The 121896-nt window shown below is 47.7% G+C and overlaps 3 protein-coding genes and 2 non-coding genes across 8 annotated transcripts; 4 read left to right on the top strand and 1 right to left on the bottom strand.

The window, feature by feature from the left end:
* Positions 1–205: 205 nt before the first annotated feature.
* LRSAM1 (leucine rich repeat and sterile alpha motif containing 1) lies at positions 206–60004 on the bottom strand. Of its 4 annotated transcripts, none has more exons than XM_069747697.1 (25): positions 59873–60004; positions 52238–52342; positions 51746–51802; positions 51603–51647; positions 50940–51017; positions 50793–50861; positions 50504–50588; positions 49933–50054; positions 43333–43423; positions 43095–43225; positions 42771–42800; positions 39330–39452; positions 39100–39239; positions 31549–31593; positions 31358–31428; positions 26877–26976; positions 26242–26329; positions 26081–26155; positions 23563–23643; positions 15587–15682; positions 15046–15144; positions 14836–14967; positions 14677–14749; positions 12631–12782; positions 206–4165 (listed from the first exon to the last, which is right to left on the bottom strand). In XM_069747697.1, exons 2-25 carry the CDS (start codon positions 52307–52309, stop codon positions 4040–4042), a joined length of 2181 nt encoding a protein of 726 aa, XP_069603798.1. In that variant the 5' UTR covers positions 52310–52342; positions 59873–60004; the 3' UTR covers positions 206–4039. The 4 variants fall into 4 exon arrangements, with proteins under 4 accessions (XP_069603798.1, XP_069603801.1, XP_069603800.1 ...); XM_069747700.1 differs by having other exon boundaries at positions 59849–59963; XM_069747699.1 differs by lacking the exon at positions 59873–60004 and adding an exon at positions 59753–59768.
* Positions 60005–60278: 274 nt separating this feature from the next.
* RPL12 (ribosomal protein L12) lies at positions 60279–63671 on the top strand. Its single transcript, XM_069747696.1, has 7 exons — positions 60279–60442; positions 61189–61262; positions 61345–61443; positions 62943–63024; positions 63261–63347; positions 63420–63532; positions 63626–63671. The coding sequence occupies exons 1-7, from the start codon at positions 60406–60408 to the stop codon at positions 63629–63631; spliced, it is 498 nt and encodes a 165-aa protein (XP_069603797.1). The 5' UTR covers positions 60279–60405; the 3' UTR covers positions 63632–63671.
* On the top strand, positions 60726–60848 carry LOC138668328 (small nucleolar RNA SNORA65). Its single transcript, XR_011319154.1, has one exon. It is a non-coding gene; the product is annotated as a small nucleolar RNA SNORA65 (small nucleolar RNA).
* Positions 63084–63209, top strand: LOC138668329 (small nucleolar RNA SNORA65). Its single transcript, XR_011319155.1, has one exon. It is a non-coding gene; the product is annotated as a small nucleolar RNA SNORA65 (small nucleolar RNA).
* A 36270-nt stretch (positions 63672–99941) lies between the features above and the next one.
* ZMYND19 (zinc finger MYND-type containing 19) lies at positions 99942–109092 on the top strand. Its single transcript, XM_069747695.1, has 6 exons — positions 99942–100200; positions 105920–105979; positions 106453–106559; positions 106688–106828; positions 107422–107602; positions 108006–109092. Exons 1-6 carry the CDS (start codon positions 100150–100152, stop codon positions 108147–108149), a joined length of 684 nt encoding a protein of 227 aa, XP_069603796.1. The 5' UTR covers positions 99942–100149; the 3' UTR covers positions 108150–109092.
* Positions 109093–121896: the final 12804 nt, after the last annotated feature.

Below are 121896 nucleotides of genomic sequence, written 5' to 3'. Positions count from 1 at the left end.
CATTTTTCTGGCCCTGGGTTTGATGGGTACTGTAGTACTACTACCCCCATCATCTGATTAGAACTGGTTCTATAATGTTCCTCTGGATGTGACGATGAGGAAACTACAGTTCCACTTAGAACCTGCGGACGGCGCCAGTGCTGTTTTTCTTTATGCTGAAAAACCTCTTTAAATATTTTTTATTTAGGAAAAACACAACACACCCTTCAATGTCCATGCAGAGGCACTTTTTATTATAAGGACAGGTGTAAAATTTGGAGATATCCTCTTGCAATTTGCGTATATACATAAAACAAGTGTAGGTAGTGGGGTAGGAGGTGGACTACTGCACCAGGGTTATCTATTTGTTGGAGAGATGATCTGATGGGGTAGTATTCCATACGTACAGACATCAATTTCAGGTACATGATCCCATTATATCCCATAGTACATCACAGGTTAAAAATTCCCCCAAATGCCCCCTGTGGATGTGACTGGTCCCCCCGTGCCTGTTCCTGCACAGTTTAACTGTATGGTCAATGATTTTCCTGCAGTCCGGAGGGGGGCAGAGACCGGTCCTAGCTCCCGATATTTTCATGATCTAGTCCTGGGCGGGACACAAAGGCTCTATTAACCTTCGTCCGGCTGAGTAGGTACAATTGTAACTATTCCTTTTTTTAAATTGCAATAACTTTTTTTTTTTTCCGAAAAGCCGTAGAGGGCTGAAATTTCGTGACATCTCTGCAGTTTTGGTCCAGAATATATTGGCCAAATCTCAATAAAATATATATGAAGGTACAATTGTACCTCTGCAGCCTGTTAACGTTGTAAAATTATGCAGCCTGACGAAGGTTAAATATGGGGGCTACACCTATGTCTTAATGTAGGGGGCCTAAGCTGAATTTTTACCATCTAATACCCCTCATTGAAATGCACAAATTCGGACCCTTAGCTGGTAATATATATGCACAATGCGGTCTCAAATCCCAGCCCCAAGAGGACAGATGACGGTAGCGCTGGTTTTTATAAAATCCAATCCGGTCCCTGCTTTTATAGTTCAAAAGCGAGAAATGAACCTGATTGGTTGCTATGGGCAACATATAATTCATAGGTAAACCATATTGCAGAGCATCACTATGAACCACACAGTGAATAAATTCTAGGGAAGAAAGTGACTAAATTTGGTTAAAATTTTTTGCCTACATTGCCATCAAAACATACAAAAAAATTTAGATATTAAAAAAAAAAATCGTGTCAAAATGATATAAAACAGGCTCGGTCATTATGGGCACCAAATACCCCAAGCCCCTAAAGGGTTAAAAGGCTATAAGGCATTTGCCTCGGAAGCTGGTAACCCTATCTCCCACCCCCTAAGACCCGCTCTCTGGGTGGTTGCTATGCGTTACTGACCTCTGGGAGTTTAGGCCACGACGAAGCAGAGTCATTTTAGCCCCTTTGGGATATAATAAGGAATGTCTCAACATGGCCATGTAATAGGAAAACATTATTCTCCCCCCTTACCCACAGGATCATTATTTACAGTCATGGCCAAAAGTATTCACACCCCTGCAATTCTGTCAGATAATACTCAGTTTCTTCCTGAAAATGATTGCAAACAAAAATTATTTGGTATTATTATCTTCATTTAATTTGTCTTAAATGAAAAAAAACACAAAGAATTGTCCTAAAGCCAAATTGGATATAATTCCACACCAAACATAAAAAAGGGGGTGGACAAAGGTATTGGCACACTTTGAAAAATCATGTGATGCTTCTCTAATTTGTGTAATTAACAGCACCTGTAACTTACCTGTGGCACCTAACAGGTGTTGGCAATAACTAAATCACACTTGCAGCCAGTTGACATGGATTAAAGTTGACTCAACCTCTGTCCTGTGTCCTTGTGTGTACCACATTGAGCATGGAGAAAAGAAAGAAGACCAAAGAACTGTCTGAGGACTTGAGAAACCAAATTGTGAGGAAGCATGAGCAATCTCAAGGCTACAAGTCCATCTCCAAAGACCTGAATGTTCTTGTGTCTACTGTGCGCAGTGTCATCAAGAAGTTTAAAGCCCATGGCACTGTGGCTAACCTCCCTAGATGTGGACGGAAAAGAAAAATTGACAAGAGATTTCAACGCAAGATTGTGCGGATGTTGGATAAAGAACCTCGACTAACATCCAAACAAGTTCAAGCTGCCCTGCAGTCCGAGGGTACAACAGTGTCAACCCGTACTATCCGTCGGCATCTGAATGAAAAGGGACTGTATGGTAGGAGACCCAGGAAGACCCCACTTCTTACCCCGAGACATAAAAAAGCCAGGATGGAGTTTGCCAAAACTTACCTGAAAAAGCCTAAAACGTTTTGGAAGAATGTTCTCTCGTCAGATGAGACAAAAGTAGAGCTTTTTGGGCAAAGGCATCAACATAGAGTTTACAGGAGAAAAAAAGAGGCATTCAAAGAAAAGAACACGGTCCCTACAGTCAAACATGGCAGAGGTTCCCTGATGTTTTGGGGTTGCTTTGCTGCCTCTGGCACTGGACTACTTGACCGTGTGCATGGAATTATGAAGTCTGAAGACTACCAACAAATGTTTCAGTATAATGCAGGGCCCAGTGTGAGAAAGCTGGGTCTCCCTCAGAGGTCATGGGTCTTCCAGCAGGACAATGACCCAAAACACACTTCAAAAAGCACTAGAAAATGGTTTGAGAGAAACCACTGGAGACTTCTAAGGTGGCCAGCAATGAGTCCAGACCTGAATCCCATAGAACACCTGTGGAGAGATCTAAAAATTGCAGTTTGGAGAAGGCACCCTTCAAATATCAGGGACCTGGAGCAGTTTGCCAAAGAAGAATGGTCTAAAATTCCAGCAGAGCACTGTAAGAAACTCATTGATGGTTACCGGAAGCAGTTGGTTGCAGTTATTTTGGCTAAAGGTTGTGCAACCAAGTATTAGGCTGAGGGTTCCAATACTTTTGTCTAGACCATTTTTGGAGTTTTGTGTGAAATGATCAATGTTTTGCTTTTTGCTTCATTCTCTTTTGTGCTTTTTCATTTAAGACAAATTAAATGAAGATAATAATACCAAAGAATTTGTGATTGCAATCATTTTCAGGAAGAAACTGAGTATTATCTGAGAGAATTGCAGGGGTGTGAATACTTTTGGCCATGACTGTACCTAGTCTGTTACTCTTTTGTCGCGCTGACCTGGAGTATTACCGTCTTCTTTGACTTCACCCATTAAGGCCTGGGGTTCCAAAAAAATAAATAAAAAGCCCAAAACATATAAAGAAACCACTATACTGTAGATCATATGTAAATATTCCTAAAAGTGTGTATTTCTGGTGGTCGGTACAAGTGCACAGCGGCCTTAAGTGATTGGTTGAGGAAAGTCATGTGACCTTTCACAGAATGGCGTCACTGGTCAGGTCACATGACTTCCCGCAGCACATGTTCTTACACAATAGTGCCTCCTAGTGCCCCGATTGGGAACCTGTAATTTGTAGTACGTTTCCAGTCAGCATGGTTGGGGTTCTACTCAGCAGTGCCACATAAGAGTAGTAGTGCAAAGGAAGCTCATGAAATAGGGCGGTAAATTGATATACCGTAAGGGCCGGACAAAGTCCACATTGCCATATAATGTAATAAATTAATCTATAGTACACGTACATTTACATACAAAATGACATTTATAGATATGGCTTTAAGGTCCGTGTTTTGCCATGAAACCCTCCTCTGGGCACATTCAGTAGGATGACTATGGAGCAAGAATGACCAAATAAAAAAGCCACTCAGGAAATGGAGGAATATAGAAAGGGCAAATGTCGCCACGTAACGGCGACCATACCCTGCAGTGCTGTGACTATCCACAGGGGGCACACCAGGAGTGTGGACGACACAAGCATCACTAGAGACGTACACGGCCGTAATCTACAATGCTGCGCACCCAGCAGCGAGCATCGCAGAGTAATACGTAACAGTTCGGACTTCAAAACCAAATTTGTTCCTTCATTTAGTGTTACACGGGAGGTCAGGAGCAGCCTCCTCCCTGAGGTTGATCTTAAGTGCTCTGGTAGATCCGTATACGCTGGGTGATGTCTCTGCGGCACAAAGGGCATGTCTGGAGGGCATCTCCACAGCTGGCGCAGCAGCAGACATGCCCACAGGGGAGGAATATCGCCTGGGCCTGGAAAAAAAAATGGAGTGAGTAAGAGTCCCGTGACACAACCCAAAAGAGGGTGCCATGTGCACAGTGGTTCTACCATGGCGTGCACCCAATATCGGGGGTATGGAGCAGCACTATGTCATACAGGAAGCAGCTCTGTGTAATGGCATTGGCCTGTTTAACGCCTTAGTGACTGAGCTAATTTTGACCTTAATGACCAGGCCAACTTTTACAATTCTGACCACTGTCACTTTATGAGGTAATAACGCTGGAACGCTTCATTGGATCCCACTGATTCTAACAATGTTTCTTTGCGACATGCACTTGATGGGAGTGGTAACTAGAGGTGAGCGAATATGTTCGGTTCCCTGCCTTTTCGGCCGGTATGTTGGGCTCTCCATGCATGTGTTGTCTCGGCCGCCACACATGCAGCTGCGGAGCGATCCTCCAGCAAACCAGGTTCCTGCTGCAGCTTATTCAGTAAGCGCCATAGCTTGCCGAATAACAGGATTTTTGGTTGCTTACCGTAAAATCTGTTTCTTGAAGTCTCCATTGGGGGACACAGGAACCATGGGTGTATGCTGCTGCCACTAAGAGGCTGACACTATGCAAATAATAAAGTTAACTCCTCCTCTGCAGTGTACACCCCACCGACTGGCATTAAACTCTTCAGTTAGTGAGAAAGCAGTAGGAGATAATGAAACAAGGTTGAAAAACCATAACCACAAACTTAAGAACTGTAACGTGAGAACAGTCATAGAACAGATAACAACAGAAAACATTGGGAGGGAGCTGTGTCCCCCAATGGAGGCTTCAAGAAACAGATTTTACGGTAAGCAACCAAAAATCCTGTTTTCTTTATCGCCTCTCATTGGGGGACACAGGAACCATGGGACGTCCCAAAGCAGTCCTAAGGGCGGGAAAAACAGACTTCCATCAGGTCAGAGGACTCACCACTGCCGCCTGCAGGATCCTTCTGCCTAGGCTGGCGTCCGCCGATGCGTAGGTATGGACCTTGTAAAATTTGGCGAACGTGTGGATGGAAGACCAAGTTGCCGCTTTGCACAGCTGTAGGGCGGAAGCCCTGTGGTGCACCGCCCAGGAGGCGCCAACTGCCCGGGTAGAGTGAGCCTTAATCCCAGGAGGGGGCACTCTGTTCTTGACCCGGTAAGCCTCCAAAATTGCCATTCTGATCCATCGAGCAATAGTCGCTTTAGAAGCCGGCTGGCCTCTGCGCGTGCCATCAGGAATGACGAAAAAGGAATCCGTCTTCCGGAAAGAGGATGTTCTATCCAGATAAATCCTCACTGCCCTGACGAGGTCTAGCTTGTTCAACGATCGCTCCAGAGGATGAGTCGGAGCTGGACAAAAGGAAGGTAGAACGATGTCCTCGTTGAGATGGAAGGTGGAAACCACCTTAGGAAGAAAGGAAGGTGGGGGTCGGAAGACCACCTTGTCCTGGTGAATGACCAAAAACGGAGGGCGGCAAGACAGTGCCGCCAGCTCGGAAACGCGGCGAATGGACGTGATGGCCACAAGAAAGGCCACCTTCCAAGATAAAACTGATAGAGGAATCTCCCTAAGAGGTTCAAAGGCAGAAACCTTCAAAACGTCCAGTACCAGGTTTAGGTCCCATGCCTCCACAGGGGCCCTGTACGGCGGGACGGCGTGGGCTACCCCCTGAAAGAAGGTCTTAACCTGTGGCCGAGAGGCCAAGGTCTTCTGAAAGAGGATGGAAAGCGCAGAGACCTGACCCTTCAGGGAGCTAAGAGCCAGGCCCAAATCCAGTCCTGCCTGAAGGAAGGCCAAAAGAGAAGGCAGGGAAAAAACCATAGGCGGAACGCGGTTGGACTCGCACCAACGGAAGTAAGCCTTCCAGGTGCGGTAGTAGATCCTGGAAGACGAAGGCTTCCGAGCCTGAATCATGGTGTGAATCACCCGGTCTGAAAGGCCGGACGCTCTTAGAACCGCGGTCTCAACACCCACGCCGTTAAACTGAGCGACCGAGAATTCGGGTGGCAGATCGGACCCTGGGACAGCAGATCGGGCCTGTCTGGAAGGCGCCAGGGAGCGTCCGCGAGAAGGTTGACGAGCTCCGCGAACCAAGCTCTCCTGGACCAATCCGGGGCGATCTGAATGACCGGCACCCCTTCCGCTTTGATCTTCTTCAACAGCTTGGGAAGTAATGGAAGGGGTGGGAACAGGTAGGGCAGCTCGAACTGTGACCAAGGAATGGCCAGAGCATCGACGCCCACTGCGAGAGGATCGCGGGACCTGGAGACGAACTGCGGAACCTTCCTGTTGATTCGAGACGCCGTGAGATCCACATCCGGAGTCCCCCATCGAAGACAAATCTGATGGAAGACCTCCGGATGCAAGGACCATTCCCCTGCCGCGAGGCCCTCGCGGCTGAGGAAGTCGGCGGCCCAGTTGTCCACGCCGGGAATATGCACCGCGGATATCACCGGAACCGTTGCCTCTGCCCAAAGGAGGATCTTGGATACCTCGGCAAGGGCCAAGGAGCTCCGGGTCCCCCCCTGATGGTTGACATATGCCACAGCCGTGGCGTTGTCCATCTGGATCCGGACTGGAAGGCCCCTGAGGATCCTTTCCCAGTGGCGGAGGGACAGAAAGATGGCCCGAATCTCGAGGACATTGATTGGCAGAGTTGATTCCTGCAACGACCAACGGCCCTGAACCGTCAGGTGGCGAAAAACCGCACCCCAGCCGATCAGGCTGGCGTCCGTTGCCACCACCTGCCAGTGAACTGGAAGGAAGGACCTGCCCTGGGAGATGACGTCAGCCACCAGTTGAGGGACCGCTTGACCCGAGAAGAGAGTCTGATCGGCCGATCCAGGGAGAAGACAGACCTGTCCCACTGAGACAGAATGGCTTGCTGAAGGGATCGCGAATGAAATTGGGCGAAGGGAATCGCTTCCAATGTAGCTACCATCCTCCCCAGGACCTTCATGGCCGAATGGAGGGAGGAAGGCCGAGGACCCTGGAGCAAGCGTATGTCCCGACAAAGAGTGGATCTCTTGTCTTTGGGAAGGAAGACTCTGCTCTGACGAGTGTCGAAAAGCATGCCCAGAAAGATGATGCGCTGAGAAGGAATAAGGCAGGACTTCTTCCGGTTGACCAGCCACCCGAAACGGGCTAAGGTGTCGAGAACAATGGACAGGCTTTCGTGGGCCTGAGCAAAGGACGGAGCCTTGATGAGGATGTCGTCGAGGTATGGAAAAAGGACCAAGCCTCTGACTCTCAAGATGGCCATCAGCGCCGCCATGATCTTCGTGAACACCCTTGGCGCGGTTGCGAGACCGAACGGCAGGGCGACGAACTGAAAATGATCTTGTTGCACTGCGAAGCGCAGGAAACGGTGGTGTCCGGGAAATATCGGAACATGAAGGTAGGCGTCCTGGATATCTATAGCGCATAGAAATTCCTGGGCCTCCATGGAAGCAATTACTGAACGAAGGGATTCCATCCTGAAGTGTCTCAGGCGAACTCTCCTGTTCAGCAATTTGAGGTCCAGAATGGGACGAACCTTGCCGTCTTTTTTCGGTACCACAAAGAGGTTCGAATAGAAACCTGTGTACCGTTCCTTTTCTGGAACGGGAACGATTACCCCGGATTTGAGCAGAGAAGCGATGGCTGCGAAGAAGCCCGGAACAAGAGCGGAATCTCTTGGAGGACGGGATTGGAAGAAACGATCCCGGGGTCTGGAAGCGAACTCTATCTTGTATCCCGAGGATACAACTTCCCTGACCCAAGCGTCCTCTACTGCTGAAACCCAGACGTCCCTGAAAAGGAGAAGACGGCCGCCCAATCTGGGAGTTGGGCTGGAGTCTTGACAAGAGTCATGCGGAGGTGGATCTTCCAGTCCTGGGCCTGGAGGATCTACCCTGGGAATAGCGAGGACGCCAGGACGGAGTAGGCCTAAAGGACACCGCCTTCTTCTCTTGACGTGCCTGTGGCCTCTGTTGCTGCTGGGAAAAGGAGTTTGATGCAGCGAAGCGACGAAAAGGCCGAAAAGGGCGAAACTGCCGTCTAGGAGGAGGGCGACGAGGCTTAGCCTGGGGGAGAAGAGAACTTGTACCCCCGGTGGCGTCCTTAATAATTTGATCCAGCTGGGAACCAAAGAGACGAGAGCCCTGGAAGGGCAGACCGGTGAGGGACTTTTTAGAAGATAAGTCCGCCTGCCAGGCCTTGAGCCAAACGGTGCGGCGGATGGCAACAGCATTGCTGGAGGCCTGAGCCGCACAAGACGCAACATCCAGGGAGGCAGAGACCAGGTATTCACCGGCGTGGGAAATCTGGTTGGCAAGCTCCGCTAGTTGCACGGGGGGGCGCCCCGTCCAGGATACCTCGACGGAGCTCTCTAGCCCATTTGGAGATGGATTTAGAAACCCAAGTGGAAGCAAAGGCTGGGCAAATAGCCGCTGCAGCCGCTTCAAAAGCTGACTTCGCAAAGGATTCTATAGTCCTATCGTTAGAGTCCTTCAGAGATGCTCCGCCGGACAGGGGAAGCACCGTGTTGGTGGACAGCCTGGACACAGGTGGATCCACCGAGGGAGAGGCCGTCCAATTGGCGGTAAGTTCTGGAGAAAAGGGATATAACACACCCAGGCGTTTTCCCCTCTGAAATCGCCTAGTGGGGTTCTCTCTCTCTCTGGACATGATTTCCTCGAATTCAGGATGAGGAGCAAAAAATTTGGAAGGTGGTTTGGCCCGTCTAAACGAAACCGCCCGATCTGCGGGTTCCGTAGAGGGATCCTTGATGCCACAAGATTGGTTTACTGCCACAATGAGGTTCTGGACCATCTCCCTCATGGTGGCGATTTGGTTAGAATCCAGCTCCGAAATATCCTCCGAGGGCGCATCAGAGAGTGCCTCGCCTGACTCAGGGGAGGAGGGTCGAGGGGACGCCGACCGCAGGGGAGGGCCGAGTGGCGAGATGGAGCGCGAAGAGGACTCAGACCGACGTTCCTGTCTGGACCTTTTGTGGCTTATCAAGGAGGGCTCGGGCGGCGGTTCCTGCGACCCGCTGGCCACGGCAGGGGTCTGCAGAGGTAACCGATCCAGCGCGGACACCAGGGTTTGAGATACCCGAGTTAAATCGGCCACTGATTGAGACAGAGAGGCGGCCCAGCCTGGGATGGGGGGATCACTCTCGGGCGGAACAGCCGGGGGATCCTGGGCGGTGGGAACAATCGGGTTGCTGCAAGACTGACACAGCGGGGAGGGCTGACCTGAGGGAAGTTTGATGTTACAGGACGAACATGCAAAGTACGTGACTAAGGCAGAAGAGGAAGAAGTAGGAGGACGAGAGCGGCCTCCTTTAGAGTTAGACATTTTGAGGTCCCTGAAGATGCCAGTGGTTAGGGGACAGTGGGCAGAGGGGGGTGTCAGTCTGCAGTGCAGTTACTCACGGACCCGGTCCTGAAGATGTCCCACTTGTCAGCTGAGAACTAATGTCCTGAGGGGCCGTATTCTGCGCAGATCGCTGAGCTCACAGAAAAAAACACGTGCGGGGATGAGCAGGTGCTGCTGCTGCTGCTGCGGAGTGCACACCAGAGAGTGACTAATCCCTGGAGGAAGTGGGCGGAGCCAGCCACGGAGGCGCCGGTGGGCAGGACAGAATATGTCGGGCGGGAAAAAAAGCCCGCCCGCAGACCGGAAGAGAGGGAGCGCGCAAACCGGAAGTAGGCCCCGGGAGAAGCCGGGGCCTAAAGTAGTAGCCGGCGGCCGAGGAGGTAACCGCGGAGCCAGAAAGATGCGCCGGAAAGGTGCGCCGCCAGAAGCACAGGCGGCGCAGCAGCCTACCGGGCTGCGCCGCTAGAAAAACCGCAGCCGAGAAGCCCCCTGCGGCGCCAGAGCAGCGCGCCGCAGGAAGAAGCCGGTCTGTAAGGGCCGCAGCGCCGGAGAGGCCCCAGAAATCGCGGCGCGCCGACCTGACAGGGCCGCAGCGCCGGTGAGCCCCCGGCAGAAAACTGCAGTGCGCCGGCCCGACAGGGCCGCAGCGCCTGTGTGCCCTGGAAAACCGCGGCGCAGAGGCAGTGCGCCGCGGGGAGAAGATGTGGCCCCTACTGAAAGGCCTGTGTGCCCACTGGTAGGTAAACGGCGTGGTAGCCTATAACGGCCCCGCGTCCGTAAGAGAAGGAACAGCCGGGGGTCAGGAACTGCAAGCTCAGGTCGTGCTGCGGAATCCGTGCAAGCAGCGACCCGGGATACGGGAGCCCCTAGTAAGACCCCCAGGAATATCTAGGAATGGGAAACCGCGGCGCCGGAATACTTACCTCAAACATCCCACGCCGGTACTAACCTTAAAAGGGGGATGAGACGTCCAGGGAGCTGATGGACGTCCTCGTCTCCACAACCGACAGGCTCTGTTGGGCGAGTGGGTGGGGGACGGAGCCAGGACCGGACTTCTAAGCACGCTGGTGTGCTAGGATCTTGGTCCTGGAGAAGGATCTATGAGGATACGGGGTGGCAGTACACGCCGTACTCATAGTCCATAATGTGGGACTACAGGTGTGACTGCTCACCCTGTATCCCATCCGGAAACCTGAAAGAAAAACGACGCACATTGAGGTAGATAAGGGTCTAATGAAAGACCCATGTCCACCTCCTACTGACACTAAGCTAAACTGAAGAGTATAATGCCAGTCGGTGGGGTGTACACTGCAGAGGAGGAGCTAACTTTTTTATTTGCATAGTGTCAGCCTCCTAGTGGCAGCAGCATACACCCATGGTTCCTGTGTCCCCCAATGAGAGGCGATAAAGAAAAGAAGGGAACCGAACATAATCGCTCATCTTTAGTGGTAACATATCTTCAATTTGACTTGAATTCATTTGTGAAAATTTGGTGATAATTTTCAAAATATCACAATTTTTAAACTTTTAATTCTTATGCCTTTAAATCACAGAGTTAAATCACACAAAATAGTCAATAAATAACATTTCCACATGTCTACTTTACATCAGCACAATTATGGAAACAATTTTTTTTTTGTTAGGAAGATATCACGGTTAGGCTGCCGTCACACTAGCAGTATTTGGTCAGTATTTTCCATCAGTATTTGTAGCCAAAACCAGGAGTGGGTGATAAATACAGAAGTGATGCATATGTTTCTATTATACTTTTCCTCTACTTGTTCCACTCCTGGTTTTGGCTACTAATACTGATGTAAAATACTGACCAAATACTGCTAGTGTGACGGCAGCCTTAAAAGTTGACCAGCGATTTCTTATTTTTCCAACAAAATTTACAAAACAATTTTTTAAGGGACCATCTCACATTTGAAGTGACTTTGAGGGGCATACATGACAGAAATTACCCAAAAATGACACCATTCTAAAAACTGCACCCCTCAAGGTGCTCAAAACCACTTTCAAGAAGTTTAATAAAGAGTCACCATTGTTTTAATTTTCATTTCATTAATAGTACACATGAAAATAAGAAACGTAATTTATCATATCAGAGAAATCTGTTTCTTTCCTGCCCTGCACTAATCATTCATTCATGGGTAAAATGTGTCTTCAGTGAAGGCAGATTATTACACCACTGAGATGGGAGATGACAGTTGGATACTTATACAATTGTACGTAAAGGGGAGAATCCATTCATTGATAACCGTCATCTATCTCTGTAAAGTCAAAATCTGTCTTCCCCCAATAGAAATTTTCCACATGAATTGAGAATTTTGAGAATGAATGATTAGTCCAGGAGAAGAAACAGATTTCTATGATATGATATATTCCAAAGTTTCTTATTTTCATGTGTACTATTGCTTTATGAAATTAAAACGACACTTAATCTTTAACCCTTAACGACCACTGATACGCTTTTTAACGGCGGCAGTTAAGGGGACTTATTCCTCATTTAATAGCGCTGAGAAATAAGTGCATAGCGCCCCCCAGCCTCAGAAAATCTCCAGGGTCTCGGCTATTGGGGGGTAGCTGAGACCCCAGAGAACATGAATCTGGTCGGTTTTTACTGTCCCCAGTCTTGTGATCACCGTTATTCACCATTTTTCGGGCACCGCTTTGCCATTAAAAAAAAAAAAAAAGCCACATTCATCTCAAAATGGTATCAATACAAACGTCAGCTGGACATGTAAAAAATAAGCCCTCCCACATATCCGTCAACAAAAAAAAAAAAAAGGTATGGGCATCAGAATTGTTTTCGATAACATTCAGATATTTTTTTTTTTGCGCTTAAATAGAAAATAAAATCTATATAAGTCTGGTATCCCTGTGACTGTACTGACCCGGAGAATCTTGTTATGGCCATATTAACAGAAGAATACAAATAAAGATATGGCTCTTGGAAAAAGAGGAGGAGAAAAAAACAAAAGGGCAAAAATTAAAAACTGAGCAGTCAGGGATGGGATTGTAGACATGAGTGGATTTGTGTCTGGCTGGGCAGATCCACCCCTATGTGCAGATCCACCTGTGGCTGCTGTATACAGGATATTTCTCACCTCTAGCTCCATGCACACCACACACTCGGAGAGCCTGCTAGCCACATCTGGTAATGAAAGCGAGGGAGAGCTCGGGCTGGGCTGGCTGGCAGCTGCAGGGGCACTAGGTTCAACCTCCGAAGGTCTTCGTTTGTCCAAAGATTTGGGCGATTCTGTGAAAAAGATTTACATTAGAACAACTTATAGGAGAACAAATGATATGTACATTCATATGAGGTCGACAGAGAAGGTGCCAGGCCCAGAGATCATACATTGGAATGGTTCCAGCATGCGACTCTGATGTTTGCAGGAATACACAGAAAGCCTTACTAGGATTTGTCTGTGTAGGAGAATCCCCTTAGTTAATGGGGTCTGATCATGAAGAGGAGTGTCTTACTACAATGAAATGCGTGGGTCTGCACTCTGGTAACACTACAGATATGGGTCCCAAATAGCTGAAGAGTAGGCAATAGCGTATCATCTTACTGTGACAAACCCTTTTACTACCAGCCTTACTCCCCTGTCACTGCCATTCAGCACACCTATAAAAGGAACACTGTAGGTAAATCTAATTTGCTATGGTTTGCCCTGTGCGGGTACTGTGGGGGCGGAGCATGACACTACGGTTCACTCTTAACGGGCATGCTCCGCCTCCGGCACGGCTCATTTAGTCTTGAGGAGGCGAAAAAGAGATGAAGTTGTATAGAAAGGAGCCGGACAGGACGCATGCCCAACTGGCAGCTATAGTGCACACATTCCATTCTAACATAAAGGGAAGGTGCACATTACCTGCCTGCAGCATATGACCTGACAAGTATTGGACAGTCCCTTTAAGGTCACAGTCTCCCAAGTTATACTTGAGCAACCCCTCCTTAAATGTTGTATTTCCTCATTTAAAATAAAAACAACAACAGGTCGCTTTTCACACCAGCACCATACTAGCGATGTTGGCGCCATGACATTGTTTGCCTTGTGCATCCTACCGCCAATCACAATGACTAATTGGCTGCAGTTCTCACACTTCCCCCGGATGTCTAAGCTCGAACTTCAAGAAGTCAGCGGTGGCTGATTGGCTCATGTTACATAACAATGTCATGCCATCCCTGGGTGACCTGGTGCGGACATCGCTGGTATGGCAGGTATCTTATTTTTAGTTTAAATAGGAGGATACAGTATTTAATGAGGGGCTGTCCAAGTAGAGGACAATACCTTTAATATGGTCCATTCCTGCTCCTGCATACATACACTACAGGGAAGGCACAGCTGGCAGCAGCATTTGCCCTAATGCAGATAATCTAATATATAATTGCCTAGAATACTACTTCCTGCAATTTGTGCCAACTTCCGTGGCTTTGTCCGGAGCTAATGTCCGGAGCTTAATTGCCTAGAATACTACTTCCTGCAATTTGTGCCAACTTCCGTGGCTTTGTCCGGAGCTAATGTCCGGAGCTAATGTGCGGAGATAATGTCCGGAGCTAATGTCCGGAGCTAATGTCCGGAGCTAATGTCCGGAGATAAGTGACGTCAACAGTGTCCAGTGTCTGATTGGTTGCCGCCTGCTGCGAGCGACCAAATCAGAAACGTGCCGTACTGTGACACACTCCGCCCGCCATTTTGGTGTGATTTTTGAATTTTTACCTCACAGCAAGTTTCTACTGCGTGGAGGCGGGCCCAGTGACGTTGCTCTTCAAGCTCCTGCCGAATTTCGTCAAAAAAATGATAATACCATTTACCAAAACTATATATATTTAGTTGTGAAGTGGTTCAGTGACATTTTCACACCAATTTTGAACTTTTGTTTGGTGTTTTCTCCATATACTGCCTATTATTTTTGTTCTTTCTTACTATTATTTATTAATTGTATTATTCTTACATTTGAATAAATAAAGTATATATGGATTCTAGACTCCCGATTCTTTAGAATCGGGCTGCCATCTAGTAATTTATAATGCCTTGTGAGTAATAGAACTCCACATAACAGATTTCACCCATTATGGAAACCCATAGATCACTGCCTTGTGCCCACAACCCCCCCCCCCCCCCCTGCACATTGACTACACGAGTTACCTCTCCTGCGTTCTTGAATTTCTTTTGCCTTCTCAATAATGGATATCTGCAAGCCAACTTCCTCCACGCCGATCTGAAGTGACAGAACACAACACGTCCCCATAGTAAATCCTTTGCAAACTTATGAGGGATTCCACACCATTAAACTTGCACCATTACCTTCCTAAGATCATCTGGCATCATCTTCTCCAGCATCTCCAGGCAAAATCTATGGTGAGCAAATATAGGCAAATACTTCTCTGCAGAAAGCTCCTTGAGGAGATCAACCAGTTCTTGTTCCAGCCCTTCCTCCTAAAAAAGTAACATAAGACACTGGAGATTCAGAAGAGATCAATGATCAAGGGTGTTAAATAGTGATCTGGAACCCACCTGGAGTCTCAGCGAAAGAGGTTTCTGGTTCAGGAGTCTCTGGTACTGGATCAACCAATAGTTCTCTAGCTTTGCTTCGCTCTTCGAGTCCATTTGCATCTGAAAAAAGTGGAGGTCCATATTAGAAAATAATACCCCTACTTCCACATTGGGATGGCGAGGCATGCATGCTGCTTCTCCATTTATTATGTGACGGACATAGATAGTCAAGTACACTTCCAACAGAACGGCAGTCACGTGCATGGTTGCTGCTCCAAACTGGGAGATCAGGACCCCCATTGTTGTGATTAGTGAGGGTCTTAGCAGTCAGACCCCCACTAATCAGACACTCATCACCTATGCCATGTTCAGAAAATCCCGTTTTGTTAAGGGGGGGGGGGCAACTAGTATTAATAGGAATGCAATACTTCATTTCACCTCTGGAGGCGCTGCAGGGAAATGGAGCAGGAGATTACAGTAGCTGGAGAATTTATGGTCAAATAAACTTCGGTGGCCCCAGGGATTGTTCAAAATAAACTATCCCTTTAAGGGCAGAACTCACCAACACGGCCAACAGCTCCTCTTCCCTCTGTTTCTTGTCCTTAAGGAGCTGCTGTAGGAGATCACTCAGTGCATGACGCTGCTCCGCAATCGCCCACTGATGCAACAAAAACACAGTTAGATACAGGGGGCAATGGAAAAACACCAAATGAGCCTGGATAGGGGACATGGCATGCCATCAGCCCACACGTCCCTAACCCAACAGGTTACAATATTCACACTGGACCACGTGTGGCTCATGGAAGGGGCTACTGTGGCAGCCATGGGGCAAGCATGATCTATGAATGGGAATGAGCTGCTGGTTGGAAGTAATGATGCAAAAGAACCCAAAAAAGCTAATGAAACGAGCCATACTCCTTTATGCACTAAGGCATGACTAGCTGCTACATTACGGGCTTTTTGATATGTGCCAGGGGCAGCAGTTACGTTCTATGGTGCTGGCATTTGGGCTTAGTTTAACACTATAGGGTAAAAATATACACCATTGTTTTCTTATGCTACAAAACCCGTATCACTCCAACTAACCACCGAATACAGGGAAACTGTCCTCCAAAATGGAATTGGAAAAAAATCTGACTTTTCACCCCACAGCAGTTGGCATCTTTTTCTCCCAAAGACGAAAATGCAATAGCGCCACCCTCTATGGATCTCAGTTAGGTCAAATGTTAATTTTTAAAGTGAATTAACTTAGAAAGTAAGCGAACCATAGACATAACTGGTATGTTCCCTCGATCCGCACGAACAGCTCTATAAAATGCGTATCAGATAAAAAGTGAAGACACCGCTCATTAACATGAATCATTTCGTAGAAATGGGCCATAATGACAAGTGTGCACAAACGTTTCATTAATAGACTTGTTAGAATAGTTGGGCTTATTTTACAATTGACACAAAACAGTAAAAACAGGGAATGTAAAAAGATGAGAAAAGGAAAAACAAATTACGGTAAATTAAGAATTTAAATTAAGGTTAAAGCAGAACACAAAAAAAAACACAAATCTAAGAACATATAGAAAATGTGAACGCAAGAAGCAACAAAAATCCTAAAACTGCAGGACAAAAGTTCTTTCTCCTACGCCTCATTGGGGGACACATGACATTGGGTGTTATGCTGCAGCCACTAGGAGGACACTAAGTACACACAAAGAATTAACTCCTCCTCTGCAGTATACACCCCTTGACTGGCCAGTGACCACCCAGTTCTTGCTTGGTGTCTGTAGGAGGCACTTGGGTCTGTTCTCAGACCCAACGGTTTTTATTTTATTTTTATTTTTGTGGTAACTTTTTATTTTTTAATTAACGGAGTGAAGGGGTGACGGATTCCTTTTTTTCAGGGTCCGCTCTCCCCCGAACCATCAACAGGCGAGCACAGCGGGTATACCTTCCCGTACCTCTCCTGCGACGACTGGGGCATGCCTAATCTACGCTAGGGCGACGGTTCCTATACGGTCCCAATCTCCCCCCTGGTAAGATGGCGAGCACATAGAGTATTCCTCTTATGTGCATCTCCCGGGCTCCTCCACAATTAAGCCCTCACCTGTTGGCGTCATGTAGTCCCCAAAGTAGCCGTAAGCGCCCTGCGGCAGGCACAGCTGTAAGTCCCCTGCGGCAAGCACACATCAGGACGCTCTCCATCCCCCGGCATAGGGAGGATCGATTGAGCTGAAGGTGGCTCCCTCCTCGGTGAGTACTACTCTTCCTTACGTTGCCGCGTGGGAAGGTGCGGTCCGGGTCCCTGAGGAGAGGCACTGCTGGATAGATGCCAGCGGCGATCATTAGGCGCGGCGGTGCGGCCACCGGCGCGCTCCGCCGTCTGGCTCCACTAAATTAGACCCTGGCTTCTTCAGCCGGACTAGGCTGCAATTCAAAAATCCCGCCCATCGCCGGAGCCCCACGCACTACTCAGGCGCTTTTTGCTCTGAGCAAGAAGAGCCCTGCAATTCTCGAGCGCCATCTTGGGACTCCACTGCTGCAGGGAAATACAGCCGAAAACGCTACTTCCCTCTCTTGGGACACCAGCACAGGACCGTGGGTAAGCTGCTCCACTCCATAGGGAAAAGCTTAACCCCTTCTCTGCACATATCCCTGCTATTAGCAGTTTACTGGAGAATAGAAATACACTATGTCTCAATCTAAGGTGGCTAAAAGGGGCAATAAAAAGCACACTGTGTTTTTTACTTCATGTGCCACTTGCAATTCTGCGTTGCCACGTGCCCATAATACCCCTTTGTGCCAGAACTGTGACCCGGCCTGTGCGCAGCCGCCTTCTGCCTCCACCTCCAATGTCTCCACCGACCCCGTAGAGCCTAACCCTCCTGAGTGGGCCGTGTCCTTGTCACGTTCAATGGATTCCTTGGTCAAGGCATTGGACTCTTTCCGGGGGTCTTCCTTAAGCCAGAACTCACCTCCGTTGGTTGCGAAGGAATCTGGTGCCGGTGCAGGGCCGTCCGACCACAGCAGGCGTACCGTATTACGGGAATCTCGGGGAGCCAGAAAAAGAACCCTTCCCTCGTCTCCCGTCTATGCTCGAGCTTCAGCATCTGTCAGCTCATCTTCTCGCTCCCCCTCCCCCGAGGGTCGCAGCGTACATGACTCAGAATACGAGTTGGAGGAATCTTTAACCCAAGACTCCACTTTCGGTCAGGAGACACTTGACTTCCTTATTGAGGCAGTCAACAAAACACTAATGGTGGACTAGGAATCGGTATCCACTCAGGAACACGTTGTGTCTTTTAAAAAGACTAAACGCGTTCAAAAGATATTTGCTAATCACCCTGAGTTTCAGGACATTGTCCAAAAACACAGGGAACACCCGGAGAAGCGATTTACGGCTCAAAAAGCCATGGAAGCTAAATATCCTTTCTCCAAGGATCTGATGAAGGAGTTGCTTCTCTCTCCTTCTGTGGATCCTGCCGTATCGCGACTCGCATTCAAAACAGTCTTATCTCTGTCTGACGGTTCATCAGTCAAAAATCCTTCTGACTGTCAAATTGACTACCTGGCTCGCTCAGTCTTTGAGGCCTCAGGAGCAGCTCTCCTTCCATCGTTTGCTGCTACCTGGGTGGCTAAGGTAATGGTTGCCTGGGCAGAGGTGTTAACCTCTACTGTCCACGACAGTAATCTTCCCCCAGAGGCAGCCAGACTAGCTAACCAGATAGCTCAGGCCAGAGATTTCGTAGTTAACGCTTCCATAGATGAGGCTAATTGCGCAGCGCAAGCGGCTGCAAACGCAATGTCCATCAGGAGGGCCTTATGGCTCCGTGATTGGTGAGCAGATTCTGCTTCTAAAAAGTCACTGACTTCTTTACCTTACCAAGCTGGCCATTTATTTGGGGAGAAACTAGACCAAATCATTTCTGACGCTACCGGAGGGAAGAGTAAATTTCTTCCCCAGCAAAAACCTGCCCGGCCTTTTCGGAATCAACAACAGTTTCGATTCCGGTCCTTTCGTAACAGCTCCAGTTGGTCCTCCTCTTCCCCTGGTTCAGGACGGCAGGAAAACAGAAATCCCCAGGTCTCATACAGACCTAACCGTTCCTGGAAACCCAGACCGAGACCTTCTGGCCCTAAGGCATCCGCATCTCTTAAACCTTCTACACAATGACTCGTTGACATGTCCGGCGGACACCGACAAAGTAGGCGGACGTCTTCTTTCGTTCCGTCAAAATTGGCTCTCGGTCGTTCACGACGAGTGGGTCAGAGAGCTCGTGTCTTCCGGACACAAAATCAAGTTGTTTTCTTCCATACCCCCTCCGCGCTTCTTCCAGTCTTCTCCCCCCAAATCAAGGGCGTCACATCTTCAGGCCACACAGGTGCTTCAAAAGGGACGGTGTCATCGTTCCGATCCCTCGAGACCAAAGGTTCAAGGGGTTTTACTCCAACCTATTCGTGGTCCCAAAGAAGGACGGGACTCTACGGCCCATACTGGACCTCAAACTGCTAAACAAGTTCGTACGGGTCCGACAGTTCAGGATGGACTCACTCCGTTCCGTTGACGTGTCCCTGGAAAAAGGAGAGTTCCTTGCATCCATAGACATCAAGGATGCTTATCTAAATATTCCAATTTTTCCCTCTCATCAGCAGTTCCTGCTCTTCGCAATCCAAGAAGAACACTTCTAGTTTGTGGCCTTGCCCTTCGGACTCGCCACCGCCCCAGAGTCTTCACGAAGGTCATGGCGGCTGTCATGGCCATTCTTCACGCTCGGAGAGTGGTAGTTCTTCCATATCTGGACGACCTATTAATCAATGGTCCGTCCCATTCTGCCTGCGAGGAGTCTAAGTATCACCGTGGATTCTCTTTCTCGCCTGGGTTGGAAAATCAACTTCGAGAAATCATCTCCAGTGCCGGCTCAGCAAATCTGCTTCCTGGGCATGATTTTGGACTCTTGCCGCGGGTTAGTCATTCTCCCTCCAGAGAAGGTCTTGTTCTTACAACAGGGAGTGCGCAAGCTCTCCCACCCAGTCCCTCAATCCATTCGCTTCGCGATGCGCATCCTCGGGAAAATGTTTGCAGCGATGGAAGCCGTTCAGTTTGCGCAGTTCCATCTCCGTCCCCTGCAACAGGCACTGCTGTTAGCCTGGGACAGGAGTCCGTTTTCCCTCGACCGTCGTTTTCGCCTGTCCTGTCAGGCAGACCCTCAGGTGGTGCCCACTACAGTCTTCCCTGAACCAAGGGAAGTCCTTTCTCCCAGTGTGCTGGTTAGTGTTGGACCACCGGTGCAAGCCTTTTGGGCTGGGGTGCAGTTTTCAATTACCACACGGCACAGGGTCGTTGGTCCACAAGAGAGTCACGTCTTCCAATCAATATCTTGGAGATTCGAGCGATCACACTTGCCTTACGCAATTTTCACCACCTTCTCGCAGACCATCCCATGAGAATCCAATCCGACAACGCCACAGCCGTGGCGTATATCAACTGGCAAGGGGGAACCCGCAGCAGGGCAGCCATGCTCGAAGTCTCCCACATCCTGCGCTGGGCCGAGACCAATCACTCGCTCATCTCGGCGATCCACATACCAGGTGTGGGGAATTGGGAAGCGGACTTCCTCAGTCGCCAAGGTCTTGTCTCGGGCAAGTGGTCCCTCCATCCGGAAGTCTTCCAGCAGATTTGTCTTCGCTGGGAGACGCCGGATGTGGATCTCATGGCCTCGAGGCTCAACAACCAGGTTCCCCAGTTCATTGCTCGATTCCGCGATCCTTGCGCCATCGGGGCAAATGCTCTGGTCCTGTCGTGGCATCGGTTCCAGCTGCCATACATATTTCCGCCTCTTCCTCTGCTCCCGAGAGTCATCAAGAAGATCAGGGCAGAGGGGAGACCGGTGGTCCTCGTCGTGCCGGACTGGCCGCGCTGAGCATGGTACACGGAACTAGTCCAAATGGTCGCAGACGTCCCCTGGCGGCTTCCAGATCGCATGGTTCCTCTCTCACAGGGTCCGATTTGCCACCCGAACTCCGGGGTCCTATCTTTGACAGCATGGCCATTGAATCCTCGATTTTAGCCCAAGCCGGATTCTCTCCAGGGGTTTCTTCTACCATGATTCGCGCTAGGAAACCCGTATCCATGCGCATTTATCATTGCACCTGGCACATCTTCTTTTCATGGTGCAATGCCCATGGACGTTCTCCTCTGGTGTTTTCCAGTCCGTCCATTCTGGAGTTTCTCCAATCAGGTTTAGAGTCAGGCCTTGCCCTTGGCTCGCTCAAGGGACAAGTGTCCTCAATGCCTGTTCTATTCCAACGAAAGATCGCTTCCAGACTGCCGGTTAAGATTTTCATCCAAGGAGTCTCCCGGGTGGTCCCTCCCTATAGAATGCCTTTGGCTTCATGGGATCTTAACTTGGTTCTCGGAGTTCTTCAGGAGGCCCCTTTCGAACCTTTGCAGGACATCTCTCTCACCCTCCTTTCATAAAAGGTGGTCTTTCTCGTGGCGATTACGTCAATCAGGAGAGTTTCTGAGTTGACGGCCCTCTCTTGCCGACCCCCTTTTCTGATTTTTCACCCAGACAAGGTAGTTTTGAGAACCTCTCCCTCTTTCCTATCTAAAGTCGTCTCCTCCTTTCATCTAAATGAGGACATTGTCTTGCCGTCATTCTGTCCAGCACCAACCCATCGTATCGAGAAAGCTCTCCATACTCTGGATGTGGTTAGAGCTCTTTGGCGGTACATATCTCGCACGGCTCTCTTTCCGTAAGTCGGATGTCCTGTTCGTGCTTCCGGAGAGACATAGGAAAGGTCTACCTACCTCAAAGGCCACTCTAGCAAAGTGGATTCGCTCCACTATTCAGGAATCCTACCGCGCATTCGACTCGGTCGGTTGGTGCTTCTTGGGCCATTCGGCATCAGGCTTCAGCACAACAGCTTTGTAAAGCTGCGACTTGGTCCAGTCTGCATACCTTCATGAAGCACTATCAAGTTCATACCCAGGCTTGGGCAGACGTTGCCCTTCGCAGGCGCATTCTGCAGACAGCGGTACCTCAGTAAGCCAATGGTACATGGGGTTTTAGCAGCGCAATTGCTCTCCACCCAGGGACAGCTTTAGGAAGTCCCAAGGTCCTGTGTCCCCCAATGAGGTGTTGGACAAAAGGAGATTTTTGTGTACTCACCGTAAAATCTTTTTCTCCGAGCCAATCATTGGGGGACACAGCACCCACCCTGTTAGCCTATTGGCTGGTTGTTGTTGTGGTTTGTTCCTCTGTTTTTTACATAGTTTACTTGTCTTGGTTTTTCTTATACTCCTACTGCTTTACTAACGAACTGGGTCGTTACTGGCCATTCAAGGGGTGCATACTGCAGAGGAGTTAATTCTTTCTGTTTACTTAGTGTCCTTCTAGTAGCAAGCAGCATAACACCCATGGTCCTGTTTCCCCTAATGATTGGCTTGGAGAAAAAGATTTTACGGTGAGTACACAAAAATCTCCTTATCCTAAAGCAATTCAGCGGCTGTCTCACTGCATTATTACAGGATATATGTACATAGTGAGCGCAGCTCTGGGGTTTACTACAGGATGTAACTCAGGATCAGTACAGGATGAGTAATGTAATGTATGTACACAGTGACTGCACCAGCAGAATAGTGAGTGCAGCTCTGGAGTATAATACAGGATGTAACTCAGGATCAGTACAGGATAAGTATTGTATGTACACAGTGACTGCGCCAGCAGAACAGTGAGCGCAGCTCTGCAGCATAATACAGGATGTAACTCAGGATCAGTACAGCATGAGTAATGTAAAGTATGTACACAGTGACTGCACCAGCAGAATAGTGAGGGCAGCTCTGGGGTATAATACAGGATATAACTCAGGATCACTATAGGATCAGTAATGTAATGCATGTACACAGTGACTGCACCAGCAGAATGGTGAGCGCAGCTCTGGGGTATAATACAGGATGTAACTCAGGATTACTACAGGATCAGTAATGTATGTACACAGTTTACTCAGCGACACCATAAATGAGGAGTGGAGCACCGATTACCTGACTACCGGCCGTACATTTTCACTGTTGTCAGTATAATTGCATTACTTTCAGGTGGAGAAAAATTTGTAAAACTTTTCCTGGTGCTAATTATTGAATGCTCTGCCCACAAACAGACGAGACACATGACCGAAAAGTGTTAGTGACGAGGAGAATCCTGGACAAGACTGACAAACGGACAGGACAGACTCAAGACCAAAAAGAATCTTAGCAAGACTAGACACAAGACGGGACGCCACATGGCAGTAGTCATCACGTAAATCAGTGAGATGAAGCACTGGTTACCTCATGCCTCGGGAGTAATGGCTGCCACTGCCGTGTATTAATATACCAGCGGCGGCCTGTCCCAATTGGGGGGCAACATTATAACAATGATTGTAAAATTCCCTATCCCCGCCACCCGATCAGCTCATGCTGCTGAGGTTTGGAAAAGAAAGAAAATATAAAAAGAAGCTTCCGGGGGGATTTTTGTATTTGTAAGATCCCTGGGGGTGAGCACATACCTGGAGTTCCTCCGTTTCCAGTTCTTGCCTCTTTACCTCCAGCTGAGTCAGCTGCATTAACTCAGCCTCTATTAATAAAATCTAAACAGAAGATGAGACAGCAGGGTTCGGGTGAACAGGATCGTGCTTACGAAGCAAAGCCTAGGGGGAGGATGGGGTTGGGGGTGACCTCTGCGCAGCATAAGGGTGAACCCCCATGGGTGCAGAAGGTTCGGTGTCGCAATGCATGCATCGGACGACTATGACTACCTGCAAACGTGGCAAATGTACACGATTCTAGGTAAGCAATCACTTAAAGGGGCATTCCCATCTGTTATTGCTAGGATATGCCACCACTTTATGATCCTGCATCAGAGCTGAAGTCCCTTCATTCAGGAGCGGTGGGGGTCCCAGTGGACATTCCCCTCCTAACCATCAACTTTCTTAATTTTATTTGTACTCTACACCTTTGTAGATCTCACAGCTGAGGGTTTGCTACAAGTGTACCCGCATCAGCCAGCTAAGGCTAATTTCACACTAGCGTTAACTGCAATCCGTCACAATGCGTCGTTTTGCAGAAAAAACGCATCCTGCAAAAGTGCTTGCAGGATGCGTTTTTTCCCCATTGACTTGTATTGACGACGCATTGCGACGGATTGCCACACGTCGCATCCATCGTGCGACAGATGCGTCGTGCTTTGGCGGACCGCCGGGAGCAAAAAACGCTACATGTAACGTTTTTTGCTCCTGACGGACCGCTTTTTCCGACCGCGCATGCGCGGCCGGAACTTCGCCCCCACCTCCCCGCACCTCACAATGGGGCAGCGGATGCGCTGGAGAAATGCATCCGCTGCCTCCGTTGTGCAGTGCGTTAAACGCTAGCATCGGAATCTCTGCCCGACACATTGCGACGGGGAGATTCCGACGCTAGTGTGAAAGTAGCCTAAAGCAGAATAACTGCACACATCTCTCTCCCTGTCCTGATACTTTGTAACAAAACTATCAGTACTGGAAAAAAAAAAAAAAACATACCAGACTGAATGAAATTGTAGCAAACATTCAAATGCCAAAAGTGTTTGGTCTAGTTTGGTTTTCAGTCTCTGGATGTAAACAGGAATGTTCCTGTATACTGACAGGATTCAGAGATATTAAAAATGGTGAAAGATTGAAATACAAAGTGATAAAAGTCCTGAAATTTGCTGCGGATCTCAACGACATCATAAAAAATAGGGAAAGTTGTATAAACCTCCGCAAAGAGCAAGAAGCAGCGATTTGGAACGTCAAATGTTCTGCTTAGTGGAGATAAGCGGCAGTGCTGGCGACCATTAGCGGCATATCTCCCTCCACGGACGGGCATGTCCAGTGGTCGCCAATCTTTAGCAGGCTCGTATCTTGTGTCTACAGCTGGCACGACTACTACCCTCCCACTTACTCTGTGCAGATTCTCTCCATTTTTCTTATCACGGATGTGGCGCAAGAGTAAAATAAGAAAGAAAAAATAGCAAAGCCAGGCGGAGGAAGAGAGCAACACAATATGCTACAATGTTGGCAATGAAAGGGAGGAGCGCATCAGATAAATAAATCCACGGGTCAAAGGGTTAACCTTAGGCAACACATTGGCATGACTGGCTAAAGCTATTTTTTTTTTGTATTTTTTGGGACAATCCGGAAAGCCAAATCTCTATCAGACTGGTGGGGATCTGACATGCAGGTTGTGTGCCCCTTTGTTTACCAGGCACAGCTTTGTTGGTGGCAGTGCTTGGTACTGCAAGACAGTCCCATGTAAGTGAACAGGACAGCTAAGCTGATGGTAGAGGTGACCGGAGTCAGCTCCCCAGCAATCTGAAGACCTATCCTCAGGATATCCCACCAGTATCAAAGTATCAGAATATACTTCATCTAATATATTTCATCTTTCCCTGACTCACCATTTTCAAAATCTCTGCTTGAAGTCAATGGTTGGTAATAATCCCTTTTCCATCTACATCCTGAATACCCATCCTTTATAACATTCACACAGAAGAGGATTTGTTACAATCTCAACAATCCTTAGCTGTCTGGCAAGAATCTCTCATCTGGATTCCTGCTACAATGCATCAGCCAAGAGTTTAGAGAAGTTATCCCGATAGGACACTATTGTAGCAATACTATGCTGTGAATACAATTAGATCTGCCAGGATTTTGAGCCTGTAGATGCAAGCATGAATGTTCTCAGGTAGTGACAGCAAGCAGAGATCTTGGAAATGGTGAGGGACTGAAATATAAAGTCTATGGCTTGTTGTGACACTGCAACTCCAGAACAGGCACTCGTGAAAGTCACCATGGTATGGTAAAGTCTGGTCTGGGGTCAGGGTGCTGCCTCACCCCCGTATCCTAAATGTGGGGGGTGCACTAAATATTGTATTATCACTTTTTCAACTGGTCAGAGTCAATTTCGGGGCTGCGCCAGCATCCAGTTAAATTACATAGACTGAATGCTGTGTCTTCTCCCCCACAAATGGCCGCCCCACACTATATAATACATCTTCATCTCACATACCTGTTCTCGTATTTGCCGATGCATCAGATCCTTCTTGAGCTGCAGGGTCTCGAAGGCTGCCTTCTGGATTTCAGACTGGAAAAGAGAGTGTAAAGAATGGTTATTTGCGCCCCACCCTGTGCAATGGCCAAGCAGCGGCTCATATGGGGTGACGTCCGTACCTCCTGCAGGATCTGGCTGATGGCTTTATTCTGATCCAGCTGCTGCCACGTCTGAATCTGCTGAATCTTATGATCCATTTCGGCCAAGCTGAGAAAAGGGAACATTGGGAGTTATAATACAGGGCTAAAAGGGGGGTGGGGGTGACCGAGATTTAAAGGACACCACCTAGAATGGCTGTGACTTATAATGCAGTGTGCTGGTTTTATCAAGAGTATCCCTTTAATCATCCCCACTGGTGGGGGTCTGCAAGCCAAAATTACATCAATCACGAGGGTGGGATCAAGGGGAGTATTTGGGGGTCTCAATGGACCTCCTGTCAAGGATCAGGATTTGGCTGATGGGCTATACATAAGATATCCTGTACAGACAGCTATTTTTTTAAGCTGTCCCTTTAAATTCGGTAACCGTAAATATTTGTGCAGATCACCTATCACCGACTGTTCCAATCCCCGCAGCCGCGGTGGTCTCATATAGGAAATGATTAATGGTTTATCACTGATCTCTAACATGCGGGGGTAATCATTACCAAATGCCGAGAGCGTGCAAGTTATTAGGTGACATATGACGAGCCCCCGCGCAATCATTGACTGCTCTCATGCGTCATTCCCGTCAGTGGTGGATTTTTCCATCTTACCTGGAGCAGGTCTGATAAACCATCTCTTGGCGCCGAGATTCGTACGTCATCTGCAGCAGTTTGTTCTTGTAACTTTCTTCCAACATTTGTTGCATCGACGCTGAAAAGAGAGGAAAATCATTGTGTAAATGTAACGGAGGTGGAGTAGGCTTTAGTGCAACTATAAAACCTGGAGATGTAGGAGACTGAACAGGTATCACCTGCAGCCTGGCTCCTTTACTAGTGACCAATACACAGCGTTCCAAGTTATTATGCAAATTGGATTTAAGAGTCAGAAAGATGTATTTTTGTATGGGGTCCCGGGGTCTTTGGATACCTGAAATCAGTGATAATTAATTTCCCAGGTGAGCCCAATTAAAGGACTACTACTTAAAGCTTTTTTTATGCTAATTTTCAGCTGCGTTTCACAGTACCACCAAAGTCTATGAGATTTCAGAAATCTCTTGCACACACCTTGGGATTTTTTTTTCCCTTGACTGTTTTGTCAAAGAGCTTGGTTTTTGCAAAATGTAGCATGTCACTAAACTCAGCGTTTTTGCTTTGCTTTTCACACACTGAAAGCAATGGGTGGTGCAAAAACGATGGTATCAGGTTTTGCTGCGTTTCTGGTGCCAAAACCTGATGAAGTGGAGTCAGATTATTTTTTATGCATTAAACTTTATCAGCATGCATAAGAGAGAAATGTACCCTGCCAAAAATGCAACAAACACTCAGCATAACCTGCTTTTTGGAAGCAGCTTAAACTTGGTATAAAAAAAAAAAAAACACTGCAAAAACGCAACTTGTAAATAAAGCCTAAGAAGGACGGTCCACATTATTAAGCAGTCCCAGGTTTCAAGCAATAAGGGAAGGAAAAAAGATGTCTCTGATGCTGAAAAGCGTCAGAGTACAATGCCTTGTACAAGGTATGAAAACATTATATATTTCACGAAAGCTTAAGCATGATCCGATGATCCGTACTGTGAAGAGATTTGTGGCTGATACAGATGGGTTTGTGCAGATAAAGGCATAGTAAGGAAGGTTTCTGCCAGACAAATTCATCAGATTAAGGGAGGAGTTGCTAAAATACCATTATAAAGCAGCAGACAAGTATTTGAAGTATTTTTGACCTCACTGTGCTCTCTTGTGTCTTCAAGTTTCTTGGTGGTGTGTGAACAGGTTCCTACAGACTTGTTCATTGTGCAAGTAGCCCATGTGTTTCTGGTTCTGTAATTGTTCTCTTGTTTCTACAAGACTAGGGAGTCCACCACTCCGTATGGGTCATTTGCATCAAAGCTGTTCCATCCAGCATGTCCACATGAAAATTCCCTCTCTGAATCCTGCTTATACAGGTACTATACAGATGATCAGGTTTTTAAATACATCAGATAGGGATTATATACATTAGGTAGGACTGCTCTATATGGGTATACCTTGACGATTGGTGGAGCAGCTTAGTATACATTTTTTGGCAAAAAAACGTATCAACTAAATACCCTTTTTTTTTCCATCTTTTGACTAGCACTTGCTTATTACTGTGATTTTTTTTTTTACAACAGAGTATTTTTGACCTCACTGTGCTCTTTTGTGTAAAGCTCGCGCCGAGACTGGTTGGCGCGGGCGTCTGGGGGTGTGGCCCCACTTGACCACAGACCAAACTTCCCTGGAAGGGGCGTAACTAAGTAGCTTCCTAGGTGTTCGCTGGAGCCTCTGATGGTGAGGTCAGATTTGTGCAATAGGAAGCTTCCAGGTACCACCCCAGGGTGGAGTCGGACTGTGGAAGCTGATCCCACCGGGGACAAGACACAGGTAGGCAGGCACGGCTGTGACACTGGCTGACGGACGGGTATGGCAGAGACCCTGACGGGCAGACTGTTTTGACGGAGATACAGGCAGGCAGGCACGGCTGGCACTCTGGCAGACAGGCAGGCGCAGCTGGTACAGGCAGACAGGCGGACAGGGCTGATACTCTGGTAGGAACTGGTATACAGGCGGGTGTTTGGAAACAGGTAGGAACCTGTTCAGACTGGTAAATATAAACAGACAGGTAGAGACCTGTACGGCAAGTTGCTGAGCAGAGGTAGAGCAAGAGCGGATGCAAAGCAGAACCACAGGAGGTGGAGCAAGAGCAGAGAAGGAAAAGGCGGAGCTAAGAGCAGAGAAGGTGAAGGCGGAGCTAAGAGCAGAGAAGGTGAAGGCGGAGCTAAGAGCAGAAAAGGTGAAGGCGGAGCTAAGAGCAGAAAAGGTGAAGGCGGAGCTAAGAGCAGAAAAGGTGAAGGCGGAGCTAAGAGCAGAAAAGGTGAAGGCGGAGCTAAGAGCAGAAAAGGTGAAGGCGGAGCTAAGAGCAGAAAAGGTGAAGGCGGAGCTAAGAGCAGAGAAGGTGAATTAGCCATGTGCAGAAATGCAGGAGGCAGAGCCAGGTAGAACCGCAAGGAGCAGAGCAAGAGCTGAGTGGAGCCGCAGAGCAAAGCCACAGAGTGCAGAGCAAGGTCAGAGTGCAGAGCAAAGTTACAGAGAGCAGAGCTGAGAGCAGAGCTGAGAGCAAAGCCGCAGAGAGCAAAGCGGAGAGACACAGAACCACAGGTTGTGGCAGAACAGGGCACAGAGAAGCAGAACCACAGACAGTGGCGAACAGAGCAGAAAGATAAGGCGGAGGTACACACAGCAGAGTGGGAAATGACTAATGACAAAGGAGGAACAGGAACGGACATAGACCAGAGTTCAGACAGAAACAGACACGGATACACAAACAGAACACAGATGAAGGCCTGCTAATTGCAGCCCTCTGAGACAGGAAACAGACATGACCTGGCAGCTCAGTAGCAAGTGCTAACTGTGGGAAATAGTTTGCTCAGGCATCCTCCAATGGGTGAGGATGCCTTAAGTATCAGAGGCCTCAAGGCTATTGGCCAGGAGCATCTTAGGGAGGTGCACACAGTCTCAATAAGAATCCGGAGTTGCTGGCACCGCCCCCCTATGCACACAGCCAGGAAGTCTACACAGAGTAAGCGGCCATGGAGCATATGGCATGGAGCCAGCAGCAGACAGATCTCACAGCATGGCACAGGGTGAGTGAGTAGATGTAATAGGCAGGTGGGGTGGAAGGCCATGCAGTGATGCCAACAGGGTTGTTACATTTTGTGTCTTCAAGTATTTGAAGCTGCTGGTGCCTCTGGAAACCCATGATCCTCAAGGTGTAGGATCCTATAGAGGCTTGTAGTTGTGCATAAACCTACCATTTGGCTGCCCCTAAACAGTGCTCACAAGCAGAAACGGTTGCAGTGGCCTCAGACATATATGAAGGCTCATTTTAAACAGTCTTGTTTACTGATGAATGCCGTGCAACCATGTATGGTCCAGATGGATGGAGTATTGGATGGTTGGTGGATGGCCACCATGTCCCAACAAGGCTACGACATCAGCAAGGAGGTGGCTGGGTCATGTTTTGGGCCGGAATCATGCACAGAGAGCAGGTAGACCCCTTTAGGGTCCCCGATGGTGTGAAAATGACCTCGGCAAAATATATAGTTTCTGACTGACCACTTTTTTCTATGGTAAAAAGATTCATGCCATCCATGGCAAAATTATCTTCATGCTGACAATGCATCATCTCAACCCTATTGAGAACCTTTGGGGTATCCTCAAGCAAAAGATCCATGAGGGCAGGGGCATTTGACATCAAAATAGAAGCTCTGGGATGATATTCTGACATCCTGCAAAGAAATTCAAGCAGAAACTATCTAAACACTCACAAGTTCAATGGATGCCAGAATTGTGAAGTTGATATCATAGGGATCCTATGTTAACATGTAACTTGGCCTGCTAAAATGTTTTTGATTGCAAAAGCTTTTGACTTCAGTAAATGTGACTTCGTAATGTGGCAAATTTAACAAATGGCAATTTTCAGTTGTTTACAACGTATAAAATATTTGGAGACTCTGTTGTGAAGAATAATTTTGAACAGTGCATGTTGCGTTTTAGCATTGGAGGTTTGTCCAATAAAATGTGATTTATAGGCCACGTTCACACATTCAGTATTTGGTCAGTATTTTATATCAGTATTTGTAAGTCAGAACCAGGAGTGGAACAATCAGAGGAAAAGGATAATAAAAACACGTCACCATTTCTGTTTTCTCACCCACTCCTGGTTTTGGCTACAAATACTGATGTGAAATACTGACCAAATAGTGAACGTGGCCGTACACTAATGGTTAATTATTTGAACATTAAACTGACTTATTTGCATCAACAATTTAGGAAAATCAGAGGAAAAGAACATTTGCATAATAATTTGGTACACGGTGTAGGCCACATCAGTAGCGGGTCAGAAGTACTATGTTTGCGGGTACATCCCTTTTAGGAAGCAAGTCCCATAAATCTTGCTTTATAAAACTCTGCATTTGCTCTTATCAGTCTGTAAGAGGGTGACAATATGTCCACATTTACAGCTGCTATGGGGTCGGATACTCAGCTGACTAAGGCACCTGAATGCCAGCACTTACCCGCCACTTCTTTACGGCGCAGATTATCTGCCTCTTCCTGCGTAATTGCCATCAGCTGCTCCATTTTAATCCTGCAAAGAAGAAAATATATGAATAAATGGAGATAAATGAAAACTCCCAGCATAGAACAGCCCGCGTCTAATACTATAATGATGATGTTAACCATTTTCCATAGTCATTAATGGCCTCACCTCTCATCCTCCAGGGACTTCAGAATAGACGCACTTTGTTTCTGTCTGCAAATGAATGGTAAGGGTTAACGACAGAGAAACCAGGAGCAAATCAGACCATGCAAAGAAGAAAAAAAGAGGAGTTTGCATATATACTATGAAGGGGTTTCTGCTGTTTGGTAGCAGCTTGGATACACACAGGGTTTTTACATCAAAGCAGAATAAAGTTTACTGTCCTTCATAAACTTTACAGCTTCAAAATGAAACGGTCCTTTTTTCAGCACAAATGAATAAGAAAACAGTCGTCTCTCGGAGAAAGGCAAACTAAATCACACGGTCTAACAAACTTGGTAATACAGGAACCTCTCTGTCTGCAGCACAGTGCATTTTATTAGACCAGTAAGATCAGGATTGCAGTATGGGAGCGACCTTTCCCACCCAGGCTCTTTTGGTCATTCCTAAATCCCAAAACCCAGTAAAAAAAAAATCTAACAATCTCAGCAACATATACCTGCCATCCAAAACCTTGCGTCTTGCTTCTATACATACCTCAACCCATTCCTCCGATGCCCAAAATCTGTGCTGGGTTCCATCTGCCAAAAAACAGTGAACCCTTGACAGAGCACCCGCATTTCCAATTGGCTTACTGGGCCTCCTCTAGAATTGAGTAATTTTCTTGCATGGGGAAAACCTTCTATCCAAGTAGACCATCAGGTGTTCCTCCCCATTTAACCCATTGGACATGACAGCTTCTAGCCCGACATCCAACCCATCTGTCTGAACTATGAACGCTTTTGAGAAATCCGGCGCTACCACCACTGGTTACCTACAGACAGCTAGACTAAGCTCCTCAAATGCCCTCTCAGCCTCTGAAGGCCACTTAGCCATAACTGATTTTGTGCCCTTTAGATTGGTTAGAGGTGCTGCTATTACAGCAAAGTTAGGGACAACCCACTTGTAATGTCCTACAATTCCCAGGAATGCTCTGACCTGTTTTTTTCATGAATGGGTGAGGCCAACTCTGTGTCGCCTCCTTAGAAAGTTACCTCCAGGTGGGCTTCAGGACTCCTATAGGACTTTAAATTGACCCGAGCGTGAGGCTCAGTGGTATCTCCTGCTTCATGACACTAGTGAGACCTGATAACTCTGAAAACATGTCCTTATTTTGGAGTAACAATTTCTGGCACTAATGTTTTTGGGAACACGACAAAGTTTCTGCCAGTTTGATAGCCTCAAAGTAGGAATCTGATCTGGTCAACAAGCAAGAAGTTCTGAGCGGGTCCCCATCCTTCCAGGGATTCAGTGGGTTGATATGATATTGGGAAGGGTTTCCTTTTTCCTGGTTGGTGTACTTTATAGTTTGACCTTTTCCACCACCTCATAGGGCACCTGACACTTGGTAAGGAACTTGCTCTCACCTGTGGGCACTAACACAAGTACCCGACCCCAGAACATCATTCAGTGTTGTTATGTCTTTCAGAGTACCTTTCACCACTAAGCCCAGACCTGGGCAGACCCATAGTTGTCCTGGGACTCCTCCAGGTAAGGGACACTGGCTTCAGAGCATGCTTCCTTATCCTCCTCTCTAGCCAGTACCGAGAAAGGAAATTCACTGGTTACCTCATATGACCTTGTTACCATAGCCGGCCTTTGGCCGCACAACCGGATTACTGGGTGCTACAGCTCTAGCCCATAAGTCCCAGAGCAAAGGAAAATCTGGTTTGATAACAATAGCATGCAATAAGTCCTTAACCATTCCTACTTGGTGAGACATAGAACCACAGTCTGTGCGTATGTCAACCTGGGCCATGGGATAGTTCTTGGAGCCTCAATGGATACACCTTACCCCCATCCTCTACCCAGGGACTAGCAGATGCAGAAGTGTGTCAGTTAATTGTATAACCAAACTCTCTGAGTCCAGTTATAGTCACAGTGTTCACAGTTATAGTCACACCTGGCACAGCTGAGGTCCCTCACCAGGGCGAGGTATTGGGCTGCATGCAAGAGCTGCAAAAATGAGAAGCATAGGCCCACAGAGCAGTACATCAGTTCTGGGGTCTAGGACAATGGACTGCTATATGACCCAGGACACAACACCTTCAACAAACAATGGTACAAGATGTACCCCTTGAACCTGGCTCTAGTTGCTGGATTTTTGAGAGCCCCTCAGATGTAGTCTTGGGCCCCTTCTTTTGGGTATCCCAGAAAGATGACCTCAGGCTCTCTTGATTGCTCAGGGAGTTCTCCACAGGTAAATATCTTTCCACGAGGCTCACAAAGTCATCTGTATTCTGGAGATCTCCTTCAGCAACCCAGTTTTGCATGGACTTAGGTAGTGTGTGGCTAAATCGGTCCACTACCGCTCTCTCCACCATTTATGCTGGAGAGCAGATCTCAGGCTGCAGCCATTTTTGCACCAGGTGTAACAGGTCAAATATCTTGGACCGGGGACACTTGTTCTTATGGTAGTGCCAGAGGTGAACTTGTTGCACCCTGACTGCCAGGGTTGCACCCAAACATAGCATAATCTCCACCTTCACCTTGCCGTACTGCTTGGCATCCTGCAGATCAAGGTTGCAGTAAACTTTCTGCGGTTCTCCAGTACATTTCGGAGCTAGTACCTCTGACCATTGATCTGGGGGGAGGTTCCTTCCTTTCTGCCACTCTCTCAAAGACAGTCAGGAAAGCCTCAATGTTGTCCTTCAGAGTAATTTTTTGCAAGTCCTCTCGTATTGATCGCCTCACACGGGTACCTTCACTTTTGCCGGTGGGAGGTGCCGTCTCCCTGGCCCGGGCGCGTTCTGTCAGGAGAGCCATCTGTTGATACTGCTGGGTCAGGAATTTGTTGGTATCCTGTTGGGTCTGCTGCTTCTGATACTGCAGATTGACCTGGACCAGTTGCTTAATAAGCTCCTCCATGCTTTCAGAGCACGTTTGCAATGCTGCAGCTGCCTTTACCCAGGATATTCTGTCTTTAAAATGTGATCACCTGTGCTCTTTGGAATTTCTGCCCACATTCTACACCAATTACAGGGGCTTCAGCTCTCTGGTAGCTGCTTGGATAAGCGCAGGCAAAGGAGTTTTTATATACAAAAAAGAAAAATGTTGATTATCCTTCACAAACTTTACAGCTCCAAAATAAAACTGTCGTTTTTTCAAGCACAAATGAATAACCAAACAGTCCTCTGGGTAAGGCAAAGTAAATCACACGGCTAACCAACTTGGTATTACAGGAACCTCTCAGGCTGCGGCACAGACTATCCCCCAGGTGCTATTCTCCAGCCTTAGCACACTCCACTACCACAACTACACCAGGTGCATTTTATTAGGCCAGTAAGACCCGGACTGGAGTATGGGAGCACTTTTGGTCACTCCTAAATTCCGGAACCAAAATACAGTCAAAAAATAAAACAAAACTCATTTACTCAGTGACATACCTGTCATCCAGAACCTTACCTCCTACTTTCTTACAACAAGAACCCCATCACTTCTGCCCCAATACGTAAGAATGAGTATAAGCCAGCGTGATTCTCCACATCCAGCCATGCACCACCGTGATTCTCCACATCCAGCCATGCACCACCGTGATTTCTCCACATCCAGCCGTGCACCACCGTGATTCTCCATATCCAGCCGTGCACCACCGTGATTTCCGTATCCAGCCATGCACCACTGTGATTCTCCACATCCAGCCATGCACCACCGTGATTTCCGTATCCAGCCATGCACCACCATGATTCTCCACATCCAGCCATGCACCACTGTGATTCTCCACATCCAGCCATGCACCACCGTGATTTCTCCACATCCAGCCGTGCACCACCGTGATTCTCCATATCCAGCCGTGCACCACCGTGATTTCCGTATCCAGCCATGCACCACTGTGATTCTCCACATCCAGCCATGCACCACCGTGATTTCCGTATCCAGCCATGCACCACCATGATTCTCCACATCCAGCCATGCACCACTGTGATTCTCCACATCCAGCCGTGCACCATAGTGATTCCCCACATCCAGCCGTGCACCACTGTGATTCCCCACATCCAGCCATGCACCACCGTGATTCTCCACATCCAGCCGTGCACCATAGTGATTCTCCACATCCAGCTGTGCACCAGTGATTCCCCACATCCAGCCGTGCACCACCATGATTCCCCACATCCAGCTGTGCACCACAGTGATTCCCCACATCCAGCCGTGCACCACCATGATTCTCCACATCCAGCAGTGCACCACCGTGATTCTCCACATCCAGCAGTGCACCACAGTAATTCTCCACATCCAGCCATGCACCAGTGATTCCCCACATCCAGCCATGCACCAGTGATTCCCCACATCCAGCCATGCACCACCGTGATTCTCCACATCCAGCCGTGCCCCAGTGATTCCCCACATCCAGCCATGCACCACCGTGATTCTCCACATCCGGCCGTGAACCAGTGATTCCCCACATCCAGCCGTGCACCACAGTGATTCCCCACATCCAGCCGTGCACCACCATGATTCTCCACATCCAGCAGAGCACCACAGTAATCCTCCACATCCAGCCATGCACCAGTGATTCCCCACATCCAGCCGTGCACCACTGTGATTCCCCACATCCAGCCATGCACCACCGTGATTCTCCACCTCCAGCCGTGCCCCAGTGATTCCCCACATCCAGCCGTGCACCACCGTGATTCCCCACATCCAGCCGTGCACCACAGTAATTCTCCACATCCAGCCGTGCACCACCGTGATTCCCCACATCCAGCCATGCACCACCATGATTCTCAATATCCAGCCGTGTACCACCGTGATTCCCCACATCCAGCCGTGCACCAGTGATTCCCCACATCCAGCCGTGCACCACAGTGATTCCCCACATCCAGCTGTGCACCAGTGATTCCCCACATCCAGCCGCGCACCACTATGATTCTCCACATCCAGCAGTGCACCACCGTGATTCTCAACATCCAGCCATGCACCAGTGATTCCTCACATCCAGCCGTGCACCACCGTGATTCTCCACATCCAGCCGTGCCCCAGTGATTCCCCACATCCAGCCGTGCACCACCGTGATTCTCCACATCTGGCCGTGCACCAGTGATTCCCCACATCCAGCCGTGCACCACAGTGATTCCCCACATCCAGCCGAGCACCACCATGATTCTCCACATCCAGCCGTGCACCACAGTAATTCTCCACATCCAGCCATGCACCAGTGATTCCCGACATCCAGCCATGCACCACCGTGATTCTCCACATCCAGCCGTGCCCCAGTGATTCCCCACATCCAGCCGTGCACCACCGTGATTCTCCACATCTGGCCGTGCACCAGTGATTCCCCACATCCAGCCGTGCACCACCGTGATTTCCGTATCCAGCCATGCACCACCGTGATTCTCCACATCCAGCCATGCACCACCGTGATTTCCGTATCCAGCCATGCACCACCATGATTCTCCACATCCAGCCATGCACCACTGTGATTCTCCACATCCAGCCGTGCACCAGTGATTCTCCACATCCAGCCATGCACCACCGTGATTCTCCACATCCAGCCGTGCACCATAGTGATTCCCCACATCCAGCCGTGCACCAGTGATTCTCCACATCCAGCTGTGCACCAGTGATTCCCCACATCCAGCCGTACACCACAGTGATTCCCCACATCCAGCCGTGCACCACCATGATTCCCCACATCCAGCTGTGCACCAGTGATTCCCCACATCCAGCCGTGCACCACCATGATTCTCCACATCCAGCAGTGCACCACCGTGATTCTCCACATCCAGCAGTGCACCACAGTAATTCTCCACATCCAGCCATGCACCAGTGATTCCCCACATCCAGCCATGCACCACCGTGATTCTCCACATCCAGCCGTGCCCCAGTGATTCCCCACATCCAGCCGTGCACCACCGTGATTCTCCACATCCGGCCGTGAACCAGTGATTCCCCACATCCAGCCGTGCACCACAGTGATTCCCCACATCCAGCCGTGCACCACTGTGATTCCCCACATCCATCTGTGCACCACCATGATTCTCCACATCCAGCAGAGCACCACAGTAATTCTCCACATCCAGCCATGCACCAGTGATTCCCCACATCCAGCCGTGCACCACAGTAATTCTCCACATCCAGCCGTGCACCACCGTGATTCCCCACATCCAGCCGTGCACCACCGTGATTCTCAATATCCAGCCGTGCACCACCGTGATTCCCCACATCCAGCCGTGCACCACCGTGATTCTCCACATCCAGCCGTGCACCAGTGATTCCCCACATCCAGCCGTGCACCACAGTGATTCCCCACATCCAGCTGTGCACCACCATGATTCCCCACATCCAGCTGTGCACCACAGTGATTCCCCACATCCAGCCGCGCACCACCATGATTCTCCACATCCAGCAGTGCACCACCGTGATTCTTCACATCCAGCCGTACCCCAGTGATTCCCCACATCCAGCCGTGCACCACAGTGATTCCCCACATCCAGCCGAGCACCACCATGATTCTCCACATCCAGCCGTGCACCACAGTAATTCTCCACATCCAGCCATGCACCAGTGATTCCCGACATCCAGCCATGCACCACCGTGATTCTCCACATCCAGCCGTGCCCCAGTGATTCCCCACATCCAGCCGTGCACCACCGTGATTCTCCACATCTGGCCGTGCACCAGTGATTCCCCACATCCAGCCGTGCACCACAGTGATTCCCCACATCCAGCCGGGCACCACAGTGATTCCCCACATCCAGCCGTGCACCACCATGATTCCCCACATCCAGCCGTGCACCACCATGATTCCCCACATCCAGCCGTGCACCACCATGATTCCCCACATCCAGCCGTGCACCACAGTAATTCTCCACATCCAGCCATGCACCAGTGATTCCCCACATCCAGCCGTGCACCACAGTGATTCCCCACATCCAGCCGTGCACCAGTGATTCCCCACATCCAGCCGTGCACCACAGTGATTCCCCACATCCAGCCGTGCACCACCATGATTCCCCACATCCAGCCGTGCACCACCATGATTCCCCACATCCAGCCGTGCACCACAGTAATTCTCCACATCCAGCCATGCACCAGTGATTCCCCACATCCAGCCGTGCACCACTGTGATTCCCCACATCCAGCCATGCACCACCGTGATTCTCCACATCCAGCCGTGCCCCAGTGATTCCCCACATCCAGCCGTGCACCACCGTGATTCTCAATATCCAGCCATGGACCACCGTGATTCTCCACATCCAGCCGTGCACCACCGTGATTCTCCACATCCAGCCGTGCACCACCGTGATTCTCCACATCCAGCCGTGCACAACAGTGATTTCCCACATCCAGCCATGCACCACCGTGATTCTCCACATCCAGCCATGCACCATGATTCCCCACATCCAGCCGTGTACCACCATGATTCCCCACATCCAGCCGTGCACCACCGTGATTCTCAATATCCAGCCGTGCACCACAGTGATTCTCAATATCCAGCCGTGCACTAGCATAACTCCGTAACTTGAATATAATATTACATTTCTCATGTAGAGGGCATTGCAGTTAGTTAACACTTACCTGTGATTCTCCTCCAGCAGATTAGAGATTCGGTAAGAGATCCCCTCTTCCATCTGTCTGAGCTGTTCCTGCAGCTTCTGCCGGTCACTATGCAGCTGCCGCTGATGCTCTGTCAGTCCTTTCTCCAATCGCGATTGTTCCTGAGCAAACAGAGACGCAGATGCCAGAATATATCTACCTGGTATTGTGGCTCACCAGCCTCACCCAGATCTGGGGTGCTGGGCACTCACCTCCCTCACAGTCTGTAACATCTCATTTTTCTGAGAGTTGCTCTGTAGAAGAAGCTGTGTGTGCTCTCTCTGCCCCAGGTCCAGGCGACGCTCAAAATCCAGTTTTTCTAACATTTTCTGTTCCTGAAAATATCACAGAAGATGTGCGACGATGGAAATGAACAGAGGGGACCGATGCCACATACCACATTCAGAACCGGGCTTATGTGGACTGTACTTGGTTCGGGACCGATAGAGGCCAGGTGCCATGGGCTGTGGGCAGTTGCGTAGCTACTGGGGGGGGGCAGAGGGGGCCAACGCCCCGGGCCCTGTCACATGAAGGGGCCCACTTCTGTGATGAGGCAGAACACCGCATAGGAGCAGAGCAGTATAATGTCTGCTCCCATCTGACGGAGACTCTGCACGCTGGCGATTAGCACAGTGGCCGGCTGCAGTCTCCCTCCTGCGGTGAATGGTTTCGCCTGTCTGACCTGATCATGAAGCTTTTCCCAGGCTGCAGTTATCTTCACTCTGTGCAGGCTGGGATTGGCTCAGGCACGCCGGGTCCTAGTGCCCAAACCTTGCATTTCACATAGACACTTCCTGGTCCTGCCTGCAAACTTTATCAGTAAGTGTAGATGGAACAGTTTAGGTTTATTAAATTGAGGTATGTCACTGTGATGTGAATGTGAGACCACTGGGGTATTGTGGGCGCTGAAAGTGGGTGAGGGAAGACAGGGCACTGGGGGGTAAATGTGAGACCATGGGGGTATTGTGGGGGAGGGGAGAAAGGGCACTGAGGGGTGGATGTGAGACCATGGGGGTGTTGTGGGGGCTGAAGGTGGGTTAAGTGGGACAGGGCACTGAGGGGGTGGATGTGAGTTGATGGGGGCATTGGGGCTGAAGTGGGGAGGGGGGACAGGTCACTGGGGGATGAATATTATAATGTTTTGTTACGATATTATATGTGCTCCATCACATGTAATATTTGCTGTCTGGGGAGGCTGGAGATGGGGGGAGGGTAGGGGGCTTTTGATACGTACTACCTGGGTCTTTTATGGGTATTAGTATTTTTTATGGGTATTTTTTTATTTCACTACTGGAGCGGTGCTGAAAATCCAAGTCCCCTACTCCCTGTCTGATACTCATCTTCTGGCGTCTTCATCTGTTTTTGTCCCTGCTCGGCTCCGTCTCCTTCATTTTATTTTTTAACTTGTCCGCTGCTCCATTGTTTCATGGAGCAGTGCAGAGGTCACTAATCAATGTGAGTCTATTGGAGCCTTGTTCTCGCCTCTTTCTCACTCTCAGGCTATGTGCACACGGTGCGGATTTGCCTGCGGATTCACAGCAGTTTTCCATGCGGTGTACAGTACCATGTAAACCTGTGGAAAACCAAATCCGCAGTGCACATGGTGCAGTAAATACCGCGCGAAAACGCTGAGTTGTATTTTCCGCAACATGTCAAGTCTTTGTGCGGATTCCGCAGCATTTTACACCTGCTCCTGTATAGGAATCCGCAGGTGTAAAAACTCAGGTGAAATCCTCACAAAAAACGCAGGAAATCCATGGTAAATCCACAGGTAAAACGCAGCACATTTTACCTGTTCATTTTGCAAAAACTGTGCGGAAAAATCCGCATACGAATCCGCAACGTGTGCACATAGCCTCATAGTCTTACACTGAGCGCTTGTGACATAGCTTCTAACTTCTGGCCAGTCAGAAGCTGCGCTCACAAGTTTGAGCCGTGGGACTGCAGCAGTGCCACAAAATAGTGAATATGCCGGAGGATGAGTAAATGACCGGGGACGGGGACTTGCACTTAAAACACCACTCCAGCAGTGGAAAAAAAAACCCTGCTAGAGTGGTGCTTTAATAATTTAATAATCAATTTATTACTATAAAGTTGATAAAGGCTTGGAATAAATGTCTGCAGTCACTTTGTGACTGCAGACTGCCAAATCATGGCAGGGAGTTGCGGGCCCATCATATTGTGTATAAGGGAGCTGTGGCCCCATCATACTGTGTATAAGGAAGCTGTGGGCCCATCATACTGTGTATAAGGAAGCTGTGGGCCCATGAAACTGTGTATAAGGAAGCTGTGGGCCCATCATACTGTGTATAAGGGAGCTGTGGCCCATCATACTGTGTATAAGGGAGCTGTGCACACATCATACTGTGTATAAGAGAGCTGCGGGCCCATCATACTGTGTATAAGGAAGCTGTGGTCCCATCATACTGTGTATAAGGGAGCTGTGGCCACATCATACTGTGTACAGGAGAACTGTGAGGGACATCATACTGTTTGACGGAAGCTGCGGGCCCATCATACTGTGTATAAGGGAGCTGTGGACCCACCATACTGTGTATAGGGAACTGTGAAGGCATATTGTGCATATGGGAGCTGTATTTAGGGGAGCTCTGGGGGGGCATTATACTTTCTATAGTGGAGCTCTGTCAGCATTATACTGTGTAAAGGTGGGCAGTGAGAACATCATGCGGTGTATCGGGGAGTTATAGAATGATCATACTGTGTATAGGGGAGCTGTGGGGGCCTTATACAGTGTATATGGAAGCTTTGAGCTCACCATAGTGTGTATAATGGAGCAGTTCATGAGGGAACTTGGGGGACATTATTAAATGTAAAGTGGGCACTTAAGCATTACTGTATTGTTATAGGGGCACTCAGAGTATTGCGACCATCAAAGTTGCATATCGTCACAATATGGCGGTAAAATCAATGTTCGTTTTTGTATATAGATTTATTTTCAATAACAGCGCGGTCATATTCTGAGGTTCCATTATATTCACAATTAGAGTGCAACCATACCTGTAATCAGGGTCAGCTGGTTAGGGGCCCACTCAGATGTTTCGCCCCCCCTAAGTTGAAACCCTAGCTACGCCTCTGGCTGTGGGTAAACCAGTGCCCTGAAAACTAGAGGAGCGAGAAGAGGTAAGTAAATGCCTGTAAGTTTGGAGTAAGGTCTGAATAAAGTTGGGAGTCAGCTGTGAGGGTCTAAAAAATTAGAGATCTGGTCTAAGGTCTGAATTTATGTAAGAGTCTGAAATAATTTTGTGGTTTAGTGTCTGAATCTATTTAGGGTCTAGTATGGAGTCTGATATAAATCAAGGCTTGGTGTCTGAATTAATTTTGCAGTATGGGGGTCGGCATTTATTTTGTTATCTGGGGTAATAATGAATAGTAATATTTTTGAAGTCTTGGGTCTAAATTAATTTTGTGGTCTGGTGTTTGTTTTCGATGTGACTTGTGTATTTCAGAATCAGTGGCTCAGTTTCTCCCCGCTAAGGATCTTAGTGTTAGTACCACGTATTCCAATGATGAAGAGTTTAAGCTATGGACTAAAAAATAGACCTACTTACTTTCAAAGTGACTTAACTTAAAAAAAAAAAAAAAAAATTACAGACTTACTCTCCACACAGCCATTGTACCAGCGCAGGACTCACCTTTCTCTTCTCATATTCGGAAAATTTGTTCTGCAAGACAAAGATGACCAAATTATAACAAACATTATTCCTTCATCTGCCCCATTTATGTGATCACCTAAAACAAGCAGCAAATGCAAGCAATAATGTTTGCATTCACCGCCAGCAAGCTGTGATCTTCTCCTCTGTGCATTCAAGGTATCCAGGTACAATAACCAGCACCTACCTAGTCATGTTTGCATTCTCTCCCAGCATTAGGGAGATGCTATAAGTGCAGGATCCCATTTTACACTTATAAGCTTGTCATTGTGACTGCTGTACCCCGAATCTCTGCAGAATTCTGACCTGCCAATCAGTTTCCTCCTTCAAAGACATTAGGAGAGCGCCATCTATAGTGTCGGCGGCTGCATCGCAGGTGTCGTTCTCCAGGACAGACAGCAAGTACTGAGAGGGTGGGCAATAGTCAATGCCAAGCTCTGCAGGCGAAATGAAAAAATCTCAGTATGATGCAGACCCATTACACACACTATACATTTCAGCAAGCCCAGATAACCGAGCGGATCTCACCAATATGGATAGCTACCTTTGCATAGAAACTGCTGGATTGCCTCTGTGCCCTCACTGCAAACCGAAACCGGAGGAAAAACCATCCCTGAAGTGTCCAGAGTAAGGGTCTAGAAGAAAGCGTGAGAGTTCATTACTGCAGCACTACACACCAAGTACAAAACAATAATATGGGCAGTAAGCAGATACCGGAAGAATACTGTAATTAAACAAGGCAATTAATATTAAAAAGTGTTGTCATTTTGTCCTTACATCTTATGAGTTCCTAGGAAAGCTGGGTGACAACCATTACAGCTCCCAGTGTCATTTACCAGCTCCGCCAGACTCCTTACAGTGAATGTCCACTAGGGGGAGATCACTGTATACTAAAGTAAGCAGTGTGCTCACTCTAGTGGGAACTGTAACTTAATTTTTAAAGGGAATCTGTCAGAAGGTTTTTATAATGTACCAGTGCTTCTCACTAAATTAGAATATCATCAAAAAGCTAATTTATTTCAGTTCTTTAATAATGTAAGTGATACATTATTGGATTCAGGATCTCATAGCCTACATTACGCTGCTGTTGAGAGAAGTAGCAAAACCCTTTCTGACAGTTGATTTTTTTTGGCGTTTTTTCACTTTTGTTTTTTTTCCTCCTATTCTTCCAAGAGTCATTTTTTTTTATTTTTTCATCTCCACAAGCAAATTAAATGTTTAATTATTTTTGCAGGTTGACTTGCAGTTATGAATGACACAATTCACTTTACCTTATAACTAAAGGGGTTCTCCGCTACTAGGACAACCCCTTCTTGAGCTAAATGTTTTCCCCCGATAAAATAAAAAAGCCTTTACTCACCTCCCGTGTTGGCACTCACGGTCCCCGGACTCCTCTGTGGCTGTTAGGACATGTGATCCCGTTGCCCAAACAGCGGCGGCGTCACTGTCCTCGCTTTCAGACAAATTGAACATCAAGAGAAAATGAGACATTAGCTGCATCCCTGACTTCCTGTTGATGTTCATTATGTCTGAAGGTGGGGACAGTGACACCGATTGAGCACCGCGCATCACGTGTCACAACTGCACGAAAGCCCTGGGATTGTGAGTGCAGACACCACTGGAACGGTGCTGGCACAGGAGAAGAGTATAGGCGTTATTATTTTATCGGGGCCAAATGTTTAGATCACTCCAGCGTTTTTTTTATTGCACCTCTGGAGCGGTGCTTTAACCCCTTCACGACCCAGCCTATTTTGACCTTAAAGACCTTGCCGTTTTTTGCAATTCTGACCAGTGTCCCTTTATGAGGTAATAACTCAGGAACGCTTCAACGGATCCTAGCGGTTCTGAGATTGTTTTTTCGTGACATATTGGGCTTCATGTTAGTGGTAGATTTAGGTCAATAAATTATGCGTTTATTTGTGATAAAAACGGAAATTTGGCGAAAATTTTGAAAATTTCGCAATTTTCACATTTTTAATTTTTATTCTGTTAAACCAGAGAGTTATGTGACACAAAATAGTTAATAAATAACATTTCCCACATGTTTACTTTACATCAGCACAATTTTGGAAACAAAATTTTTTTTTGCTAGGAAGTTATAAGGGTTAAAATTTGACCAGCGATTTCTCATTTTTACAACGAAATTTACAAAACCATTTTTTTAGGGACCACCTCACATTTGAAGTCAGTTTGAGGGGTCTATATGGCTGAAAATACCCAAAAGTGACACCATTCTAAAAACTGCACCCCTCAAGGTACTCAAAACCACATTCCAGAAGTTTATTAACCCTTCAGGTGCTTCACAGCAGCAGAAGCAACATGGAAGGAAAAAATGAACATTTAACTTTTTAGTCACAAAAATTATCTTTTAGCAACAATTTTTTTATTTTCCCAATGGTAAAAGGAGAAACTGAACTTCGTAAGTTGTTGTCCAATTTGTCCTGAGTACGCTGATACCTCATATGTGGGGGTAAACCATTGTTTGGGCGCACGGCAGGGCTTGGAAGGGAAGGAGCGCCATTTGACTTTTTGAATCAAAAATTGGCTCCACTCTTTAGCGGACACCATGTCACGTTTGGAGAGCCCCCGTGTGCCTAAAAATTGGAGCTCCCCCACAAGTGACCCCATTTTGGAAACTAGACGCCCCAGGGAACTTATCTAGATGCATAGTGAGCACTTTGAACCCCCAGGTGCTTCACAAATTGATCCGTAAAAATGAAAAAGTACTTTTTTTTTTTCACAAAAAAATTCTTTTAGCCTCAATTTTTTCATTTTCACATGGGCAACAGGATAAAATGGATCCTAAAATTTGTTGGGCAATTTCTCCTGAGTACACTGATACCTCATATGTGGGGGTAAACCACTGTTTGGGCACATGGTAAGGCTCGGAAGGGAAGGAGCGCCATTTGACTTTTTGAATGAAAAATTATCTCCATCGTTAGCGGACACCATGTCGCGTTTGGAGAGCCCCTGTGTGCCTAAACATTGGAGCTCCCCCACAAGTGACCCCATTTTGGAAACTAGTCCACCAAAGGAACTAATCTAGATGTGTGGTGAGGACTTTGAACCCCCAAGTGCTTCACAGAAGTTTATAACGCAGAGCCATGAAAATTAAAAAAAAAAAATATTTTCTCAAAAATGATCTTTTAGCCTGCAATTTTTTATTTTCCCAAGGGTATCAGGAGAAATTTGACCCCAAAAGTTGTTGTCCAGTTTCTCCTGAGTACGCTGATACCCCATATGTGGGGGTAAACCACTGTTTGGGCACATGCCGAGGCTCGGAAGTGAAGTAGTGACGTTTTGAAATGCAGACTTTGATGGAATGCTCTGTGGGCGTCACGTTGCGTTTGCAGAGCCCCTGATGTGGCTTAACAGTAGAAACCCCCCACAAGTGACCCCATTTTGGAAACTAGACCCCGAAAGGAACTTATCTAGATGTGTGGTGAGCACTTTGAACCCCCAAGTGCTTCACAGAAGTTTATAATGCAGAGCCGTGAAAATAATAAATACGTTTTCTGTCCTCAAAAATAATTATTTAGCCCAGAATTTTTTATTTTCCCAAGGGTTACAGGAGAAATTGGACCCCAAAAGTTGTTGTTCAGTTTCTCCTGAGTACGCTGATACCCCATGTGTGCAGGTAAACCACTGTTTGGGCACACGTCGGGGCTCAGAAGGGAAGTAGTGACTTTTGAAATGCAGACTTTGATGGAATGGTCTGCAGGCGTCACGTTGCGTTTGCAGAGCCCCTGGTGTGCCTAAACAGTAGAAACCCCCCACAAGTGACCCCATTTTAGAAACTAGACCCCCCAAGGAACTTATCTAGATATGTGGTGAGCACTTTGAACCCCCAAGTGCTTCACAGACGTTTACAACGTAGAGCCGTGAAAATAATAAATCATTTTTCTTTCCTCAAAAATGATGTTTTAGCATTTTTTTATTTTCACAAGGGTAACAGGAGAAATTGGACCCCAGTAATTGTTGCGCAGTTTATCCTGAGTATGCTGCTACCCCATATGTGGGGGTAAACCACTGTTTGGGCACACGTCAGGGCTCGGAATTGAGGGAGCACCATTTGACTTTTTGAATACGAGATTGGCTGGAATCAATGGTGGCGCCATGTTGCGTTTGGAGACCCCTGATGTGCCTAAACAGTGGTAACCCCTCAATTCTACCTCCAACACTAACCCCAACACACCACTAACCCTAATCCCAACTGTAGCCATAACCCTAATCACAACCCTAACCCCAACACACCCCTAACCACAACCCTAACCCCAACACACCCCTAACCCTAACCACAACCCTAATTCCAACTGTAGCCATAACCCTAATCACAGCCCTAACCCTAACCCTAACCCCAACACATCCCTAACCCTAATCCCAACTGTAGCCATAACCCTAATCACAGCCCTAACCCTAACCCCAACATATCCCTAACCCTAATCCCAACTGTAGCCATAACCCTAATCACAACCCTAACCACAACACACCCCTAACCACAACCCTAATTCCAACCCTAACCCTAAGGCTATGTGCCCACGTTGCGGATTCGTGTGAGATTTTTCAGCATTTTTGAAAAATCCGCGTGTAAAAGGCACTGCGTTTTACCTGCGGATTTTCCGCGGATTTCCAGCGTTTTTTGTGCGGATTTCACCTGCGGATTCCTATTGAGGAACAGGTGTAAAACGCTGCGGAATCCGCACAAAGAATTGACATGCTGCGGAAAATACAACGCAGCGTCCCCGCGCGGTATTTTCCGCACCATGGGCACAGCGGATTTGGTTTCCATATGTTTACATGGTACTGTAAACCTGATGGAACACTGCTGCAAATCCGCAGCGGCAAATCCACTGCGGATCCGCAGCCAAATCCGCACCGTGTGCACATGGCCTAATTCTAAAGGTATGTGCACACGCTGCGGAAAACGCTGCGGATCCGCAGCAGTTTCCCATGAGTTTACAGTTCAATGTAAACCTATGGGAAACAAAAATCGCTGTACACATGCTGCGGAAAAACTGCACGGAAACGCAGCGGTTTACATTCCGCAGCATGTCACTTCTTTGTGCGGATTCCGCAGCGGTTTTACAACTGCTCAAATAGAAAATCGCAGTTGTAAAACCGCAGTGAAATGCGCAGAAAAAACGCGGTAAATCCGCCATAAATCCGCAGCGGTTTAGCACTGCGGATTTATCAAATCCGCAGCGGAAAAATCCGCAGAGGACCAGAATACGTGTGCACATACCGAAACCCTAACCCTAGCCCTAACCCTACCCCTAGCCCTACCCCTAACCCTAACCCTACCCCTAGCCCTATTCTAACATTAGTGGAAAAAAAAAAAATTCTTTATTTTTTTTATTGTCCCTACCTATGGGGGTGACAAAGGGGGGGGGGGGGTCATTTATTATTTTTTTTATTTTGATCACTGAGATAGATTATATCTCAGTGATCAAAATGCACTTTGGAACGAATCTGCCGGCCGGCAGATTCGGCGGGCGCACTGCGCATGCGCCCGCCATTTTGGAAGATGGCGGCGCCCGGGGAGAAGACGGACGGACCCCGGCAGGATCGGTAAGTATGATAGGGTGGGGGGGGAGCACGGGGGGGGGGGGGGGAATTGGAGCATGAGGGGGTGAATCGGAGCGCGGGAGGGGTGGAACGGAGCACGGGGGGGGGGTAGAACGGAGCACGGGGGGGTGGAACGGAGCACGGGGGGGGGGGGGTGGAACGGAGCACGGAGGGGGGTGGATCGGAGTGCAGGGGGGGGTGATCGGAGCACGGGGGGGTGATTGAAGCACGGGGGGAGCGGACAAGAGCACGGGGGGGAGCGGAGCACAGGACAGAGGGGAGCCGGAGCAGTGTACCGGCCAGATCGGGGGGCTGGGGGGGGCGATCGGTGGGGTGGGGTGGGGGCACATTAATGTTTCCAGCCATGGCCGATGATATTGCAGCATCGGCCATGGCTGGATTGTAATATTTCACCCGTTATAATAGGTGAAATATTACAAATCGCTCTGATTGGCAGTTTCACTTTCAACAGCCAATCAGAGCGATCGTAGCCACGGGGGGGGGGGTGAAGCCACCCCCCCTGGGCTAAACTACCACTCCCCCTGTCCCTGCAGATCGGGTGAAATGAGAGTTAACCCTTTCACCCGGCCTGCAGGGACGCGATCTTTCCATGACGCCACATAGGCGTCATGGGTCGGATTGGCACCGACTTTCATGACGCCTACGTGGCGTCAAAGGTCGGGAAGGGGTTAAATGCACTTCACCTGCCCCTGTCTCATACTCACCTGCCGCCGCCTTCATCCTTGTCCTGCGTTGCTCCCGTCAGTCTCCAGAGAAAAGTAACCTACCGGCAGCACCAGTGTTTGACGAAGCGCACCGGACATCTCTTTTCAATGCAAGTCTATGAGAGCCTCATACTGGCCCTGTACTGGCTCTCACAGACTGAGCTCTTGTGATGTAACTTCTGACTTCCGGACAGTCAGAAATTATAGGTACAAGATGGCGCTGTGGGACCATACTGGCATTGGTAAAAGGTGAATATAAGAACGGGGGCAGAGGGCTTGCCATTTAAAGCGCAACCACCCCAGCGCTGAAAAAAAAAACGCTCAAGTTGTCCTTTAAAAAAAAAAAAAAAAAAAAAAAAAGATTGTTCTTCCATTTCCTCAGATCCGTAAAATTTTGCCATGACTGGAGCTGTGTGAGCTATTTTTTTGGGGTGTGGACCTGTACATTTCATTGGTACCATTTTGGGTTGCAAATGACGTTTTGATCGCTTATTATTGCATTAATATGATGGCCGAAATATTTTTTTTTCCTTTCTGAAATATGGTTTTGTTTTTTCCCCAGTTTTTAAAAATATTTTTTACTTCCCTTTTTCTTTTTTAAGCCTTCTTAGGGAAATTGAACCTGTGATTGTTTGATCACTTGTTTTACAGTATTGCAATTTATAGAGAAAATCGTGATCTATTATGAAGCCCAGCCTTTGGCTTCACAGGAGTACCAAGATGGCGTCCATGGGGTAATTCAGCTGAACAGACACCCTACAGCTGGTTGGGATTTCACAGGGCGGCAGCCATGGAGAGGAATGGACGCCCCACCAGAACTGATATTTGTACTACATTCCGGTTCTATGAATTACCTCTAATGTGCGGACATTGGCCAGAGCCGGAGGAAGCTCACTGAGTCTATTTTCGCTGATGTTCAAAGTACGCAGGCAGCGTAGACCACCAACGGTCGGGGGAAGCAGCTTCAGCTTATTTCCTGAAGGATAATTACAAACAATTAGTAAAAAGTGATTGCGAGATAAGCAGGACCCAGAGGCAGCCTTCGATGCCGCTTATCCTGGGAAAAATCGACACACAGCCTCCACAACCATTTTATTATGAAAACTTCTGTAACTTTCTACTTCTCTTTTTTTGTTGACATTTTACAATTTTTGATTCCTCAACAGTTTTAAGATCTCTGCTTGCTGTTAGTGACTGGATACAATCCGGCTCACATCCATGTACGACGAGGTTCAGGGCTGAATACAGATCTTCTCTCCCTACAGCTTTGTTTGGGTTTTTGGGGTCACCGAATTGGAAATAAAGAAGACTTCCATCCACTGACAGCAAGCAGAAACTTTGGAAATTGGCAAGATTTTAGAACAGACGGTAAAAAGGAAAGTTACCGAAGTTTTTGATGTGATGGTGACTATATTGGGCGCTCACCTTTCACATTCAGGGTCTGGAGTTGGATTAAGTTTCCTATGGAGTCTGGGAGAGAACGCAACACGTTTCGCTCCACGTTCAGCACCTGGGGATGAAAAACAGAGAGACTCATTCTTACTTGTATTGGTCATAAAACTGGCTGCCGAAAGAAAGGATTTTCACAGCACATGGGGCAGAATTTCCAAATAATTGGCACTGCAAGGTCTGCTCCACCTGTGCCGGACCCACTACAACCCCCCACTTAAAAAAAAAAATCGCGTCTTGGTCCCCAATTCTTCTCTCCCTTTACCCGTAATGACTTGAGCTGTCCTATGTCTGCAGGAATTGATGTGATTTGATTATCATGGAGATCCAGAACCTACAAAAAAAAACAACAACAGAAATTAAGTTTGGGAACAAACGGATCTGGAGATGAGGAACCGCAATGGATAATTACCTTTAAAGTGGCTAAATCTAAAATCTGGATGGACTTGGGGACCAGCTGCGATAAAAAATTACTATGAAGAATCAACACCTGGAAAGAAAAAGGATAATTAGGATTAAAACTCCTGAAAATAATCTGTGCTGTGTGAATAAATAAATCTGATCACTAAATGTGCTCCGATAGCTTTGGGTGCTGAGTCCGAGTCACTGCCTGATAGAAGAGCAGCATACTTATATACTGAAATACTCTGCGCTGCTCAGACCCTGCTCCATCCACTTCCAGTCTGCCAATCCCCCTTACATCCTGCCATGGACCATGTAGCACATGAGGGTCCAGATAGCAGGTTCTGTATAAGATCACTGTCCTGAAATACTCAGTGCTGCTAGGATAAATTAATCTCATCACTAAATGTTCTGATAGTTTTGGGTGTTGATTCCCAGTCATTTCTGATTTCCTATGGGGCATACTCCTCAACTAAAATATTCTCTGGGCCCTGATTCATCCACTCCCAGACCCCCTCTTTACATCCTGAAACAGACCATGTAGCACATGAGGACAGATAAGAGCCCCCCCAAAATATAATTCTCCTGAAATGGTAAAGAAATGCCTTGTATTGTTATCCTGCATCCTCCTTCCTTTCCCCATACTTCGGGGGCACCGGACTCCATTACTGACCTTCTTCTGCAGGACCCGACAGGTGGAGAAAGCAGCATCAGGGACCTGAAATCCAGACAAAGCGAGAGGATGGGGATGATGACTAATGATAAGAGGTAACACGAAGGATGGATAGACATTATACCGACAGATCATGGTGTTACCTCAGACAGTTCACATTTGGAGATGTCCAGGATTTCATCGGCGCCGGCTTCCTTCGCCTGAATACAGACAGATACACTTATTCTGATTCCAGGAGCTCAAAAATAAAAACACACTGATGCAGCAGAGCCAAGGTTGTTTTTTTTTGTGCTTTACCTCCAGTCCTAAGTAAATCTACAAATACCACAACAGACACACTCAGCTCTGCTACATCTGTACTTCATCTAATAGATCTCAGATGGCATTAGCTCTGCTGAATCTCCACCATTAGAGCAGATAACGAGAGTGATTGCCAGGACCACTCTGTTCTAGATGACGATGATGGGAATGAGACAGGAGCCCTATCTAGAACTGGATGAGCTCCAGCTCCTCAGCCCAGCACACACTGCTGCAGAACATCCTACGAGGAGATCAGTTCTGTCTGATGTCATATCCTGGCATCAATGTTACATGCTGGAAGAAGAAACAAGCAGCACCGTCCTCCCCGCACTCACCAGGCACATCTGATATTCTAGGCGTTTCCTCGCCTCTCCGCTCTGCTTCTTCCTGAAGAAAAGCGGCATCATGTCTGGCGGCAAGCTCCTCGGTCAGATAGCGAGCTGTAACAGAAGACATGCAGAGCTCGAGCCTCCGGAGACTATACAGCCTATATAGCCTATTACTCTATGGGACCACTCCCTGACAGCGGCTGCAAGCAGAGAGCAACCGCACACTGACACTTAGAGGAGAGAAGAGCACACTGACAGCAGAGAGCAGCCGCACACTGACACTTAGAGGAGAGAAGAGCACACTGACAGCAGAGAGCAGCCGCACACTGACACTTAGAGGAGAGCAGCCGCACACTGACAGCAGAGAGCAGCCGCACACTGACACTTAGAGGAGAGAAGAGCACACTGACAGCAGAGAGCAGCCGCACACTGACACTTAGAGGAGAGAAGAGCACACTGACAGCAGAGAGCAGCCGCACACTGACACTTAGAGGAGAGCAGCCGCACACTGACAGCAGAGAGCAGCCGCACACTGACACTTAGAGGAGAGCAGCCGCACACTGACAGCAGAGAGCAGCCGCACACTGACAGCAGAGAGCAGCCGCACACTCACACTTAGAGGAGAGAAGAGCACACTGACAGCAGAGAGCAGCCGCACACTGACAGCAGAGAGCAGCCGCACACTGACACTTAGAGGAGAGAAGAGCACACTGACAGGGGAGAGCAGCCGCACACTGACAGCAGAGAGCAGCCGCACACTGACAGCAGAGAGCAGCCGCACACTGACAGCAGAGAGCAGCCGCACACTGACAGCAGAGAGCAGCCGCACACTGACAGCAGAGAGCAGCCGCACACTGACAGCAGAGAGCAGCCGCACACTGACAGCAGAGAGCAGCCGCACACTGACAGCAGAGAGCAGCCGCACACTGACAGCAGAGAGCAGCCGCACACTGACACTTAGAGGAGAGAAGAGCACACTGACAGCAGAGAGCAGCCGCACACTGACAGCAGAGAGCAGCCGCACACTGACAGCAGAGAGCAGCCGCACACTCACACTTAGAGGAGAGAAGAGCACACTGACAGCAGAGAGCAGCCGCACACTGACAGCAGAGAGCAGCCGCACACTGACAGCAGAGAGCAGCCGCACACTCACACTTAGAGGAGAGAAGAGCACACTGACAGCAGAGAGCAACCGCCCACTGACAGCAGAGAGCAACTGCCCACTGACAGCAGAGAGCAACCGCCCACTGACAGCAGAGAGCAGCCGCACACTGACAGAAGAGAGCAACCGCACACTGACAGCAGAGAGCAGCCGCACACTGACAGCAGAGAGCAGCCGCACACTGACAGCAGAGAGCAGCCGCACACTGACACTTAGAGGAGAGCAGCCGCACACTGACAGCAGAGAGCAGCCGCACACTGACAGCAGAGAGCAGCCGCACACTGACAGCAGAGAGCAGCCGCACACTGACAGCAGAGAGCAGCCGCACACTGACAGCAGAGAGCAGCCGCACACTCACACTTAGAGGAGAGAAGAGCACACTGACAGGGGAGAGCAGCCGCACACTGACAGCAGAGAGCAGCCGCACACTGACAGCAGAGAGCAGCCGCACACTGACAGCAGAGAGCAGCCGCACACTGACAGCAGAGAGCAGCCGCACACTGACAGCAGAGAGCAGCCGCACACTGACAGCAGAGAGCAGCCGCACACTGACAGCAGAGAGCAGCCGCACACTGACAGCAGAGAGCAGCCGCACACTGACAGCAGAGAGCAGCCGCACACTGACAGCAGAGAGCAGCCGCACACTGACAGCAGAGAGCAGCCGCACACTGACAGCAGAGAGCAGCCGCACACTGACAGCAGAGAGCAGCCGCACACTGACAGCAGAGAGCAGCCGCACACTGACACTTAGAGGAGAGAAGAGCACACTGACAGCAGAGAGCAACTGCCCACTGACAGCAGAGCGCAACCGCCCACTGACAGCAGAGAGCAGCCGCACACTGACAGCAGAGAGCAACCGCACACTGACAGCAGAGAGCAACCGCACGCCAACAGCAGAGAGCAACCGCACGCCGACAGCAGAGAGCAACCGCACACTGACACTTAGAGGAGAGAAGCCGAGCACTGACAGCAGAGAGCAGCCACACGCTGACAGCAGAGAGCAGCCGCACACTGACAGCAGAGAGCAACCGCACGCCGCCAACAGAGAGCAACCGCACACTGACACTTAGAGGAGAGAAGACGAACACTGACAGCAGAGAGCAGCCGCACGCCGACAGCAGAGAGCAGCCGCACGCTGACAGCAGAGAGCAACCGCACGCCGACAGCAGAGAGCAACCGCACGCCGACAGCAGAGCAACCGCACGCCGACAGCAGAGAGCAACCGCACGCCGACAGCAGAGCAACCGCACGCCGACAGCAGAGAGCAACCGCACGCCGACAGAGAGCAGCCACACACTGACAGCAGAGAGCAGCCGCACGCCGACAGCAGAGAGCAGCCGCACGCCGACAGCAGAGAGCAACCGCACACTGACACTTAGAGGAGAGAAGACGAACACTGACAGCAGAGAGCAGCCGCACACTGACACTTAGAGGAGAGAAGAGCACACTGACAGCAGAGAGCAGCCACACACTGACAGCAGAGAGCAGCCGCACACTGACAGCAGAGAGCAGCCGCACACTGACAGCAGAGAGCAGCCGCACACTGACAGCAGAGAGCAGCCGCACACTGACAGCAGAGAGCAGCCGCACACTGACAGCAGAGAGCAGCCGCACACTGACAGCAGAGAGCAGCCGCACACTGACAGCAGAGAGCAGCCGCACACTGACAGCAGAGAGCAGCCGCACACTGACAGCAGAGAGCAGCCGCACACTGACACTTAGAGGAGAGAAGAGCACACTGACAGCAGAGAGCAACTGCCCACTGACAGCAGAGCGCAACCGCCCACTGACAGCAGAGAGCAGCCGCACACTGACAGCAGAGAGCAACCGCACACTGACAGCAGAGAGCAACCGCACGCCAACAGCAGAGAGCAACCGCACGCCGACAGCAGAGAGCAACCGCACACTGACACTTAGAGGAGAGAAGCCGAGCACTGACAGCAGAGAGCAGCCACACGCTGACAGCAGAGAGCAGCCGCACACTGACAGCAGAGAGCAACCGCACGCCGCCAACAGAGAGCAACCGCACACTGACACTTAGAGGAGAGAAGACGAACACTGACAGCAGAGAGCAGCCGCACGCCGACAGCAGAGAGCAGCCGCACGCTGACAGCAGAGAGCAACCGCACGCCGACAGCAGAGAGCAACCGCACGCCGACAGCAGAGCAACCGCACGCCGACAGCAGAGAGCAGACGCACACTAACACTTAGAGGAGAGAAGAGCACACTGACAGGGGAGAGCAGCCACACACCGACAGCAGACAGGGCGGCCGCACGCTCACACCAGAGAGAAGCGGAGCGCGACCGAATGCCGACACTGAGAATTAAACACACAGATACTCTAGAACAGGAAGGGGAGAAGCTACATAACACTATCCACCACTACTGGCAGTGTCAGGCTGTTCTAGATTACCCCTGTCTGACAGTCAGTGCCACCAGAGCAATGTCCCAATAAATGACTCATTATAAAATCCAGTAATGTCCTGATTATGACAGATTCCATATAAAGAGGAGCGGCAAAGGACACATATATAATCAGTGAGTGAAGACTATTGATTACAGTCCTCACACATAACACATCAGTGATTCACCTACAGGCATACCGACATCCAGGAAAAAGAGTAGAGACTCAACTAGCTCAGCTCTGCTCAACCTGTCTATCAGCTGTAGTGTAATGTTCCCGTATGTCCAGCATCACTGTTCTCAGACACCCACCAGTGGTACTGTCTGCTGAGCCATGTATCTAATCCTATCCTGTGTGATTCTGTCTGCTGAGTCATGTATCTAATCCTATCCTGTGTGATACTGTCTGCTGAGTCATGTATCTAATCCTATCCTGTGTGATTCTGTCTGCTGAGCCGTGTATCTAATCATACGTTGTGTCATACTGACTGCTGAGCCGTGTATCTAATCCTATCCTGTGTGATACTGTCTGCTGAGCCGTGTATCTAATCCTATCCTGTGTGATACTGTCTACTGAGCCGTGTATCTAATCCTATCCTGTGTGATACTGTCTGCTGAGCCGTGTATCTAATCCTATCCTGTGTGATACTGTCTACTGAGCCGTGTATCTAATCCTATCCTGTGTGATAGTCTGCAGAGCTGTGTATCTAATCCTATCCTGTGTGATACTGTCTGCTGAGCTGTGTATCTAATCCTATCCTGTGTGATACTGTCTACTGAGCTGTGTATCTAATCCTATCCTGTGTGATACTGTCTGCTGAGCCGTGTATCTAATCCTACGTTGTGTGATACTGACTGCTGAGCCGTGTATCTAATCCTATCCTGTGTGATACTGTCTGCTGAGCCGTGTATCTAATCCTATCCTGTGTGATACTGTCTGCTGAGCCGTGTATCTAATCCTATCCTGTGTGATACTGTCTACTGAGCCGTGTATCTAATCCTATCCTGTGTGATACTGTCTACTGAGCTGTGTATCTAATCCTATCCTGTGTGATACTGTCTGCTGAGCCGTGTATCTAATCCTATCCTGTGTGATACTGTCTGCTGAGCCGTGTATCTAATCCTATCCTGTGTAATACTGTCTGCTGAGCTGTGTATCTAATCCTATCCTGTGTGATACTGTCTGCTGAGCCGTGTATCTAATCCTATCCTGTGTGATACTGTCTGCTGAGCCGTGTATCTAATCCTATCCTGTGTTATACTGTGTGCGGAGTAGTGTATCTAATCCTATCCTGTGATACTGTCTGCTGAGCTGTGTATCTAATCCTACACTGTGATACCGTCTTCTGAGCCATGTATCTAATCCTAGTATCCTGTGTTATACTGTCTACTGAGCTGTGTATCTAATCCTATCCTGTGTGATACTGTCTGCTGAGCTGTGTATCTAATCCTTCCCGTGTGATCCTGTCTTCTGAGCTGTGTATCTAAGCCTTCCCTGTGTGATCCTGTCTTCTGAGCTGTGTATCTAAGCCTTCCCTGTGTGATCCTGTCTTCTGAGCTGTGTATCTAAGCCTTCCCTGTGTGATCCTGTCTGCTGAGCTGTGTATCTAATCCTATCCTGTGTGATACTGTCTGCTGAGCCGTGTATCTAATCCTATCCTGTGTGATACTGTCTGCTGAGCCGTGTATCTAATCCTATCCTGTGTTATACTGTGTGCGGAGTAGTGTATCTAATCCTATCCTTTGATACTGTCTGCTGAGCTGTGTATCTAATCCTACACTGTGATACCGTCTTCTGAGCCATGTATCTAATCCTAGTATCCTGTGTTATACTGTCTACTGAGCTGTGTATCTAATCCTATCCTGTATGATGCTGTCTGCTGAGCCGTGTATCTAATCCTATCCTGTGTGATACTGTCTACTGAGCTGTGTATCTAATCCTATCCTGTGTGATACTGTCTGCTGAGCCGTGTATCTAATCCTATCCTGTGTGATACTGTCTGCTGAGCCGTGTATCTAATCCTATCCTGTGTAATACTGTCTGCTGAGCTGTGTATCTAATCCTATTCTGTGTGATACTGTCTGCTGAGCCGTGTATCTAATCCTATCCTGTGTGATACTGTCTGCTGAGCCGTGTATCTAATCCTATCCTGTGTGATACTGTGTGCGGAGTAGTGTATCTAATCCTATCCTGTGATACTGTCTGCTGAGCTGTGTATCTAATCCTACACTGTGATACCGTCTTCTGAGCCATGTATCTAATCCTAGTATCCTGTGTTATACTGTCTACTGAGCTGTGTATCTAATCCTATCCTGTGTGATACTGTCTACTGAGCCGTGTATCTAATCCTTCCCGTGTGATCCTGTCTTCTGAGCTGTGTATCTAAGCCTTCCCTGTGTGATCCTGTCTGCAGAGCCGTGTATCTAAGCCTTCCCTGTGTGATCCTGTCTTCTGAGCTGTGTATCTAAGCCTTCCCTGTGTGATCCTGTCTGCAGAGCTGTGTAGCTAAGCCTTCCCTGTGTGATCCTGTCTTCTGAGCTGTGTATCTAAGCCTTGTGCCACCTATATACATGTGAGAAGATAATTCGCATTCCTCTGCTGTATATAGAAACATCCGCATTCTCGGGGTTATAGTCAGTGATAATCCAGCAGCGACAGAGGAGGAGGATATTCCTCGCCTTACATGTGATATAATCCAATATTACCGTCATTGGACCATCAGACAATCCGGCAGCTTCTTCGCCCTTTCCCTTCATTATATGCATGTAATATTACTGACACACAATTAACCCCGTCCTTCCCTTCCCCACTGGATGTACAAACAAACAAGCAAAATGAAGAAACTTTCTGCTGTTTGCAAAACACAAGAGCAATGTAAATAACACAGATGATGTAAGGAGGCTGCTCCATATTCAGCACAAGATACCGGTTTTATTCCTGCAGTCTCGGATTATTCACGCCATCATGGCCAGAGTCATTAAAGCCTCGGGCTGTTACGACCTGACGCATTCTCGGACAGCAGCTTCTGGCTTCGTTCCTAAGGACCCCCAGCCCGGCCCTCACGGGCAGCCGTCTCCAGATCACCGGTATTCTTGGGTTTGCTGCAGCCGCCTGCGCGCTGAGTATTGTAGTGCACCTTACCTACATGTCATAAAGGATACAGGGAAGGGAATGCGTACAAGAGATTTGGTTTTTATCTTTGATCCTCTTCCAGGACATATAAATCATTAGTACCCTGGAGTCCATTGGCACTGGAGCCAAGACTGGCCAGGACCGCTGTCGGGAGCTGCTGTGTAGCTATCAGTCCGGTCTGCAGCAGGTTGTAACAGCCAGAGGGGCGCTACCAAGAACTGGGGACGCTTGGCACAAAGAGGCGAAGACTCCGAAGAACGCACAAGTCAGGAAAATGACATTCTGAGGTGATTTTTGGAGAAATCACCTGTTATATTATTTTACACGAGAATTTGTGATTGCGGCTGTACAGACAGTAAAAGTCCGATAATCTGACACTTCAAGCTCCAGAACGCTCCTCTCATCTGACAATCCAGACTTTCCCTCCGGCGCCACACACAACAGTACATTTTACCAAAACATCTTATTTCCAGCCTACGAACATGTTTTCTATACACGTCTGACAATCCAGAATATTTGGTAATAAATCCAGCCATGGGAACAACACAACCGGTCTATACACAGACAGACAGCACCCCGAATCCGAGCAGCCCCTGGTGACATAGCAGTGTCATTACACCCAGTGTTACCAATACGGGACACAGGCGAAGCATCCAGTGGGGCGGGGGCCGGTACTCACCGCTGGGGAGGGCCACACACTCACCGCTGGGGAGGGCCACACACTCACCGCTGGGGAGGGCCACACACTCACCGCTGGGGAGGGCCACACACTCACCGCTGGGGAGGGCCACACACTCACCGCTGGGGAGGGCCACACACTCACCGCTGGGGAGGGACACACACTCACCGCTGGGGAGGGACACACACTCACCGCTGGGGAGGGCCACACACTCACCGCTGGGGAGGGCCACACACTCACCGCTGGGGAGGGCCACACACTCACCGCTGGGGAGGGACACACACTCCCCGGGGCCCCTCACTGTCCTCCCAGCTTCAACGGTTCCTCTGCAGCCATCTGAGGCTTCCGGGTTCCCAAGCATCACGTGATCGACTGCGCACATCACTATCAGAGCTCCATCTAGTGGTCAGTCCGCGCATGACAAGTAATGCCGGCTCTCATCTATCCGCTATAAAACAGCTTGAGAATTACACTGGTGCATAACCTAAGAGCGATTATATCGATGGTCTCCCTAGACACGTATTTTGCTTCACGACTTCCGTCACAGAATTACGGGCATCCAGACACAAACATGGCTGCCAGCAGTACATCCTCGAGATCTTTAGCGCCTTCTGGACTGCCCAATTCTCGCGAGATTTACTCCCTTAATAAGCCGCGTCGCGCTGCTCCTCCTACCCTCTTTCTCTTTACGCTTCCCAGCTGGTAGAGGTGCAGCTCTCATCGGTCGTCCCGAATCCGGGTTCATCCGACACCGAAACCGGCCAGAGTGAAGCGGAGCCCCTTAGTCCGGCGCTACCATGCCTCCTAAATTTGATCCCACCGAGATTAAAATCGGTACGTGAGGCGGGAGAGGGGGATGTGAGCCGCCGAGCGGAGCCCCGCCACACCGGGCAGGCCGCAGCGCAGGAGCCGAGCAACGTGTCTGCCGGGGTAATGTGAACGGAGGCTTGTCCCGGGCGGGTGCAGGGCTGCGGTAGGCCCCGGGGAGACGGCCATCACTGCAGACCTGAAACTGCGGTGTCTGGGAGCCCGGCTCCTGTCCTCAGCGGCATTGTGGGGAAGGGGTTAATTGGCATCTGCCCGATTGTTTGCCCTTAGGCTTGGGGGGTTGTAGCCACCCGCCACTGTGCCGGTCTGCAATGTCTGGGCACAGTCCAGTGGTGGCTTATAGCGACCTCCTCTTAGGAAACAGGGCGGCTCTGTGTGTGATCTGCCCTGTGCCGAAAGCTGGAGAACATGGCGGCTCCGCAGCGGGGCTGCGTACCCTGCTTGCCCCAGAACAGAGCTGCGTACCCTGCTCGCCCCAGAACATGGCGGCTCCGCAGCGGGGCTGCGTACCTTGCTCGCCCCAGAACAGAGCTGCATACCCTGCTCGCCCCAGAAGATGGCGGCTCCGCAGCGGGGCTGCGTACCCTGCTCGCCCCAGAACATGGCGGCTCCGCAGCGGGGCTGCGTACCTTGCTCGCCCCAGAACAGAGCTGCATACCCTGCTCGCCCCAGAAGATGGTGGCTCCGCAGGGGGGCTGCGTACCCTGCTCGCCCCCTTCTCTACTAATCTCCTTCTGTCCTCTCATCCTTAGTGTTCCTGCGATGCACCGGAGGGGAGGTTGGAGCCACCTCTGCTCTGGCCCCTAAAATCGGCCCTCTGGGTTTGGTAAGTCGTCTGCTCCCCGTGTAAGATTCCGCGCCAGGTGCTACGTGTAATCTAATGTGTCTTTTTTGTTTGTTTTTTTTAGTCCCCCAAGAAAGTTGGTGATGACATTGCTAAGGCAACCGGTGACTGGAAGGGGCTGAGGATCACCATCAAACTGACCATCCAGAACAGGCAGGCTCAGGTAATGTTGATTTTTGTTCGTGACGCATTTTATGAAAATGGTAAATCTAGATTGATGTCTTGTACTTATTTATAAAAAATATCAAATTTGACCATTTCCAGAATTTGCCGTTTTCCTACATTGAATGATTATCCCTTTAATCCAGATGGTCACACAACACTTCCCTCTTGTCTGCTTTACATCAGCACCGTTGGTAAAATGTAGGTTTAAAAATGTAGCATTAAGATTTCATTATTTTTTTTTAAGGAAATTTACACAACACTTTTAGGGACCTATTCAGTTTTGAAATGACTTTAGGTGAGATATAGAGTTATAATAGATCTATAAAAGTTGTCTCGTATAGTATACTGCCGAAAGCTACATTGTCACCAGTCGCGAGGATGCTGGTCTTATTGCAGGTCAGTTTTAATTTGTGTTGGGGTCACAGGAAACCGGTCACCCAGACTTTCCACATGTAAAGGCACTTAGTCTTGTTCGATGGGCGTCTCTGGTCTTGGTACGGCACCTCTCACAATCACTGCCCTAAATCATCCAATGTCCCCCTGTCACGCTCCCCTGCAGACGCACTTCTCTGCTGTGCCGAGGGCAAGTCACAGTACTGTAGTGCAAATTCTCCATGCGAGTGACCGCCGAGAGGTCGGGTACAGGCTGCCTGTAGCATTATGTATAGAACTCCACCATAGAATCAATGGTGTGATAAAATGGCAGTGCCCAAGTCTGCTGGAGGTATTGGAGCTCAGCCCGACTCGCGTCCTTGGAGCAGAGCTGCAGTACTCCTAGTGAACAGGTGAGGCGTGGTTCTTTGAATAAGTCAGCCATGTGTTTTTTTTTTTTTTTTACCTAAGAGCTTGTTCACTAGTAAACAACCAGTGCTTAAGTCAGGACCCTGATAAAAATAAAATTGCAGGCTGACATGAAATTGTCTTATAACTCTGCGGAAAAGGGTTCTGTTGTGGGAGGAACAACTGTTTTTTTTTATTTACATTCTGAATTAATTGTGCAGTAGTGGACATCCCCTTTAAATGTAATCTGTCAGCAGATTTTTTTTCTATGTAACCTGAGAACCATATCATGTAGGGGTTAAAACACAGAACTCAATGAGGTCATATGTTGGGCTGTGTGCTATTACCTTGAAGGTTTTATCACCTGATTATTGCTGTGACTAGCCGGCTCAGCTTGCTAGTCTGACTCCACCACTCCACCGCCTCCTGTGATAAGCAGCTCCTGGTCTATAGACATTTGTCTATAGAGAGCCTGGTGCGGGCGGGGGAAGCTTTCTCAGCTCTGCTGCATTGCTAAATCTAAATACTGTCAGATCAGTTTCACCCAGTAATGTAAAGAGAAGCTGAATCCAATGATGTATCACTTACATCAGGCAACTCTGAGGTAGCAGAAACCTGCTGACAGATTCCCATAAGTGGTGTGATCTTCTAGAGCATTGTTTCTCATGGGTTTATAACTTGAGAACACGACAAATGAGAATTAATTGTGTATTGCAGATTGAGGTTGTGCCATCCGCCTCGGCTCTGATCATCAAGGCCCTCAAGGAGCCGCCCCGTGACAGGAAGAAGCAGAAGAACAGTAAGTGTTGGCCGTTATTGTGGTGTCTGCACAGGGACGATCCGCCGGCCCCCCAGCCACCCGCCACTGTAGCAGTCTGCAGTGGCTGTGTATAGTCCAGTGGTGCGCTAAGAGAAGACGCCACCTTTAGGAAACAGGTGCACTCTGCCCGTGAGTGACTCTGTGCCGTAAGGATGGGGACAGATGCCCAGATAATACCGGCTTGTTCTAATCTGTGGGTTTCTATATTTTGACAGTAAAACACAACGGCAACATCTCCATGGATGAAGTGATTAGCATCGCCCGTCAGATGAGGCCCCGTTCCCTGGCCAGAGAGCTGTCAGGTTAGTCTTGTGATAAATGGGGCCTGGGAATCCTTATCTGGATTGGTTTTATGTTTTGGTTTTCTTCTGCAGGAACCATCAAGGAAATCCTGGGAACGGCACAGTCCGTGGGCTGCAACGTGGACGGGAGACACCCACACGATATCATTGACGATATTAACAGCGGTGCATTGGAGTGCCCAGCGGTAAGTGCCACACATCACGATGCACTGCAATAACTAGTAATGTGCGAGCTACTGACTGGTGTTTACTTTTTTTTTTTTTTTTCTCCCTTCCAGAATTAATCTGAAGATGTCAACCATAATAAAAAAATTCTTCACATAATCTGCTTTGTTTTCATTTTTTATTTCTGATTAAAGCTGGGTCACTGGGTGTCGATATGTATGGGACCACCAGAGACGATACCTAGGAGTTTTGTGCTTTGTTTGCTGACACTAGGTGGTGCTACAGTTCAGTAAACTTGTGCTGTACTTGATTGGATCTCCTCAACCCTCCCGGAGGCAGCATTGGAAGGGGAGCGTTACACCTGCATATGTCCTACACCTGTCCTGGTCGTTGAAATAGGGTGTGTGGACAGGCAGGTGTATGTAGGTGCAGTGTTGGATCATATTTTAGAGGGTTTATGGGTGTATTAATTGGCTTAAAGAATAAATGAAAACAAAAGGTTATCATTCAAATGCAATACTTAAATATCTACTGTATATACTCAAGTATAAGCTGAGATTTTCAGCCTACTTTTTTGGGCTGAAAGTAACCCTCTCTGCTTATACTCAAGTCATACCCAGGGGTTGGCAGGGGAGCGGGGCTGTGTAATAATACTCACATGCTCCTGGCGTGGTCTCTTCCCCGGCACTGGCAGCTTCTTCCTGTAGTGAGCGGTCACATGGTACCGCTCATTACAGCAATGAATATGGACCCCACTCCCATAGGAGTGGAGCAGCATATTCATTACTGTAGTGGGCGGTACCATGTGACAGCTCACTAAAGGAAGAAGCTGCTGGTGCCGGGGAACAGACGTGCAGCGATGTCGCCAGGAGCAGGTGCGTATAACGGGAAACTAGGCAAGAGCACAACTGACCAAATAGTCCAAAAAATAATTTTTATTGCATTACAATCATAACAAGAATAATAAAAATATAGTAGCAGGAAACATTACAGGTAATTATATTAGGTTTAAATGTACGTGTTTTAAGAAAAGGACTGGCTACACATGATGAGAGCATTATACTGCCTCTGTACAAATCCCTAGTTAGACCGCACATGGAGTACTGTGTCCAGTTTTGGGCACCGGTGCTCAGGAAGGATATAATGGAACTAGAGAGAGTACAAAGGAGGGCAACAAAATTAATAAAGGGGATGGGAGAACTACATTTAGTCTAGAAAAAAGACGACTGAGGGGCGATCTAATAACCATGTATAAGTATATAAGGGGACAATACAAATATCTCGCTGAGGATTTGTTTATACCAAGGAAGGTGAAAGGCACAAGGGGGCATTCTTTGCGTCTGGAGGAGAGAAGGTTTTTCCACCAACATAGAAGAGGATTCTTTACTGTTAGGGCAGTGAGAATCTGGAATTGCTTGCCTGAGGAGGTGGTGATGGCGAACTCAGTCGAGGGGTTCAAGAGAGGCCTGGATGTCTTCCTGGAGCAGAACAATATTGTATCATACAATTAGGTTCTGTGGAAGGAAGTAGATCTGGGGATTTATTATGATGGAATATAGGCTGAACTGGATGGACAAATGTCTTTTTTCGGCCTTACTAACGATGTTACTATGTTAGGAAACGAATATGGCTGTGGATATTGAAGCATCAAAAAAAAAAAAAAACTGCTAGATAGCCATAGCAAACATAACAACAAATGCTGCTGTCATAATAAGTCATAGGATTGACATAATTCCAAAGTGATCCATAGTAGCGCTGTACCAAAACGTGACAGTGGAATAAATTAAAATCAAGTAAATAGCTGCAATCATATAGTGAATAGAACAATAGGTGTGCAAAAGAGAAAACTCAGTGGTAACCAATCAGAACTGGTGATAAACAATAAAGGTACCGTCACACTCAGCAACTTTACAACGAGAACGACAACGATCCATGACGTTGCAGCGTCCTGGATAGCGATCGCATTGTGTTTGACACGCAGCAGCGATCAGGATCCCGCTGTGCCATCGCTGGTCGGAGCTAGAAGTCCAGAACTTTATTTCGTCATCAGGTCGGCGTGTATCGTTGTGTTTGACAGCAAAAGCAACGATGCCAGCAATGTTTTACATGGAGCGAACAACCAGCGAGAACGATAAGTGAGTCGCCGTTACGTCACTCTATCGCTCCTGCATCGTTCTGTAGCTGCTGTGTTTGACATCTCTACAGCGACCTAAACAGCGACGCTCCAGCAATCGGCTCGTTGTCTATATCGCTGCAGCGTCGCTGAGTGTGACGGTACCTTAAGGTGCAAATGGAGCACAATAAAAATTGGGCAGCAGCAGGAGAGTAAAGGCCCCTTCACATTTAGCGACGCTGCAGCGATACCGACAACGATCCGAATCGCTGTTTGGTCGCTGGAGAGCTGTCACACAGACCGCTCTCCAGCGACCAACGATGCCGGTAACCAGGGTAAACATCGGGTAACTAAGCGCAGGGCCGCGCTTAGTAACCCGATGTTTACCCTGGTTACCATGCTAAAAGTAAAAAAAACCAAACAGTACATACTTACCTACAGCCGTCTGTCCTCCAGCGCTGCGCTCTGCTTCTCTGCTCTCCTCCTGTACTGTCTGGGAGCCGGAAAGCAGAGCGGTGACGTCACCGCTCTGCTTTCCGGCTCACAGCCAGTACAGGAGGAGTGCAGAGCGCAGCGCTGGAGGACAGACAGCTGTAGGTAAGTATGTACTGTTTGTTTTTTTTTTACTTTTAGCATGGTAACCAGGGTAAACATCGGGTTACTAAGCGCGGCCCTGCGCTTAGTTACCCGATGTTTACCCTGGTTACCAGTGAAGACATCGCTGGATCGGTGTCACACACGCCGATCCAGCGATGTCTCCAGGGAGTCCAGCGACGAAATAAAGTTCTGGACTTTATTCAGCGACCAACGATCTCCCAGCAGGGGCCTGATCGTTGGTCGCTGTCACACATAACGATTTCATTAACGATATCGTTGCAACGTCACAAATAGCAACGATATCGTTAACAATATCGTTATGTGTGAAGGTACCTTAAAAGTATAAGCCTTACTGTGTCAATCATAGCTGGAGCCGTGAAGAGACTGTGCAAGGAAGTCGGGGAATGAAGTAAAAGTGTAAGCTGAAAATATCGTGTAAAATCACTTACTGTGGCAGAGCAGAGCCCTGACTCCTGAATGGGGAGCTCCAGACTATAGTCATACAACAACAGTCGCACTCAAAGAAAGGTTTTCAGAGTTGTGGTTTTCTTTATTACAAACGCCAAAATAAAGGTATCACCGCAGTGTTTCAAGGTAGGTAACGTTTCGACCTGCAGGGTCTTTCTCAAACCTTACTTTTAATTGTAGGAGCAGAGCGGAGGGCATAGATCCCTGGAGGGGTGTAGGAGTCCCGTTCGGGGCTATAGCAGCGAAAGTAATGGTGTCTGCGGTGGTGGTGTGTGTTAATTCCTGAATGGGGAGGACGCCATTCAGGAGTGAGGGCTCTACCACAGTAAGTGATTTTACACGATATTTTCAGCTTACACTTTTACTTCATTCCCTGCAGTCTCTTCAGGGCTCCAGCTATGATTGACACATTAGGGCTTATACTCTCCTGCTGCCCAATTATTATTGTGCTCTATTTGTCCCTTATTGTTTATCACCAGTTCTGATTGATTCACACTGAGTTTTCTCTTTTGCACACCTATTCTATTCACTATATGATTGCAGCTATTTATTTGATTTTACTTTATTCCACGGTCACGGTTTGTTACGGCGCTACTATGGATCACTTTAGAATGATCATGTCAATCCTATGACTTTTATTATGAAATCAGCATTTGTTGTTATCTTTGTTACTGATATCTAGCTGTTCTTTATTTGATGCTTCAATATCCACAGCCATATTAGTTTCCTGAGTGCGTCCTTTTCTTATATTAGGTTTAGATGTATCTGTTTAAGGCTATGTGCACACGTTGCGGATTCTGTGCGGATCCGCAGTGTTTTTTGCGACGCAGATCTGCAAATGATTTACAGTACAATGTAAATCAACGAGAAAAAAAAGCTGTGCATACTTTGCGGAAAATCCGCTGCGGTTTAAAAGAAGTAGCATGTCCCTACTTTTTTGTGAATCTGCAGCGTTTTTGTACCCATTCCATTATAGAAAACCGCAGGGGTAAAAAACGCAGCAAATCCGCAAGAAAACCGCAGCAAAAACACAAACACTGCGGAACCGCACAAAAAACGTGACAAATCCGCAGGTGCGTTTTCTGCCAGGAGAGGCAGAATCCACACCAGAAATTCCTAAACCTAATCCGCAACGTGTGCACATAGCCTAAGACTCCACATAATTCTATTTTAATTGGCTGTAATTTTTCCCGCTACTATATTCCTATTATGATTGTAACGCAATAAAAATAATTTTTTGGACTATTTGGTCGGTTAGTCGTGCTCCTTCCTGGCTTCTCTTATTGTTGATCCGACTATCCACATGTAAATAGATCAGTCCTTCACGTGGAGGTAGTATTTATGATAATGTGGTTTTTTTTTTTTTAATATATATATCTAATATATAAAGCTGAATGTGTGTATGTGTATGTCCGGGATTGGCATCTGCACCGTCGCAGGTACAGCCACAAAATTTTGCACAGTCACATGTCTGGACCCTGAGAGCGTCATAGGCTATGTTGTGAGGTGAAATTTTAACCCCGCGCGTTCCAATTCACCAAACAATTTTGCCCCTATCTACACAATGGGAGGCAAATTGACAGCTGCCGGATGTGAACAAGGGGGACTTAAAGAGTGAAAGCGATGGCGCCAAAGAGTATATACCGTACAGTTGCTAAGGTGGGGCCTCGACATGGGATACTCGCCACACACGGGGATATGAACACACACACAAAAGGCGCCACAAACTACCACGTGCTTGAACACATATACCACCCTCAGCACACATTTCACCACAAATACACCAACCTCGCCACATAAAAGTCGAAACACAAGTCGCCGCTCAAAACTCACCACGTCCAAAACTAGGCTCACGCAAAACTCGCCACACGTGCAAAACTCACCTCATGGAAAACTCACCACTCACAAAACTTGCACACGCGGAAAAATTGCCACATGCACAAAAGTTGCCTCACACAAAACTTGCACATACTCAAAACGCACCACACATAAAACTTGCCATGTGCAAAACTTGCTGCACACAACTTGCTACACTAACCTGTCACATGCAACTCGACACAAAAAGTTGCTACACGCATGTCGCCATACAAAACTCATCTCACAAAAGTTGGTACATGCATGTCGCCACACGCAACTCAGCACACACAACTTGACACATGAAACTCGCCCTAAAACACACACAAGTCTGGTATTATCCTTCAAAAATAAAAATCTGATTAATAAGCAGACAAACTACAAGAACAACAAATGTACCATATGGGAAATATGGCAGCTGTCCGTCACATGACCTGTCTATTATGTGTATGTGTGAGCTAATATATACTGCCAGGGGGAGGGCTTCCTGTTGGCTGGGGATTTATTTTGCTGCCAATTTAGCTTACAAATACTGAGGTAAAAATACTGACCAAATAACGTGTGAACGTGGTCTAATACAGGAGGAGATGACACACAGATATATACTATATACAGGAGGAGATGACACACGTATATACTATATACGGGAGCTGATGACACGTATATACGGGAGCAGATGACTGACATGTATATACTATACAGGAGGAGATGACACTTATATACTATATACAGGAGGAGATGACAAACAGGTATATACTATATACAGGAGGAGATGACACACATACTATATACAGGGGAGATGACAGGTATATACTATATATAGGAGGACATGACATACAGGTATATACTCTACAGGAGGACATGACACACAGGTATATACTGTAGACAGGAGGAGATGACAACCTGGTATATACTATATACAGGGGAGATAACATACAGGTACATACTATATACATTGGAGATGATACACAGGTATATATTATATACAGTAGGAGATGACATACAGGTATATACTATATACTGGAGGAGATGATACACAGGTATATACCATATACAGGAGCAGATGATACACAGGTATATACTATATACAGGAGGAGATGACTTACAGGTACATACTATATACAGGAGGAGATGACACGCGTATATACTATACAGGAGGAGATGACATACAGGTATATACTATATAAAAGAGGAGATGACATAGGTATATAGAGGAGATGACATACAGCAGGTATATACTATATACAGGGGAGATATAGGTATATACTATATACAGGAGATGACATACATGTATATACTATATATAGGAGGAGATGACATACAGGTATATAATATAGGATATGACACATGGGTATATACAATATACAGGAGGAGATTACATACAGCAGGTATATACTATTTACAGGGGAGATGACATACAGGTATATACAAGAGAAGACATACAGGTGTATTCTATATATAAAGGAGATGACAAACGTATATACTGAGGTGAAAATGAGGGGTGTGAGGTGAAAATGAAAAGGTGTGAGTGCAAAATGAGAGGAGTGAGGGAAAATAGTGGAGTGATAGGAAAATGACAGATGTGAGGTCGAAATGACAAGTGTTAGGGGGGTATGAGAGGAGTGACAGGGAAAATAAGAGGTGTGAGGGGGGAAATGAGAGGTGTAAGGGAGACCATGAGAGGCATGATGGGAAAATAAGAGACGTGAGGTGCTATAACTAACCACAGATATTTACTATGCCCAGGCAACGCCGGGCTCTTCAGCTAGTATTATATATTAAAAAAATATATATATAATATATAAATTTTCACTACCACGTGTGTTTTTTTCCCCTGCATATTTCTTTTGAATTGAGTATAACGGGGGGCAGTGCGCGATATTCACCTGCTCCTCGTACCACCGTCTGCATCGCTGCGTCTTCCGCATCCTCTGCAGTGACGCTCAGGTCAGAGGGCGCGATGACGTGATTAGTGCGCGCCACCCTTTGCCTGGACGTCGGTGCAGAGGATGGGAAGACAGTGGCGCCCATCGGTGGAGCGGGGAGCAGGTGAATATAGCAAGTGCCGGGGGCCTGAGAGGTGAGTATGTGATCTATTTTTTTTTTTTTTTAATTGCAGCAACAGCATATGGGGGCAAATATCTCTGGAACATCTTATGGGGCCATAATCAGCATTTGTGCAGCATTGTATGGGGCAAATGTCTGTATGGAGCATCTTATGGGGTAATAATCAACATTTTGTGCAGCATTATATGGGGCATATTTTAATAAGGAGCATTATATGGGGCCATCATGAACTGTATGGAGCATTATATGGGGCTCCTGATTCAATATGGATATTCAAAAACACTTTACTACTGATGTCTCAATTAATTTTACTTTTATTGGTATCTATTTTTATTTTTTAAATTTACCAGTAGCTGCTGCATTTTCCACCCTAGGCTTATACTCCAGTCATTAAAGGGAACCTGTCACCTGAATTTGGCGGGACCGGTTTTTGGTCATATGGGCGGAGTTTTCAGGTGTTTGAGTCACCCTTTCCTTACCTGCTGGCCGCAATATTGGATTGAAGTTCATTGTCTGTCCTCCGTAGTACACGCCTGCGCAAGGCAAGCGCAGGCGTGTACTACGGAGGACAGACAATGAATTTCAATCCAATATTGCAGCCAGCATGCAGGTAAGGAAAGGGTGAATAAAACACCCGAAAACTTCACCCATATAACCGAAAACCGGTCCCGCCAAATTCAGGTGACAGGTTCCCTTTAAGTTTTCCCAGTTTTTTGTGGCAAAATTATGGGGTCGGCTTATACTCGAGTATATACGGTAAATTTCCTTCTAATGCATAACCTAAGGAAAGGGTAGACCAGAGGGAAGTGTTACCAGGGCAGCCTCTACATAAGGAGGAAAACACATGCTCCTCCACTGCCTGCAGCTGAGGGAAATCTGTCCAGGAATGAAGCTGTACTGATTCAGGAGAACTGGAGCAGACTGCAGAGTCCTGGGTGCACAAACCTCACTGCTAAAGTGTTAGTGGGAGAAATACCCCCATGTGAGGGACTACTTGCAGCAAATGAAAGGTTGCCATGTAAATTCAGTCCCTTCACATTACAGATACACATGACCTATAGAAAGGCTTGGGGACTAGTGGCGATGTGGTACTGCAGCTTGGATCTGTTACCATCAACAGGAGTGACTGGAAGGAAGCTGCCCTGCTGGTTAATCTAGGAAGGGGTTTCCCAAACTCTAGTCCTCACGATCCCACAGGTCATGTTTTCAGGATTTCCTTAGTATTGCTCAAGTAGTGAAAGTATCATCAAGGCATCAGGAATTGTCTCACCTGTGCAACACTATAGAAATCCTGAAAACATGACCCGAGGGGTCCGTGAGGACTGGAGCTTGGGAAACACTGATCTAGGACAACCTTTATGTAGATGCCAGACTGTGCCCATAGACCTCCCTGCACCAGTGTGTGCTAAGAGTATCAGGCATTGGCCTGTCTACAGAACTGAATAACACTAATTAGCAGATAGCTGCTGTATAGTGGAATATCAGGAAAGGGTGAGGTGATCTGAGTGATTCACCGTGGCTGTTTGGACACACTGGGTGAATGAAGACTGGCACCATTATATTGTGAGCTATTCTCCCCTTGTTTACCACCCCCAGTGTAAGTGGTGATGGGAGGTCTCAGCTGTGGGGAGTGGTGTCTAGCAGCCTGGGATCAGTAGTACAATACCTGGCTGCTGAGCACCAGCTCACTGCAGTGTTCAGAGTACAGCAGAATAATGGTCATGCTCCTGTGATCTGATCCCCTAACTCTGTTCTGCTATGGTGCTGTAAGTCTCTGAAGGCTTACAGTACTATAACTGATCAGGAGTTTAATTCCATTATGTGCAATACACCTCAGAACCTTGTATCCAATGCCATTCATGTGTTATATTCTCCTTTAGCCATGTATCTATGCCCGTTTGTGATATGCCCCAGAGTTGTGTATCCAATGCCCATTGCATCACACCACTGCCCCTAAAGTGGATGGAGTGGGGCCATGCATTACAGCACTGCACCTGTAGAAATGGATTAAGCAGGGTCACATCACTGCAAAACAGTATCAATACACGCAGCTTTACATGAACACCCGAGCCTTACACTATGGCTGGTCCGAATAACTAAAGCTATTATTACCATCCACCTCTCGTGTCTCCCCTTTTCCTCATAGTTTGTAAGCTTGCGAGCAGGGCCCTCACTCCTCCTGGTATCTGTATTGAACTATATTTCTGTTATGCTGTAATGTCTATTGTCTGTACAATTCCCGTCTATAATTTGTAAAGCGCTGCGGAATATGTTGGCGCTATATAAATAAATTATTATTATTAATACACAAATGCAAGAATTATCCCCAAATACATTCATTTGAACAAGTCCCCAGCACTGGATAACCTAGGTGTATTCTGCTACTGCAGGAGATGAAGGGTGATGTCACATATCCAGAGCCAAAAAACAGGAAGAGGACACACCACTAAACGTGTATACTAAAATTTGAGCCAAATGGGGACTGTGAATGCATAGAGGAAAATTAATGAAAAAGAAGTCTATGCATATAAATTGCGCACATCTAAAGTTTGGGATAAAAATACAACCATTAACCCCTTCAAGACCCAGCCTATTTTGACCTTAAAGACCTTGCCGTTTTTTGCAATTCTGACCAGTGTCCCTTTATGAGGTAATAACTCAGGAACGCTTCAACGGATCCTAGCGGTTCTGAGATTGTTTTTTCGTGACATATTGGGCTTCATGTTAGTGGTAAATTTAGGTCAATAAATTCTGCATTTATTTGTGATAAACACGGAAATTTGGCGAAAATTTTGAAAATTTCGCAATTTTCACATTTTGAATTTTTATTCTGTTAAACCAGAGAGATATGTGACACAAAATAGTTAATAAATAACATTTCCCACATGTTTACTTTACATCAGCACAATTTTGGAAACAAAATTTTTTTTTGTTAGGAAGTTATAAGGGTTAAAATTCGACCAGCGATTTGTCATTTTTACAACGAAATTTACAAAAACATTTTTTTTAGGGACCACCTCACATTTGAAGTCAGTTTGAGGGGTCTATATGGCTGAAAATACCCAAAAGTGACACCATTCTAAAAACTGCACCCCTCAAGGTACTCAAAACCACATTCAAGAAGTTTATTAACCCTTCAGGTGCTTCACAGCAGCAGAAGCAACATGGAAGGAAAAAATGAACATTTAACTTTTTAGTCACAAAAATTATCTTTTAGCAACAATTTTTTTATTTTTCCAATGGTAAAAGGAGAAACTGAACCACGAACGTTGTTGTCCAATTTGTCCTGAGTACGCTGATACCTCATATGTGGGGGTAAACCACTGTTTTGGCGCACGGCAGGGCTTGGAAGGGAAGGAGCGCCATTTGACTTTTTGAATCAAAAATTGGCTCCACTCTTTAGCGGACACCATGTCACGTTTGGAGAGCCCCCGTGTGCCTAAAAATTGGAGCTCCCCCACAAATGACCCCATTTTGGAAACTAGACGCCCCAAGGAACTTATCTAGATGCATAGTGAGCACTTTGAACCCCCAGGTGCTTCACAAATTGATCCGTAAAAATGAAAAAGTACTTTTTTTTCACAAAATTCTTTTAGCCTCAATTTTTTCATTTTCACATGGGCAACAGGATAAAATGGATCCTAAAATGTGTTGGGCAATTTCTCCTGAGTACACCAATACCTCACATGTGGAGGTAAACCACTGTTTGGGCACATGGTAAGGCTCGGAAGGGAAGGAGCGCCATTTGACTTTTTGAATGAAAAATTATTTCCATCGTTAGCGGACACCATGTCGCGTTTGGATAGCTCCTGTGTGCCTAAACATTGGCGCTCCCCCACAAGTGACCCCATTTTGGAAACTAGACCCCCCAAGGAACTAATTTAGATGCCTAGTGAGCACTTTAAACCCTCAGGTGCTTCACAAATTGATCTGTAAAAATGAAAAAGTAATTTTTTTTCACAAAAAAATTCTTTTCGCCTCAATTTTCTCATTTTCACATGGGCAGTAGGATAAAATGGATCATAAAATTTGTTGGGCAATTTCTCCCGAGTACGCCGATACCTCATATGTGGGGGTAAACCACTGTTTGGGCACTCGGCAGGGCTCGGAAGAGAAGGCGCGCCATTTGACTTTTTGAATGGAAAATTAGCTCCAATTGTTAGCGGACACCATGTCGCGTTTGGAGAGCCCCTGTGTGCCTAAACATTGGAGCTCCCCCACAAGTGACCCCATTTTGGAAACTAGACCCCCAAAGGAACTAATCTAGATGTGTGGTGAGGACTTTGAACCCCCAAGTGCTTCACAGAAGTTTATAACGCAGAGCCATGAAAATAAAAAAAAAAATTATTTTCTCAAAAATGATCTTTTAGCCTGCAATTTTTTATTTTCCCAAGGGTAACAGGAGAAATTTGACCCCAAAAGTTGTTGTCCAGTTTCTCCTGAGTACGCTGATACCCCATATGTGGGGGTAAATCACTGTTTGGGCACATGCCGGGGCTCGGAAGTGAAGTAGTGACGTTTTGAAATGCAGACTTTGATGGAATGCTCTGTGGGCGTCACGTTGCGTTTGCAGAGCCCCTGATGTGGCTTAACAGTAGAAACCCCCCACAAGTGACCCCATTTTGGAAACTAGACCCCCAAAGGAACTTATCTAGATGTGTGGTGAGCACTTTGAACCCCCAAGTGCTTCATAGAAGTTTATAATGCAGAGCCGTGAAAATAATAAATACGTTTTCTTTCCTCAAAAATAATTATTTAGCCCAGAATTTTTTAATTTTCCCAAGGGTAACAGGAGAAATTTGACCCCAATATTTGTTGTCCAGTTTCTCCTGAGTACGGTGATACCCCATATGTGGGGGTAAACTACTGTTTGGGCACATGCCGGGGCTTGGAATTGAAGTAGTGACGTTTTGAAATGCAGACTTTGATGGAATGCTCTGCGGGCGTCACGTTGCGTTTGCAGAGCCCCTGATGTGCCTAAACAGTAGAAACCCCCCACAAGTGACCCCATTTTGGAAACTAGACCCTGAAAGGAACTTATCTAGATGTGTGGTGAGCACTTTGAACCCCCAAGTGCTTCATAGAAGTTTATAATGCAGAGCCGTGAAAATAATAAATACGTTTTCTTTCCTCAAAAATAATTATTTAGCCCAGAATTTTTTATTTTCCCAAGGGTTACAGGAGAAATTGGACCCCAAAAGTTGTTGTCCAGTTTCTCCTGAGTACGCTGATACCCCATATGTGGGGGTAAACCACTGTTTGGGCACACGTCGGGGCTCAGAAGGGAAGTAGTGACTTTTGAAATGCAGACTTTGATGGAATGGTCTGCGGGTGTCACGTTGCGTTTGCAGAGCCCCTGGTGTGCCTAAACAGTAGAAACCCCCCACAAGTGACCCCATTTTAGAAACTAGACCCCCCAAGGAACTTATCTAGATATGTGGTGAGCACTTTGAACCCCCAAGTGCTTCACAGACGTTTACAACGCAGAGCCGTGAAAATAAAAAATCATTTTTCTTTCCTCAAAAATTGTTTTAGCAAGCATTTTTTTAGATTCACAAGGGTAACAGGAGAAATTGGACCCCAGTAATTGTTGCGCAGTTTGTCCTGAGTATGCTGGTACCCCATATGTGGGGGTAAACCACTGTTTGGGCACACGTCAGGGCTCGGAAGTGAGGGAGCACCATTTGACTTTTTGAATACGAGATTGGCTGGAATCAATGGTGGCGCCATGTTGCGTTTGGAGACCCCTGATGTGCCTAAACAGTGGTAACCCCTCAATTCTACCTCCAACACTAACCCCAACACACCCCTAACCCTAATCCCAACTGTAGCCATAATCCTAATCACAACCCTAACCCCAACACACCCCTAACCACAACACTAACCCCAACACACCCCTAACCCTAACCACAACCCTAATTCCAACCCTAAGGCTATGTGCCCACATTGCGGATTCGTGTGAGATATTTCCGCACCATTTTTGAAAAATCTGCGGGTAAAAGGCACTGTGTTTTACCTGCGGATTTTCCGCGGATTTCCAGTGTTTTTTGTGCGGATTTCACCTGCGGATTCCTATTGAGGAACAGGTGTAAAACGCTGCGGAATCCGCACAAAGAATTGACATGCTGCGGAAAATACAACGCAGCGTTCCCGCGCGGTATTTTCCGCACCATGGGCACAGCGGATTTGGTTTTTCATATGTTTACATGGTACTGTAAACCTGATGGAACACTGCTGCGAATCCGCAGCCAAATCCGCACCGTGTGCACATAGCCTAATTCTAAAGGTATGTGCACACGCTGCGGAAAACGCTGCGGATCCGCAGCAGTTTCCCATGAGTGTACAGTTCAATGTAAACCTATGGGAAACAAAAATCGCTGTACACATGCTGCGGAAAAACTGCACGGAAACGCAGCGGTTTACATTCCGCAGCATGTCACTTCTTTGTGCGGATTCCGCAGCGGTTTTACAACTGCTCCAATAGAAAATCGCAATTGTAAAACCGCAGTGAAATGCGCAGAAAAAAACGCGGTAAATCCGCCATAAATCCGCAGCGGTTTAGCACTGCGGATTTATCAAATCCGCAGCGGAAAAATCCGCAGAGGACCAGAATACGTGTGCACATACCGAAACCCTAACCCTAGCCCTAACCCTAGCCCTAACCCTAACCCTACCCCTAACCCTACCCCTAGCCCTACCCCTAACCCTACCCCTAACCCTACCCCTAACCCTACCCCTAACCCTACCCCTAACCCTAACCCTACCCCTAACCCTACCCCTAACCCTAACCCTATTCTAACAGTGGAAAAAAAAAAATTTCTTTATTTTTTTATTGTCCCTACCTATGGGGGTGACAAAGGGGGGGGGGTCATTTATTATTTTTTTTATTTTGATCACTGAGATAGATTATATCTCAGTGATCAAAATGCACTTTGGAACGAATCTGCCGGCCGGCAGATTCGGCGGGCGCACTGCGCATGCGCCCGCCATTTTGGAAGATGGCGGCGCCCGGGAGAAGACGGACGGGACCACGGCTGGATCGGTAAGTATGATAGGGTGGGGGGGGACCACGGGGGGGGGATCGGAGCACGGGGGGGGGAATCGGAGCGCGGGAGGGGTGGAACGGAGCGCGGGGGGCGTGGAATGGAGCACGGGGGGGCTGGAATGGAGCACGGGGGGGTGGAACGGAGCACGGGGGGGGGTGGATCGGAGTGCAGGGGGGGTGATTGGAGCACGGGGGGGTGATTGGAGCACGGGGGGAGCGGGCACGAGCACGGGGGGGAGCGGAGCACTGGACGGAGGGGAGCCGGAGCAGTGTACCGGCCAGATCGGGGGGGTGGGGGGGCGATCGGAGGGGTGGGGTGGGGGCACACTAGTATTTCCAGCCATGGCCGATGATATTTCAGCATCGGCCATGGCTGGATTGTAATATTTCACCCGTTATAATGGGTGAAATATTACAAATCGCTCTGATTGGCAGTTTCACTTTCAACAGCCAATCAGAGATCGTAGCCACGAGGGGGTGAAGCCACCCCCCCTGGGCTAAACTACCACTCCCCCTGTCCCTGCAGATCGGGTGAAATGGGAGTTAACCCTTTCACCCGATCTGCAGGGACGCGATCTTTCCATGACGCCGCATAGGCGTCATGGGTCGGAATGGCACCGACTTTCATGACGCCTACGTGGCGTCATGGGTCGGGAAGGGGTTAAAAGCATTTAAAACCGTAGTAACAGTATCAAAAGGCAGCGTGACGTAGCCTATGGATATGAACAATATATTCATGCATGGTACCAGAACCCTCAACGGTGTAACAGACAAACAGGCTGTGAAGGAGATGTATCTATTATATACAATAACCTGTAGATACAAAATCTCACAAGGTTCATATGAAACACAAGTAATGTCAATGACCCAAGAGACCATATGAAACCAAATGTGGGCGTCCCCACCGATGGTAAGGTGACCCAAGTTAGACAAGCCCCATAGTAACCTGGTGCACCCAAACTACACTGTGTTCCAAATTATGCAGATGACATTTTTCTCGGATTTTCCTAAATGGTCGGTGAAAATGAGTCAGTCTAATAAAAGTCATCACCCGTTAGATTATACATCGAATTTTATTGAAGAAAACTCCCAATGAAAACAGTATAATCTCCAAAATGAATAAAAACTCAAAATGCGCTGTTCCAAATTATTAGGCACAGTTACATGTTAACATAGGACCCCTTCTTTGATATCATCTTCACAATTCTTGCATTCTTGAGTTTTTGGGGAGTTTCTGCTTGTACGTCTTTGCATGAAGTCAGAATAGCCTCCCAGAGCTGCTGTTTTGATGTGAACTGCCTCCCACCCTCATAGATCTTGTGATGGATGATACACCAAAGGTTCTCTATAGGGTTGAGGCAGTGGCGTAGGAAGGGGGGTGCGGGGGGGGCGGGCATCTAGCCCTGCTGGCACAAGCATCTCTTCAGTCAGTGCAGGGCCAGGCAGTGCAGGCACATCGGGGTTAACAAGGCAGCCAGCGTGACATTGTTTTGTGGGCGGAGAGTTCTCCTGCTCTGCTCCTCCGCCCGCCCCTCGCTGACTGCTGAACTTACATCAGGACAGGCAGATTCTGGAGGAGCTCCTTGGCAAGCCTTGCCGCCCTGAGTGAGTGCGATGTATCCCTGTATTCTGACAGTCTGGGTGACCTGGGGCGGCCACAGCTGATATACTGTATATTATATACTTCAGCAGCCGCCCAGGTCCCCAGCACCTGTCCTGTATATGTATATACTGTATCTATACAGCCTGCATGACAGTATATATAATATATATACAGGACAAGTGCTGGGGGCCTGGGCTGGGCGGCTGCTGAAATATATACACTGCACAGTACCATCACTCCCCTGTATATATACACTGCACAGTACCACTGCCCTGTATATATACAATGCACAGTACCACTGCCCCTGTATATATACACTGCACCGTACCACTGCCCTGTATATATACACTGCACCGTACCACTGCCCTGTATATATACAATGCACAGTACCACTGCCCCTGTATATATACACTGCACCGTACCACTCCTCATGTATATATACACTGCACAGTACCACTGCCCTGTATATATACAATGCACAGTACCACTGCCCCTGTATATATACACTGCACCGTACCACTGCCCTGTATATATACAATGCACAGTACCACTGCCCCTGTATATATACACTGCACCGTACCACTGCCCTGTATATATACAATGCACAGTACCACTGCCCCTGTATATATACACTGCACCGTACCACTGCCCTGTATATATACACTGCACCGTACCACTGCCCTGTATATATACAATGCACAGTACCACTGCCCCTGTATATATACACTGCACCGTACCACTGCCCTGTATATATACACTGCACCGTACCACTGCCCTGTATATATACAATGCACAGTACCACTGCCCCTGTATATATACACTGCACCGTACCACTGCCCTGTATATATACACTGCACCGTACCACTGCCCTGTATATATACAATGCACAGTACCACTCCTCCTGTATATATACAATGCACAGTACCACTGCCCCTGTATATATACACTGCACCGTACCACTGCCCTGTATATATACACTGCACCGTACCACTGCCCTGTATATATACAATGCACAGTACCACTGCCCCTGTATATATACAATGCACAGTACCACTGCCCCTGTATATATACACTGCACCGTACCACTGCCCTGTATATATACACTGCACCGTACCACTGCCCTGTATATATACAATGCACAGTACCACTCCTCCTGTATATATACACTGCACCGTACCACTGCCCTGTATATATACAATGCACAGTACCACTGCCCCTGTATATATACAATGCACAGTACCACTGCCCCTGTATATATACACTGCACAGTACCATCACTCCCTTGTATATATACACTGCACCGTACCACTGCCCTGTATATATACAATGCACAGTACCACTCCTCCTGTATATATACACTGCACAGTACCACTGTCCTGTATATATACACCGCACAGTACCACTCCTCCTGTATATATACACCGCACAGTACCACTCCTCCTGTATATATACACCGCACAGTACCACTCCTCCTGTATATATACACTGCACAGTACCGCTCCTCCTGTATATATATACACTGCACAGTACCGCTCCTCCTGTATATATACACCGCACAGTACCACTCCTCCTGTATATATACACTGCACAGTACCACTCCTCCTGTATATATACACTGCACAGTACCACTCCTCCTGTATATATACACTGCACAGTACCACTCCTCCTGTATATATACACCGCACAGTACCACCTCTCCTGTATATATACACCGCACAGTACCACTCCTCCTGTATATATACACCGCACAGTACCACTCCTCCTGTATATATACACCGCACAGTACCACTCCTCCTGTATATATACACCGCACAGTACCACTCCTCCTGTATATATACACCGCACAGTACCACTCCTCCTGTATATATACACCGCACAGTACCACTCCTCCTGTATATATACACCGCACAGTACCACTCCTCCTGTATATATACACCGCACAGTACCACTCCTCCTGTATATATACACCGCACAGTACCACTCCTCCTGTATATATACACCGCACAGTACCACTCCTCCTGTATATATACACCGCACAGTACCACTGTCCTGTATATATACACCGCACAGTACCACTCCTCCTGTATATATACACCGCACAGTACCACTCCTCCTGTATATATACACCGCACAGTACCACTCCTCCTGTATATATACACCGCACAGTACCACTCCTCCTGTATATATACACTGCACAGTACCACTCCTCCTGTATATATACACTGCACAGTACCACTCCTCCTGTATATATACACCGCACAGTACCACCTCTCCTGTATATATACACCGCACAGTACCACCCCTCCTGTATATATACACCGCACAGTACCACTCCTCCTGTATATATACACCGCACAGTACCACTCCTCCTGTATATATACACCGCACAGTACCACTCCTCCTGTATATATACACTGCACAGTACCACTCCTCCTGTATATATACACCGCACAGTACCACTCCTCCTGTATATATACACCGCACAGTACCACTCCTCCTGTATATATACACCGCACAGTACCACTCCTCCTGTATATATACACCGCACAGTACCACTCCTCCTGTATATATACACCGCACAGTACCACTCCTCCTGTATATATACACTGTACAGTACCACTCCTCCTGTATATATATACACTGCACAGTACCACTCCTCCTGTATATATACACCGCACAGTACCACTCCTCCTGTATATATACACTGCACAGTACCACTCCTCCTGTATATATACACTGCACAGTACCACTCCTCCTGTATATATACACTGCACAGTACCACTCCTCCTGTATATATACACTGCACAGTACCACTCCTCCTGTATATATACACTGCACAGTACCACTCCTCCTGTATATATACACCGCACAGTACCACTCCTCCTGTATATATACACTGCACAGTACCACTCCTCCTGTATATATACACTGCACAGTACCACTCCTCCTGTATATATACACTGCACAGTACCACTCCTCCTGTATATATACACTGCACAGTACCACTCCTCCTGTATATATACACTGCACAGTACCACTCCTCCTGTATATATACACTGCACAGTACCACTCCTCCTGTCCTGTATATATACACTGTAGAATTTACAATAGCTGTCACTCATATAAGAAGTGAAATCTGGCATTGGACTATACCTAGATTTCTCTGCCGTATCTGGGCATCATGAATCGTGGTATGTGTTAAAGGGGGGGGGGGACCCACTGAGACTCTTTTGCCCGGGGCCCTCAAAAACCTGGAGCCGGCCCTGGGGGTGGGTCACCGGGCTGCGGCCGGCGCTGCAGCTGTTTAACGCTATTGACGTGTGGGCCCGCGCCCGCACGTCAATAGTTAACAGCCGCCAGCCAATCTGAGGCTGGCAGCTGACGTCAGTCCCAGTGTGCATGTCGCCGGCGTCTGACATCATTGTCAGTCGCCGGCGAGTGCACGTTTCAGCTGCGTGGAGAGAGCAGGAGCGCGGTCAGGTAAGCAGAACTTGGTTATTTTTGCAGTCCCGATCATGTGATGGTAACATTCACCGGCGAAACAATTAAAGTTCTACATCTGAGGTCTTATTCCTGCTGGGGGGGGGGGGCGCCAAGCTCGGGACCAGCCCCAGGCGGCAAAAGCTCTAGCTACGCCTCTGGGTTGAGGCCATGGGAAGATGGCAGCCACACCAGGAGTTTATCTTCTTTTATGCCCATAGCAGCCAATGACTTAGAGGTATTTGCAGCATGAGATGGGGAGTTGTCATGCGTGAAGATGATTTTGCTCCTGATGGCACGTTTCTGCTTTTAGACCATGGAAGAAAGTTGTTAGTCAGAAACGCTATTTACAGAGGTCATTTTCACATCTTCAGGAACCTTAAAGGGCCCTAGCAGCTGTTTCCCCATGATTCCGGCCCAAAACATGATTTCTCCACCTCTTTGCTGACGTCGCAGCCTTGTTGCGACATGGTGGCCATTCACCAACCATCCACTACTCCATCCATCCAGGGTTGCCCAACACTCCTCAGTAAACAAAAATTAGTCGTCATGTATGTCTGGGCCCACTGCAACCGTTTTGTTTCTACTCATGAACACTGTTTAGGGGTGGCCGAATAGTAGGTTTATGCACCACAGCAAGCCTTTGAAGGATCATTCACCTTGAGGTTCGAGGGACTTCAGCGGCACCAGCAGCTTCAAATAACTGCTGCTTTGTAATGGTTTTTTGGCAGCTGCTCTCTTAATCAAATGAATTTGGCAGAAACCTTCCTCATTATGCCTTTATCTGCATGAACTCTGTCTGTGCTCTGTTTCAGTCACAAATCTCTTCACAGTATGATCACAAAGTTTTTGTGAAGTATCTAATTTTTTCATACCTTGTCCAAGGCATTGCACTATTTAATGCTTTTCAGCAGCAGAGAGATCCTTTTTATTTCTCATATTGCTTGAAACCTTTGGCCTGCTTAAAGGGATCCTGTCACCTGAATTTGGCGGGTCACAGCAAAATACTTCTGGGACATAGTGCGCCGGCGCATGCGCACTAATGGTTTTTAGCTTTGCCCGCAGTTGGGCAAAGCATACTGCACGTGCGCAAGGCAAGATTGCTTTGCGCACGCGTTAACTAGGGAGGAAAGCGAATTAACGGCAAGTCAATTTCGCGACCAGCGTGCAGCCAGCGGAAAAAAACGGGTTTAATAAAAGACCCTAAAACACCGCCCACATGACCCAAAAAAGGACCCACCAAATACAGGTGACAGGTTCCCTTTAATAATGTGGAACATCATTTTTAGTTTCAATATGTTTATTCAAATTTTTGAACATACAACAAAACATAACAGTGCACAGATGTTGTTCCATGCGGAAGGAATATGCAAGTTATTGGCACGTTTAATACTTGAGTCAAATTAACTCAAACTGAATCAAACAGATAAAAAAGGGCACGGTGGCAACAACATAGACAAAGACAAAGGGAAGAAACAACAGGGCAGGGAGCATCATCGCTGTCGGCATACTTATAGCTATAACATCGGAGGTAATGAAATGATATAGTACAATACCTAAACGCGCACAGACTCTAATCAGGAAGAAGTACACGTGGTCAAGTGGATTTCAACAAATAGTGAGGATCCCCCAGTTCTTCTGACGGTTCATTTCACAATATATGTAACCAAGACTAATCCACGACACATATAGTTATTTACGGAGATAGTGAGATGGCCTGAGCCAAATGAGCACCAAGATCAAGGTCTAGCCAGGGACTCCAGATCTTATAAAAAGTATTCCATTCATCATTCCTGGTGGCTTGAATTCGTTCATACAGTAAGATTATATTCACCCTATCTTTGACCAGTGAGATGGACAACGATGGTGTTCTCCATTTGGCAGCTATGTGAATCTTGGTTGCCATACATATAGTGTTTACCAATTTATGTAGACTCCTTGAAAACCCGGGATATTTCTTACCCAGCAAGAATATTGTGGGATCCATTGGGATCGATTTACCAAAAATCAGTTCAATAATCGACTTGGCCTCACGCCACAGAGCCTCAACGACTGGGCACTTCCACCATATGTGTAGCATATCACCTGGTATATTACATCCTCTAAAACAATTTTCCGAGATGTGAGGAAACATGGCATGAAATTTTGTGGGAACATAATATGTCCTATGTAGTACTTTTAGTGAAGTTTCAGTTAGTGATGTCTGATGACTACCTTTTGATAGCGTATCACAGCAAGCAAGCCATGTATCTACTGGCATGGTAAGTCCCAGGTCCTCCTCCCACTGTATCATATATTTTAATTTCCCTGTAGTATGCGGTATATTGAAAATGGAATATAACAGGGATATCATCCCGTTCCCCATTGGGTTGTTTATGCACCTCTGCTCAAAGCTTGTTGGACAAAATGGGGTTCCGTGGGGTGAGTTCTGCCTAGCGAAGTGGAAGACCTGAGTTATGCGTAGGGCTTCTCTAGGGGGTGGCTCAAATCGTTGTACAAATTCTTGTCTGGTAAGCAATAAATTAAACGGCGAACAAAGATGTCTCAGTGTGGTGATCCCTTTCAAAATCCACCAGGAATAGTGTGCCGTTTCTAGTCCCGGCGTAAACATGGGGTTACAAAACAGGGAAATGAGGGGGGAAGACCTTGACTGTAATCCGTACTTAAACCTCTCCTTCCTCCACAGAATCATGGAGAGGGCTGAGAAAGGAGCTATAATTGTAATATTTTGCGGGAGTTTTTCGGTAGACCATAGAAGGCCGCAAAGTGAGTGCGGTCGTAATAGGTGAGATTCTAGTTGTACCCACCTGGGACTTTGGTGATTAGAGTTAAGTTTGGCTATTTGGGCTATTTGGGCGGATTTAAAATATAGTACGAAATTGGGTAGCGATAGACCTCCCATTTTTCTATGCAGATTCATGACGTTTCGCCTGATGCGGGGTCTCTTACCATTCCAGATGAACCTAGAAATAGTTGACTGGACATCTCGGAGGCTTTTTGATGGTATGGCGATAGGAAGTGACCTAAATAGATATAAAAATCTTGGGAGGGAAATCATCTTTATTGTATGTAGACGGCCTAACCATCATAGTGTCAAACGTGACCACCTGGTTATATCTGCGTGGAAATTTCTAATTAAGGGAGAGTAGTTCCATTTAAAAAGAGAGGATTTATGGGTTGTAAGATTAATTCCCAGGTAAGTCAGGAAATGTTCCTTCTCTGTGAAGCCAAATTGCGAAACTAAATTTTCCCGATCTCCTCTGGGGGTGTTGATGAATAGAGCCTCCGATTTATCCACATTAATTTTAAGGCCTGATATTTTTTCAAATGTGCGGAGAAGAGAAAACAAGTTCGGTAGGGTAGAATATGGGTTAGTTAGAGTCAGGAGAAGGTCGTCCGCAAAAAGACTAACCTTATATTGTTCCCCTAGACCTGTGGGGCCTAAAATGTTAGGATTATTTCTTATAGCCGCGGCCAGTGGTTCCATGGCTAATGCAAATAGCGCGGGAGACAACGGGCATCCCTGTCTTGTGCCTCGCTGTATGTCTATAGGGGCAGGTTTGGTTGAAGGGAGTTTAAGGTACGCAACTGGCTTGTCATATATTAATTAGAGGCAAGAAATTAATTTTTGGGGGAAGCCAAATTTAGCCAATACTGAAAAAAGGTAGGGCCATGTAACTGTATCAAAAGCTTTTTCAATATCTAAAGCTAAGACTAAAAGTGGTTTATGGGTACTATTTGCTGAATGAATGACATTGAGGTTTCTTCGTATATTATCAGGTCCCTGTCTGATAGGGATAAAGCCCACTTGGTCCTGATGAATTAATGAAGGGAGAATTTTGTTAAGTCTTTCTGTGATGAGTGAAGTAAATATTTTTAGATCGACGTTTAGTAATGATATGGGCCGGTAGTTTTTAACTGATAAGTGGTCTCGTTTTGGCTTGGGTATAACGGTAACATGTGCGATATAGAACTCGGGAGGCATCTGGGAGCCCAGAAGGAGAGCGTTACAAAAATTTTTGATGTGGGGCGTGAGGAGATTTCCAAATTTTTTATAGTAAAGGGCTGAAAGGCCGTCTGGTCCAGGGGCTTTGCCCGCTTTTAGTTTTTTAATTATCAAGTTGATCTCTTCTGGCAAAATTTCTGACTGAAGCTGCTGCGCCACCGGCTCTGTAATTCTGGGGAGGTTTATGTCCTGTAGGAACGTATTTAAAAAGCTTGTGGGGGGAGCTGGAGGGGAGGAGTATAATTTCTGGTAGTATTCTTGAAAGACTTTGTAAATGGTCTCGGGGTGAGCTGAGATATGTCCTGTATTATCTTTGATGGAGGGGATGGTGTTTATAAATTCTCTCGCTCGCAATTGACGTGCTAACATTCTAGAGGGTTTGTTTGCCTGTCTATAGAAGGTGGCTCTGGTCCATGACAGGGCTTTTTCCGTTCTATTAGTGAGAATAGCATCCAACTGCCTTTTAACGTTGTGAATTTGCTTTATTAAGTAGCGGGAAGTAGACAGTTGGTTTGCCTGTTCCAACTTAAATAGTTTGGTTTCTAGATTATTCTGGAGGTCAGTTCTGCTTTTTTTAGGGTGGGAAGCTATTTTGATTAAAGAGACGGTGATGAACTTTTTATGGGCCATCCAAATGTTCCCTGGTGTAGAGTCATTGTTTGCGTTAGTTTGGAAAAAAAGCTTCAATTCCTCAGTTATTTGAGAGGATATTGTGGGATCTGTAATCAGGGATTCATTTAATCTCCATTTAAAAAGGTTGGAGGTGGTGATGTCAAATTTAAAAACAGATAGGACGAGGTCGTGATCTGACCAGGTCGACGGGACATGGCGGGAGTAAAAGACCGTTGTGAGTGAATTCGCTGTCGTTATTTGTAGATCGATTCGAGAATATGATTTATGGACTGGTGAGAAAAACGTGTATCCCCTCGTAGGCCCATTTATTTCCCTCCATATATCTACCAATCTGTTCTCACTCATCATATGTAGAATTTTTTTCCTGTCAGTCTTGGAGATGTCAGATCTGCGAATCGAACTGCTGTCCAGGCTCGGGTTCAAAGTCAAATTAAAGTCTCCGCACCAAACTAGATAGTGGTATGGGAATAGGGATATTTTTGATATTATCAATTTAAATACCGACAGTTGGGTAGTGGCGGGGAGATAACTATTTACAATACAGAGGTTTTTACCCTGTAGAGTCCCTTGTAAAATTATGAACCTGCCCTCTGGGTCAGAATATGAGTCAGTTAAATGAAAAGGAAAGGAATTTTTGAGGGATATGGCCACACCCCTAGTTTTACGGTCCCAGGAAGCTAAATAATAGCGAGTGTATTTGGAATCAAAATACTTGGGTGAGGAAGCAGTGGAGAAGTGGGTTTCTTGTAGGCACAGAATGTCAGGTTTATGCTTATGGTAGTCCAAAAAGGCTTTTTTTCGTTTAATAGGTGAGTTTAACCCTCTCACATTGTGGGAGATAACTCTACACATGATTAGGCATATATTTACCGCTTATAGACCTGTTGAGCTGGGCGCTGGTCCATATCCGCCAGTGAAGGCGCCTCCGTTGAGGGTAATGGAACTGACAGCGATGTGCAGGTCTAAGGGAAAACAGTAGGAAAGGGACAATACAGGGGGGGACAAACATATTCAACAATGCGAACAAGTGAATTTGGGCCCAAAATGCATGGCGATCCGGAAAGCCATAATATAAAGCCAACCAGAAAACACCAAAATTAGGCAACATGTGGTAGACCCGAGGCCCAACCCATTATAATACAAGACCCTTCTAAGTTATGATGGTGGAGGTGGGGTGGGGTTGTAAATAGGAAGGGGGGGGAGAGATAAAAAAAAAAAAAAGGGGGGGAGGAGAGGGGAGGTAAAGATATAAGGTGGGTAAGTTTTAGGTAGGTTCGGGCCTATCTAAATAAATTTGGAACCGGAAGGATAGTCGATGTTGTTACTGTATGAAACAGACAAACCCACGCAGCGTGGCATATCTAGCAGTATGCTGTAATGTGGCATCAAAACTGAATCAAGTGTTCTGTTAGCCATCAGACACCAGTCATGTAATTCGTGTGCGTTGGCTCCTAGTTATAGGAGCAGTTTGCCAGTCCCTGGCCGGACGTGGTTTTCTTTGCGGTTGTGGTGGCAGGGAGTCAGTAAATGGCAATCCAGCTTGTTCAAGGGCCTTTTTGCCTTCTTCTAGCGAACGGCATATGTGTAGCTCATTTCCAAGAGTGAAGGATAGAGAAAATGGAAAGCCCCAACGGTATTTGACTTGTGCTGTTTGCAATGCTGTAGTGACTGGCTTTAGGGTTCTCCTGCGGAACAGCGTGGCTGGAGCAATATCTGAGAAAAGACGCACAGAGTCTGGTAGGCCAGGTAGTGTGGAAAGCGGCCTCGCAGCATTTAAGATGAGGTCCCTGGTCTCCTCATATTGCATTTTGAGGACTACATCTCTGGGTATGTCTGGGGCTCTCGGCCTGCCTAGGGATCTATGAATCCTTGTGATGTGCATTAGAGAGGGGTCCACATCTGGTAAAAGACCTGTGAACAGTGTGGTAATTGTTTCTTTTAATGCTATAAAAGACTCTGGCAGACCACGTACCCTGACATTTCCTCTGCGTGACCTGTTCTCTAAGTCCTCACTCCTTAATTCAAGGTCCATTATGCGATCCGCATGGTGCTTGAGGGTCTCCTGGTCCTCCTCCAAAGCCTCTGCAGTGGCGTCCATCTTCTCTTCAAGGTGTGTCGTACGCTGGATAATGTCTTGCAGCTGAGCTGTTATGGACTGCATAGCGGTGGTGAGCTCAGAGCGGAGTCTTCTGGAGGGTTTTAGTTAACGCTGCCGTAGCAATGACAGCGTCTCCTCCATTATCCGAATCCTCACCAGCTCCTGCACTGGGCTGCGAGGGCGGGGTGGGAGCGGGGGTAGATGCGGCGGCCATTTTACTAGCGCCACTGCCCGCCAAGAGTTCTGATATCGGGCTACCCACTGGCTGGCCAGCTCCCCCCTTCTTGGGCATTATCAGCTGCTGGACTCACGGGTAGGAGGGGTGTCTGCTCGCTATAAAATCCTCCTGGCTCCGGTGCTCGGCGAGGGTATAATTAGGCGTCGGGCTGCGAAGCTCAGCAGAGCACGTCTTGCTCCATCAAAGTCCGCGCATGCGCCCCCGTGGAACATCATTTTTAAGTAGTTTTTCTTTAATAAGAATCACCTGGAAAACTAACTATCACATGTGTTTAAGATTGATTTCAGTGATCCATTGAGCCCTGAAACACAATACCATCCACAAGTTTATTTGAAAAACAAAACAATTAACTCTTTATGACACTTAAATCCAATTTGCATAATAATTTGGAACAGTGTACATAGCAAGAAAAAAAAGTGGAGATCTAGATAGTCCACACTGCTGTGAATAGGGGCCAGTGAGAAACTATAATGGAAGCTGTGGAGAAGAAATGCCCACAGGAAGGATCAGGAGGCAGATGCCCCAATACCCAGCACTGTGGCATCAATGGGTTGTGGAGAACCTGTACGGACCCAGGCTGTGCTTGTCAAAGGGATAAGAATGGTACCGTGAATCTGGTGCGGGGAGAGCCCCACGCGTATCGCTGAGAATGCAGCTTCATCAGGGAGGCGCTAACAAGTGTCAGCAAGTACTATAAGTAGTACTGAAAGGAATTAGTTAATTGCATAAATAGCTACCGGTGTGTCCAACATGAGAGTGGCGAGGATGTGTCGCCAACGGGGTTGATCTTCTGCTCCATCCCCTCCACCCGTCTGTTTTAGGCCGGCGTCTCACTAGCGAGTTTTACGGACGTATGAGTGCATAAAATACGTCCGTAAAACACATTACACACGGCCCAATTATTCTCTATGCCCCAGCTCCTATCTGCCGTATTTTACTGATCCATATTATACGGCTTTCTACGGCCGTAGAAAATCGCAGCATGCTGCGTTTGTCACCATATTGCGCAAGAAAAAATCGCCAATGAAAGTCTATGGAAGCCAGAAAAATACGGATTACACACGGACCAGCAGTGTGACTTCCGAGAAATACGCAGCGGTGTTAGAGAGAAAAGCCGGCAATTCAGTGCGATGTACAGTAAAATCACACTGACAGCTTACAATAAAATAGGTAGAATGTGTACACATAGAATAGGTATATATATATATATGTCAGTGAGACACATATTTGTATATATATTAATATTTCATACAGCGCTAGATAGCTTAAAAGCCGGTAATTCAATTGCCGGCTTTTGCTATCTCCTTCCAAAACCTGACATGATATGTGACATGGTTTACATACAGTAAACCATGTCATATTCCCATTTTTTTGCATATTCCACACTACTAATGTTAGTAGTGTGTATGTGCAAAATTTCGGCGCTCTAGCTATTGAAGGGTTAAATGGCGGAAAAAATTGGCGTGGGCTACCGCGCAATTTTCTCCGCCAGAGTAGTAAAGCCAGTGACTGAGGGCAGATATTAATAGCCTGGAGAGGGTCCACGGTTATTGGCCCCCCCCGCCCCCGGCTAAAAACATCTGCCCCCAGCCACCCCAGAAAAGGCACATCTGGAAGATGCGCCTATTCTGGCACTTGGCCACTTTCTTCCCATTCCCGTGTAGCGGTGGGATATGGGGTAATGAAGGGTTAATGTCACATTGCTATTGTAAGGTGACATTAAGCCAGATTAATAATGGAGAGGCGTCAATTCTGACACCTATCCATTATTAATCCAATAGTCTGAAATGGTTAAAAAAACACAAACACATTATTAAAAAGTCTTTTAATGAAATAAAAACACAGGTTGTTTGAATATTTTATTATTCTGGCAATCCACCTGAAGACCCTCGCTCTGTGACAAAGAAAAAATAATAAACCAACAATATCCATACCTTCCGAGGATCTGTCACGTCCCACGATGTAAATCCATCTTCAGGGGTTCATTTTTTTTACAGCCAGGAGCTCTGCTATAATGCAGCTATGCTCCTGACTGTAAAACCCCAGCGAATGAATCTAAACTAGGTCAATGACCTGTAGTTACCTTCATTCGCGGTGAGGCGCCCTCTGCTGGATGTCCTTCGAGCGTGGGAAAAAAATCAGAAGAGTTCCCAGGCTCGAGTTCATATGAGGACAACCAGCAGAGGGCGCCTCACCGCGAATGAAGGTAACTACAGGTCATTGACCTAGTTTCCATTCATTCGCTGAGTGTGACGCCGGCCTTACACTTTCCCATAGATTTTTTTTTTTCTTCTGCCGACTCGACATGAGAAGATAACGCTAGTCGCCAATGACGTAACTTGAAACTCATGGGCCCTGATGCGAAAGCTCCAACGGGCCCCCAAATACTTTAAATCTTTAATAGCAATAGTCTTTTTCTATAGGCCAAAGGGACTTTTAGGGCCCCTAGGCTCCAGGGCCCGGGTGCGATTACAACCCCTGCACCTGGTGTAGTTACACCCCTGCTAGTCGCCTCTGCCCCATAGTGTAACATCGGAGCGGGTGACACATCAGCTGAGCTATCTGCCAGTCTGAGCGAGCCCTTAGTGATCCATCCTGCTGACTGGGTTTCTTTAAAGGGATTGTCCACTACTTTTAAACATAGCGCTCAGAGTTTTCCATTTGCACCACCACAGATTGGCCTCTGCCTGGTAAGACTAGCGGTCACTAAGGACCGAGCCCCCTGCAATCTTCGGTTCGGGGGGACAGTTGTGTATATGCCCTGAGCTCCCCCCGGAGGGGCTGCAGTCAGCATTTTGCATCCTTGGCTCTGCTAGTAGCAGCTTTTAGAGAATTGTTCTGCAGGGTCAGCATCATCGGGGTTACTCGTGCGTTCTGACCAGCAGTGAATACTTGTGGAGCCAGCCGTCCTGTTCCTCCAGCGCCAGAGGAGAAAAGCAGAATTGCCCGACTCGCAGTGTCTGCAGCGACCAAACCGTAGGCAGAGCAGCAGACAGCGCAGCACCTGTGATGACCCCCATAAGCATCATCAGCACACCCCGCATTGGCCATTAGGAGCCATCGCACTGCCTCCTCTGTTAGGCTGGTTTCACATTTGCGTTGTGTCCGCAGCGTTTCTGATGCATACATCTGCATGCGTCTTGATTTCCTATCTTTAAAATTGTAGACGCAGGTGCATGTCTTTGCGTACTCATGCGTTCGATGCGCTTGCGTACTTAGGACTGCGCATGTCCAGGAACTGATTTAGACACGCCCTCCTAGAAATATCAAACGCATGCGCATAAAAAGTGCAAACGCAGGCAAAAATGCATGCAAACGTTGCGGGGTTTTTTGCTGTCGTGCGTAAGCTGATGCGGATAAAAAACTCTGTGTTATCATGCATTTGCATGCGGTTGTGGACAATACGCTGTGGACTCAACCGCAAATGTGAACCTAGCCTAAGAACATTCACTGAAAGTCTGTCGTTTTGTGTATGATGCTACTATGCAGGGCTATGTGGCTCCATGGCTACAGACTGCAAGTTAACCATTTATTGTCTGATAATGCAGTCATGTGTTACTTGCTTGATCCTATGATTCTGCAGAATGTAGCGGACAGACTAAACAAGCTGAACCCTTGGCCAGTGCAATACTCTGCAGTGTGGAAATGTCCTGGAAGAAAATAATGGAGCATTTGGGGAAATTTAAAGGGACATACCACCTTAGAAAGGCAAGATTTTGTGCTTCCAAATGTGTTGGTTAGAAGTTGTATCCTCCCTTGCTGTGGTTGCATTTACCTACCGGGGGGCAGCAGTCACACTCAGCCCTGGAGTCTAGGGGGCCTGTAAATACTATAAAGGTACCGTCACACATAACGATATCGTTGCTTTTTGTGACGTAGCAACGATATCGTTAAGGAAATCGTTATGTGTGGCAGCGACCAATGATCAGGCCCCTGCTGGGAGATCGTTGGTCGCTGAGGAAAGTCCAGAACTTTATTTCGTCGCTGGTCTTCCCGCTGACATCGCTGGATCGGCGTGTGTGACACCGATCCAGCGATGTCTTCACTGGTAACCAGGGTAAACATCGGGTTACTAAGCGCAGGGCCGCGCTTAGTAACCCGATGTTTACCCTGGTTACCAGCGTAAACGTTAAAAAAACAAACACTACGTACTTACCTACCGCTGTCTGTCCCCGGCGCTCTGCTTCTCTGCACTCCTCCTGCATCCTGTGTCAGCGCCGGCCAGCCGGAAAGCACAGCAGTGACGTCACCGCTCTGCTTTACGGCTGACCGGCGCTGACAGTGCAGAGGAAAGCAGAGCGCCGGAGGACAGACACGGAATGTAAGTATGTAGTGTTTGTTTTTTTAACGTTTACGCTGGTAACCAGGGTAAACATCGGGTTACTAAGCGCGGCCCTGCGCTTAGTAACCCGATGTTTACCCTGGTTACCGGGGACCTCGGGATCGTTGATCGCTGGAGAGCTGTCTGTGTGACAGCTCTCCAGCGACCAAACAGCGACGCTGCAGCGATCGACATCGTTGTCGGTATCGCTGCAGCGTCGCTTAGTGTGACGGTACCTTTAGTCTATGTTCACACTCTGCAGATTCCACTGCGGATTTTTCCGCAGCAGAATTGCAAAATCCGCAGTGAAAACCCATCGCGGTTTTTACTGCGGATTTATCGCGGTTTTTACTGCGTTTTCTTCTGCGGATTTTCATCTGCAGTTTTCTATTGGAGCAGGTGAAAATCCGCAGAAAAGAAGTGACATGCTGCGGAATGTAATCCGCAGCGTTTCCGCGCGGATTTTTCTGCAGCATGTGCACAGCGTTTTTTGTTTCCCATAGGTTTACATTGAAATGTAAACTCATGGGAAACTGCTGCGGATCCGCAGCGGTCAAATCCGCTGCGGATCCGCAGCAAAATCCGCAAAGTGTGAATATAGCCTTAGGCTATGTGCACACGTTGTGGATTTTGCTGCGGGTCTGCAGCAGCTTTCCATGCGTTTACAGTACAATGTAAATCTATGGAAAACGCAATCCGCAGTGCACATGCTGCGGAAAAAAACCGAGCGGAAACCCTGCGGGTTACATTCTGCAGCATGTCAATTCTCTGTGCGGATTCCGCTGCGGTTTACACCTGCTCCATAATAGGAATCCGCGATAAATCCACAGGTAAAACGCAGTGCCTTTTACCTGCGGATTTCTGAAATCCGCTGCGGAAAAATCCGCAGAGCTCTAACTACGTGTGCACATACCCTTGAAGTCCTGTGATAATAGGTGCTGAAGAAGCATTTACACATTGTGCCCAGTAATCACAGCTGAGGGTTTGATACAATTGGATTCAGTCTGGAGAATTCGCTCTCAGCTGCACTGATACGTTGTTGCAGCTCGATCACTCTGTGGCAATAATGCACCCGGATTATAGAGCTGCGGTTGGTGTAAATTGCACCTATGCTGTATAATTAAAGGGGGTAGGGAATTGGGGCTCTGCTTGTTGCTCACCCAATTGCAACTTAAAGAAAAAAAATAAAAATCATATTTGCAAAATTGATGGCAACAATCGCCGCTTGTATCATCTGGAACCGTCACGTCTCCGGCGTCTTTTGCACCATCTGATTGCATTCAATTTAAAGTGAATAGATCTGCAATTAGAAAAAAAGAGGGAGAGCTCACTGATGGTGTCCATGTTTCCTGGAAAATCCAGCAGTTGTTATTTCATCTAATATATAAAGGGTGTGTGTGTGTGTGTGTGTGTGTGTGTGTGTGTGTGTGTGTGTGTGTGTGTGTGTGTGTGTGTGTGTGTGTGTGTGTGTGTGTGTGTGTGTGTGTGTGTGTGTCTGGACCCCGAGAGCGTCATAGGCTATGTTATGAGGCAAAATTTTAACCCCGCGCGTTCCAATTCACCAAACAATTTTGCCCCTATCTACATAATGGGGAAAAAGTGAAAGGAAAAGTGTTGGAGGCAAATTGACAGCTGCCAGATGTGAACAAGGGGGAGTGAGAGCGATGGCGCCAAAGAGTATATACCGTACAGTTGCTAAGGTGGGGCCCCGACATGGGATACTCACCACACACGGGGATATGAACACACACACACAATATGCGCCACACACTACCACGTGCTTGAACACATATTACCCTCAGCGCACATTTCACCACACATACACCAACCTCGCCACATAAAAGTCGAAACACAAAAGTCGCCGCTGAAAACTCACCACGCGCAAAACTCGCCACATGCAAAACTAGGCTCACGCAAAGCTCGCCACACGTGCAAAACTCACCTCATGGAAAACTTGCCACATGCCAAACTTGCACACGTGGAAAAATTGCCACATGCACAAAAGTTGCAACACATGCAAAAGTTGCCTCACACAAAACTTGCACATACTCAAAACACACCACACATAAAACTCGCCATGTGCAAAACTTGCTGCACACAACTTGCTACACTAACCTGTCACATGCAACTCGACACACAAAAAGTTGCTACACGCATGTCGCCACACAAAACTCATCTCACAAAAGTCACCACATGCATGTCGCCACATGCAACTCAACACATACAACTACATGAAACTCGCCCTAAAACACACACACAAGTCTGGTATTATCCTTCAAAAATAAAAATCTGATTTATAAGCAGACAAATTACAACAGCAACAAATGTACCATATAGGAAATACGGCAGCTGTCAGTCACATGACCTGTCTATTATGTGTATGTGTGAGCTAATATACACTGCCAGGGGGGAGGGCTTCCAGTTGGCTGGGGATTTATCAGGCTGCCAATTTAGCTTACAAATACTGAAGTAAAAATACTGACCAAATAACGTGTGAACGCGGTCTAATACAGGAGGAGATGACACACAGATATATACTATATACAGGAGGAAATGACATACAGGTACATACTATATAAAGGGGAGATGACACACAGATATATACTATATACAGGGGAGATGACACAGGTATATACTATATACAGGGGAGATGACGCACTGGTATATACTATATACAGGGGAGATGACACAGGTATATACTATATACAGGGGAGATGACACACAGGTATATACTATATACAGGGGAGATGACACACAGGTATATACTATATACAGGGGAGATGACACAGGTATATACTATATACAGGAGGAGATGACACAAGTATATACTATATACAGGAGGAGATGACACACAGGTATATACTATATACAGGAGGAGATGACACAGGTATATACTATATACAGGAGGAGATGACACAGTTATATACTATATACAGGAGGAGATGACACACAGGTATATACTATATACAGGAGGAGATAACACACACATATATACTATATACAGGAGGAGATAACACACACATATATACTATATACAGGGGAGATGACACAGGTATATACTATATACAGGGGAGATGACACACAGGTATATACTATATACAGGAGGAGATGACACACACATATACTATATACAGGGGAGATGACACACAGGTATATACTATATACAGGTGGAGATGACACACAGGTATATACTATATACAGGGGAGATGACACACGTATATACTATATACAGGGGAGATGACACACGTATATACTATATACAGGGGAGATGACACAGATATATACTATATACAGGAGCAGATGACACAGGTATATACTATATACAGGAGATGACACAGGTATATACTATATACAGGAGATGACACACAGGTATATACTATATACAGGAGGAGATGACACACAGGTACATACTATATACAGGAGAAGATGACACACAGGTAAATACTATATACAGGAGGAGATGACACACGTATATACTATATACAGGAGGAGATGACATACAGGTATATACTATACTAGATTGTGGCCCGATTCTAACGCATCGGGTATTCTAGAATATGCATGTCCCCGTAGTATATAGACGATGATTCCAGAATTCGCGGCAGACTGTGCCCGTCACTGATTGGTCGAGGCAACCTTTATGACATCATCGTCGCCATGGCAACCATTATGACATCTACGTCGATACTGTGCCCGTCGCTGATTGGTTGAGGCGAATTCGCGGCAGACTCGACCAATCAGAGATGCGGGATTTCCAGGACAGACGGAAAAACCCTTAGACAATTATATATATATATATATAGATACCCGATGCGTTAGAATCGGGCCACAATCTAGTCTATATATATAATTGTCTAAGGGTTTTTCCGTCTGTCTGCATCGGGTATTCTAGAATATGCATGTCCCCGTAGTATATGGACAATGATGATTCCAGAATTCGCGGCAGACTGTGCCGGTCGCTGATTGGTCGAGGCAACTTTTATGACATCATCGTCGCCATGGCAACCATTATGACATCTACGTCGATACTGTGCCCGTCGCTGAATCAGAAACGTGGGATTTCTACGTCCTTTATGACATCATCGTCGCTGTGCCCGTTGCTGATTGGTCGAGGCCTGGCGGCCTCTCTCGTCAGCTAGTTAGTAATATAATCAAAGGTCCAAAAACAGTTGAACATCGGATCCAGCGCACAGATCAATGGGAATCGATTTTTTGAGTACCAGGAAAAAATAAATAAAAAGTTGTGAATTGGGACTGAGGGTCTCATGTCCAGACGACCCCAGCAGATTCCACATAAAGTGGGGTTTCCTGCGTCCTGCCATACATGAGCAGGGTGAGCGCAGACGATCTGCCCCATCAGCTGCTGTGGACGAGATTGGAGAGAATCAGAAAATGAAGGATTTAAGTTAATTAGTAGTGATGAGCGAATATACTCGTTACTCGACATTTCTCAAGCACGCTTGGAGGTTCTCCGAGTGTTTTTTAGTGCTCGGAGATTTAGTTTTCATCACCTCAGCTGAATGATTTACATCTGTTAGCCAGCTTGATTACATGTGGGGATTCCCTAGCAAACAGGTACTTATGCTGGCTAACAGATGTAAATCATTCAGCTGCGGTGATGAAAACTAAATCTCCGAGCACTAAAAAACACTCGGAGAACCTCCAAGCGTGCTTGAGAAATGTCGAGTAACGAGTATATTCGCTCATCACTATTAATTAGTAAAAAACATAAAACATGGCATCGCTGAAACTTCAGAATCCCAGAATAAAGTTAAAGGTTTATTCCCAATATTGAGAGCGATCATCTATTTTTAGGATACATGCTGATCAGCAGGGGCCGGCGGCGGAGATCCCAAGAAAGGACATTTTACATTTGTAGGGGGGGCTGCGCATGCATTCTGTATTGGACTGGCGGACAGGGCAGAGCGCTGCGCTCAGTACTCTTCTGTGGAATGAATGGAGCAGAGCAGCACATACGAGGTCAAGCCTCTATTCTACAGAGGACACCTCACAGCCCCTTTCCTGAGATCGATGATGGTCCCGGCTGTCAGACCCCCGATCGCACATACAATGTATCACCTAGTAACTTTAAAGGGATTGTTGACCTGTACAGACTTATTTCCCCTCTTACTTAAATACAGGTTATTTGTCTAAAAATCGTTTTTGCTGGGTTCCATGAAATATTTTGCACCCTATATCCTCTGTGATGCAGGTGAATGGCTTATTGCAGGATGTGTTAACAGAGAATGCACCAGGGAGCTCTGGCTGGGGTCTGTACCCCTTTCCTGCCTTCTGAGCTCCTGGCAGCTGATTTATGGCTGAATGTACAGGAAAATTAAAAAAAACTGTAAAAAGCCAAAAGGAGGCAAAGTTGTTGATGAAACCCAAATGCAAAACTGACCCAAAATACCTGCATTAAAGGAAAATCAGTGTTTCCAGAGAGGACCACCCCTTTAAATACAGAACACTCCCAGCACACCGGGGCCTTATATAAAGGTTACTGCTTTTTTTCCCCCTCATCCGACCACATAAAAATACTAGTAAAGGATTCCTTGGACCCCAACATAGGGGCAGCAAGATGCATCAAATTCTGCAAGAAAGACCTGTCATTTCCTGCTGAGGGGCCTGGAGTTGTACACTGGCCCTTTAAATCGTACCACCTGTTCCTCCAGTGTTAACGTCACTTTCTGGCGCTCAAAAACCTTTTCTTTTCCCGCGAAACTGACGTCATTACTCAGACGCTCCGCCTGTAACCCTTGTGATGTCAGGAGTAGGCGACAAGTCCCGCCCACCAGACGCGCTGATTGGCTGGCGTCTACCGGCCACGCGCAATAGCTTTTCGTTCGCTGCCGTCTTTGATTGGTTTGTTGGATTCACAGGCCCCGCCCCTTCTGGGTGTCGCCTGTGAGCGCGGTCGGGGGAGAGGCGGTGCGTGGCAGCCCAGGTCTCCCTCGTGTGGCGTCGGGGAGAGCCCGGTCGGCCGATCCTCCACGGTACCGGCGAAGTGGGAGGGGCTCGTCATCCGAAGGCGTGGCGTAACAGAGGGAGGCGGCGACGGACGAGCAGGGCAGAGTGGCGTGCGTCTGGCTGTCACTCCCTCACCTCGCACCGACCATGACAGATTTCAAGCTTGGCATCGTGCGCCTCGGCCGGGTGGCCGGTAAGGTGAGCGCCCCCAGCTGCGGCGTCGCACGATTAGACCCCGGGGACCGGTATATCGAGGGGTAATTGTCGGGGTAATACTCGCCGATACGTAGGTCTCGTGTGGACACACCCGCTTGTGGGAGGAGACTCGTTGGAGTCTCCCACTGACCGGCGTGGTGAGCAGGGGACAGTAGGACTCCTGCAATGAAAGCCGACCAACCACACGGGGGCGTCCTGGCTGCAAGCGTGTTACTAATATTGCGTCCTCTGGTGGTCACATCTAGTCCTGCACGAGTGTATTAATGTACTCCACCACTAGAGGGCGCAGTGACCAGGAGGAATGGGCTGCCTTTTCTCCAACTTTACCCCTTTAGGACAGCAAGGCAGGTGTTATGTGTGCCATGCAGCCCCCTGCCCTTCTGTGCAGTTGTGGGGAGGCAGTGCATCATGCAGCCCCCTGCCCTTCTGTACAGTTGTGGGGAGACAGCGCAGCATGCAGCCCCCTGCCCTTCTGTACAGTTGTGGGGAGGCAGTGCAGCATGTAGCCCCCTGCCCTTCTATAGAGTTGTGGGGAGACAGCGCAGCATGCAGCCCCCTGCCCTTCTGTACAGTTGTGGGGAGGCAGCGCAGCATGCAGCCCCCTGCCCTTCTGTGCAGTTGGGGGGACACAGTGCAGCATGCAGCCCCCTGCCCTTCTGTGCAGTTGGGGGGACACAGTGCAGCATGCAGCCCCCTGCCCTTCTGTACAGTTGTGGGGAGACAGCGCAGCATGCAGCCCCCTACCCTTCTGTACAGTTGTGGGGAGGCAGTGCATCATGCAGCCCCCTGCCCTTCTGTACAGTTGTGGGGAGACAGCGCAGCATGCAGCCCCCTACCCTTCTGTACAGTTGTGGGGAGGCAGTGCAGCATGTAGCCCCCTGCCCTTCTGTACAGTTGTGGGGAGACAGCGCAGCATGCAGCCCCCTACCCTTCTGTGCAGTTGTGGGGAGGCAGTGCATCATGCAGCCCCCTGCCCTTCTGTACAGTTGTGGGGAGACAGCGCAGCATGCAGCCCCCTACCCTTCTGTACAGTTGTGGGGAGGCAGTGCATCATGCAGCCCCCTGCCCTTCTATAGAGTTGTGGGGAGACAGCGCAGCATGCAGCCCCCTGCCCTTCTGTACAGTTGTGGGGAGGCAGTGCAGCATGCAGCCCCCTGCCCTTCTGTACAGTTGTGGGGAGGCAGTGCAGCATGCAGCCCCCTGCCCTTCTGTGCAGTTGTGGGGAGACAGCGCAGCATGCAGCCCCCTACCCTTCTGTACAGTTGTGGGGAGGCAGTGCATCATGCAGCCCCCTGCCCTTCTGTACAGTTGTGGGGAGACAGTGCATCATGCAGCCCCCTGCCCTTCTATAGAGTTGTGGGGAGACAGCGCAGCATGCAGCCCCCTGCCCTTCTGTACAGTTGTGGGGAGACAGTGCATCATGCAGCCCCCTGCCCTTCTGTACAGTTGTGGGGAGGCAGTGCAGCATGTAGCCCCCTGCCCTTCTGTACAGTTGTGGGGAGACAGCGCAGCATGCAGCCCCCTGCCCTTCTGTGCAGTTGGGGGGACACAGTGCAGCATGCAGCCCCCTGCCCTTCTGTGCAGTTGGGGGGACACAGTGCAGCATGCAGCCCCCTGCCCTTCTGTGCAGTTGGGGGGACACAGTGCAGCATGCAGCCCCCTGCCCTTCTGTACAGTTGTGGGGAGACAGCGCAGCATGCAGCCCCCTGCCCTTCTGTGCAGTTGGGGGGACACAGTGCAGCATGCAGCCCCCTGCCCTTCTGTGCAGTTGGTGGGACACAGTGCAGCATGCAGCCCCCTGCCCTTCTGTACAGTTGTGGGGAGACAGCGCAGCATGCAGCCCCCTACCCTTCTGTACAGTTGTGGGGAGGCAGTGCATCATGCAGCCCCCTGCCCTTCTGTACAGTTGTGGGGAGACAGTGCATCATGCAGCCCCCTGCCCTTCTATAGAGTTGTGGGGAGACAGCGCAGCATGCAGCCCCCTGCCCTTCTGTACAGTTGTGGGGAGGCAGTGCAGCATGCAGCCCCCTGCCCTTCTGTACAGTTGTGGGGAGGCAGTGCAGCATGCAGCCCCCTGCCCTTCTGTGCAGTTGTGGGGAGACAGCGCAGCATGCAGCCCCCTGCCCTTCTGTACAGTTGTGGGGAGGCAGTGCAGCATGTAGCCCCCTGCCCTTCTGTACAGTTGTGGGGAGACAGCGCAGCATGCAGCCCCCTGCCCTTCTGTGCAGTTGGGGGGACACAGTGCAGCATGCAGCCCCCTGCCCTTCTGTGCAGTTGGGGGGACACAGTGCAGCATGCAGCCCCCTGCCCTTCTGTACAGTTGGTGGGACACAGTGCAGCATGCAGCCCCCTGCCCTTCTGTACAGTTGTGGGGAGACAGCGCAGCATGCAGCCCCCTGCCCTTCTGTGCAGTTGGGGGGACACAGTGCAGCATGCAGCCCCCTGCCCTTCTGTACAGTTGGGGGGACACAGTGCAGCATGCAGCCCCCTGCCCTTCTGTACAGTTGTGGGGAGACAGCGCAGCATGCAGCCCCCTGCCCTTCTGTGCAGTTGGGGGGACACAGTGCAGCATGCAGCCCCCTGCCCTTCTGTACAGTTGGTGGGACACAGTGCAGCATGCAGCCCCCTGCCCTTCTGTACAGTTGTGGGGAGACAGCGCAGCATGCAGCCCCCTACCCTTCTGTACAGTTGTGGGGAGGCAGTGCATCATGCAGCCCCCTGCCCTTCTGTACAGTTGTGGGGAGACAGTGCATCATGCAGCCCCCTGCCCTTCTATAGAGTTGTGGGGAGACAGCGCAGCATGCAGCCCCCTGCCCTTCTGTACAGTTGTGGGGAGGCAGTGCAGCATGCAGCCCCCTGCCCTTCTGTACAGTTGTGGGGAGGCAGTGCAGCATGCAGCCCCCTGCCCTTCTGTGCAGTTGTGGGGAGACAGCGCAGCATGCAGCCCCCTGCCCTTCTGTACAGTTGTGGGGAGGCAGTGCAGCATGTAGCCCCCTGCCCTTCTGTACAGTTGTGGGGAGACAGCGCAGCATGCAGCCCCCTGCCCTTCTGTGCAGTTGGGGGGACACAGTGCAGCATGCAGCCCCCTGCCCTTCTGTGCAGTTGGGGGGACACAGTGCAGCATGCAGCCCCCTGCCCTTCTGTACAGTTGGTGGGACACAGTGCAGCATGCAGCCCCCTGCCCTTCTGTACAGTTGTGGGGAGACAGCGCAGCATGCAGCCCCCTGCCCTTCTGTGCAGTTGGGGGGACACAGTGCAGCATGCAGCCCCCTGCCCTTCTGTGCAGTTGGGGGGACACAGTGCAGCATGCAGCCCCCTGCCCTTCTGTACAGTTGGTGGGACACAGTGCAGCATGCAGCCCCCTGCCCTTCTGTACAGTTGTGGGGAGACAGCGCAGCATGCAGCCCCCTGCCCTTCTGTGCAGTTGGGGGGACACAGTGCAGCATGCAGCCCCCTGCCCTTCTGTACAGTTGGTGGGACACAGTGCAGCATGCAGCCCCCTGCCCTTCTGTACAGTTGGTGGGACACAGTGCAGCATGCAGCCCCCTGCCCTTCTGTACAGTTGGTGGGACACAGTGCAGCATGCTGCCCTCTGCTTTTCTGTGTAGTTGGGAGGGGACACAGTGCAGCATGCAGCCCCCTGCCCTTCTATAGAGTTGTGGGGAGACAGCGCAGCATGCAGCCCCCTGCCCTTCTGTACAGTTGTGGGGAGACAGTGCATCATGCAGCCCCCTGCCCTTCTGTACAGTTGTGGGGAGGCAGTGCAGCATGTAGCCCCCTGCCCTTCTGTACAGTTGTGGGGAGACAGCGCAGCATGCAGCCCCCTGCCCTTCTGTGCAGTTGGGGGGACACAGTGCAGCATGCAGCCCCCTGCCCTTCTGTGCAGTTGGGGGGACACAGTGCAGCATGCAGCCCCCTGCCCTTCTGTACAGTTGGTGGGACACAGTGCAGCATGCAGCCCCCTGCCCTTCTGTACAGTTGTGGGGAGACAGCGCAGCATGCAGCCCCCTGCCCTTCTGTGCAGTTGGGGGGACACAGTGCAGCATGCAGCCCCCTGATTTCTGTGTAGTTGGGGGGGGGGGGGGAGTGTGGCATGCAGCCTCCTGCCCATCTGTGTATTTGGGGGGGGGGGACACAGTGTGGCATACAGCCTCCTGCCCATCTGTGTATTGGGGGGGGACACGATGCAGCATGCAGCCTCCTGCGCATCTGTGTATTTGGGGGGGACATAGTGCAGCATGCAGCTCTCTGCTTTTCTGTGTAGTTGGGGGGACACGGGGCAGCATGCAGCCCCCTAACTGTGAACCTGGGGGGGGGGCAAAGTGCAGCATGCTGCCCTCTGCTTTTCTGTGTAGGGGGGGTGGAGAAGGGGGAAAACCTCTGCTTTTCTGTGTAGTTGGGGGGACCCAGAGTGGCATGCAGCCCCCTGATTTGTGTAGTTGGGAGGGGGGGGGGGGGACACAGTGCAGCATGCTGCCCTCTGCTTTTCTGTGTAGTTGGGGGGGGAGAGACCGTGCAGCCCTCTGCTTTTCTGTGTAGTTGGGGGGGGGGGGGGGACGGTGCAGCCCTCTGCTTTTCTGTGTAGTTGGGGGTGGCGGGGAGACGGTGCAGCCCTATGCTTTTCTGTGTAGTTGGGGGTGGGGGGGAGACGGTGCAGCCCTCTGCTTTTCTGTGTAGTTGGGGGTGGCGGGGAGACGGTGCAGCGTGCAGCCCTATGCTTTTCTGTGTAGTTGGGGGTGGGGGGGAGACGGTGCAGCGTGCAGCCCTATGCTTTTCTGTGTAGTTTGGGGGTGGGGGGGAGACGGTGCAGCGTGCAGCCCTATGCTTTTCTGTGTAGTTTGGGGGGACACGGTGCAGCTTGCAGCCCTATGCTTTTCTGTGTAGTTGGGGGTGGGGGGGAGACGGTGCAGCGTGCAGCCCTATGCTTTTCTGTGTAGTTTAGGGGGACACGGTGCAGCTTGCAGCCCTATGCTTTTCTGTGTAGTTTGGGGGGACACGGTGCAGCATGCAGCCCTTTGCTTTTGGTCCCCCAGTTTTAACATTAGGTATGTTGTTTGCAGCCTGACAGCAGCGAGTAGTAGCTTGCATTGTTATCCAGCATGTGAGGACAGTCTTCTAGTGCAGAGTGGGTGGTTAGGTCTGTGATTCTCCAGTACAACTCCCATTATGTCACGCTGTCGCCTTCCTGTCCTTCTTGCCCGCTGCTGCCATGGATCAGGGGTGGTATTAGTTTTGGGATTGTGTAAGATGTGCAGATTGTTCCCACATGATGGGTGTTTCAGTACCTGGAGCTGCCGGCGTCCCAGAGACCTTTGTCACATACACTGCCGCTGGCGCCCATGGGGGAGCACTGCAACTCCAGACTTGGGGTTTCAGTTCCTAATCCTTTGCTAGAAATCCCACTTACAATAAGATCTGTTCTGATCATTTGTTCAGCTGAGGGTTCGTTACACTTGTATCCAGTGAGCACAATCTGGTGTCTGATCTTAGATTGATACAATGTTACAAACTCTCAGAACAGGCTAGATCAGTGCTGCTGGATTGTATGCAACTGTAACAAACCCTCAGCTATAAGAACTATTCAGACTATTTATATCCAGACATAAAAAAAAACAATGTTTTTCAATTGAGTGACATAAAGCAGAGATAGAGAGAGAAGGCTGCAGAATTGGCACTAACCCAATGTTTGTGTTCCCTCCAGATAAAGTATACCCTCATTGATGAGCAAGACATCCCGCTGGTGGACAACTATTCTTTTGAAGTAAGCAGTTTTATTGCAGTCATTGCAGTACCCCCTTATCTAGACCTCCCCTGTACGAGCGGCGGGGTGTAAGGCTGCCGTCACACTAGCAGTATTTGGTCAGTATTTTACATCAGTATTTGTAAGCCAAAACCAGGAGTGGAACAATTAGAGGAAAAGTATAATAGAAACATATGCACCACTTCTGTATTATCACCCACTCCTGGTTTTGGCTACAAATACTGATGTAAAATACTGACCAAATACTGCTAGTGTGACGGCAGCCTTATACTGCAGTTTCCCAGCAGGGGTCATATTTTCCCATTATAGCAGCACTCCAACTTTTACATAGAGTACAACTCCCAACAAGCAAGCAAACTGAGAGTCGTAGTTTGCAGCAGCTGAGGAATTATTAGGCCACCGACGTCTTATGCGGGGAGACTCCAGAGTGCACAGGAATATTCTGCTAATATCACATTTTTCCCCTCTCCCAGGCTCGAATGGAGGTCGACGCTGATGGGAACGGTGCAAAGATCTTTGCGTACGCATTCGACAAGTACAAGGGGAGAGGGTCGGGGCGCCTGCTCCACGAATTGTTATGGTGAGTGCTTCCCCGTCCTCATGCACTTGCGGCTTTGTCTTAGTTTTGGAGGTTCGGTTTCATAGATGACAACACTTCACGGGTTAATTAACTTCCCCATCATTTATTCACATCATCTTTATTTTTAGGCAGAGGCATAAAGGAGGTGTCGCACCCGGCTTCCAGGTCCTGCACCTCAACGGCATCACTGTGGATAATAGACTGGACAACCTGCAGGTGGTTCCTTGGGGCTGGAAACCCGAGGTAGAGGAAGTGTCGAGCAAGCAGAGGTAATGATGAGCACTGTATTATACTCCAGAGCTGCACTCACTATTCTGCTGGTTGAAGTCACTGTGTCATACAGTACATTACTGATCCTGTGTTACATCCTGATTATACCCCAGAGCTGCACTCACTATTCTGCTGGTTCAGTCACAGTGTACATACATTACATTACTGATCCTGAGTTACATCCTGTATTATACCCCAGAGCTGCACTCACTATTCTGCTGGTTCAGTCACTGTGTACATACATTACATTACTGATCCTGAGTTACATCCTGTATTATACTCCAGAGCTGCACTCACTATTCTGCTGGTTTAAGTCACTGTGTCATACATTACATTACTGATCCTGAGTTACATCCCGATTATACCCCAGAGCTGCACTCACTATTCTGCTCGTGCAGTCACAGGGTACTTACATTATATTACTTTAGAGCTGCACTCACTATTCTGCTGGTGCAGTCTCTGTGTACATACATTACTGATCCTGAGTTACATCCTATATTATACTCCAGAGCTGCACTCACTATTCTTCTGGTGCAGTCACTGTGTACTGACATCGTGCCTAACTGCTGGATGTTTCCCTCTTCTTCTGTAGGGAGCAGTCCCTATATTGGCTGGCCATACAGCAGCTCCCCACTGACCCTATTGAAGATTTGTTCCCCCTGCTGAACGTCACCCGCTGCTACAACGCCAATGGAGAGGTTGTCCGGGAGGAGGAGAATTCCTGCACTTATTACGAATGTCACTATCCCCCGTGTACAATGATGGAGAAACAGGTGTGTGCCGGAATCTGATGATGATGGGAGGGGATCAGTGTCTTGACTGATGTGGGGTGTCCTTTCATCCATTCTGGCTACATCTCCCAGGGGTCGGGACGTGGTGACATAATCGGCCCTGTATTTGGAGTGTCCCCTGCTAATTGCAGACATTTAAACAAACAGCGCCCCCTCATCTAGATGGCTGTGCCTGGTATCAAGCACAGCCCTATTTAAAGGAATTTTCCAATTTTGTATAATCCCTAAAACACGACATCACTATGTAATCGTAGGAATGATGAGGATGCACCTACTTAAAGGGATTATCCCTTTAAGTCAATGCACGCAGCAGTAACTGGAGGGGAAGCAGCCATGGATGAATTTTCGAATTCTTCGGTGTAATTTAAATTTTTTTTTCTTGCAGTTACGAGAGTTTAATATTTGTGGTAGATGCCAACTAGCGAGATACTGTGGTACCCAGTGCCAACAGAAAGACTGGCCCGCGCACAAAAAGCACTGCTCGGAGAAGATCCGGATCATGCACTGCGAGCCGGACCCAGAGCGGTGACTCTGTGGCGGTGGCTCTCCTCTTTGCTATTCATTCTCCATTACTGTTGGACATGGAGGACGGGATATTGTGTCTTTTTTGAACACATGCGAGTGACTGGTGGCAGACGCCAGAGGCACTGACTATGGATCCTGTGAGGCTTGAGTGGACGGAGGCTCCAGTGCCGCGTGGACATCTGCCGGAGCCTCTGTTCCAGTATTGGGGGCCGCCGGCTCCGCTCTGGGTGGGGGGGGGGGTTGTAATTTATGTTTGTATAATTTTCTGTACAGTCCTTCTTTGTCGTTTTATAATGTTTCAGGTTTTCAGATTCGTTTTTTTTTTTTTTTTTTTTCTTTTTGTACCAGCTCTTGGGGAATGAGGCACAAACCATCTGATGCATAAAGTCCGGTCAATGGGCTCTGAAATATTATGCATGTAAAATAAAAGTGGATGGGAGATGACTTGTCTGGTGCTTTGGGGGTGATCAAGCCTGAAGGGATCTTGAACTGCTCTGCTGGTGGGTTAGTGAGGGTCTAACCGCTAGGGCCAAGAATTTTCTTTGCAAGCCAGTCGTAGCCGGAGTACAGTACAGGACCATTGCAGTGACTGCTGGTGATCTACAACCAAGAGCGCTGCTCTGGGGGGAAAAATAACACAGGAGGCTGAACTGCTGCTTTCTATTATACTGTAATTCCAGACATCCAGAAACTGATTCTCAATTTAAAAAAAAAAAATCGATTTTCAGAGCCTTTTACTGCATATCACCCCTTACTTGCGGTCATCCCCGGCCCAGCTAATTGAGGGAACAGAATGATGATGGCAGGTAAGTTGCGATTTGCAGGGCTCCCATCCGACGATCGGGGTGCTGCCATCTCTATCCAAAGTATCACATAATGTGGCAGCCCAAAGGTCACATTGATGTAAGAATAGAGATATACCAATGTAAATAAATGTCTCCTGTTTTGAAAACATTCTGTATTTGAGCTACATACACAAAATGGTGACTTATTTTATTTTTTATGTGCAATTATTTTTTTCTATAGCGTCAGCATATTTCCCAGCATTTTACAATAAACGGGGATATGTACAGGCAATAAAGACTTCACAAAGTATCTCACAGTTAAAGGAAGAGTGAGGATCCTGCTTGCAAGCTTACCATCCATAATAGGGTGGACACAATAGGTAGAATGTGATTATGTATTTGCAGTCCCGTAATAAATAAGGGTGTCATGTAAAGATATGCATGATCTGGTCACCAAGTTCTATTGGGGCATAGAGGGTGTGGAGACAGATAAGGAAGAGGAGAGTCTTAGGCTGGGTTCACACTACGTTAGTGTGACCCGTTTAACGGACTATGTTACACCGCGGCATAACAATGGGCGTGCGCTAGCGATGTGCCGTCATTGAGTGACGGACCTGAGACGCGGGCTGCAGCGTTTCCGAGTCCATCACAGCGCAGATGGAGCTAGCAGATGCTCCATCTGCGCTAGCGCAGTGCAAACGTCGGCACTTGCGCTAGTGCAGTCCGTTTAACAGATGTGTTGAATGGACTGCACAACGCAAGTGTGAACTTAGCCTTAGGACAATTTAGAAAGAGGGAACGGGTAAGAGTTACACTAGTGAATTCAGGTGATAGGCCTGTCTAAAGATGTTTATAATGCACCCTTTACAATGTAGTGGCTAGATATCAGTCGGATCACCTGGGGTAATGCATTCTAGAAAACAGGTGTGGCATGAGAGAAGTGTTGGAGACAGGTGCAAGGTTTGGATTATGGTGGATAATAGTCTTAGATCAGTTGAAGAGCTGAAGGCACGTGTTGAGTGATATACCTTATATTTCTCTGCTGTATCTGTCTATCATGAATCATGGTATGTAATTAAAGGGGCCCACGAACAACTGGAACCGGCTCTGTTGAGGCAACAGAGAAGCTACTGGACAGGAATATGATCCTGGCTGCCGCAATCAGGATAGAGGGAGAACGATTAGTAGAGATTTTCAGTAGTCCAGATGAGAAAGAATACGGCTATGTTCACACACTGCATTTTGAAACAAATTAAAAGCTGCATTTTACAGTACCAGCAAAAGCTATGATATTTCAGAAATCTCATGCACACACATTTTTATTTCCCTGACTGAATTGGAAAACTAATGCTTTCTGAAAACTGCAGCATGTCCCTTTATTCAGCATTTTTTCACCCATAGAAAAAATGAGTAAGTGCAAAAACAGGGATTTTTGTGTACTCACCGTAAAATCCTTTTCTCCAGGCCACTCATTGGGGGTCACAGGACCGTGGGTGTATGCTGCTGCCACAAGGAGGCTGAAACTAATTGTATATAAAAAAGGGATAGCTCCTCCTCTGCAGTATACACCACCCACTGGCTCTGGATCGAACCAGTTCAGTGACCAAGCAGTAGAAGATTCACAAAAAATTAACAGTAGAAACAACATGTCTAACTGTGAAACCATCATAGGCAACAGGCCAAAAAGGGTGGTGCTGTGTCCTCCCAACGCGTGGCTCGGAGAAAAGGATTTTATGGTGAGTACACAAAAATCCCTGTTTCTCCTTCGCCCCATTGGGGGACACAGGACCGTGGGACATCCCAAAGCAGTCCTTGGGTGAGAAATAACATAACAGAGTAAACTCCCAATGCCTGCTATCTAAAGGTGTGCTACTGCTGCCTGCAAAATTTGCCCAGTCTCGCATCTGCAGATGCCCAAGTATGGACATTAGCCTGCACACTTTCTCAAAGCATTATAGACCAGGTCGCTGCTTTGCAAACCTGCTCCGCAGATGCTTGATGCCGAAAGGCCTATGAAGCACCCACCGACCTAGTGGAGTATGCCTTGATCCCCGCTGGAATAGGTTTGCCTCTGATGCGGTAAGCTTCTTTAATAGCTGACCGAATACATCTGGCTATTGTTGACTTAGAGGCGGACAATTCTTTCCGGTGTCGAAACGGAATCCGTTTGGCAAAAGGATGCCATCCTAGACACGTACTTTCTGAGAGCCCTCACAAGATCTAAGGAGTGAAGAGCCTTCTCCACACGGTGGCCTGGGGCAGGACAAAACGAGGGAAGCACAATATCCTCGTTAAGGTGGAAGGAAGACACCACCTTTGGAAGGAAGGGCGGGTATGGCCTGATGACCACTTTGTCTCAATGAAATGTCAGAAAAGGAGCTCGACAGGAAAGCGCAGCCAACTCCGAGACTCTTCTGATCGAAGTAATCACGACAAGGAAGGCCACCTTCCATGAGAGGAGAGATGTCCTGCAATGGCTCGAAGGGAGATTCTTGCAGGACACCTAGGACCAGATTAAGGTCCCAGGCGTCTAGAGGCGCTCTATAGGCAGGTACCACGTGGGAGACTCCCTGAAAGAACATTCTCACCTGGGGTTTGGAAGCGATCTTACGCTGGAAGAGGACGGACAAGGCCGAGACCTGCCCCTTAAGGAAGCTCGGCCCAAGTCCAGACCGGACTGAAGAAATTCCAAGATGGTGAGAATTGTTGAAAACCAGCGGAGGCCAACTTTTGCACCATTCGAAAAAGATTTTCCAGGTCCGATGATAGATGCGCACTGACACTGGCTTTCGAGCATTGATGAAGGTGGAAACTACCTCGCGGGAAAAACCTGCTTGGGTCAGAACCCAGGATTCAACGGCCAAGCCGTCAAACATATGGCCCTTGAGTTCTGGTAAATCGGACCCTGAGAAAGCAGATACAGATGATTTGGTAGTCGCCAAGGAACGTCTGCAATCAGTTGGACGAGCTCCGCATACCATGCTCGGCGTGGCCAATCTGGAGCAATGAGGATCACCGGCACTTCCTCCGCCTTGATCTTCCTGATGACCTTCGGAAGCAAGGGCAAGGGAGGAAACAGGTAAGGAAGACAGAAGTTACTACAGGGAAGGACCAGCGTGTAATCCCTGATTACTCTCGGGGCCTGGGACAGGGGCACAAAGTCGGGTACCTTGGCATTGAACCAGGAAGCCATCAGGTCTACGTTCTGAGTACCCCAACGAAAGCAGATCTGGAAAATGTCCTGATGGAGAGACCAAATGTCCTGATGGAGAGCCTTGACGGCTTAGGAAATCCGCGGCCCAGTCTTCCACCACTGCCTCGAATGTGAACGGCTGATATGACCAAGTGGTTCCTTTCGGCCCAGCGAAGAATGTGTTCCACCTCGCGCATTGCAGCTTTGCTGCGAGTGCCCCCCTGATGATTGATATAGGCCACAGCTGTGGCATTGTCCGACTGGATACGGATGGGGCGGCATGCTGGGAGATGATGGAACCGCCGCAGGGACAGCCGAATCACACGGATCTCCAGGACATTGAAGGGAAGACGTGACTTCTGAGGAGACCAACTCGCCTGGGCAGTGTGATGATGAAAAACAGCTCCCCAGCCGAGGAGGCTGGCATCGGTAGTGACCACCAGCCAACGGACCAGGAGAGAGGACTTCCCTTGGAGGAGGGAGGACCGGAGCATCCACCACTGGCGTGCCTGTTTGACACGAGGGGTCAGTCGACACGGTTGATAGAGGGAGAAGGGACTCTTGCCCCATGCGTCCAAAAGTGTGTGTTGTAGGGGACGAAGGTGCAGTTGCGCAAACGGAATTGCTTCCATTGCGGCTACCATCTTCCTGAGAATCCTCATGCCGAATTGGATGGAACAAGGAGACGGTTGACAGAGCGTCCGGACTTCCTGTAGAAGGGCTAGGACCTTGTCCCAAGGGAGAATCACAACCCGGGGGAAGTGTCCAGAATCATGCCCAGGAAGGAGATTTGCTGAGCTGGAATGGGAAAAGACTTGTTCAAGTTGAATAACCAGCCCAGCCGAGAAAGAGTATCCAAAGAAACGCAGACGCACTCCTTGCAGGCTTGGAAAGATGGACCTTTGATCAGTAGGTCATCTACATAGGGGAAGACGACTAGGCCCCGAGAGTGTAGGATGGCCATGACAGCTGGCATGACCTTTGTGAAGACTCTGGGGGCGGTGGCGAGGCCAGACTTCTGCGGAACACAACTGATGGTCCCAACCCCATTTATAAGGCAAGAAATCCCACTTATTAAACCTGACAGGGCACACCTGTGAAGTGAAAACCATTCCCGGTGACTACCTCTTGAAGCTCATCAAGAGAATGCCAAGAGTGTGCAAAGCAGTCATCAAAGCAAAAGGTGACTACTTTGAAGAACCTAGAATATAATACATAATTTCAGTTGTTTCACACTTGTTAAGTATATAATTTCACATGTGTTAATTCATAGTTTTGATGCCTTCAGTGTGAATGTACAATTTTCATAGTCATGAAAATACAGAAAAATCTTTAAATGAGAAGGTGTGTACAAACTTTTGGTCTGTACTGTATAAACATATAGTGTAGATGTTTATATAGTATGGCGCTATGTATATAGTGTGGAATTCACACTGTATATACAATGCTGCCACATCTCTACACTATATAATATATACACCGCTCTATATTCCTTAACACGGTATATAATATGCAGCTGTGTATATAATTGATTGTAGTATACCATATATGCTCGTGTAAAAGCCGAGTTTTTCAGCATATTTTTCTTGTGCTGAAAACGCCCCACTCTGATTATACGCGAGTCATTGTCCCAGAAAGACAGAGGGGGAGCAGCGGGTCACAGTGGCAGGAGCCTGTGCCGCTGCTAAAGAGAAATGAATATTCACTGCACTGGCAGTGAATAATCATTTCTCTTATAGCGTTCACAGCCGCCGGCTTCCAGCACACATCCTACTCACCTTCCCTGCGCACCCTCGCTGCATCTCGTTCTGGCGCCAGCAGCTCTTCAGGCCGAGCGATCACGTGTCCTCCGCTCATTAAGGTAATGAGTATTCACCCCTCTCCACTCCCAAAGGTGTGGGTAAATATTCATTACCTTAATGAGCGGGGGACACCTGATCGCCCGGCCACAGGAGCTGCTGGCACCAGAACGAGATGCTGCGAGGGCATGCAGGTAAGGTAAGTAGGATGTTTTTGTTTTTTTTATAGGAACCATGCATACAAGAACAGGGATAAGGAGCCATGCATACAAGAACGGAGATAAAGAGCCATGCATACAAGGACAGGGGATAAGGAGCCATGTATACAAGAATGGGAATAAGAAGCCCATGCATACAAGGACGGGGATAAGGAGCCATGCATACAAGAATGGGAATAAGAAGCCCATGCATACAAGGATGGGGATAAGGAGCCATGTATACAAGAATGGGAATAAGAAGCCCATGCATACAAGGACGGGGATAAGGAGCCATGCATACAAGGACAGGGGATAAGGAGCCATGCATACAAGAATGGGAATAAGAAGCCCATGCATACAAGGATGGGGATAAGGAGCCATGCTTACAAGGACAGGGGATAAGAAGCCCATGCATACAAGGACGGGGATAAGGAGCCATGCATACAAGTAAGGGGATAAGGAGCCCATGCATACAAGGATGGGGATAAGGAGCCATGCATACAAGGACGGGGATAAGGAGCCATGCACACAAGGACAGGGACGTCAGAGCCATGCAGACAAAGATGGGGATGAGGAGCCATGCACACAAGGACAGGGACGAGGGAGCCATGCAAACAAGGACGGGGATGAGGAGCCATGCACACAAGGACAGGGACGGGGGAGACATGCAAACAAGGACGGGGATGAGAAGCCATGCATACAAGGATGGGGATAAGGAGTCATGCATACAAGAATGGGAATAAGAAGCCCATGCATACAAGGACGGAGATAAGGAGCCATGCATACAAGAACGGGGATAAGGAGCCATGCACACAAGGACAGGGACGTGGGAGTCATGCACACAAGGACAGGGACGTGGGAGCCATGCAGACAAGGATGGGGACGAGGAGCCATGCACACAAGGAAGGGGATAAGGGGCCATGCATACGAGAATGTGAATAAGAAGCCCATGCATACAAGGACAGGGATAAGGAGCCAGGCATACAAGGATGGGGATAAGTAGCCATGCATACAAGGACGGGGATAAGGAGCCATGCATACAAGAATGGTAAGAAGAAGCCCATGCATACAAGGATGGGGTTAAGGAGCCATACACACAAGGACAGGGATGGGGGATCCATGCAGACAAGGATGGGGATGAGGAGCCATGCATACATGGACAGGGACGGAGGAGCCATGTATATAAGGACGGAGATGTGGAGACAATGCATACCCGGCTTATACTCGAGTCAATAAGTTTTCCCAGTTTTTGTGGCAGAATTAGGTGCCTTGGCTTATACTCAGGTCGACATACATACGGCAGGGATGTCAAACTGCATTCCTCGAGGGCTGCAAATAGGTCATGTTTTCAGGATTTCCTTGTACTGCACAGGTGATAATTTAATCACCTACACAAATAATGAGTTGGTGATTAAATTATCACCTGTGCAGTACAAGGAAATCCTGAAAACATGACCTATTTGCAGCCCTCGAGGAATGCAGTTTGACACTCCTGATACACGGTATATTGTGGATCTGTGTATACTTCTACTGTCCTGCATAAATGGTGTAATTCTCAGTATCTATTCTTATTATTTATGTGTGTGTGTATCTATATATCTATCATTCCGATTAAAGGGAACCTGTCACCCCCAAAATCGAAGATGAGCTAAGCCCACCAGCATCAGGGCTTATCTACAGCATTCTGTAATTCACATATTCCTTTATGGAAAAGGTATATCCCAAAGGAAAAATGAAGTGAAGAGAAAGAAATGTAATAATAAAAAATATAATGTTTATTAGCAATAATTAAAAGAGTTTGACAATCAAAAACACAAAATGTAGATAAAATACAGGGGGGATGTATGAACACCAGACAAAATCTGGGGAGACGGACCTGCTCCGTGTTGGCACGGTAAATAGTAAGCCAAGGGTGTCACATATATGATGGTATTTATGGTGACACAAATGTGTATAAAAGGCTAGGTAACGCAGCACTACACAATAATAATAGATAGCTCATGGCAATCGGAAAATAACTAATATACGGCCACTATGCAGAGTGTTCTCCTAATAAACTGGCACAAAGAAACTAAAATGTATCCAGTAGTGCAAATAGTTATGCTAACAAACTGGAGAGATTCATGTAAGCAGCCAGAATGAAAGGGTTACCTACTAGTGGGTAGAAAGAGAACTCATACTGGTGGTCACAGGGTTAATTACCTCAGTGTAGATGGAATCGCAGTGAAGTGCCTTGTACCAGTGACAGGAGACAGGTGCGGATCCCCGGCGCCCGACAAGCGCTGTTTCGCCGTAGCTTCTTCCAGTGGGGGCGAGGACAAGTTAGCAAGGTATAGTGGGGGTTTAAATAAAGAGCGCTGTATGACGCCGCACCCGGGGGTGTCACAGGAAGTCTTCTGGCTGCGCACGCTGAAGTGCCGTCCCACCTTACCAAGGGGACTTCCGGGATTGCGCACCGTGACACGCAGTGGAATGCACTGCGGTCACGTGGGTCGGCGCCTCCCGGAGGTCAGAGGGGGTATGCGGACACTGCGCTTGCGCAGTTAGATTCCCAGACAAGCAGACCACGGCTGGTGAAGCAAAGACGCGCAGGCGTACTGGGTTACCAAGAAAAGAGTGAGTATGTCAGAGACCGCTGTGGGAACATATCAGAAACCGCTGATTAAAAATGCAAGAAAAATAAAGTAATATTATAGTGATTGAAAAGACCGGTGTAGGGGCTAATAGGACTGGAGATATGAAATAAAAGGCTAAATATCACAGCCTGTTATTATGAGTGACAGTGGACCGGGGGAAAAAAATAATGGCAAATTTATATATAAATAAGTAAAAAAGGGGGGATATAAGGTCTCTGTATGGAAAAAAGGGGAAACGCCAGAGAATATAAAACCTAGTAAAAGTGTATTAGAAGGGAAATGGCCAGTGATAAAGGGAGAAGAGCAATCAAATGACATAAATTTAGTACACAAGTTCGGAACAATATAGGCTGCTGAGACTATGCAGTGGAGGATGAGAAGTATATAAATATCCAAATCCGTAACATGAATACCGCAGAAAAACTCCAAGCGGTATAAAGCAATATATACTGCTAAAAAGAAAACACACTTTAATGTATGCTGCTATAACAGTGCGGTGGAAAATAAAACGGGGAGGGGTTAATGTATAGATGCATATGACATCACATAGTGCAGTGAAGGTATATTGATGCCAAGTAGTGTAAAAAAACAGGAGTACTAAGTGTATGAAAAAATTGATCTGATCATGATATAACCAGACCAAATAAAAAGGTGACAAGGAATATATAAGATATAAAAACATGAAAGCATAAGGGGTAACCCTACTGTATGCTCATACTGTGAAGGGGATGTATGTTGTAATACATCAGTGATAAATATGTCAAAAATTAATGATGGTATATAGTTAACCCCTTTACCCCCAAGGGTGGTTTGCACGTTAATGACCAGGCCAATTTTTACAATTCTGACCACTGTCACTTTATGAGGTTATAACTCTGGAACGCTTTAACGGATCCCAGTGAATCTGACATTGTTTTCTCGTGACATATTGTACTTCATGACAATGGTAAAAATTCTTTGATAGTACCTGCGTTTATTTGTGAAAAAAACGGAAATTTGGCGAAAATTATGAAAATTTCACAATTTTCCAACTTTGAATTTTCATGCAATTAAATCACAGAGATATGTCACACAAAATACTTAATAAGTAACATTTCCCACATGTCTACTTTACATCAGCACAATTTTGGAACCAAAATGTTTTTTTGTTAGGGAGTTATAAGGGTGAAAAGTTGACCAGCAATTTCTAATTTTTACAACACCATTTTTTTTAGGGACCACATCTCATTTGAAGTAATTTTGAGGGGTCTATATGATAGAAAATACCCAAGTGTGACACCATTCTAAAAACTACACCCCTCAAGGTGCTCAAAACCACATTCAACAAGTTTATTAACCCTTCTGGTGCTTCACAGGAATTGTTTGAATGTTTAAATAAAAATGAACATTTAACTTTTTTTCACAAAAAATTTAATTCAGCTCCAATTTGTTTTATTTTACCAAGGGTACAGGAGAAAATGGACCCCAAACATTGTTGTACAATTTGTCCTGAGTACGCCAATACCCCACATGTGGGGGTAAACCACTGTTTGGGCGCATGGCACAGCTCGGAAGCGAAGGAGCGCCATTTGACTTTTCAATGCAAAATTGACTGGAATTGAGATGGGACGCCATGTTTCGTTTGGAGAGCCCCTGATGTGCCTAAACATTGAAACCCCCCACAAGTGACACCATTTTGGAAAGTAGACCCCCTAAGGAACTTATCTAGAGGTGTGGTGAGCACTTTGACCCACCAAGTGCTTCAAAGAAGTTTATAATGTAGAACCGTAAAAATAAAAAATCATATTTTTTCACAAAAATTATCTTTTCGCCCCCAATTTTTTATTTTTCCAAGGGTAAGAGAAGAAATTGGACCCCAAAAGTTGTTGTACAATTTGTCCTGAGTACGCTGATACCCCATATGTGGGGGTAAACCACTGTTTGGGCGGATGGGAGAGCTCGGAAGGGAAGGAGCGCCGTTTGACTTTTCAATGCAAAATTTACAGGAATTGAGATGGGACGCCATGTTGCGTTTGGAGAGCCACTGATGTGCCTAAACATTGAAACCCCCCACAAGTGACACCATTTTGGAAAGTAGACCCCCTAAGGAACTTATCTAGAGGTGTGGTGAGCACTTTGACCCACCAAGTGCTTCAAAGAAGTTTATAATGTAGAACCGTAAAAATAAAAAATCATATTTTTTCACAAAAATTATCTTTTCGCCCCCAATTTTTTATTTTTCCAAGGGTAAGAGAAGAAATTGGACCCCAAAAGTTGTTGTACAATTTGTCCTGAGTACGCTGATACCCCATATGTGGGGGTAAACCACTGTTTGGGCGGATGGGAGAGCTCGGAAGGGAAGGAGCGCCGTTTGACTTTTCAATGCAAAATTTACAGGAATTGAGATGGGACGCCATGTTGCGTTTGGAGAGCCACTGATGTGCCTAAACATTGAAACCCCCCACAAGTGACACCATTTTGGAAAGTAGACCCCCTAAGGAACTTATCTAGAGGTGTGGTGAGCACTTTGACCCACCAAGTGCTTCACAGAAGTTTATAATGCAGAACCGTAAAAATAAAAAATCATATTTTTTCACAAAAATTATCTTTTCGCCCCCAATTTTTTATTTTCCCAAGGGTAAGAGAAGAAATTGGACCCCAAAAGTTGTTGTACAATTTGTCCTGAGTACGCTGATACCCCATATGTGGGGGTAAACCACTGTTTGGGCGGATGGGAGAGCTCGGAAAGGAAGGAGCGCCGTTTGACTTTTCAATGCAAAATTGACAGGAATTGAGATGAGATGCCATGTTGCGTTTGCAGAGCCCCTAATGTACCTAAATAGTAGAAACCCCTCACAAGTGACACCATTTTGGAAAGTAGACCCCCTAAGGAACTTATCTAGATGTGTGGTGAGCGCTTTGACCCACCAAGGGCTTCACAGAAGTTTATAATGGAGAGCCGTAAAAATAAAACAAAAATTTTTTCCCACAAAAATTATTTTTTAGCCCCCAGTTTTGTATTTTCCCGAGGGTAACAGGAGAAATTGGACCCCAAAATTTGTTGTCCAATTTGTCCTGAGTGCGCTGATACCCCATATGTGGGGGGAACCACTGTTTGGGCGCATGGGAGGGCTCGGAAGGGAAGCAGCTCCATTTGGAATGCAGACTTAGATGGAATGGTCTGCAGGTGTCACATTGCATTTGCAGAGCCCCTAATATACCTAAACAGTAGAAACCCCCAAGTGACACCATTTTGGAAACTAGACCCCCTAAGGAACTCATCTAGATGTGTTGTGAGAGCTTTGAACCCCCAAGTGTTTCACTACAGTTTGTAACGCAGAGTCGTGAAAATTAAAAAAAAAAAATCTTTCCCCCCAAAATTATTTTTTAGCCCCCAGTTTTGTATTTTCCCAAGGGTAAGAGGAGAAATTCGACCCCAAAAGTTGTTGTCCAATTTGTCCTGAGTACGCTGATACCCCATATGTTGGGGGGAACCACCGTTTGGGCGCATGGGAGGGCTCGGAAGGGAAGGACTGCCATTTGGAATGCAGACTTAGATGGAATGGTCTGCAGGCGTCACATTGCGTTTGCAGAACCCCTAATGTACCTAAACAGTAGAACCCCCCACAAGTGACCCCATATTGGAAAATAGACCCCCCAGGGAACTTATCTAGATGTGTTGTGAGAACTTTGAACCCCCAAGTGTTTCACTACAGTTTATAACGCAGAGCCGCGAAAATAAAAAATCTTTTTTTTTCCCACAAAAATTATTTTTTAGCCCCCAGTTTTGTATTTTCCCAAGGGTAACAGGAGAAATTGGACCCCAACAGTTGTTGTCCTATTTGTCCTGAGTACGCTGATACCCCATATGTTGGGGTAAACCCCTGTTTGGGCACACGGGAGAGCTCGGAAGGGAAAAAGCACTGTTTTACTTTTTCAACGCAGAATTGGCTGGAATTGAGATCGGACGCCATGTCGCGTTTGGAGAGCCCCTGATGTGCCTAAACAGTGGAAACCCCCCAATTATAACTGAAACCCTAATCCAAACACACCCCTAACCCTGATTCCAACGGTAACCCTAACCTCACCTCTAACCCTGACACACCCCTAACCCTAATCCCAACCCTATTCCCAACTGTAAATGTAATCTAAACCCTAACTGTAACTTTAGCCCCAACCCAAACTGTAGCCCTAGCCCTAACCCTAGCCCTAACCCTAGCCCTAACCCTAGCCCTAATCCTAGCCCTAACCCTTGCCCTAGCCCTAACCCTAGCCCTAACCCTAGCCCTAACCCTAACCCTAATGGGAAAATGGAAAAAAATACATTTTTTTAATTTTTCCCTAACTAAGGGGGTGATGAAGGGGGGTTTGATTTACTTTTATAGCGGGTTTTTTAGCGGATTTTTATGATTGGCGGCCGTCACACACTGAAAGACGCTTTTTATTGCAAAAAATGTTTTTTGCATTACCACATTTTGAGAGCTATAATTTTTCCATATTTTGGTCCACAGAGTCATGTGAGGTCTTGTTTTTTGCGGGACGAGTTGACGTTTTTATTGGTAACATTTTCGGGCACGTGACATTTTTTGATCGCTTTTTATTCCGATTTTTGTGAGACAGAATGACCAAAAACCAGCTATTCATGAATTTCTTTTGGGGGAGGCGTTTATACCGTTCCGCGTTTGGTAAAATTGATAAAGCAGTTTTATTCTTCGGGTCAGTATGATTACAGCGATACCTCATTTATATCATTTTTTTATGTTTTGGCGCTTTTATACGATAAAAACTATTTTATAGAAAAAATAATTATTTTTGCATCGCTTTATTCTCAGGACTATAACTTTTTAATTTTTTTGCTGATGATGCTGTATGGCGGCTCGTTTTGCTGCGGGACAAGATGACATTTTCAGCGGTACCATGGTTATTTATATCTGTCTTTTTGATCGCGTGTTATTCCACTTTTTGTTCGGCGGTATGATAATAAAGCGTTGTTTTTTGCCTCGTTTTTTTTTTTTTCTTACGGTGTTTACTGAAGGGGTTAACTAGTGGGACAGTTTTATAGGTTGGGTCGTTACGGACGCGGCGATACTAAATATGTGCACTTTTATTGTTTTTTTTATTTATTTAGATAAAGAAATGTATTTATGGGAATAATATATATA

The sequence above is a fragment of the Ranitomeya imitator genome, chromosome 2, assembly GCF_032444005.1.
Source record: "Ranitomeya imitator isolate aRanImi1 chromosome 2, aRanImi1.pri, whole genome shotgun sequence".
Classification (NCBI taxonomy): domain Eukaryota; kingdom Metazoa; phylum Chordata; class Amphibia; order Anura; family Dendrobatidae; genus Ranitomeya; species Ranitomeya imitator.
This window is presented reverse-complemented; position numbering and strand designations above follow the sequence as displayed.

Bases quoted from the DNA above. Each gene is read 5' to 3' on its own strand.
- LRSAM1 (XM_069747697.1), bottom strand. From the start codon at position 52,309: ATGATGCCGCTTTTCTTCAGGAAGAAGCAGAGCGGAGAGGCGAGGAAA. The intron at 50,055-50,503 runs GTGAGCGCCCAA...ATTATCCTTCAG, and splicing joins CCAGACCCTGAATGTGAAAG to GAAATAAGCTGAAGCTGCTT. The intron at 39,453-42,770 runs GTGAGTCCTGCG...TGATATTTTCAG, and splicing joins CCGAATATGAGAAGAGAAAG to GAACAGAAAATGTTAGAAAA.
- RPL12 (XM_069747696.1), top strand. From the start codon at position 60,406: ATGCCTCCTAAATTTGATCCCACCGAGATTAAAATCG. The intron at 60,443-61,188 runs GTACGTGAGGCG...TCTCATCCTTAG, and splicing joins TCCCACCGAGATTAAAATCG to TGTTCCTGCGATGCACCGGA. The intron at 63,025-63,260 runs GTAAGTGTTGGC...ATATTTTGACAG, and splicing joins CAGGAAGAAGCAGAAGAACA to TAAAACACAACGGCAACATC.
- ZMYND19 (XM_069747695.1), top strand. From the start codon at position 100,150: ATGACAGATTTCAAGCTTGGCATCGTGCGCCTCGGCCGGGTGGCCGGT. The intron at 105,980-106,452 runs GTAAGCAGTTTT...CCCCTCTCCCAG, and splicing joins TGGACAACTATTCTTTTGAA to GCTCGAATGGAGGTCGACGC. The intron at 106,560-106,687 runs GTGAGTGCTTCC...CTTTATTTTTAG, and splicing joins CTGCTCCACGAATTGTTATG to GCAGAGGCATAAAGGAGGTG.